Source organism: Fringilla coelebs, assembly GCF_963513975.1.
Source record: "Fringilla coelebs genome assembly, chromosome: 2".
In the NCBI taxonomy this organism is placed as follows: domain Eukaryota; kingdom Metazoa; phylum Chordata; class Aves; order Passeriformes; family Fringillidae; genus Fringilla; species Fringilla coelebs.
The window spans coordinates 57,602,916-57,747,094 of record NC_140029.1 but is presented as its reverse complement, the minus strand read 5'-3'; positions in this window follow the sequence as shown (position 1 = coordinate 57,747,094).

Genomic DNA, 144,179 nt, shown 5'->3' with positions numbered 1-144,179 from the left:
CCATCTCTTTTAAGGTCCTCTGTAGCTATCTTTTTAGCAATAGTTGGGGAAAATGCCAAGAACTCTTAACTACTGTGTTTGCTTGGAAATTGCTTTACTGGCACTTGTCTGGGAACACAGGAGAGGCATAACCTAATTGATCCATAAAGGTGAAAAGAAGAGCTGTGTAATGCAAAATATATTTTTATGGTAAAAGGAATTGGAAATGCAATACACATTAAAAGTAGGAGAAAGATGTTTTTGCAAAGCTAAGGCTTATATTTAAAGTCTAGAAAAGGAGAAAAAAACATCCAAATTGTAGGTGGCAGACACTTTCCTAATGTCATTGACTCATATAATAAGAGAATGATTTGGGTTGGAAGGGATCCTAAAAATCATTTAGTTCCAATACCCCTGCCATGGGCAATGTTCTGACCACTGGATCAGGCTGCTCAAAGGCCCATCCAGGCTGGCCTTCATAAGGCCTTTTCCCTTAGATAAAGTCTTCAACCTACCTCAGATGATTTGAAGAGTTATAATATCTGGAGTTTAGTAAGTGAAAAAGGTTAATTCTATTCGAGCGTAAATAATTAATATGCAGCTTCTCTTATAAGGTCCAGAGAAACTGTCCTAATCCTTATTCCTCTGGCCTTGTGATTGAATTAAAATAACAGTGCCTATTACAATCAGGAGACAGAATTTACTTGTAAAAGCCAAATTTTTTATTCTTGCTGATGGGTTGCTGATGACTCTTAGAGCACAGACCATGCAGTGGCTCTCTGGGACCCATACCCACCGGTTAACACAAGCCAGAATTACACAGGACAGGGAGCAGAATTCTGCCTAAAGCGCATTAAAGTTTGTAATAAGGGAAAGAATCCTTTCTTGGAAGAATCAATGGTGTATTAGCACTGCACTAGGGACCAAAGAAATGGCACTACTAACAAGATGGAGTGAAAAAATACGTGAAACAAATCCAAATCTCTGGACCTATCAAATCTTTATACTCAATTCACTATTTTAACTATTCTTGACAATATAGTGCTAAGCATCAATTTGCAACAACCAAGAAAATCCCTCCCAAACCAATTTTTCCGTATATTTGTCTTTTCTTTTATTCCTTTTTGGTTTTCTTTTTTTTTTTCTCCCACTAGCTTATGGGTAACTGTATTATCTGTTGGTGACAAAATTTTGGCAGCAAATGGACTGCAGGGGTGGCCTCTGTGAAAACAGGCCAGGGCTCTCTGGTGCCAGACATGGGCAAGTCCAGCCAAGACCAGCAGAGCTAGCACAGGGCATGGCTAAGGCCTTCAGCCAAGAAGGTGCCACTTTGGAGGAAGCACGTTGAAGAAAGGGCAGCCCATGTCAACTCACCACAACAGGACAAGGTACAACCTGCAATAATGTACTTTTTCTTTCTTTTTGCACTTTCAATGCTAAATATGTATCATCGGAAGATTTGAAGGGTTGAGGTGACAATGTCATCCTGGAATCTTCAGTGCTGCTGGAATATGAATGTACATCTTAGGATGTCACCAACTGTAATACTGATTCTGGAATTTGACTTAGTTAATGACATTTATGCCTGTTCCCAAGTGCTCGTTTTACATTTGTAAAATCTTTGAGGTTTTGTATGTTTGGTTGGTTTTGTTTTGTTTTTTTAACAATGGGTACTAAAATGGTTCCATAAAAAGTGGTACTGATATTACTGAAAGAATGGCAAATAGCAGTGAGAAAATAGGAACAAATTGCTGGAAGTGGGGAAATCTCAATTCTACCTTTATGACAACAGCAAATTAATGTGCAACAGGACAGAGATCTGTGTGGCAACCTCAAGCTCCCTCATCTAAATATTGCAGGTTGACTCTGTAACTGATTTCTGTATAGTTTAAGTTTAAAATGAACGTAAAATCTCTCCTCAGCCTGCCAACCTGGAAGTTAATTTTGTGCGTGAAATAGATGTATTCCTGCTTAAAAGCAATGGCATCCTTCTTTATAAATTGTTACACAAATAGACAACATGAAATGTCCAGGGGTTTTTTAGACTAGAAGAGAAATTCTTAACCAGATCCAAAGCCTGAAGGTAATGCTACACAAAATAATGGAAAAAAATTTAGAATCTAATCTTTTTGACAATTCCAACAGAGGTTTTTCAATTCTAAAATGCCTCTTTCGGGGAGTCTATAATAGAAAAACTTCAGTAATCAAAGTCTCTGCTCTCACCAGGAGAAGTACGAAGATAGAGTGTGTGGCTCTTTGTTTGGTTTGGTAGTTTGGTTTTTGGTTTTTTTTGGGGTTTTGGGGTTTTTTTTTTTGTTTTTGGTTTTTTTTTTAAGTTTGGTTGCGTTTTGGTTTTTGTTGTTGCTTTTTAAGAGTTTTTGGTTGGTTGGTTGTTTTTTGTATTGTTTTATTTTGTTTGTTTTTCCAAGAGGGAAAACATTTCTTTACCCATTCAAAAGACCCCAATCTTTTATCAGAAGAAAGGGTGATATAGTAAGGCAAAAGCAATTTTATAAAATATTGATTAAAATTAATAGTAGTAAAAGGTATCACCTGTAATCTATCTTGCCAATTTAATGGCAAGAAAAAGGAACTCCATTGCTGATCTTTCTTGCTGATGAGATATTTCTGTCTTGAGTATCCAGGTCATTAGGATATTGTTCAACTATTGTGTGTGCTCATCTGTTCTCTCTATGAGAGCACCATCCAGAGATTTGGCTCCCTCTCCTAGGAAAGGAAGTGTCTGTAGACTTATGAAGAGATCTGATGTGTTATGTAGATACTGCTGATGTAGGGCCTGGTCTAGGCTCCTGGCTTTTGTTGTTTTCTCTCAAGTATTCATTGTCATAACTGCCTTCATGCTGCATTCATTCTTGATCCGGTAACAAACTTCTATTTTTCAACACTATTTCTTGTCACTGCTGCACAACAAGGCGCAGTGCTTTCATTCCTGTGTTTATCTGAAAGAATTTTCCAAAGTACACCTGAGAGAGGAACCATATATATGGGGCCAGAACTGAGTCCACATCCCTAAAGCTTTCTGCCTTTATTCCTGTATGGAGATACATCTTATCTTTGCTTTTCTTCATCTATGGATGCTGCAATGACATGAGTTACCATATTCTGAGAAAGAACACCACTCCGATGTTTCAGGATGAATATTTTGACCAAAATGTCCCAAACTAGAGAGCATTGTACAGTGTTTAGGTAGATATGGCCTAGGTCAGGTTAGTTTCCCTCACTAGTCAAAGGATGCTAATAGACTTTCCTTAGGACCACCTCTGTCTTCCAGTAGCTCTCAGAGAGTTTTGTACTGTTCTTATCCCTGTAGAGAATTCTCCCAAGGCCTGTTAAGAGACTGCTTTTGAAGAGACTCACACAGAATAAATTCAAAGGGAGTTCTTCTACTCCTTTAGTTCTGAATCAAAAAACCCAATTCCTTTCTGAAAATGAGTAGACAAATGTAATTTTTGTTATGTGTATGATAATAAATATATTAAATTCTCTGTGTTGCATAAGGATGAGACGCTAAATATTCTGGACAAAATTCTCTTCATTTATAACAGTCTGTTAATTAATCTGAAGAAAAGGAAGCAGACAGGAGACCTTATCTCTCTCTACAACTACCTGAAAGGTTGAAGTAAGGTGAGAATCTCTGCGTCTCACAAGTAAGAAGTGATGGAATAAGAAAAAAGCATACTTAACTTGTGCCAGAAGTGTTTTAGAATCAATACTAGGAAAAATTTCTTCACTGAAAGGGTTGTCAAGCATCAGAACAGGCTTCCCAGGGAAGTGGTTGAATCACCAACCCTGCAAGTACTAAAAAGATGTGTAGACATGGTTCTTAGGGATTGAAAATGTTGTTAGTGGCTGGACTTGAAGACCGTAAGGGTATTTTTCAACCAAAATGTTTCTGTGAGTGCCTAGTTTTAAATCACCCTTTCTACACATTTTCTCCACTTTATATAGTAATTTTTTTTGTTGCCAGTATTATATAAAATATTGTTTCAGTGGGAAACTACAGATGTGAATTTTCTTGTCTTGCACACCTGTACACCAAGGGGTGCACCTATGATGGGTTTTTAATTAGCATCCCTTTCTAGATACCGCAGGCCATGCTCGATGGACAAGTCTGTGGAGTCACAGCTCTGTTGGATGCAATCACAATGCATATGGCAGATTTCAGACCCACCTCAGAGCCTTTGCTTCTGCACAAAGCAAAGACAGCAAGAAGTAGGTATACTTTGTGACCAGCAACCACCCAAATAACAAAAGGAAAAGGGAAAGGAAAGCCCTTTAGGTTAGAAGCCAAATGAAATATAATGCTCTAGATGTGATTAATAATGGCATGATCACAATGACAAATCCACCAGATGAAATTATTCTCTTATTTACCACTACTGAAGAGGTGAGGACAAAATTTTGTCCAATTCTTTTATTGAATGTGTTCTGCTATATCATGTTGTGTATAACTAATTCCCAGAACATGGTATCACACTGTCTTAAGAATGAGTGGGCAGGTTACAAATGAGTTGGCATGCAGTGGCTATGGAAAAGTACTTTTCTTTGAATTAAAATTGCCAACAATTTATTGTTCCTTGTCTACTCACATAAAATTAGATGAAAAAGCATGATTTTATATAAATATATAATAATTTAATAGAGGTTTTAATAGTCACAAATGCAGCCTAATTATTCAATAAAAAGATTCTGTAAATATCAATCTATACGTAGTAACTGGTTTGACATACTTTAATTTTTGATCTTTTATTGACCATGAGATATACTTGATACTTCCTTTACAATTTTTTTTAAGTCTTTTTGTTCACAGAACGGGTGCAGCTCAATGCTTGAGCTCACAGGGGCAGGCCCTGAGGCTAGAGTTTTCAGAGCCATTGTGAAGAGGGTGCAGTGATGAAAACACATCAGGCCCTCTCTACAGGTATCACACAGCTGGGTTGGGCATGCATCAAGAAATTCTGCATCATGAAATTCTGCATCATTGCCACTGCAATTGTTTCAGTAGAACAAAGCCTGTTGCTTTGTATTCCTCTGCCATGCATTTGCCAGATTCCCTTTCTGCTTGTTTTAGATCTTTTTTAGCCATGATCACCCTCTGACAAATCCATAGCAAAACCATTGGGGATTTCTTCTGAAGCAGAGCTCCGTACTGTGTTATGAAATCCTTTGTGCTCACCTCATTTTAATAGTCTGTGAGTCTATATGATAACCCTTTCCTTAGGACAGAAGAACTAACATGTGGTACGTCCTTCTTTCATACTTTTGCTTTCATACTGTGCACAACCTATCGCTCCAGGGCCTGACCCATGAGCTTGTTCATGCCTTGGGCAGAACCTGTTCTGTCAACCTGGTGACTAACTTGGAGAGCTACTCTGACGTGGCTCCCCAGAGAACCAGGGAGGAGAGATTGTTTCCTCCAAAGCAGCTGAGATAGACTCCTGCTCTGAGGTGAACTCAGGGAAATCTCATTTTAAACTCTGAGAGAATCATTACTTTATTTACCTTGAATTACTTAGTTATATACTTGGAGTTACCATGGTACTTACTATGGAGTTACCATAGTACTTACCTACAGTCTGAAGGCTCAGATAAAATCACTGAGAGTAATGAAAATGCATGTTTGATGGCTTTGTTTCCTTAATAACATAATAAATTAACATAATAAACACTCAGAGAAAAAAGCTTTCTAAAGCATATTTATCCAGAGAACTGCACAGCGAGAAGGCCTCCTTTAAGCCTTTTTTCCTCCATGTATTCAGGTACTTTATTTATCAGAAGCTCTGGCATAACACAGATGAAATAACAGAAGGGAGAAATAAAAGGTATTTTTATTCCATTTCTGCAACTGGAGAGAAAAAACCAAAAGGCACTAAGAATGAAAGGGAGACAGAGATTAGATGGTGCAGATTAAGGACATAGGGAGCAAGGAAAGAGGAGGAAGTAGAGCAGACAGGAGTGAGACATTAAATAATGGACAGAATCAGACAGTGTGGCCAACTGGTTCTATAAGGACAACACTTGTATACCTCAATTGCATATGAGCTTGGTTAACCTCTTTATCCCTGTAAAAAACGTGCTGTCCTAAGGCTGTAATTGATCGCAGAAAATCACTTTCTGAAAGTATGGTCCACATGTTGGAAGAAGTTGAAGACCCTTGCTGGTGACAAAATAATGCACTTGGAAACTACACTACAATGGCCAAAAAGGAAATACCTATAAATAAAAAGCACAGATGGCTGTGCTGAAGATGGGGATGCCCATAGATGAGTCTGTCACAAGGATGGGAAAGTTGCATTTTTCTCTATCACAGTTTTCTCAACACCTCCATCCTTTCCCAATCAATAGATCTACGGGTTTAGTTTATGTGTCAGAAGTCATAACCTTTTTGTACTTTGCTGGTTCATTGTGAATACCATATTTCAATGGCAAATAATTTGTTGCAGTTATACAGTTAGGATGTGATTTTGAGAGGACCTTTCCTTGGAGAGATAAGAAGGGAAGAATGTGTATATGCAAGATGTCCGCAAGGCTAATCTTCAGGCCAAATGCATTGACAAAAATATAAAAAAATTTCCAAAGTGTTTAAAAAGCAAATTAGATCGAAGAAAACAGTAGGGTTTACAATGATTAAATTCTTATTAGAAATGCAGATTCTCTGTAACCTGCAGCTCTTATTTGAAGGAAAAAAAAAATCAGAATCAGATGGGGGATAATTGGTGAGTCTCTGAGTAAGAGACTGCTTTGACATCAGAAGTAGGCTTCTGGTAGCTCTTTCTAATCCATAACATTGAGAAGGAGTTCACAGTGGGGCCATAGACTGCCAGGTCTACCATCAAAAACAAAGGTCAAACAACCCAACTGAATTTAACACCTCATTCCACATTATGATATTTTAGGGTTTTTATTTTATTTCTATGAAGACCTATTATTTTTATCTTTCTCAGAATCATCTATTCTTTATTTTCAAAATGATTACTAGTATGACTCGATGACTGATTTCCTTTTTTTTGATAGTCAAATTACCAGTATGTAAATGGTGCTGATGGGATGAAATCCTTCCCAGAAATTTTTAAATGTAGAATATAAACCAAACTCTAGGCAAAAGCAGCTTAAAAGGAGAAGAGAGGGTAAGGGTTAAGAAAAGCATTTTCAGTTCTGTATCTTTATAGTTTTTTGGGAAGTGCTCATGACAACTTGCCTATTGAAGGTATGTATATACAAGAAATTTCAAACAGATTACATTTTTTAACTTTTATATTGTGAATTCCCATTTGTAAAATAAGTATTTGCAAGTTCTAGCAGTGATCCTCTACCTAAGCCATTGTGACTGTGACTATAGTGTTGATATGATAGACTGTTTCTCAACCTACAAAAAGCTAAGATATTGAGAAAAAAAATTGCAGAAGATAGTGGTGATTATGACAATCTATAAAGATAACCATACTCCCAAATCCTCAAAGTTGATTTCTAGTTGTCTAAGAGTTGGTAACCAAGTAAGAGAAAACCCAGTCAGCAGGCATGAAGGGTTGGAGTTAGGAGTTTCGACAGAAACTTCTATTCTTGGTTTCCAATGTATTTAAGTTTAGGCCATCTGGTTGCAATGAGGCTGAAAAGAATAAAAACTAAGAAAAATAGTAGGAAACGAAGCTGGTTTTGTCCTTTTCAGTTTGCAGGGCACTGATGCGCAATATATGAAACAGAAAATTTGGGGTAATTTGAGGGGCAGAACTGAGAATAATAGCTTCAGACATTTCTAAAATCTAGAATGATTTGTTGTTGTGCAAATGCTTGAACATTTAACTCAAAAAATTTTTCAAGCCTCTCTGAACACAAAAAAGAATTGTCTCCTGCTCTGGTACATTTGACTCAACATGCATTCTCAATTTTGCTGCAGTTGTTATATAAACAGCTTCCATTTTGTTTTGATGTCTCTGTGGCTTTGCATAACACATTTATTCTAGCTTGGGTTTTTACGGCAAGCTATTAAAAAATAAACTAACATAAAAGCAGTACAATCAAATCTAAAGAAAAACTTTGTTTCTGTCAGGGTGTAGTATTCACTTTTCTGACAAGCTACCACCAGTTGAAATGCAGGGATCTCAACCCATCATTTGCTCCTATTTTTATTGCATCTTCACTTTAGCTTCATCTGGTCTCCAGCTTTTGCTACTGCATCTATGTGTGATAAAGTGGTGGATAGGACAGTATAGCCAAGACCAAATGGAATTACATCATTGGCTCAAAACTCTGGCTCAGTTTAAAACATCTTCGAATAAAGTACTTCAATCTGCCAAACACTTTATTTTCTTTTCAGATAAAATATTTGTCTTGTTTTATTATAAAAAGAAACGTTTTCAGCTCCATATTTAATCTAGCACATTTCTGGTGTTACATCTGAGTTATAAGAGGCCAAGCAGGTTACTGCAGATACAGCACTCTTCTGCTTTAGGGACCTGATTCGGCTTTACTGTCAGCTGCAACTCTGCGCTCTGTGGACTATGGGACACTGAAAGCTATTTAGGAATTATCTGCATCGCACTCAGTTGCATATGCCAGATATTGATACAAAAGTAGTACAGTGGCACAAGGTTTTCCCTCTAATGCAGATGTGTGAATCCTAAACAGAAATACACCATTTTCCCATTGCATTATTCCATCAACAGTTGGACAGTGTTGTCTGCTCAGCATCAGGGTAAAGTGTCTGTGAGATTTAGTCTTCCCTATGCCTTTGGGAGAGCCCTTTAGGGCTCTGCATGTGCATTATTTGTTTGGGTTTTTTTTCATTTCCTTTGTTCTTTGAGGTTTTCTGTGTCAAGGCACTAAAATATTATCCTTTCCTTATCCCTCTCAGTGCTCAGAAAACAGCACATCTCTCTGTAGGGCTCTCATATAAAGGTGTAAGAGCAGGAGGCAGAATCCCTGCTATCAGCCATTTATTTTTTGAAGTGGTAGTAGCAATGATCAGTTCAAGCAGTAAGTTTTGTCTTGTTATTTTTGCTCAGTTTCCATTTGGTTTTTCATTTTAACTCTGATTTATACATGTACTCATTGGAAAATCTATAGCTGTTGACAGCTGATTTCTAATATAGTTATCATCACAAAATTTGATGAATTGTACAGAAGAGTCGATCTCAGTATTATGGTCCAGTTTCAACTGCATATAGTCTGTACTTCTTCCTGTGCTATGATGATTTCTTTGTAGATTCATCTCTTAATGTGTATGATAGCTGATATACACTTAGACTTCTGCATTATATTCAGAAATAGAAAAGAAAAAACAGCAAAGTTTTATTTCTAAGACATATAAGTTGAAAAAATAGCTATACAAGAAATTAATCTATTTTCCAATAAAAAATTCCAAAAAACACTATAGCTGATTTTTCACTCTTTTAATATAAGAATAACTTAAATGAAACAGAAGAAACCTATTTTGAACAACAGTGTAAGAACAGAAATGATAACTTATGCTTCTGAATTCTGGTTCTTTTTTTACACCAGTTCAAATTCATTAATCCTGTACAATTATTCCTGGCTACTGAGCAGAAATTTAGAACTGTTATTTCATAACTATTTAAGTAAAAATACAGATGTACAATTTTGCCTAATTAAGAGTTGAACACAGTTTATATGCTTACAATGAAGGTGAATTATGAAATTGTTAGGTATCCAGTTAAAACTAGTCATCTATCTTCGCCACAGTTAATGGAAGAGAGAGATGCCTTTCTAATCTTAAATGCCTTTCATAAAAGGAATTGTTGTCTGCAAAAGCTGAGAGAAAACTGATTATGCATGCACAGCTGTATAAATGTATATATACAGGTATAAATACATGTATGTATTTAGAAAAAGAGACAGATCTTTATAGGTGTCCTGTCCACATGAATTCATGGTGTAGAGTATACAGTGACATATACATCCTAACATTTTTTCCAATCTGACAGTACCACCTTGAAAGCCAGGAATACTGGGTGACTTGCTGCAGTAGGGTATAAAAGGAAGTCTACTCTGATATTTCTCATTGGTGTGATGCCTAGAATTGTGTGGACCAGACTCTCCCTCTGGGTGTCCTAGTTCTACTGATTCTTTCCCCTCAACTGTCTTTCCTCCTTTTGTACATCTACCTGTCCCCCTTCTCCAGGTGCCTTTTTCTTTTATTTTGAACTTTATAAAGCACAAGAAGACAAATGCATTGCTACTCAGCGGGATACTTCTCACTATATCATGCACTCCCTTCTGCTTTTGAATCATATGCTGATTTTGGCTGAGATAATTTTCTTCGTAGTAGCCAGCATAGGACTATGTTTTGAATTTGTGCTGGAAACAGTGTTGATTACACAGGGATGATTTTGTTACTGCTGTGCTTACACAGAGTCAAGGTCTTTTCTGCATAGTACCCCACCCCACCAGTGAGTAGATTTGGGTGTGCAAGGAGTTGGAAGGGGGCTTAGTTGGGGCAGCTGACCACCACTGACCAAAGGGATGTATGTCCCAGGCCATATGGCACCATGCTCAGCATATAAAGCTGGAGGGAGAAGAAGAAGAAGAAGAAGAAAGAGATAGCCTTCCAAAGTGATGGCATTTATTTTTCCAAATCACCTTTACACATGATGAAGACCTGCTTTCCTGGGGATGGCTGAACACCTGCCTGCCCATGGGAAAACATCACGGTGAACATCCTTTTGCTTCCTTGCAAGAGTATGAGGATCAGAATTTTCTCTTCTGGTGGGCATTATATTCGTATGCTCTTATTAAGATTACATTCAATTTGGCACTAGAATTATATGATTGGATGTCCTCATTGCCCTCTGTTATTTGTCCGCTTAAATTCCTATTTTTGTCATCTTGTGATGTTTCATATGGTTAAATTTTTTTCTCACTGAGTACATAAACCCTTGAACATTTACCTTCTTATGCAGGTTCATGGACAAAGATTCCATCACTTTATGTAGGACTAAAATGTTTATGTTTTCAGTGTAAGAAAGGAAATATTTTACTATCTGTTGAAAGTGTTAGAACAGCTTTGCATGTATGCCTGCAAATATTTGTGTCTCTGACCAAAGCACTTGCTAGTATGTGAATAAAATTAGCTCAGTGATTTAGCAAAATAAGATATCAGGAATTTATACAGTTTCAGTAAAACCACAGGTATCCTTTTATCTTGTTAAAAATAAAAAGATGGCTTGCTCATATAGAACTCAAAGCAATGATGAAAATGCCCTTTGCATTTAGAATACAAACATTATCATTCAAAATATACTGAGACTAAAATTGTTAACCCCTGAGGGAAGTGGTTGAACGGATGAAGACTTGGCACAGCAATTGGATACATGAAGCATGAAAACATGACATGGTATTAATTAGAGGGACAACACCAACTAGTTCAAAGCAAAAATGGTGTTGAATTGCTGATTTGTTATCTTGTGTCTATTACTTTTAATTAGCATTTCATAATGTTCACAATTTTGTGTTGCTTTGTTTCTCATAATTATATAGAAATGGATGTGAGACATGCTTAAAAGCATTTGCTTTACAGAATAAAAGAACTGCCTATGCTCTAGCCCTGGCATTCATGCCCCAAGGAAGGCATTATTTGTTGACACGGGTTGTAAACTACTATATTTTTGTTTCAGACTATTTGATGTGCAATGTATTTTTTTGGAGGTGGTGAGCCAGATATCATGCAACATCCATATTTTCACATACAGGAAAACTGTGCAAACTGGTTGAGAAATACCAAGCACAGAGGTACATGAACTAGATTTTTTTTTTCACATATTTTATGTGTATATATATATATATATATATATAAAATCTTTCCATGTATGGCAGAAAGTATCAGTGGCTTTTAAACATCTGTAGCAAGTTATGTACATGATAGTGTGAATAACGTAAACAGTTATTGGCAGTACAAATAGTTTTCATAAAATGTGACCTTATCCCAGTACATCTGCTTAAAGGAACTACAAAAGAAACATTTGAAAAATTTAATGATAATGAAAAATTATTGTAATTAATTATTAAAAATAAAGACTAAAATAAATGTAATAAATTATAAAAAATTTCTAAAAAAACCCCTTATAAAGCACCATAAATGGATGGAGTAGGCACATTGATTAAAAAAATGGGGCAGAAAAAAAAGCAATAAGCATTTAGGTCAACAGTGACTGTTCTAAAATCATTTATTATGAAAAGAACAGAAAATATAGGGCAAATAAATCTATAGAATGTTTCAATCACAAAAAAGTATTGAATTGCCTTCTCAGCTGAAGTACACCAATGAAGTCATAAGAAACAATTAGTAGCTGCCCACAGATGCCCATCTAGGTAAGGATGAAAGCAAAGAACTCAGCAAGTATGAGTCAGTGAAAAAAATGCGTAAGATGCATCTTTGTTTCACAAAAGCAGACAAAATTCTGACTAATCGCAAGACAATAAAAAAATCACATTAACTTTGGTGTTGAAAGATTGAAATTTGCTTTCACATGAAAGCAGATAAACCCATCACATTCATCTGCAATTTGTGTGAAAGGTCATGCCAGAAATGGCCAATAACCTCACTAGGTTTGCATCAGGGAAAGAAAAAAGCCACAACATTATCTTCTTGTATTGTTAAAACTCTTGTTCACACACTTTATATGGCTTGTATTCTCTTAAATACATTAGATATTTAAATATTTATTTTATCAAGTGAAGAACACCCTCTTTGCTGTGTGCTGCTGCCTTCAGAGACAACAGAAGGCCCTCAAAAGAAAAAGTTGTACCTTTATTTGTCTTTCTAATACAACTCAACTTAGAACATATTTATTATATGTGATATCCATGTGATTCCATGTGAGGATTTGCTCAATGTCAGTACTAAGACTTTGATGGAACTTCTGGAGATGACCAGAAAGAAAGCAGATACAGAGTTAATACATTAAATATTGCTTTTTTTTTTGGAGCAACAGAGGATATCTAGCAATTTGCATTGATGAGAAGAGCTGAAATGCAAAATCTTACTGATCAGGAATAAATCACATGGATAAGCTTAGACTGGGAACTTGCACAGTGCTTGTTCACATTCTGTCTGTCTTTAGCTTCTGGTAGTCTTTCCACAGAAAGCAAGACTTTATCAAATATTTCATTGAAATGCCAATGCCTACTCTTGGAGGAGTGAGCTAAGGTGCTAGAAAGCATTGGTCTGCAAGGTTGCTGCAACTTCTGATTCACAGCTGTTGATTTATAGGATCAATTCCTAATTTTTCCCACTCACTGCAAAGAAAGTGCACAGAATATTGTGTAGCAGACCACTTTTTCTCTGAGCAGTTCTTCTGGCCACTAGCACGCTTCTCTTAAGGTGAGAAATCAATGATTACAAAAGTTTTACTTGTTTCACTTCTATCTTTTCCTCTCCTTGCTAAACTGCACTGACATGCAGGAATTAACTTAGCTTTCAACCATTTGCTGGATGACCTGCAAGAATACTTGGAAAAATGGAAATTAAATTATAAATTGGGGCTTTTATACCTGCATGTCATGCTCGTATTTTATTACAGGATGGAACAAGGAGTATGCTAGAATTTCCTGAAAGTTTGGAAATAGCTTCAGGGGTTTCCGTCATGTGGTTGAGACTTCAGTTTTATCATTGTTGATTCTCTGGAGAATTTTTTATTTATAATTGAGAAAACCTTACTTTTCCAGTAATAAACTTTACTTTCCTTCTAATAACAGAGACAACAACAAAAACAATAATAAAAGGTGTAATTTAATGTAACGAAGCATGTGATATTTATTTCTCAGAGTGTTTAAAAAGGATTCAAAATTATGAGCTTAAACTATCGCCTGTATTGATTTGCTGAAATAATTTATATGTGTCATTCAGAAAATTAATTGCTCTTTTTGGGCCTCAGTTTCTTCATTTATGAAGTAGAAATAACAAAACAACTTACTTCATAGAAACTTTATTTAAGGTTTAATGTAAATTTTGATAGCCCTTAGGTGCGTAGGATGGTAAATGCTATGTAATTCACAAAACATTGTTGTTCCCATTTGTCTTCTCTGTCATGGGAGTTCCTCTGCTTTCAAAATCTTACAAATATGAATTATCCTTAATCATAACCAGGCCCTTACGTTGAATGCAGTTTGAGGAAGTATAGTCCAACAGTTGTTTCCAAGTGGTATAATATATATTGTCACTGGATGGATTTGGATCTAGAAATCTGAACTAAACCAAACTGTTTTCCTTAGAATAAAAATAGTGAATAGTCTATTTTATTTTTGCCAGTGTGAGAAACTGGATGAAAAAATTTAGCATTCTGTGGCATACCCATAAACTCATAGAAATAGAAAATTTTATGGAATTCAGCTCGAGATAAAATATCATCTATATATGTCATTGAGGCAATTTTTACCAAATGGTTTAATGTTAAATATTCTGAAGGCCAAAGCCATAAAACCTGCAATCTTTATTATCTTGTCCAGCACTGCTGTAGATCTCTTCTAAAATCATTAACTATGTTTATAATGCATTACTGAACATTTTCCCTCTTTTTTCATGAATGAATCACCTTGCAAATTCTATGCATTTTTTCATTGAAAGACATTTTAAATGTGCATCTGGGTGCAGTCAATTGTCTCTGTAATATTAGAAAAATCTAGTAATCCCAACAAATCATTTTCATGTGTTGCAGGTGCTGCCTATTAGAAGAAAAGATGTGTTTTGAAGTTCCTTAATTAAAGATTAAATTTCTTTAGTTATTATTCTGAAAATAGCTGAATTATAAATTCAGCTATTGAGTGATACTGAGTGTTCTGTGAAGTCAGAATATATTGATGGCCACTAACTCAGCGGTACCAATATTTGTACATGTACATATGTGATACATGAGTACTGTGTGCTGAGTTGTAAGTCAAACCTCACAGTTTACAAGGCTCAAAGCTTCCTCCTCACCACAGAACATCTTCTTTAAGTAATCCTTCTTTTTCTTTTTAATCTTCTTTCTTTCCCTTGTTAAGTCTGTCTTGCTTTCTGCATTATGAGCTCTTCAATAGACTGAAATGACCTCAGTGAGAATAAGCTTAAATTGGATAAACACTTCCACAGACAGCAACACACTCAATTTTGTGTCCATCTTTTGAAGAATTAAATTGGTATTATTACATCACCTTGTTCATGGATAATACAGGGTCTTAAAATTTCAGTGCCAAATATAAGCAAGTGGAACACCTTCACAGTAAGTATGCAAATGTAGAAGTATTACAAAACAGTATTATATCATTAGAAATTGATATTGGCAAAAGAAAACTAGGAGTAAATGGCTTATAATAATTAATGGTTAGCATGAAATGCATTTTTACATTTCAGTCTACATAAAACCTAAGTCTTGGAACATCAGTGTAGTTTCCACATTGGTTTCTAAAGCATACACTCAGAATAACTCATACTGGAAGGGATCCATAAGGAGCAGTGATTTCAACTCCTTGTTCCTCACAGGACTAAAAATTAATCATATGGCTAAGAGAATCATCCAGGCACTCCATGAATTCTTCTAGGCTTGGGACCATGACCACTTCCCTGGGCACCCTGTTCCAGCGACTGACCACCCTCTCTGTGAAGAACTTTTTCCTAACGTCCAAGCTGAACTTCCACTGGCAAAGTTTCCTTCCATTCCCTCAAATCCCATTGCTAGTCACCAGAGAGAGGAGATCAGCAGCTCCCCTTCTACTGCCCACCTTGAAGATATTTTTGACTGTGATGAGGCCACCCCTTCTTTTCTTTAAGCTGAATAGATCCCTTGTCCAGAAAAATTCTACGAGACAGAATCAAAAGCTTTACTAAAATAAAACACTTCAACTGGCTTCCCTTTTTCAACTAGATGGGTCCACTTGTCACAAAATGAAATTACGTTTGTTGAGCAGTGCTTTCCCCTCATGAACCTTTCTATAACCAAAGATTGTCTTTCAAGTGTTTTTCAGTATATGTCAGTAACTGCATAATTTTACCACTGTGAGGTCTGTAATTATCAGGGTCTTCCTTCTTACCCTTCTTGAAGATTGTCACATTTGCCAATATGCATTCCAGGGGGAAATGCAGACTCTGAAGACCCCTGAGAAATAACAGAGGTCCTGCAGTAACATCACCAAGCTCTTTCAGTACCTTAGGATGACTCCCATGAGGCCCCATGTGCATCCAGGGGGAGCAGCAAGTCTCAAACAAGTTCAGATTCATCTGGGAGTTTATCATCCCCCTAGTCATAGTCTTCCAAAACAAGGTTCCAGGTGCTCCAGTGTCCATCATCAGTGTTAGAGACTTACTTGTGAGGCAACTGACCTCATCAACCAATAGATTTATTCTAAACTTCTTTGTGCTTTTAATATATTTTAAAATTCTTGAAAGAATTATTGAAAGAAAATAAGAAATAAGATTGCATTCTATTGTTGCTTCACCAAATAGTAGCTGCAACTATGTACATTAATTAGTCTGAATTCAATGGGATTTATTCTCATGAGATAATTTGGTGCAAAAAATGTCTTTTCAGGCTCTTGCTCAGCAGCAGTTCTAGCAGCAACTGTAAAAAGTTTCTGCCAGTTCAACTGGGGCTGAAACAGAAGTGGTCAGGGTAGGTGGAATCCCTAAGGGAGTCTGGGCAGGGAGAGCAAAATGTGCAAGTGACCCCAAGACCCTGGCGCTCTCTGTTACCAAATTGATGGAAACTCTCAGGAACAATTTTGGCCACTTAAAAGTATTCCCTTTTATTTCACCAGGCTGGGGAATTTGAGCCAGCAAGGATAGCAGCAAGTTTGCATGTTTAAAGCAACACTGTTGTTGTATGGACAATAGCACAAAAACTAGGGCTGTCCCACACCAGTCACATCAGTACTGGAAAACAGATGCAGAGACATTTAACTTATCCATATGGATAGAGCAGAGATGTGTTAGGACACATAAAATGGTGGTGGCTGCTCTCTGCACAGGCAATGGTGCTTGTTCAGGTGTTGAAAGCAGTTGAGTTGAAATATTGTGGAGCCAGCTAAAACTGAACATGGATTTATCAGACTAAGGGCCTTTATCTCTCCCCTTCCCTTCCCTCTAAAACCATCCACTGCAGAGTAAATACCTGTGATTTTGTGGGGCTTTAGCTGTTCCACAACAGTGCTCCTTTCTCCACAGCTGGACTGGATTGACCCTGCAGTCAAGCCTACCATTAAGAAAGTACTGCTATGTTGATAGTGTGGAGGAGATTCATCTTACAAGTATGTCTGGATCCAGAGCAGGCACCTTCAGCTCCACTTGTAGTTAGTAGAAGGAAATAGAAAGTCTTGGATGTAAATTCATCTTATAGCAAAGTAATTAGAAAAAAATAAGTCAGGAGCATAGTGCTCATTAAATTCTCTTTTTTTCCTCTTGATATATATAAAAGACCTAGATGTGACTAGTTCAGTAGATAAACAATGCATCTAAACATTGGTTAGAGGCTTTCAGAGCTTTTTTTTTTCTGGTAGCTAATTCTAAATCTTTATTTTAAAAAGTAATTCATATTACCTGATGAGTTCCAAATCAGCTCTGCAGGGCTGTAATAAATATAATTATTATGATAATTATTTGCAATCTCCACTAAAGTTAAAATGCTGTAAGATAATGCAGAGAGAGAGGAGGTCACCAGCTGTTTATACTTCTGAAAACAGGAAGAATTCACTCACTTCCATGCAAAAGAATCTTCCAAAGTGTTATGAAAATGGAGCTGAAATATATTCTGGTCTGTTTCTCTGCACCAGGAGACCATTATCATGATAATTTAACACCTGTATCACTGATTTTTGGTAGTGCAACCTGTAATCATAGTCTGAAGTGATCCCTGAAGCAGTTACAATTTAGATTACAGTTTAAAATAAAACACTGTTAGTTCTGAGCTGTTGGATCACCGAATGTGGAACACCTCACCAAGCGATGATTGCGATAAGCAGGATTTGCCACGAAGGAGGGCAATATCATAATTCCACATTCTTGAAATGTAGTCAGACTTGACAAAGCTTGTTTCCTGAGCAGGATGGCCCATTTTTGGCAGGGTGTTGCCACACAGAGAATGCTTTCATGAGGCATCTTTCTGGTAGTTTTGTTTAAAATAGGCCCAGTAGACACTGCTGATTTACCTCCGGGCTGTGATTTTGAAGGGCAGTCAGTATAACTCAGGAAATGGAGGAGTGCCGCGAAAAGAAAGTTATATCAATGCGACATCGCAGGTAGTACACGTGGGGAAAAATAACGCAGCCAAGCAGAGCTGTCAACACTCTTCTGTGTAGCTTCCACCTCTTCTGTCTCACCAGCACTGACAAAGTCTGGGGAACCGTAGGAACAGCTTAGAAACCCATGAAGCTTTCTGTCGCAAGAGATAAAAAGGAAGAAGGTACCTAAGATATTCTTATTCTTTTGGAGTTGTTTAGGGAAGGAAAATTAAATCACATCTCCCAAAATTATTATTTCTTTCTGTACTGGCAGTGTTTTCAGCAATGTAGGTTTTGGTGCTGCTAGAATGTGATCTGTGCTTCTATTTTAAACAAGATGCTGTTTGCTTCCTGGGTTTTCCTTTTTCCTTTCCTTCTTATTGAAATTGCCGCCTAAGCAAGTTTTGCAGATCTGTTAAGCCCTGGGACTGGCTTGAGGGGCTGGCAGCTGAACTGTGAGCAAGGCTTATGTAAAAAAAGTCTTGACCATTGTACTTATTCATTGTGACATGCTCCATCATGCAGCATCTCTACCTCAAGATGATACAAGGGGAAAAATAAACACTTTGTTTTTTTTTAGACAATAGGTGACAAGAAGTACACAAATTACTAATAGTGTGAACTAAATCCCTTGAAGTCCTACAGTTTGTGTATCTGGGAGTTTATGTGCCAAAATTCCCATAAGTTTTCTTGCTTAGCTGGTTTTGTGTGATTTCAAAGGAGAACAAAGAAAAGTCAAAAAGATTTCATAAAGATTTTGCTATTTGTATATGAGAAGATATTAGTGGCTTGCCCAATTAGGGAAAGCACTCATTTTGGAAATTCTACTAAAAAGAAGTCAAGCCCATTTCTTCTGAATTCAGGAAAGAGCTGTTTTGTGTATCATATTATCAGCAAAGTACTGGCAAGTAGCCCCATTTTATTTTATTTTTCAGACTTTTTTCATATCAATTCCAAAATAAATATTTTGAAGCTTGAAATTACTTCAGCAAAGCTTGACACAGCAATAATAGCTCACACTTGTGCTAGTTGTTCCCTAACCGGGCCCTAAGCCATATTATTTGCATTTTGTCTTTGCTCACAACTATCCTTCTCATGTTCTTGTCAAAGCTATTACACTTGCTGTTGCAAAGAAAGGAGGCTATCTGTATTCCCAACATTCTGGGACTGAACAAAGGAGCAAACATTTCTGCACAAAGCTTCTTTGAGTTATTCAATTTACTTTCTAACAAAAGGAAAGATGACATTGAGCACTCAACAAAGAGGAAAAATTATTTCTTAAAACTTGAAATACAAATGATAATTCAATCATTAGGAGAAATTTTAACACATTGAGAAAAATTACATTATGCTTTCTTCACCACAGATTGTGAACTAATGACTGAAGTAGTGGGGTACAAGTGTTACATTTGATTTTGGTGTTGGTTTTCATTTGCAGGCTGACAAAAAGTCTACTTTAAAATGTAGATGGTAACCTCTCTTATTCCTTCCATTTTATTAATAATAATTAGAGAAATCCCTTGTCTCAGGAACAAATGACAAGTTTTCAGTGGGAATAAAATAGAATAAAGCTGCTAGTCCTTCTCTACCAAACACTTGTATCCTCCCTTTTTTATATGCATATTTTGATAATCCATAACTTCCTTTTAATAAAGATGATATCATATTGAAGGAGAGCAAGTTAAAACCATGAGTGACATCTAACAAAAGCCATGAGGGTCTGGCTTCTGATATCCTTCAAATACAAACTTTTATAAGTGTATTCACACTTGGTGTCCTTTAATGCAGAAAATAATGTTGCTGCAGCTTTTAGTCAACTGGAAGTCTGAGGATGGGCAGTTTGTTTATACAAGAGAAATAAAGGGACCAAATATATCAAACAATGGCATATTCCAATAGATAAGCTTGGATGTGGCTTCCACTTCTGTAGTTATGTGCAAATGAATAATATGATCATAAGGTAAAATGCTGAAATATTCTACTAAAATTTTTGTGTTGATCACATAAAGGTTCAAAGCAATCTTTGGAGAGTCTCTCTTACCACATCACTTAACAGAATTAATAGGAAGCAATATCAATGTCTGCATTAAAAAAATTACCTCTCAACATAATTTCAACTTCAGTGGTCAGAAATTACACAGATTAAATTTCACACACAGACTGAATCATCTGAAAAAATTTGTCTCCTGACAGATACTACTACATGAAATAGGTGACTCATGACCTTCACTGGCGTTAATGTGAGTCTGTCCTTTCATAGAAACATGAGGGAAGAAAATCTGGACAGTGGAGAATTGTATTATGTTATATTTCAGCATCTACAATCTAATTTGAGACTCATGATATGGTTTCAAAACACTTATACACATAAATTCTTGTTTGGTCCAGAGAGTTTGTCAATAAAAAAAACAGGTCCCACCTGTTGCAGAATGAATTAACAGAGAATTGCCCTTGCTAGCATTTCTTTTTTATCAGGTAGAATTAGAGACAGACTTCTTGTAATAGACAATTGCCTGTAACATTTAGATGTACATTGTTGTGTCCTTATATTGAATTGCAAGACAGACAACAAGTAGAAGTGACCAATCCTCACTCATACAACAGGTGTGTCTTTCATGTACTTCTGGTTGTGGCACTAATGCACCACAGCACGCTTCTACTGTAAAAAAGAATGCTTCTGATCTTTCAGCCCAAAATTATTCTGTCTCACATTTTTTGAGGTGTGACTACTATAGACCAGCAAAACCATATTTCTGACAAGTGTCCCAAGCTTTGCAATAGTTGTGCAAACTGCTCACCTTCCTTAGAATTTATTTAATTAATGTATGCTGTGAGTCAACAGCAAACAGAGTTTATAGGTTTGCAGTGGGTGACCAGGCCATGAGAATTTCCTTTATCAGGAGGCTTTGGAGGTTGAGGTGCAGGTGAGGTGTAGCTGACTGCGTGGGTCTAAAGCAAGGGAAGGTATCAGTTTGTGAATGGGGCTGGAAAAAGGGATATCAAGGCAAATGAAATGCAGGAGGGGATGGCACTCGCTAGCTTCCTCATCCTCTGTGTTTCGGGATTTCAGAGCCTTTATATCTTGAGAAATATGGCCCTCTTTCTGCTCTTCCAGACAATCTGATAACCAGAGAGTTTTTTGAATCCTCCTTGTCCCACCTAGAATGAGTTATTGGCATTTCTGATGGTAATATGATTTTAATTTTTGCAGCTGTGAGTCCCACAGGTGAAGCACTTCATGACTTGAAATATATATATATAGTAATTTTAAACTACACTATTGTAAAATTATATGTAGAAATCTTATAAATATTTCACTTTTTTAAAATAAAAGGGCCAGAGCAGTGATATCAAATGTCAGTAGCATGTTACGGTAAACTCAGCAATTTCTCCAGTGACATAGTAAGTTACACATTTTAAGTAAGAGTGCTCTTCATGCTTATGGTTAGTATTAATCCAGAAAGCAGAGAATAAGTGTTTTAAATAATCTCCCTACTGAAAATCAATAATTTGTTCAGTTATTATGAACGCAGTATGTGACATAAAAATAGAATAACATTTGCATTAAATTTTCTACAAGGACTCTTTAGGGACTCACAAAAAGCACAGAAGTGTTTTCTCCCCTACATCTTTGGTGAGCAACATGAAATCTGTAAGTATTTCAAAACCAAGTCCATTTGCCAGTTGCATATATTTTATATTTATTTTTATTTTATGATGGTGTAGGAAACAGTGGTGTTCTAGGCAATAAGTGCAGGATATGGAAATAAGTAAGTAGAAGCTCTGTAACTGGGATGATTGAACGGTAATTGCTACTTTCTTTTTCAATTTTTAGGATAATATTTTGATCCTATTTTATGTCCTACAAAAGGTATTACATAGGATTATTGTCATTCTTTAAAAAGTCCATTTAGGGCCTATATTTAAGAATATTGAGGAGAGGCCATCCCTGAAAGAACAACTTTATTTTTGTTTTAGTTTTTGGATTTTACTTAACCCCTTCAAATGCTGGATGATATTTTGAATAAAATCATAAATTATATAGAGCTTGATTGCTTGATTTTTCTCAGAATGAACTAATTAAAAAGATTGGATTAGTTTTAGTTCAGATTTTTTTGTTATCAAAACAGATGTTAATAACAGAACAAATTATTTCCTTTATCAAATTACAGAGGTAGCTTCAATTATTTGTTGACAACTTCTGAAAGAGCGTGTGTTTTTAAAAGACCATATTACAAAAACGCTTCTGTTCCTTCACTGCATCCTTTCTACACTCCACTGTTAAAAAGAGGCTGAACTTCTACAAGCCTGGCTATAGGGAGCTCTCAACTTCTGACTGAAAAAACATATCACTGTGTTCCCAAGGCACTGTCTAGTAGTTAACAAACAGAGGCTTTCAGCAGTGGTTTCCATACAGAAACCTTTTGCTGTATCAAAAAAAAATTGTTTCAATTTGGGGAATAGATTTATTCCCAGATTAACTTGAGTAACATGAATGCAGAAGAGAATTTTGCAAAATATGTTGTACACACTTAGCTGCTTCATACCCTTTTTCCATTATCTAATGAATAATTAATTATTTTTAAAAGTTAGTGAATTGTTATTTTTTAAAATGTATTTTCACTCTGATTATCCACTGTCTCAGACTTTGGTTAGTCATGCACAGACTGCTCACAAATTTTAACCATCCAAGCGATGAAATTATTTTTCACCCACTTTGCAGATATGTAAATTAATTTAGAGCAGAAGTAAAGCTAGATCTCACTGTGAAATATCCTTTCCATTGAGAAGAAAAAAAAAACCACTCAAAAAAAGGGTAAGCTGTCTATGCAAAAAAAACCCTCCAAATAGTATCAACCTGCACAAAACAAAAAATATTTTGAATATTTTATAAAAACAAAAGCAAAGAAAGGGTGAAGAATAATTTTACCTCAGTATTTCACATAAAGGATTATATGAGTAGAATAAAAATATCAATTAGTGTTTATTGGTTGGGTATTTTTTCCATTCTCTGAAAGGAAATGTTCACTTTGAAAAAATCACAGGTGTTTCTTCCAATACAGCCAGAATTTTTTATGTGCTCTTTCTGTATACTTGAAGAGCTTCGTGAAACAGCGTGGCATTTTAATCTCACTGCAGAATTTGTCCTTTGCACCAGTCTTCCCTAAGAGTTGTTATAAAGAATAACATCTCTAATGGCTCTATCTCTGGCTATGAGGAAGAACCCTATAACCTTTGTTCACTTTTCCCTACAGCAGTACAGATGTCAGAAAGCTTCAGAAGTGACTAGTGATTTGGGAAACCTAATTTCTTTTTAGGAACTCCACATAAGGCATTTGTGGAGACAAAAAACACTGAGTCTTAGTTCTTGTGAAAACAGAAAGAGTTTGAAAGAGTTTTTATTGGAAAGTTATGCTAAGTTTGCACTTTGCTAGTTCATGAAAACTAGACAATCCTCCATCTTCTCATGAAGAGGGTTAAAAGGAGAGGATTAACAATGGCTCGTCCAGAGTCAGCTCTGTATTTTACCAGCCAGTCTGCCCAGAACCAAAGAAAATCAAATGCAACCCCCAGAAATGTAGGATGTACTATAGTAGGAGTAAGAAGCCTTAGTTCTGTAGTTCCTGGCTTTTGTTGGATTATTTTTACACAGCTTTTGTATTTAGGGAGGATTATGGCATACATGCTCAATAAGATCACACAGCCTTTTTAGACCCCTATAATAGTTCAAGGTGCAATGTAATTAGTTAAATATGGAGAAAATAAAAACAATCTGACTTATGGAGTTTTAAATAAAAACTTGCTGCACATTTAAATGTATTATTTTAGCATTTACTGAAAAACACTGTATAATGGAAAACCTCATACTCAAAGATCAGGTCTGCCACAGTAACAATTATTCTCAATTTCCCCCATGGTGATCACAGGAGACACTTTAGAGCTATTATGATTTTGGTTGAAGTGCATGGGACAGTGCTATTTAATTTCCATGAGATCTTAATATAACTGTTATGATTCCTCCATCAAATGCATTACCACACATTCTACGGTTGTCATGGTGTATTGCACCAATAAATACTACCAAGGAAGTTCTTCATGCACAGTTCATTGACATAATAGGCTATAATGGGTTTTTTTTAGTGCTGCTATGGTCTACTGTATCAATGCCTGCTGAGGGAGAGTTTAAAGCACTCATCCAAGCGCACAGGGTAACTGTACATAATAAAAATCTTTATGAAGTTTTTGGAAATAAGCAATTATTCTGCACTGCACTGTTCATTTTATTTATAAGTGTCAAAATCATTAGCATACACAAGGGACAGATGTGATATTCAAATTTTCCCTTAAAGATTGAATTAATTTGACTTTCACAGGCTCCAAGAACCTTCAAGAAAGTTGAAGGATTTTATGTTGTCTTTCATTTTTCCTAATGTCAAAGTGCAAAAACACAAAGGAAAAACTTTACTGTCACTCAATGATCTCATGTTTCTTTATCTTGATTTCGATATCTTCCCTATATTCTCTAAGAAAAGTTACCATTGCCTTATCTTCCTGTCTGAAAGCTATGCCTGTAATTTGAAACTCTCATCTAAATATTCTCTCTATGAAATGAATAGAGAGTAGTACCTCCAAAAAACAATCCAAAGGATCACCCATAAATTAGGGACATAAATGAGTGAGAGGAATGACTCACTGAAGAATTTAGCCTAGCTTCCTAGCAAATACCTGCCACAGGAAATATATTTCAGTCCTTATGGAGAAAATACAGACGCAGTATTTTCAGAGTTTCAGCTATCTAGATGAAAAGGGATTAGATTAGAAAACAGAAAGGACATTTCATACTAAATAGGATGTAGTACCGAATAACTACCACTTTCTTACATGAGTACCAAGATACTCAGCAGTCCAAGAAACCATGCAGCTATGATTAATATATTAACTTTTCTTGAGGTCTATGAGGAAAGTTTAACTCTAGAGATGTACTATAGTACATTCTAGATAATCAGAAAACTCTTTTTTTTCTTTTTTTTTTTTTTTATGTAGTGTTGTTTTGACCTTGGCTAGTATCCAGATGCCATCAAATCATTCTATCATTCCCCCTCCACATGACAGAAGAAGAAAATATGATGAAGAGCTCATGGGTTTAGATAAGAACATGAAGACCACTCAGTATTTACTGTCAAGGCAAAAACAGGAGCAGCTCGGGGAAATGAATTTATTTTGCTTCCAAATAATCAAAGGAGGATAATAAGAAACAATAATGAGTCTAAAAAACTTTTCCCCCATATCTCTCTTCTTTCCCAGGCTCGCAGTCATGACTCTTCTACCTTCTCACTCTGGACAATGCAGAATGAGGAATTGGTTTGGGGTCAGTCCGTGTCTTTGCTTCTGCTGCTCCTTCCTCCTCATGATCTTCCCCTGCTCCAGCTTGGGGTCTCTCCCACAGGACACATGAACTTCTTTTCCCTCTGTGTTAAGGTCCCCAGTCAAGTGGATGAAGGGAAGGCAGTGGATGTAATTTTACTGGATTTTAGTAAGGCTTTTAATACTTTCCCTCACAGCCTTCTTCCACATAAGTTGTCCAGCTGTGGAATGAGCAGGTTCATGATGTGCTGGGTGAAGAATGGCTGAAGGGCTCAGCTGAAAGGGTTGTAGAGACTGGGGCTCCAACTGTCTGGAGACTGATCATCAGTGGTGTTCCTCAGGGTTGAATTCTAGGTCCTGTCCCGTTCCATATATTTACCAATGGTCTGTATGCAGAAGTTGAGTGCATCACTGGCAGGTTTTGCTGATGGGAGCTGCTCCAAATGGGAGCTGCCCTTGATCCTCCCAGAGAGCAGCATCTTGCAGAGGGTTCTAGATAGATTGGAGCAGTGGCCTAAAAATAATGGGATTAGATCTAACAAGGTGAAGTGCCAGATTCTGCACCCAGGATGGAGTAATGCTAGGCACAAGTTCAAGGGAGAGGAGTGGCATGAAAGCAGCCTACAGAAAAGGGTCTGGAGGTGCTGGTCAACAGGACACTCAGTATGAGTCAGCTCTGTCTGCTAAGAGGGAAAACCAGACATAGCATCACCAGACTGTCCAAAGAGTTAATTTTCTTGCTGTGCTCAGCACTGGTGCAGCCTCAGCATAAATACTGTGTGGAACTCTAGGACACACAATTAAAAAAGGATGTGAAGGTCCCTGAATAAAACTTCAGTCTCTTAGAAGGTTCATCTTTCTACTATTCTTTAGGGAAACATGAATTTCCACTGTTTCAGTGTTCAGTCCAGTTAGAAAGCAAGTCAAAGCAGTATGGGTGTTCTAAAGCAAGTAAATATACCATATGTTGGTGCAACAATACCCATAGGAAAAAAAACCCATAACGTAGACAAGTCTTTTGACAATATTCTTTTCTTAAATGTTCGCCCATAATGACAGCATTCTAAACAAGACCTGTGCTCAATAACTAGACCAGCAGGGAGTAGTGGTAGCTGTGTACTTGAGTCAATATTCCAGCTTCTGTGCAAGATTATCTTCACACAAAATGACAATTATTTTTATTATCTTAGATCCAGCAGTCAGCATATAAATGCACAGCAGACCCAAACTAATTCAGAGTCTAGAATAAAGTTATAGAAAGCCAAACTAAATATTCTGTTTTTAATAGAAATACAGTTTGGGGGAAACCCTTTTGCTGTCAAATGAATATAAATGGAAGCAGCAATAATTTTTAAATACACATTATGAAATAAACAGGATAGTTATATGCAATAAATCATGAGTTATAATTACAGCTTATGCAGATTATATTGCTTGCAATAATGTGATTATAACATTTAATAACATATTTTACTATAGTAGATATCTAATTCTCTGTGTATATAAGATAAAATTTCATTGGGAATCTCAACTGATAGCATAAGAAGTATTTTTGATTAAGAGGTGTATAAAACATTGGTCACTGATGAAATTACCATTATGAACATCAACAATAACTACTAAATGAAACATTCCCTCTATTTGGCCATAGTAATCTTCCCCCATAAACAAAGAACTCTTCAGTAAATTAAACCAAAGAATCAAACAAAAAGACAGAGAAAAAGACTAACAACACAAATCCTGTATACAGCACACTGAGGTGAAACAGAGGTAGTTCAGAGGTTATCAGCCAAGCTCTGGAAAGTGAAATGCAAAGGCATCACTGGGAAACTCCTATAACTGAGAAGAATGATTCTTTTGCTGAGCCTGAGCTCTAGGCTGATGTGTTTATCTGCTACAGCTTCCAAATTAGTTAAAAGCTTTTTTGGATACGCTGACAGATTAGTGTACTAACAGTAACATTAAAGATCCAGAGAACTTCCTACTTTTCACCTTGTTCTGCCTGAAAATTAAGTCTTTTTAAAATCCTTTTGCATAGGTCTGTCCTGCTTCTAACTTGCCTGAGTCAGAAGTAAACTGATCTGCACCTGATAGTAGGCGATGTGGAGACAATGCAGAAGTTTACACATCACTATTTGCATGTGTTTATTCTTTGTGCTGAGGAAACAGGCAGCTAACTATTCCTGTTGAATTTTTCAGCCTCCTCACAGGCTGAGGAGGAGCAGCTGCTGCATCTCAGACTCTTAAAATGAGAACCATCATGAACCTTATCTCCCATCTGAAAATTCAAATCTGTCAGGAGCAGTAGTAAGACCTCTGTAGCAAATTGTCTGAAGCTGAACACGTACTACTACTCAATGATACATGTGTGCCAACACACCTTCAAACAAGAGATTTCTTACCTCAGCAAGTGTTTTGTCAGTAAATCACATTTAGTTTGCTTTCACTCAGATCATTCTCTGATTCCTATATCACAGATGCAAGAAGCTCTGGAATCTAACTTGAATGAAAACCTAAAACATAGACCCTGAAAAAGCTCAAGGCTGGTAACATATGTAATGCCCAATCTTCTCTAATTTGCCTCAAAGTTGCTCATTGGAAGAGACAGTTGTTATTTACTTGACAGCATTTTCTGTTCTTTTGCCCAGCAATATTCATTAGTCTAACTAAGATTTCATTAGGAGAGCTTTTCATGTGAAAAAAAAGATTAAACAGGAGAAGCTGAGCCATGAACAATCATTATTTTAAGCTGAAAATTATTTGAAGGGATACTTTCTGGTCTTTCTTTCAAAATCAAGTAAAAGACACTATTTTTATGAACCTGTTTTTAAGTTCTGAACTAGGGCAGCATGCCAGAAAGGATCTGGAAAAGATGAATTCTATAACCCTGATCTTTGACAGATTGAATGGGCTGTGAAAGGCACACAGAAGACACATATGCTTATCTGGTTTACCTTTGCTCCTCTGTTTCTCTCCCCAGCATCTAAACACAGAGCTGGTGGCAACTGTGTCTTGGGTATCTTAGGTGTCTACCTCAGAAATTAGGACCCTCTGGCAGACTGCTTAAAAGTCTTAATTTTGTTTCAGCATGGAATTAAACTTCTATTTGGAGACCTTAAACTTTAAAATAAAAAAATTACCATATCTGTTCATGTGAAAAATTAGATTGAAATGTCCTGCAACATATGTATAAGATGTTATTAGCAGAATCATTGCTTATGAAACAGAGTTCTCTGACATCCCTCCGGAGGTAAGTAACAGATATCTGGGAAACAACCACCTCGGATACTAGTTCCCATTTCTTTGTCAGGACTTATCACACAGGGAAATATGATATGAAAGAACAGAATCTCATCTGGTGTCAAGTTAGATATTTCTTTATGCTCAAAGTGGACTCTGAAACAATAACTGACAAAGTGAGAGATGAACCAGTTTGATCATCTCACCAAGCTCTAAGGAAGAAATCTGTCAATGGGCTGCAATATAGGACCTCAAGAAAAGTGCTCCTATTATTTACTTAGGAACCTAATTTTCATTCCTTTTCCTGCTTCCAGAGGAAGACAGATGACCAATATTCAGAGGAAGTTCTCATCACATCAGTGTCTTTTATTGTCTAAAAATCTCAGAATCTTAGCTTCTGAGAAAGAACTGCCTGATAGTCCTGTTTGTTTATATTTACATGAAATTACTCTCACACAAATCTAAATATCATTTTAGAGCAATGGACTCTAAAGAACTACCAACATGTTTCATTCAGTTACTTGCATGCTTGGGCATACATAAGTACCCTCATGTAGAAACACACTTTTTCTACTGCTTCCATAGTGATTTTTTTTTTTTTTTACTTGCTTAAAAATAAATTATGCAGTGATAGGGATATTATAATTCTAGAAAAATGCAGATGCCCCTTCCTTGTTTCCTTTCACTCGCACTTCGTTTTTTACATGACAACACAACTGAACTTATTGGCGTTGGGATTTTTAATAACTATCTCTAAAAGCAAAGATGGGATTAATCTAAGTGTGAATCTTTCAAATCCAAGTTCTTACAAAGAGGCCACCAATAGTTAATACTATTAGGTGCAGTCACACCAAACCCATGAAAGTTTATTTCTAGGAAATCATCAACAGACACCGTAAAGATAATATATTATCCATTTGTACTGTACAAACAGATTGATATAAGTGAAATCTATGACATTTACATGTAACTAAGTCTGACTAAATTTATAAGACTTAAGATGCTCAGCTGTGCTGGAAGCATTGATTGATAACATTACAATTGTCTGTGGCTTTTGGTTTTATCAAGGTAACAAGTTTTAAATATTATGACATAAAGATTTATATTGAGTTTTTTTTTATGTAGTAAGAGGGTCAGAACCACAGGAAACATGTTTATTTGTACTAAACACATAGCCCTTGATATTTCCTAAAAACCATACACACAATGCTTGATCCAATTCTAGCCCAAATGCCTCATTTAGCATCTGCATATAGCTCTCATTTTCACTAATTTAGCGCTTTGTTATAGTTATTAATTCTTAATTTTTAAAAAATTTTTATTGCCTCTGTAAATATTTAGTCAATCAAATAAATAACACAGAAAGTGGTACCTATTAGCAAAGAATGTCTTCATGACAATGAAAACATCACTGTTAAACCCATGGATAACTGAAAGTACAGTGGTACTTTCAACAAAAGGGTGGCTCAATTGTAAAACAATGTTTACTCAGTAGCTTGAGAATAGAAGTAGAAATATATGGATATTATAGATATTATTAAAACAAATAATCATTTAACTGCTGCAAAGCCTCTTGTAAGATGAAAAATGCTTGTAGGCCATATTTAGAGATGGGGAAAATGGTGCACCATAATTTTGCATCTCCATCTTCATGTACCAAAGCTGAAAAATTTGTGCTTTGATCTTAGAGTTGATGAGCTCCTACAGCTCCAATCATGAAACACAGAGTAGTATTTTTAAGTACTTAGAACACACTTTTTTCCCAGTCTGGATTGAAAGGGTGATTCTTCATCCCCTTTTTTCTGTTTTGAAGATTAAATCTTTGCTTTTGTAGTGAAAGATGCTTTTTTGTCATATTATGTTTGATATTTTATATTTTCCACTATACTGCATGGAAGGGATATTCAGCCTGAAATTCTTTATTTAGTCTTTTGGCAGTCTCTCAATAACAACCTGCATTTTATGTTTTCCTTTCCATTGTGATTAATAGTTTACATTTGTATTTAGAGTGCTTCAAGCTACAGTCGTTGTCATCACAATCCCTTTCAAAACTTCCTTCTATGTCTTCTGACATTAAACGAATATTTGTGTTTGATCATTATTTCTTATGGCTATGCAGTGAAGATGGGTGGGTAGGTGCAGTTTCTCAGTATATTTTAGAGTAAATATTATGCTTCCTTTAGTGCCATGGAAGCATAGTACACTGTGCTGTACACAATGATTGGAAATCACTCAAAAAAAAAAAAAAGGATTCACCTTTCCGCAGGTCTCTTTTAGTAATAAATCTATCACATAGGTATTTATAACTGACCTAATCTAATTGGAACACCAGTTGGACCAGTCCACCCTTTGACACCAAAAGCAAATAATTCTTTTAGCAGTAGTTTCTTCTTCAGAGCTAAGACTTCTTACTGTAAAATAAGAGTTCTGAGGAACTGGGGTACTGCATTGAAGATAAAATTGACCTCTGTAATCATATGTTACATGAGCACAACTCATACATGGCTCCTCTTTCACAGTTTTCTGGTGTAGCTTGCTGATGTTGACATGTTAATGGTTAGTACATATAATTTTTTCTTCTCTTAGTAACGAAATTTTAAAATATGAGCAAAACTTGAAAAAAAATTTGTAGAGCAAGTGTAACTTTAGAGACTATTAAAATTATAAACAGTAGCTTAGAGAAGTCAGTAACCGTACCAAATAACAAACAGAACAGTATCAGTGACTGTAGCTTTACAGTTCCTCTTAAAAGTAATGCATTCTGAGAACATCCTTAATGGAACTTGTGATTCCCCTCTGGACTTCCAAATACAAGTCTCAGTGTAGTACAAATTCCCTTTTATTCTGCGTGCTGATATCTCTATTTCTAAGAATACACCTGTGACCAAGGTTTTTTTTTAAAGCATTTAGAGACTTAAATACCTTAAATACCTTTTCCTAGTCAAAAGAGAGAGAAAAGTCCTTTGATGAGATTTCTGAAGAGCAATAGAGACAGCCTTAGAAAGAGGCTGACTGAGGATTTACTGAGAACCAGGAAATGGATTTGAGTTAGTACAATTCTAGGTGTTAGTTAAAGTGTCTAATATGGTCCTTTCCTAAAATTACTGTGGAACACATAGAGGATTCTTTCATATGAGATTTCAGAATTTCTATTAGAGAATGTGAAAAACAAATCTTGGTTCTCCTAGGATCAGGAACTATGGATGTTTATCAGTATAAATGAAAAAAGTAGTTGGATAAAGAAAGTAAATTCTATGCACAACTAAATTCTATGCAAAATATCCTCTGAGACTTCTAATGTATTTCACCTAACCAATTTGCACCAGCTCTGTTTGTTACAGACAAGCTAGTTATAGACAGATGAATAATTCATTCTGTTATAATGGCAATTTATAAATTTCCTGTACAGGAAATTTCAGGACAAGCTGTGTTCTAAACTCTCTTAGGGAGTCTTGTCTGTTGCTTGTCTGTAAGACTAGTAATATATGTCAGTATCTGGGAATTTGGGTGAAGCTTTTCAAATGTTGTCTTCATCTGCTGTAAGCTATTTTGGTGGGTTACCTTCAGCCAGAAACACCACCCATTCACTCACTTGCTCCCCTTCCTCACAGGACAGGGGGAGATAATAGGAATGGCAGAGGTTATGGGTCAAGACAGAAAAGGGAAATCATTCACCAATTACTGTTATGGGCAGAACAGACTCTGCTTGGGGAAAATTGATTTAATTCATTGCCAATTAAAAGTGGAGTTGTGTGATGAGAAAACAAATGCAAACATTTAAACAATGCTCCCTCCTCTCCCGTTTCACTCCTTCACTCCCAAGTTCTCTCTTCTCTAAGCCTCCTCCACCTGAAGCTCCATGAAGAACACAGTGGGAAGGGGAATGGCAGTTGGGGTCAGCCTATAAGAGTTCCTCTATGCTGCTCCTCCCTCCTCACACCTTTCCTCTGCTCCAGACTGGGCTCTCCATTTAGGTACTGTCCAGCTGCTCTGGCCTGGGGTCCATCATGGGCTCCAGCTCCATATCTACCCACCACAGTCCTCCATGATTCTCCATGGGGGAAAATGTCTGTTCCTGCACCTGAAGCACCTCCTCCCCCTCCTCCTTCTCTCACCTTACTGTCTGCAGGGCTGTATTCTCACACTTTCTTCTTTCCTTATCACATTTTTCCAGTAGTGCCACAATTTTGACAGAGGGGCTCAGTTTTGTACCGCAGTGGGTCTGCTGGAGCCAGCCCCTTCTCACAAAAACCACCTCTGCAGCCTCTCCCTGCCAAAGTGTTGTCATTTACTCCCAACAGTTATCTAGAGAAAATACTCAGATAGCTAGCTAACAGTAATAGATTGTATTGAAAGGTTTTTTAGGGGTTTTGTTGTTTTGGTTTGGTTTTGGCTTGGTTTTTTTTGGTTATTTTTTTGTTTATTTGTAGGATTTGGTATGGGGGGGATTATTTCTTTCATGAATTAGCAACAAATAATAGGATGAGGTTTTCACTCATCTGCGTTTTGTCAATGCCTGATGTATAGTTGGACACTAATGACACAACTTTCTTTCATTGAGCTAGGGCTGTGTTGGTATTTATAGAAGTTTTATGATTTTAAGTAATAAGATAGCATTTGTTGTGAGTAATGGGAAGACTTGAGTTTTGGCAATACTATTATTTTCTTCCTCTGAAGGTATGTTAGCAAAGCTAAGAATAATAGAACTATATTGCACATATATATATATATATATATAAAATATTATCTCCTTCTTATAAATACATCTGGTTTCTGGTTTTAGAACTGGATGATGGTGTACATGATATACTAATTCATTCTGCTTTATTACTCTGCTCTGTTTCTGGGTAGACATGTTTGATTGACCTTGGCTGGATGCCAGGTGCCCCCCAAGCTGCTCTATCCCTTGCCTCCTCAGCTGGACGAGGGAGAGAAAATGAGATGGAAAACAACACGTAGGTTGAGATAAGGCAGTTTGCTAAAGCAAAAGTGAAAGTTTGTGTGCACACAAGCATAGAGGAAAAAAAAAAAGAATTTTTTTCTCTGCTTTCCATCAGCAAGCAATGTCTGGCCACCTCCAGAGAAGCTGGGCTGCAGCACATGCAGTGGTTGCTCCAGAAGGCAAACACTGTAAATAAAGAATTCCACCCCCTCCTGTTAGATTTTATATCTGAGTAGACATCTTATGAGATGTCTATCTTATGAGATATCCCTTTGGTTAATATGGGTCAGCTGTTCTAGATGTGTCCTGTCCCAGGATCTTGCCCACCCCCAGCCTAATGCTGAGGGAATGTTGGTGAAACAGCACTGAGGCTGCACCAGCTCTGCTCAGCAGGACAGAAAATATTGGTGTGTTATCAACACCCTTCTTGCTCCCAGTGCAGAGCACAGCACTGTGAGGGCTGATGTGGGAAAATGAACTCATCTCAGCCACACCCAATACAACAGGATATATGTTACAAAAACCTCTTGCTGGACTCCCCTCTCAGCATGACCCTGAACTTGAGGATGGACTTACTGCAGCTACCCTGCGCTGCCCAATGGAAGCACAACTCACTGATGAGCATCCAGCTCTGGCCCAGATCTGCTGTCAGAGCTTGTTAAAGCATTCTCACAATCCACTATGTGGTAATTTTCACATAACAATAGAAAACAGATGTTTTAAATAGATAATGAAATTTCAATTCTGAAGTAAATAAGTGCAACATTTTCAACTTCATTTAAGTGAGATGCTGTGAATGCTTTCATCTCATCTAATATGTATATCTAAAAGTTAGAAAAAAATCCTTATTTGCTCACAATACCACCTGAAAGCATTCCTGTTCCCTGCAGAGCCATATTTTTTTCTTCTGCCGCAATTTCTACTTCACTCTTTAACCCTACGGTTTACAGACACATCAAAGCAGTTGTGTGGAAAAACTGTCTAACTCCACAAATTGCCAAGTACATACTTCAGAAATCACAGATTGTGTCATTTCAACTCATTGTTTTAGTTCCCACTTTACAGTCAAAAAGAAAGAAATAGGCATCCCTGTAAGGTGATTTATCTCATCCTGAGCTGTCTATTTTGCCTCATTGGTATAAAGGGATGCAGCTTTAACTAAGACAAGTAACTTTTAGACGAGTGAATCTGGATGTGATGAACTACATGATGGATGAATGTGGCTCTAAGAATTGAAAATTAATCTGAACTTTGCTATAGAATTGGTATACTGCTTACTCATCCTTAATTCATTCTGAAATTGACTTCTAAGATCTATTAAAAATCCTGCAATAATTGAAACATTTGGGTGTTGGAAAACCATATTTGCATGGGTCATAAATTACTGTAACTTCCTAAGACTTCTATGACTGTCAGTGTTCTTAGTTTCTTTTTGAATGTGGAAGGTTTTTTCTGCCATTATCTGACACAAGTATATGGGCTGTGCATGGATCAGAGGATACCTGCTCTCTAACTTTCTTTTGTTACTCTTTCCCTGAGTGCTGAACCTTCCAGTTCAGTTGTTTTTATGATGCTCTATTTCTTACAAGGCCAGCATCCTGTAAAGAAAGGAGGAGGTAGTTCTGTTCTCTTGGAAATTTGCATGTGAACACTAGCTACAAGACAAGTAAATGCACATTCACCATGAGCACAGTTCATGGAGTGATGAGGACACAGCCTCAGAGGGAATGATTGTTTCACAACAAGGAGCTCATGCATTTAAAATCGCTCAGCACCTGGGCTTGAAATGAGTCCATGCTCCTGTTGCTTAATGCTGTCGCACAGTAGTTTTGGCACCAAGACTGGCAGCTTGAAGGGTTATTCACAAAATCATATAGCATGCTAAATTCTGGTAATGCATTTTTTTCCCCTCCCTGGCAAGAAAAAAAATTGGCTGTATCTTTATAGATGTGCTCTGGCTAAAGGGCAAAGCCTGGCTACCAATTTTTTCACTATTAACCTATAGTTTTGGGATTTGCACTTTACTTAGTCAACGTTAAACTTTGAATCTCATTTTTTCCTTAAGAAATTTGGTTTTTCCCACCTAAGTGATGAGTGCTACTGCACATGATTTTCAGACATTGTCTTGATTAAGTTTTGACTGCCTTGGTGGTATTGGGAATCTAAAATTTTTACAAATATGAAAGCTGATAACTGCTTGCAAATACGGATGGTCTCTAATTAGTGAATGTAGAAGATCTGAGAGAGTGTCTCAGTACTGCTGAGATCTCTTTGCTGTAAATTATTTGTGGTGGATACATAGGCAAGGTATAATTAACTGGGCCCTTTTACACTGTTCTGCTGTTAACTTGAGGCCTTCATTGACCATTTGATACTGAAGAAGAACAGGGAAAAGTTTTAGGGCGGTATGGAGAATCCAATAGGTGGAGTGTTAACAAAAAGAGAATCCTGGCATAAAGTCTGATCATGAAGTCTTTCTTGGAGCTGCCCTACTACTATAATTGCCATGTTCTTCCACTTCTGTGCAGACAGCCACCATTGATTCCTGTCAGAAACATGATACTGGAAAAAGTAGACAATTAGTCTGAATAGTAAGGAACTTTTAAAAATATAGCAGCATCACAGAATCACAGAACACTGTGGGCTAGCTGGTACTTCAGGCAGTTTCTAGTTCAACATCAAACCTGCTTTAGCTATGAGGTCAGACCAGGTTATTAACCAGGTCTTTATCCAGCTGCATCTTTTAAATTCCAAGGCTGAAAGCTCCAGTCTCTTTGGGAAACTGTCCCATGCCTTTATTGTCTTCATAGTAAAAAGTTTTTTCCATAGAACAAGTTTTAACTTATACCTTCTACTCAATTTATGTCCATTGTCTTTTGTCCTCCCACACTGCACCCCCATGAAGAACCTGGCTCTACCTTTTTGCTGAAGAAGATGAACTCTTCCTTGTCCTTGGCAGGAGTAAGGGGAAATTGCAGCAAGTTGGCCTCAGTATCCTACAGATGGTCTAATGGGTAATACATAGAGGGCATCAACCCCTTATCTTGAACTACCGGCCATTTTCCAAGGAAAATTTTGGCCCACTCTGAGCCCATGGTTCACTGAGGTCTTCATGTCCTTTTCACAAGAGCTACTCCCCAGCTGGTCAGCCCCTGATGTGCTATCAGTTCTTCCTTTTAGGGACAGGAGTTTGCAATTGTCCTGGTTGATTTTCATAAGGTTGGTCCATTCCTGCAGCCTGTTCCTAGTGCCCCTCTACAGCAGCACTACCCCAAGCGTGGCACAATTTGATGACATCTGCAAACTCTGTGAGAACTCACTCCTTCATCTCTGCAAGCTAAGATAAAGATGTTGGCAGGACAGATTGAAGCATGACTCACACAGAACTCTTCTTGTTACCAGCCTTCTGGTAGAATAGAACAAACTCAGTGAAAAGAGACTGCACCGTAGACCAAAGATGCCAGTTCTACAGGTTTGACATGACTTGATGATCAAACATTTGAGAAACCTTCAAAGTGAAAATAGAGTGAGACTGGATATTTGTTTGCTGGCATCATACTGAAATGCATATAAAACACTTGCAGTTACTTTTGCTGCAAGTAAGAAACAAAGAGTCATTAAATTAGAGTGCCTTTCACAACTTCTGTAGTGCCTTCATTCTTTCCTGTCCATAAAAAAATGTGGGATATTTATTTCACTTAGAGGTATATATAGCATCTATACTTTTTCCTTTTTTGGGGGGGTTTGAAAACAATAGAAAACATAGAAAAAAGATTAACAAAATCAATATTTCTCTTTATTTAAAGGGCACTTTCCAAGCATCCAGAATGTCCAATGTACAAGAATCTGGATTTTATTTGGCTAAGCACAGAACTGTATGTAGCATTGTAGTGCTGGGTTTGAGTATATGTGGAGGTTTTTTTAAATCTGGATTGTTACATTAGTGAAGGAAATACTAAAAGTTATACATTCATTAAAGACAAAATATGTATGCTTAAAAATCACAAAAATAGAAGCTACTGTTGAACTATTTTATTATTTATCATTTATTTATTATAAATTCTTGCAGGACAGGAAAGTTTCTCAGCCTTTTTCAGTATTTTGCATTCAATTGCTAAATATTTTCATTCAAGAAACAACAGATTTAAAAAATACTGTACTTTGTGAAATTGCAGATTGTTTTAACAGACAGTAAACTGAACATATTCCAATACTCTTACCTCAAATTATGATTAGAAGGCAAGCAAAATAATGTTACTGTGGTATAAGTCCTTGATATATCACTTTGTTGTTAATTAGGAGGGGGGAGTCCTGGTTTTCAGAGGGTCTATACAGGATGAGCAGTGCCTCACCAGATTCTTGATAGTTATCTAGGCTTTGGTCTCTCAGTTTTGAGGTCAGAGCATTAACACATTTGCATTATAAAAAGAAAGAAAACTTGTTTGGAATCCCAATATATATTTCATCTGGTTTAAAGCCTTAATCCTGGATTCTGAGTGCTGTGTGGTTTTAAGAGTATTAGTACAGATTTGTACAAAATGGCTTGATACTGCATGTGTAAGCACTTTCTGCCAACAACAGAAAGTTAAATAAAAAAAGAAATAAACCTAGATCAGGGTTAACAGGGTCTAACAGCTGAAGTCCTGAGAAGACCAGATGGCTGTGTGAAATAACTATATTGCTTTCTTGCTATTGTTCTAGATACAGCTTTTCAATCAAAGATCTTTTATCTCTATTTTTAATAAAAGAATATATAAAGAATCCATGTCAGAGTCTAGTTTGAAAGCTTTTTAGAGTTTTTTGTGGGGTTTTTTTTGTTTTGTTTTGTTGTGTTTTGTTGCATTTTGTTGTGTTTTGTTTTCTTTGATTTGGTTTGGGCTTTTTATTGGGGGGGTGTGGGGAAGTGGGTTGGCTGGTTTGTTTGCTGTTTGTTTGCTTTGCTTTTTAACATTCTGTAATGGTTGATTCACCCTCAAGACCAGACAATCTTTTACTTTTGTCCTGAGAGCCTGCTTCTGTTACATGCTGGTCTCAGGGAAGATGGGAATGGTTGGAACAGCACCTGGCCAAAATTCAGATACTCTGTTTTGTGTAATAAAACCTACATAATGGTATTTCTGTATTTGGTTTTGAACCAAATCATGCAGAAACCAATTTTTTTTTTAAATTCTGCATGAACAAAAACGCTGAAGAAGAACAAAAGGCATTTTCCCCTTCTTCCTTCTGTCCTCATCAAGTAAAATAAATGAGCTTGGACCTGCACCTGCTAAGCAAATATTAAATTCTTGGGGGGATCAAAAGGCTGGGGAATGAGTTGGCTCAGGAACAGGGACATCTTAGAATCTTTGGCCAAAGCCAATCTGCCCAGTGGGGTTTCCTATGGTCACATGCCATTGATCTCCAGCAGCTGCTACACTGGAATTAACATTCTTGTCAGGTCCACCGATGCTGTTAGCCGTGTGAAATTGTCACAATCATCCAGTTCAACATCTCCATGCCAAAAACCTGGAAAGCCCAAGAGCCCAGGCTTGAGTATAAAACTCTTAACACTGCTAAACTCTGACTACAGGGCCAAATGATGACACCTTTTTAGAGGTGGAGCTCTGCAACTGGGATCAGAGTCTAAGAAGTTTCCCATAGCAAACTGTCCTGGCACCATGGATAATCAGAGTTCATAAGGGGGAAAACACATCATATCTAGAATACTATTTAGAGCCTTGAATTATCAGTCACTAACAGCAGATGAGAACTCTGTCAGATTTTGGTCAGAGTCCTGTATTTGATATCGCTAAAATTCCTTGATTTCAAGACCTTTAAAAAGAGAGGTTTCGAGACTGGAGAGCAGTGTGACTGTCAGGGTGCTGTAGCCATAGGGATTGAAACAGGATCCCACCATCCAGCCATGAGCAGGGCAGCTGGGGGCACTGGAGCAGCACCAGGTATCAGGCTCTGCCATGGGAACGGGCACAGGACAAGGCTGGGCCAGGACTAGGAGCCCACGAGCAGGCAGAGTAGGGATGTTGGGAGCCAGAGACAAGTCCTGTTGGGGCATTGCTGGAGCAGGGCAACTGGAAGATAGGAAATAAATGTTCTGGAAACATTTAAAGGTGTGGATCCCTGAGACACACACTCTAGATCTCCAATCTCAGAGGCACCCGTACCCAGTGCTCAACATCTGTTGCACACCCACTGTGCAGTCATTTGGCCTTTTTTGCTTAAGACAATGACAAATCTACAACTTGAGCTGGATCAGGTGAGACAATGCCCATGAGGATATACCAGTGTATTAAATATAGGTCTCTGCATGCCATAATTTCTGAACTGTAATCTAAAACTGATAAGAATCCACACTATTGTGTTTCTTGAACAAATGCTGACAAGGTCAAATCCCTCCTGAAAAGAGATTAAGAGTGAGATTTGGCATTATTTTTGCTACTATTTTTCATTTAAGAAGCACATTTGAAAAAGCAGATCTTTCTCTGTTCAGTCTGCTACCTCAGAGGAAAAAAATAATTGTACCCATTAAATTAATTTATTTTCATTGTGAAAAAGATAATGGTATCTTGAATAAAGTGAAGATTTAAAAATAAACCTCTTTATTTACTTTTAGGAACAGGCACCAAAATTTTACATGAACTACATAAACAGAGCTGTAGTGCCATGATAATCCAAGCACCATGAAATAAGATTTATCTTTGTGAAATCCTCTAGTACGCTGACCTAAACATTCATAATGCAAGAATAATTCTTTATTTTGGGTCTAGTCTCTATTTAGCTTAGGAGGCAAGGCAGAATTTAACAGACCTTTTATCACTCAGAAAGAGCACATGCAGGTTTCACAAGTTGTCCTTAGTACCAAGGGTTGCTATTGAAAAAAACAATGTAATTTTCAGACATAAAATCCGATAACATTAAAATTATTTCATATTTCCCTTAAGAACAAATTGTTAAAAGCACTATGTGTCTATATATGTTATAGTTTCTGACCTTTTATATTGTTTTTATCTGTGGACTGCATCATCTCTCCAGTCTTTATTACAGTCACCCATTTTTCCCACATCTTTAGTTTTTAAAAACACGTCTTTCATTAATACTTTCAATAAAAGCTCCCAGATAATCTGTCTCAGGAGTTAACTTTTATTTTATGAATGGTGAGCAAGATCAACATATAGGTCATAAACAATGGTGTTTTTCCTTTTGAAGAAATATGGGATTTTAATTACATTGTAAAAAGGAACTTTATATTTCCTGTCATCTGCTCCAGACATTTAATTCTATTGTTCTTCTGAAAGATCCCATCCAGAATGTCACATCTGCAAGGACACCCGTGACCCCTAGTGACATACAAGTTTCTGCAAGATGGAAGCAGGAAGACTGAGAAATGCTTCCCTGAGTATCAAAAATAGATTACTAAAACTTATTCCAACAGCTGAGTTCCCCAAGGCATCAGTGTTATGTATACATATGCACAAAAGATTTAGCATTTAAAAATATCAGGAAGCATTTCCAAATCAGTCCCAAATGACTCTTACGAACTTCTTTCCTTTGTTCATGGCTGGTTTGTTGGATTTTATGGTTTGGAGTGGGGAGGGTTGCCTTTAATTATTAATATTTTTACTGTTTATAATTCATCAGAAGGAAAAGAAAGATTAGTTCTCGGAATGCCAGTAGCCCTGGGAACTTTCTTGGACGAAAGGAACTATTTTATGCATATCTCATCTTTACATCCCCCTTGTTTGTGAATACTAATACTAATGGCATTCCTTAACTCGGGAGTTTATTGAGGAAAAAAAAAATCCAGCAGGGGGATATCTTTAGGGAATACTAATATTTAACTGCTTCCTTTTTCTTAAATAAGTTTCAAAACAAATACCGCATGAAATAAGGAAACTTTTCACCAAAAAAAAAAAAAAAAAAAAGGGAGCCTGGAAGCAACATTGCCTTTTCTTTTATGTTCACTAGTCTTTGAAAGATGTACTTTAAATTCCTCAACCCAATCTTTTCTCTATGAGTCTTGCTGCTGGTCAGACTGTATCTTTTCTCATGTATCATAACCATTCAATTCCCTGCAATGCAATTAAAACCCCATCTTTCTTCAAACTGATTAAATCTTGCAACATCTGTGAAGGAAGAAAAGAAGGTATAAACATTCTCTTTTTCTTTACACAGATGGGAGGCACAGACCAACAGAATGCAAAATACTCAAGTGGATGCTAAACATTAAGTCCTATTCAAATAAAAAAAACGTGGGTTTGTGTTTTGCTGCTCTAAGGGATTAGATTAAGATCACTGATCAAGTCACGGTTAAAAGACAGAAAAAAAAACCAAAACAGTTTTTGGACTTCTAAGACCAAAGTGGAACATTCTAAATGCATTTAAAAAGATACAAGATGAGAGAGACGAGCTGCAATGAAGGTGGCCAGATATTTTCTGGGCAAGAGAAAGGAGTTTCTCATCACTTATGAAAAAGATTTTCATAATCATCTAAGCTGCAAATTAAGAATGCCAGATTTACGTTTCAAGCAAAATTAAAGATCAGTTATGAAAGAAGATATGGAAATGTATTTAAAACATTTTTCCCCTTTGTGCTAGTATGAATCATAGACCTAAAACTGTTTTAATTTCAGCAGTCACAACAAGATACTCAGATGCTTTTTCATAAAGGTTTTATATCAAATAGAAAAAATATATACTTTTGTGGGTGTGCCTTCCTATAAAATGATGGAAATATCAGTTAAAAATCACTTATGTTTTGCCACAAAGCCATGAAAATTTTACATTGTGCTTTCCAAGTTCCACACAGAATCTTTCTAGGTGAAACATTCTGTCTAAGAGAATTTTGTTACATACTGTTTATACTCCAAACTTTCCTGGGAAAACAGAGTTTTACAGATCTTCATGGTTCTTTTGTTAATTTCTAAAATAATTATGTATGTTTTTTGCTTTTTTTATCCATGCCAAGAAACTAGTACCTGAAGATGAAAACGAACTTCATTATCTCTTGTAGATTGAAATGTATCTTGAACTTAATAAGTAATTACTGGACATTATATTTTTCAGTCTGTGAGATTCTATAAGCCTTTTTTGCTGAGAAAAAAACCCAACTTGTCTCCATGGACCTTACAGAAATAATGTGTTATAAAATTTTATTTTTTTTCTTATCCTTAATTGCTAGTGTTTGTTCATTGATGCACATTTCATATTATTCATTGGATCAAGAAAATTTATTGTGTTCTTGAAATGCCTATAGACATTGGTAATTCAATCCTTGTTGCTTTTTTGAAATCCATGCTCCTGATGTCATTGAAATGTGTAGGAGACAATCGCTGCTGTCTACAAAAGCTGTAAGTGCATACATTCTAGTAACATTCTTTCTTGTTAAAGAAGAGAGAATTGCTGTGGTGACACACCTCCATGTCTGCAGAATAGCTAAAATTATATGACTTTATATAAGGCTTTGTGAATAATCTTTATATCAGGTAGAAGCAGCTGGAGAAATTACTTCATCACATTAGATCCTTACAGGAGCAAAGTTTCCTTTCATCCAGCTGTCTTAATTTCAGGGTACAAATAAAAGTTTCCCACTAAACTACATTTTTTTTCCTGTCAGTGTGGTCTTGATGCAAACTATGTGTCAGACTTTTCTTGGAGATTACCAACTTTTAGATTTTCTTCACATATTTCTGTGTCCAGAGGCTAAAAATCTGCTTTTTCGTGCATATGGTTGTTCATTGTGACAACAAAATGAAACACATAGAGCTGATTTAAACAACAATATTGTTATTTAAATTTAACTCTAGATAAAACAGAAGAGATTCACTATCTGTATCTCTGTCACAGAAAAACTGTCTTCTGCAGAGTGCATGTGTCCACTTGAGAATTTGCTAGGATTCTGTTGCAAGATATTTTTCTCATTTGTCAGAGAGATGTAGAGCAAAAGAGTAGTTGGTATGTGTGTAAATGAAATTTGCTTACACTCGTAGAAAAACAACATATTCCTCTAAAGCACTAAGGATAAATTTTTTTTTAGAACTGTCAATATTAAAGGGAGAAACTGCTACATGGATAGGGATAGTTCCTTTCCGTTCAGGATTACAAGATCCACTTTTCTTCCTATTTAGTTTGATAAAACAGGCTACTGATCAATGTTTCAATGCTAAATAAATTTTGCATGAGACATTATTCTACTTTTAATATCTTTTGCTTATATAAAAAGATTGAGATCAGACTCAATAGTCAGAATTATGTGCTAGCCATATCTGGTGTCTTGATTTTCCTGCAGAGATGTCATTTAAACTTCCTTTTGTAGAGGAAAAAAAAAAAAAAGCTCTTTCTAAAATAAAACCTGGAAGTGGTTCTGGGAATAGCTTTTTTGACTGATAGCTTCCAAAAGGCTGAAGGGTTAAAGCATAGGCTTGTTGCCATGTGTTCTACCTAACACTTTGTCCATGTGCGCTTGATCCACAAATCCTTGAATGCACCATGCTGCAGGGACATGAAACACACTTTGGGCTAAAGGAATCCAGCTCTGACAGGCTGCAACCAAGCCTTCACACCACCAGTTATGTTTTTAACAGGAAAAAACCTTAAGCCCAACAAAACAGGAAATATGTTTTTTGTTGAAAGGATTACCATGTAGGAATGAAAGGCAAGTCTGTGTCAAATTCTTCTTGTTGTGGATGCAGCTGGTTTGCTCTAGACCAGCCTTGAAGAACATGGGTGTGAATTACCCTCTAAAAGTGATCTGGAGAGAAAAGGTGGCATGACATAAATAGGTTAACCAGCCAAAGTATGCAGCCAGAGCCACAGGTATCAGTACAGTAGCAGGGAAGTCCCCTGGGGGGCAAATCTCAATCCATTCCTGTGCCTATGGTAATGATGTGAAAATGCTTACTGGCAAGTTTTTGCAGATGATAGTCTTTGGTGGGATTATAAATGATAAAAAGGAGAGGGTGACGTCTGTGCATTTGACATAACCTAGGTACATGACCAGAGTGGGGATCATTCATCAAGCCTGCCTATAGTCTAGGGTGGTTAATTTCTATTGTGCCTTAACCCCAGCTGGGAGCTAAACATAACTTGTTTGCTCACCCCTGGCAGGACGTGGGAGAGAACTGGAAGGGCAAAAGTGAGAAAGTTCATGTGCACCCAGCCTTGCTGGAGGGATGGGGTGAGAGGCAGAGAAGGCCTTGTCACTGTGAAAGCACTGTTCCACAACAAAGAAAACATTTCTGCATTATAAATACTGTTTCCAGCACAAATACAATCCAGCTCCATTCTAGCTACTGTTGGAAAATTAACTCTGTCCCAGCCAACACCAGCACAACCTCCCCCCCTGAGATTAATTAGCCTCCTGCTCTGAACTGTTCTCTGGAGGGTACTATCATACTTGCTTCCTTTACTGACTCTAAGGGACTCTAGGGAAATTAGCCTTTATAGACAAAAATTAGCCCTTGGAAATACATTCCCCTTCCCTGGTCTGGCAGATATCTACATATCTAGTATGTGAATTATGCATATGCTTCTAGAGTGTCTTGCAAAATACCACTTGGGAAAAAGAAAAGGACTCTGATGACTGCCATTGCACACAAAATATGCCTGTTTTGGATTAAGTGAGAAGTACAGGTACTCTTCAGTCTAAGGCATAACTATGAAACCTGTAAAACAGGAAATCAGCAGGGTGAATTAGAGGCAAGGAAAAATGCATCCTCCCCCCAAAGGGAAAAAAAAAGACAAAAAAAGCGCAAAAAAATAATCAGTTTTTCAGTTTGTGAGGTCCTAAATTTGAAGATGAAATTAATGCTGCTTTAGTTTTTCTTGCCTGCCAAATAAGCAAAGTATGTAATTTAATATCATGTATTCACAACCAGTGTGAAAGTGTGAAAGTTTTCACTATAAAACCTCTTTTTTAGAGACCCTGTCTCTTTCACAGAATGAACAAGCATTGCTTTTCCAGAAAAAGTAAGAGACATCATATTTTGGGTCTGTGGCTAGTAGATGCAGCATTTCAAGGTTATTACACAGAGCAAACAAGAGAGTTTTCTTTCTTTTAGGTGGGGCATCCCAAAACCATTACAGAATTTACATTTTACCTAACAGATCTAAGATAATTAAACTGTAAATGTTTTTGAAACAAGCCAATGCAGATTCTGAGATACTTTCCTACCAAAGATTGATTCTTTGTGTTTGGAGTGTGAAGGATGTTGTATCATAAATTTTAAAATCTTTGACAATAAGAAATTAATGAGCAAAAATTACTAAACACTACATATACTGACATCAATGTCAAAATACGAGGAAGTGAAGTCCTTTATACTCACTGATATATTAGTATAAATTGTAGCTTTCCTAAACTGAACAGGTAGGCCCTGAACAAAAAAAAAAAAAAGAAAAAAAAATGTAATCCTCTAGTGCACAGACTAACCAAACATGCCACTTGCAAATAAAGTCTTTTTTTAAGCTCATTTCTCCAAGGTATCTCTCTTGAAATCAGATCTGTCTGGAGCTTTTCAAATATGGACACCACTAATTTATCTGCTTCACATCTGCAGAGATTTCCCAAGGTAAATAATAAAAGGACAACATCCAGACAAACACAAACAAATTCTTTATTTATTATTTTATTTTTTATAAAAAATTATGTAAATATCCTAGTTTTATTTCAAGATACAATTTAAAAGTTTACTTGAAATATTTAGTAAAAATGGGACATACTTTGTCCTTTCCTAATAGAAATGACACATATGAAATTATTTAGAAGGAGGACTACATTTGGGCTCTACATCATAATACAATCCAGACATATGGATTGTGCCTTTGTGATCTCCAAGCGTCTGTTTCTTCACAAACTGTCCTCTCCAAATTACACAGGCATTTTTGAAAAGTTTAAAAAAGAACAGATTCCATCTACTTATCATTCTGAACATAAGTAATAATGTAGTTTTATATTATTTAACCATAATACCCAGACTAGAAGAGCATGTCTGCAGATGGATAACAATAATTATAAAAGCAGAGAAAGACTGTTAGAGTAATAAGTATGTTTTCGTTTTATGATCATCTTGTCTAGATTCTAAATTACCTGAATAGGAGTTCTTTGATGCACAGTAAGCTCCTAAAAGCTAAATCTGAATTTAAATACCTAAGCTTGGGGTTTTTACTTCTGAAATGTTGATCCTAGATGCCTGAAGAAAACTTTCTGATATGATGTAATAAGGTATTGACTAAAAGTTTCAAATATTATTGTCTATTATTTTTCAAACATGTTAATAATTGTATTTTCTTCCTATAGATTTTCTCCCATTGAATCAGGGTACATAATTTAGACAGTCAATATTACTGATTTGATACCTGTGCTAAATTGGCCTAATCATGCAGCCCTTGATTCCACCAGGATACAAAAATACAGAGCAAGCAGAGTCAGTTTCTCTCCTCTAATCTTCATCCTACAGCTGGAGGTTTCACATGGTTCTAAACAGTGTAGTCAGAAGAGCTGACAGATAGTCTTACATGGAAGCCTCATGGCTTTCTCCTATTTTCCCTTTACAATCCTAACAGAGGAAAGCTCTTGTTTTTCTTGAAAATCAGGTATCTTTACAGACATCTAAGTTAAAACCTCACTTTTTACAGGTCAAATTATAACATTTTAGTAGCCTATATTGCAGGTGAACTTAATTAGAACAAGAGAAGTGCAGCCTGTGTAATGATGCTTTTTTAGTGTTAGGGGAGACATCAGGAGCTGGGCACTTACTTTGTAATATGAAAAGACAAATAAATTCAAATTTGATTCACTTTTCTGGCAGTTGTGTGTTTTGTATGGCTATGGAGATTCATTCCTGTCCATCTAAATATCCAGTTCTGTACAAAGTTATTCTCTTTAAATCATAGAATCATCAGAATATGCTGAGTTGGAAGATCACAGAGTCCAAATCCTGGAACCTGCACAGAACACCCCAAGAATCATTGTCCAAACTCTTGAACTCTCTCAGGCTGGTGCTGTGACCACTTCCCTGGGGAGCCTGTTCCAATGTTCATCTGCCTTCAGGATGAAGAACCTTTTCCTGATATCCAACCTAAACCTCTCCTGACTCGGCTTCAGGCCATTTAGTAAGGATCAGGGACATTCCTCAGCTCACCTGTTCCTCTAAACCCATGTCTGTTCTTTTTTCTGTTGTTCCTTTGCTACCTTCTGTGTCAGTCAAACAAAGGAAACTTTAATTCTGAAGAGGAAAACCAAAATCTGTGAATCAGAAAACAAAATGCTACTGACCATAATTTTCAGTATGCAAAACAGATTCATGTAACTTGCAATCAATGTAGAGCCAGGGCTTAATGTACCATTAAAAAAATAATTCGCATCCAACAAAAATCACCTCTGTACAACTGTGCCTTTGATTTTATAAAACAAGCCAGAGACGCAGCATGAGGTTAAACATATCTAAATATCAGTAAATTACACACATAATTAAACACAGATTTGACTTCAATTACTCCTATTTTTTAAGATGAACAATACTCAAGAGAAAGTAATATTCATAAATAGGAAAACAGGAAAAAATAAGCCCTACAATAAAAAGAGCAGGTTTTCTATTTTCAAGACCTTCCCCTTCAGGTGCAGGAAATTTTGAGTTGGGCTGTATAATTCAGTCTTTGTGTGGCATTGTCCATTTAAAGAGCCTCATGCTCATAACACAAACTAAGTGAACCATATAAGGAACAGTCTTCAACATACAGCTGTGCTTGCTTTCTATAACCATCCTATACTTCAAATGGTTACAGTATTATCTTGATTTACTAAAAGATATTAGGATTGCTATGAAAAGCTGAGGAAAAAGGAATATATCAGTCTTTAGAAGCTGATTGAGTAGCCTTAAGGTTAGGTTTTAGTCTGTGTAAAAGTTGAAAATGACTGAATTGAGGATGCAAATAAATTTTGGAGAATATTTAGCCACTATTAGCCAAACTTCCCCTTACTCTCTATGCACACAGTCATGGTGCATTTCTACTTACAATGTGCTTTACTGTCAGTGTTTTTATGCTGAGATACACAGCTGCTTTAAAATAGAAGCTCCTATATTGTTCTTTGCATAGATGAAGAGATTAACTTCTTTCAGGTCTGAGATTTCAAGACTTTTGCTACTCAGATCTGTACACTGATGTAATCTGAATTTTCTTCCCTTTCTACTTTTCTGTATACATTTTCTGTATATAGCCATCTGTTTTGGCTGTCTTTTCAAGATTATGAAGCTATATTATCCCCTTAAGAAGCCTGGTTATGACAGCTTAATTAAAACTAAAGATTTCATTGCAAATGCAATGAGTTTGATTTTAATTTGGACTACTTACAGAGTAGCACCATTTTCTAAGTTGTGTGGTCTGCTACACCATACATTGTTGGACTGAAGTTGATGAAGTTATACAGGAAATAATGGGCAACTTTTGAATCAAGGTAATCAAATTTTTGATTGTCATTAAGGAAACCTGGCGCCTGACAAATATTCTTACTCAGTCGAAGTACTGGCAAAGGGAGGCTCAAAAAAGGCTCAAAGGAAGGCTTTGAAGTGCAGTATTATTCTCTCCACATGTCCTAACTTATATTTGAAATCCCTGATTTGTTTTTTATGCTGAAGTAAGAATTATCTGCACCATCTGGCAGGACAATGATGCTTGGACTGTAACTCCCAGAATTTGTCATTGCAGCAAACAATTTAAGAAAATGTGTAAGAAGTACACACAGAACAGTGGTGGCAGCTTTCCACTCTGTAATTACTTCATACTTTCTGCAAAAAGTCTTAACCTTCCAGAGGATGTTTCCTCTTCCATAAATATTGCTGGCACAGCAGAAAACAGTTGGGATTTTCTGTAAATATAAAACTCAGACAATTAACTCATGTACAACACACACGTCATCATATTCATTTGCCATTTTCATGGTGGCTTGTCCTTTCTACATTTTATTATTCATTTATGATAGCTATTATATGCCTTTCAGAGTCTATCTGGCTCTCCTGAGGAATATTTATGACTATTATAGGGCTCTTATGAGAAGACCCAAAGACAGTTATTGCAGAAACTCTGTGAAATGCTACATTAGTGCAGAGATATGCTGGTAGTAAAATACCTGAACTTGTTTCAAAGTATCCCTTGATGGAAATTAGAAGACGGGCCTCTACTGGTGAGGATTTTTATCTCCTCTAACCCCATCACCTCAGACAATTGAGTAGTTCTGATTTGAAGTTTAGTATTCATTGATTGCATCTGGTGCCTGAAACAAGAGGCTCTTGGAAAAGTTTTCAGCGGCAAGAAACAAGAAAACACCCTGTATTTATAGGTATTGGCTGCAGCTATAATACAGAAAAAGAAAAATGGGAAGAATTTAGTTGAAAATAGACGGTCTCTAAAGGTGCCTCTTCTAACATTCAGGGAGATTTCTGTTTACCCTTTATCCCTCTACTTCCTTATACACCCACATCAGGAAGGGTGGTGTCCTGAAGTGAATCTGATTATTGCAGTTCTGCATCACCTTCTGGAAGGGAAAGAATCTGGAAGGAAGAGTAACAAATTGGGGAGAAGGAAGAAGGGCATAGCTTTCACTAGGTTTTTTTTTTCTTTTTTTAATTAGTGTCTAATTTCATTCCTGTACCAATAAATGACTTTGAAGAAAACTTCTGAATCATGTTTGTTCTACCATGTCCATTAAAAAATTTTACTATTTTTCTAACTTTTCCCCCTCTGTATAACAAAAAGGCAGTCATTTTAGTTTAGAGCTAGGAGATTTTCTGACATGTTACTGGTTGTTGTAGGGGCAATTATCCTATACTGCCAGGGAAAAAAAAATTGAAAAATGTCTTGCCCGTAAAATGAAAAAAGGTAATTTACTAGGATGAAAAAATTAAAGAAAGAAAAAGCGAAGATCAAAAATTTGAGAAAAGCAAAAGAAATGTAAAAGCAAAGGCTTGATAGCACATGGATACAATAAAAATATAAAGAATTTCAGTTTGGGTGTAAATAGTAACTTCATCTTACATAGAACATAAATTCCTGTGATGAGTTCATGTCCTGTGAATGCAAGAAATAGGTTCTATTATGCGAGCTCATTATTACAGCTTTTAGCAGACATACCACTTTGTGTATGTCTGCTAAAAGTTACACAACCTTTTCAGAACTAAGTTTTTGCGCAGTGTTTGAAAACTGATATTTATTTATGTTGGGTGGGTTTTGAGGAGTTTATGGAAGAAAGCTGTGCATTGTCTTGGAATGTAGTTTAATTCCATTTTGGACCTCTCCAGCATTTATCTTTGCAAATAGCTTCCTTTAGCTTCCCTCAAATAGCCAAAGACAAATCTTATGCCAGGAAAATGAGTCTCCACAAGTATCTTCTTTAATTAAAAGTAGGTTCCACAAAGGAAATGTTTCATAAGAAGTTCTGAACCATCACTGAAGGTATCTTCCTGCACTGAGGATATGCAAGAAAATGACCCTTCGTGGGTATGTCTGTCTTTCTGACTAACCCTTCAAAGCTTTTCTTGTTAGTGCCATATTTTCTTCTGCCCAGTTTCCTCTACTCCCAGTTACAGGTCATTGATTTTGTTCAAATTGTTCGTAAAAGTTCTATTTATACTGGGATGGACATCCCACCACAGGACCAGAATATTTTATCCCCCCTTCTTGTACTCCTGACCATAAGATTCCTGGAACAGAAATTAATTTTTGCTTTGGACTCTTAGGCAAAACACATAGATTGCCTATATTTAAACAAAATCAAAGAAAAAACCCAAATGAAACAAAAAACACCCCAAAATACAAGCCAGATAGTGTAATATCTTAGTAAGTAACTTAATTGAAGTCAATATTATCGGTTTCCTCTAGCTGAGGATCTGACCCTGAGCATTGGTTAAGTGTGAGATTAAGTGTAAATAAATCATATTGCAGTACTGGAGTGTATGGTAATTGGGTTATTTTGTTTTCTGAGTTCCCCATCTTTTGCTCTTCTGGTTTACTTAAATTAACAAACAGCATGAGGCTTTTTAAACCTGTCCTTGATGTTCATGGAGGAAGAGCAAATGCCAAACTTTAACTACAATTAATTACAAATAGTGAGATACCTTATAGGAGGTAGCAGAAAATATAATCATTCACATTTAAATTAAGTGTTTCAAATAATGATTTAATTGAGAATTAATAAGCCAGTTATTGCAGGTTAATTAAATGCCACTTGATGATTAAAAACATATTATTTATTCAGATTAACAACTACTAGACAGTAGTGTAGCCCCACACCCTGCTGTGTACTTATTATTTTAAAATCTCTGCCAATGTATTTCTCATTTTCAGGCTTGTTTTGGTTTTTTACTTTGTTGCTGTTTATAACACTTTGAAAACAAGAGAATATACCCCAAAATTTTACCACAAGATTGTTTTTTGCAACACTGAGTATTTCCTGGGGGTTTTGATATGAATGTTTTTGAAAGTTCATCTATAGTAACTTTAAGGAAAAAAACACTGAAGTGTGACAAATGTTACGTATATACAAATCTTTATAAAACAAGGAGGAAGTTTGAAATGAGTGTACACAACACTCAGAAATTAAGGAAGTCAATTACCTAATCTGTAAACTTCCAGGTAAATCCTGTGCTTTAACTCATGGACCATACCCAGTTAATTTTCCATAGAGCTGTACAGCTATATATGCTATCCACATTTGGATGCAGTGTGTGACTATTGTCTTTTGATGGTCAGGAGTGGGTGCTGGAAAAATCCACGTATTCTTTTATAAAATATTTTTAACCATGCATTGATGCTTTTGTTGTGTTTATGCTGATAGGTTATTTAGAATTCCATGTAGATGAAAGATTGCCACAATAGAGCAAACTTTTTATCCATATAAATGCACAGTACAAACGCCATCTTTTCTGATCATAAATCCAAAGCAACTTTAAATCAAAGCAACAGTGCAATACACACAGCAGGACATCAGTGCTCTCCCACCTTAGTTTGGAAAAGAAACTGCAGACTGGCAGGTAGCCTGTTACAATCATTTCCCTTTGGAAATATTGCACAACTACCATGAGATGATGGAAATCGCGGTGCCATGTATCTGTAGATGTTGATTCTTTGCCACTTTTGCTGATTCTCATCCTCCTCAATGAACTTCAGCGGCACTAAAAGACTTATACTACAGAACACAGATTTGGAATTTTCTACTGCCTGTTCACAACCTCTTAGTGTTGTTGCAACAACAGTTTTTGGTTGCTTCTGTTTGTCTGTTTGAACAATGCTCTCAAACACATTGAATTGAACTGTGCAGGTCTGAGAGCTGGAATTGATGATCCTTGTGGTCCCTTTCAACTCAGGATATTCTATGATTCTACAATAAGTGACCCAGAGAAATACCAGGAAGCCTCTCTATTGTAGTCAGGTATTCCAACAGACAATTTGTTATAGCCTTTTCTGACATAGACCATGGTTGATTAGCCCAGCCTAAGTGAAAAAAGATAACGAAGACAGGAAGGAATCAAAAGATTCATTTACTCTGGTTCTTCATACAAACTGAGGCAGAAAAAAAAATTCTATGCACTGGTTTACAACTATTGCCTAAAGTCCCATGTCAAAACCATAAAACGGTTTCTTTTCACTGCTATGAACTGCATTTCCTTTTCACATGATCAGAGATGATAGAATTGGTGTCACGTTGACTGGAGAACATTTTACACCAGCATGCACAACCATTATGACTTCTAGGAGGCCAAAATCCACTTCCAGTCGTCCTCTCTAAATTCATGGATGGACAAGCATCTTCCTGGCACCAGTAGGTTTATAAAATTATTTTACAGAAGAAAAATCTTCTTAAGCTACCTTAGGCGTTAAGGGAAAGACAAACTTACAAAGGAAAGGGTCTTGAGAAAAGAATAAATTACTCTAGCTTCTGCTCCCTCAAACTCACTGACTTTTAAGCTGGAAGAGAAGACAGTTAAAAGGTTTGTTTTCTCTTCAGTTGGGTGTGTAAGTGTTTTCTCCAGAGTTCAGGAAGGCCAGTCTTTCCTAGGCATAATAGGCAATGGAGAAAACTGTAAGCTACCATGCTGAACAAGACAGATAATATTTTCTTGATGAAAAAGTCAGCAAGAATAGAGAATGTAGTGTCACTTATTTTGCATTTCCTTCAGACTGCTCTATCAGACAGTTTCAGCAACTTCTCACTTCTCTGGAGTATTCATGAAAGTGATGTATGACTGTGAGACGATGCAAATGCTGTGTCAATAGGTGTCAGGATCTTCATATTCTTTGAGTTAAACAGCTCAAGATATTTTAATATGAGGCTATTTAAGCATTTAAGCTATGTCCATTTTGAGATATTAATTACTTGATACTCTTATAGTGTCATATGGTGTAGCTGTATGGGCCATATGGCTGTTTTAGATGCGATTCCCATGTTCTCCTTCAAGTTTCCAAGACTGACTGTAATTTATAAATTGCAATGAGTTTTCAGCAGCTTGGTGTACCTCAGTCAACCTCTGCAAACGTCAGCTTATCCTTAAACTAGCACAACAGACATTAAAATGAGGGAGCAATTGTCACACAGATCAATTGTAAAATGCATTGCCTCAGCTTTATTAAAATGTCAGTGGATAAGAATGAGAATGGTGGTATAAAAGGACTGAAGTATTCCAATAATTCAAAATGCATTATCATAAACTTTTATCTGTGCCTTATTGGATGCATACAATTAATGATTGAAATCAATTCTATTTGAAAGTGTTGATGTGGTATAAAGACAAAAATAGCTTTCAACTTAAAGAAGAACATTTTAAAATACACTAATGCAGCCATACCTTTTGTTACTATTTAATCAAATTAATTTTGCACATATTATTCACTTTATTGAGGTTGCCTCACCATTTAAAATGTTGTTTAGTACCAAAGATAATTACCAATGAGTCACTTAGACTATAATAATTAATGTTTTCTTGCTTCCAATTTTTCAGACTTTTGTAATTTCAAAAGTGCTCCATGAAAATTTATTTACAGGGTCTTTTGCCTTCCTGAGAAGTACTCAGATGGAAAGAAGAAGGGTTAAAATAAGAGAGAACTCCATGTGATATAAAACTGGATAATTCTGATCTCTGATGAGGTGCTTGGCCACTTTTCTTCTTTAATGATCTCAAGGTGTTTTGTGACTGGATGCCATAGGTAATGGGACATCAGGTCTTGCATCATATCAGCCAGTTTGCTCCTGTACCATTTCTTGCCTTGGTATTTCAGGTCATATTGAAAAGGAAGACTTTCATCATACCTCATACTAGGAACATTAGCACATTTACCTATGGAGAAGGTAATTCTGACAATATGAAAGAAAAAAAAGCCATGATAAAGTGTTGCAATTTTTTTTGCTTTATTTGGTGTCTTATTAATAAAAAGGCCTTTAAAATGCCCTCTTTCTTCAGATATCCCATCCTCTCCAGTGAGAGGCATATCACAGGTGACCAACTCACATGTCCTAGCAGGATTGTGAATGAGTCAGGAAATTGAATCAGCACTGCAGGGTGTGTGAAATACCCTCCTTCTGCACACTGCTTAGTGGGCTTGGAGGCTTCACTGTGCTCTGGGTACACCCCAAATTCTCCAACCAGAGAACTGCAGAGATAGAGGCAAATGGTCAGGAGATGAGTATCTTGTCTCATCATAGGAACAATGGCAGGAACAAAACATCCAGAAACACAGGGAGGTTAACATAGAGGAATTAAATGGGCTTTAGAATATGCAGAAGAAATGAATGACAGGAAATCTCTAACCACAGTGCACGGAGGGAATCAGGAACCTCTAAACAGATCTGCTTTGCTTCCTTCAAAGACGAACAAAGTAGCAGGGTGTGGAAATGTAGGTGAGATATGAGAAGCATTTTACTTCAAGGTGGGGAAGATGCAGAGGAAAGATAATGGCTTTAGAGCTCATGGAAATGCTGTATGTGGGGAGGAAAGGACTTCTCAGAGCATGTACAGTTTCCTTTTTCTTTCACTGTAGCCATCATCCTACAATGATTTTGGCAGAGGTTGCAGAAATTGCATGAGAAACTAAGAAAATCTTGAGAGGCAAAGTTGTGAATGTTTTCATCATAGTCTTTGCACCCTATTTTTGTACAACTTTAGGGCCATTCAAGATGTATGTGAAACACAGTTGAAACTCACAGGCTGCTGTGCTGTTGTGACTGCACTTGCAAAAGAGACACAACCACGCTCTGTGATCACACATGCCTTGTGGATCAAGAAACCAAGACAGAGAAGAAAAGATAAACTTCTTGCCCATTATTATTATTATTACTATTTTTTTTTTAATTTTTATTTTTATTACTACTACCACCACTACTACAGTTTTTGTTATTGTTGCAAATGTTATTATGCTTATCAATAAGAAATGTTATGAGAATTACATGAAAGATATTAATTGGGAAAAAAATATTTCTATTTTCAACCAAAATGAATTTTCTTTTTCAAATTATTTCATCAAAATGTGTTACATATTCCAATATTTTATACAAGGAAATATTTATTTGAGGACACTCTCTTCATGGAGAATTACACCATTCAAGAAATTTCTATAATTTCTAGCAGAAATATTTCTGTTAATATTTTGCTTGACATTTTTTAAAATCAATTTTCATGTAGAAAATACTTAAGTTTGAACTATTTTAGTATTGTTTTTTAGAACTTATTTTTTAGAGAGGCTTGGATTCTTCACTAAGAGCTCTATAACTGCCTATTAGAATTAAATCCCTAGTTCAAAGTTTTTCAAACTAAGGATTTTAAAATATTCCTGTCTTCCCATAACCATTAGGATAGATTGATAAAGTGTCCAATGGACCTATCTATTTGCAGAACAGCTTACAGGGAGGCTTCATAGCCAAATAAAAATGTCCCAAGGAGGTGGCAATTCAAAAACTGATGTTCAAAATGTTACTGTATTCCTATAAAATAATCTGCTACCAGCAAAATACTTTGACCCAGAGCAACAGACATTTTGCGTATGTAAGCAAGAATACATTTTTGTGTGAAGCAAATCCTGTGACCTGACTGACATCTTCCAGTGTAAATCTGTCTTCTCATTTTCCTACTGACACAGTTTTGTTCTCAAACTAAATTGAATCTCACATCTGCAGCCTTGGCGGATCTTCTGCTCCTTCAGACCTTTTTCTCCTGTCTCTAATTTTCTGTCCGCATACATTTTCTCTCAATTCTCTGCACTTTCATTTTCCCTGTGACTAACCCTTTTTTCTCTGTAATTCTGCTTCCTCTCCACCAGAAAAGTTCCTTAGCTGCTGTTCTGGAGTGCAGAAGAACATGCTGGTGACCCCCTCTCATTCTAGCAACACTTGACCATACTCATCTTTCTGGCAGTAATGTTTTCATTCACAGAAGAACAGTGACAAAATCACTAACTTATTATAGTATACTTCAATGAACTTTCACAAAGAAAAAAAAAACAAAACAGCTGTACAATAAATCTTATGCTTCAGTGCTTTTGAGTTGAAACATTTTCATCTTTAAAAGCCTTCTTCTTCAAAGGTTCCCTTTGAGTTCTTTTCCAACTTGCAAAATCAAAAAATATTAGGATTCTAAATTTTAATTCCTTTGTTTTAAGCTAATAATAAGACTCAACTTATTACTTTTTACTGCACTTTGAAATAGTCATAGCTAATAGCTGTGGTTTATAAACAAAAGTTGAGTTCTCATTTCCTTTGTCACAAACATAGAAACATGAACACTCCTATGATGTATTTATGAGGGAAAGAAGGGAGGACATTTAGAGCAGTCTGTTTGCCAGTCCTTTTCTGTAGCTGAGAAATGAATCGGTTCAGTTTTGGCTAAAGTCTCACTAATCCCAGCTTCCAGACTGAAACTGACCAAAAGGTTCTGTGGTGCTGTGCTGTGAATTTCATTAGCTCTAGTGCTATGTCAGGGTCTGAGAAATTAATTAAAAAAATAATTCTTCCAGCTGTAAGGTTATAGGAGGAGAGTCCTAATTTATATGGGCAAAGAGATAAGGGAGATAGAATAGAAAAGGATGTGTTGCAAAAGCTACATTTTAGGGATCCTTTTGATTTAAGGTCTTATTTACAACTTTTTACATACATCTTCATGGCCAAGTTTGGTTTTTTAGAGTCACAATAGCTGTTTGTCATGACAGAATCCTTTCCTTTAACCTCAACAGCTGCAATCTTTCCCTGCTTTATATCCAGAACATTTTCACGTATTTTTGTGTCTTGGTCTTCTGTACGTGAAACTAAGACCTCTCATGTTCTTCCCCTTTTCTGTCACATTTTATATATTTTTCTTTATAACCTAGACTTTTTTTACAATGATTTTTACATGGTCTTTTCAGTCTGGCTTTCAAATGAGTACCTTGAGATTTCTTTCCCATAATTGCATATTTTCTCTTCTTAATATCTACAAAACTTAACCTTTATTCCTGCAGTTCTCCTTTCTCTTCTTCATTATACTGTTGACAAACTTGGCACTGATCAAACAGCTCTGAATAGTGCTCCAGCCCGATGATTGTCATGGTTTTCCTGTATTTCCTTTAAAATCATTACATTTTAGTCTTACCATTGGGTTTCAAGCTTTCAGGGATACCATGCCTCTATTCTAACTAAACATTACCCAGAAGCAAAACACTCCTCACAAAGGCTCCCAGTTTCTTAACTAAGAATGCTAACACAACAAGAGCTTCAAGTTGGAATGAATAAATCTAGCAAGAGAAAGATTCTCCAGTATCCAATATTGCTATTGCTTTTAACTAGTATTTCATAAAGCATACAACTTACATTGCATTGGGCTAAAGACATCTGTATATCTTTGGACAAAAGTGTCATCAACTTCTTATTTAAGTTCCTTTCTAAGCAAGAATGAAGTTTTCCTCATATCCAACATTTTTAACAATATAGCTCAAATAATTGACCATTTGTCCTGTCCCAAACTTCCTTGATGTATGTATCTCACTTCTATTTGGATCTCAAAAGCTTTTATTCAAATTCAACTTGGAGGAATAGGGTGCAAAATTTTGCAATTCCACCACATTAATACATAATTGCTGGCACATCATAACACTAATAAATGCTCTGTGTGTTTATAGCTCCTATCAGTGGTAGAGTCAGGCAATAACCCTGAGCAGTATAAATATTCAATTAGAGACTGCCTTTACTTACACAGGCCTGCTAAATATTGTTAAGGAGTGGTAGATTGCAAAAATGCCTTGTTACGACACATCCGTATTATCCTGCATCAACTGGAAGACACCATCCTGTTTATCAGATGCTCATCTATATTTTTTTCCTCTCCATTTTAGTGTTTTTAGCATTTTATATAAGTTTTCTGATGTCACAAGAACTTTTAGACCATCTTCTAACTAAATATACTACCAAGGACTTGTTTCTTTTTTTTTTTTTTATGTAGGTATACCTCACACAAGTCTGACCTATTTTGCCTTGCTATGGTGATGGAGAGTTACCACATGGCTAAAATTTAGCTTCCAAGAGTTCTGTATTAGAAACAACTAGGAAGTTTCAGCTTCATATTCCCTGTACATAACAGCGTAGTTCAAAATGCTAGCTTTTAATTCAACATTTAAAAGGCATTCAAAAATTTTTATCAGTTTCCTTTCTATTTAGTGTTTATTTAAAATTAAGACTATATATTCTATATCTATATGATGAAAAATATCTCTTGGCAAAATAGATACCAACAAACTTATAGATTGATGAGACCTTAGTTTGCATCTTCCATTTCACCATTGGATAAATATTCCTTACCTAAGGAGGCCATGTTCACTGTGTGATGTTTTTTTACTTTTTTTTTTAAGGACTTATAATTACTGAATGTTGGCCAATATACCCACTTAATCTTTTCAATGTGTTAACTGTTGCTTTATCTATCCTAACAGATGGAAGCTGATTTTGCACTACTTGAATTTTTCAAATTGATGCTGCCAGGATCTGCTTTGCAAGTGCTATTGAACTTTCACTGGATAAGATAACTTAGGTTTTTGTTAATTTCATAGAATAATTAAGATCCCCTGTAAGTGGAAACTTGGACAGGTGTATGATGCTTAGAGGTAAAAAAGCTGTTGAGGATCATTTTATCAATGTAGTACATTGATACAATTATAAAATAGAAATATGCCAGGTACAAAAGCAGCTATAAAACACTCTGAACAGCTTCAGCAAGATGCCCCGCTGACCTCAGACTACAGCAAATAATCTGCCGTTACTTACATGACATTTTCTTTCAGTGCAAATGTTCCACTCTGTGACCCACTTTTCTGACTTCATTAATTCAAAAAGTACAATATAGCATGTGGAAAAGAACAGGTGTGATCAATGTCACAGGTCCATTGCTTAGGTTGCCAGGGAAATTTTCCCTTTGGTGAGCACATGTTCTGAAAACATTTTATGTTTCCACTCAATGTTTGCAGTCATTTGCTTTGTTTCTAAGTGCTAGATGAAATCCACCTAAACCTAGGCTTAATTAAGCTACCCATTCCTGACCTTTAATATCCTGAAACTCCTCTGTCCCACACATGCATACAACCAATCAAATTACTTTGACATGGTTGTGCATGGATTTATTTGGTGTCTCATTCTTCTCCAGAGAGCTACTTGAGCAATGCCCATATATGTCGCAAGTGGGAAAGTGAACCTGTCTCCTGTCTCCCAATCAACTAAGAATCAAGATGCTAACTAATTCCTCAGTCTCTAGAGCTGTTTCAGTTTTGTGGGTCATGACATATGTTCATGTCCAATACTAGATTTCTTTGACTTGGTAGACAGTTGTCGATGATGTTTTCTATTTCTATAATGCCCCAGTTTATGGAAGGCAAGACAGAACTGGAGTTCTTGCACACTTTCTGAGGGATCTGGATGATCAATTTATAATTAAGCTTATAAATCAGAGTAGATTAAAGTAGAATTTCAGTAGATACTGAAATTTTTCCCCCTTTACTTTTTCTGTCTATTCAATTTCTACCAATTAAAAAGGGTTATTATTATTTTGTTTTCTGGGGAACCTGCTTGAGCAGGGGTGTTGGACTAGGTGACCTCCAGTGGTCTGTTCCAACCTTACCCATTCTGTAATTCTGTGATTCATAATTCATACATGTAGTTGCATTTTTTGTAACATGCAGTTACATTTTTTTTAATCACAGGACATAAAATTTCTGTAGACTAGAAATTTTTAAGCATCTAAGCAAATATTAAATTATGACAGTGGTATATTACTATTCATTTTTTGGTTTCAAATTCAAAGGAAACTCCTGGAAGCACAATGTTACTTATGGAACTTAAATGAGAGAAAAAGGGAGATTACTGTGAAAATACAGATCTTCTTCCTGTAAGTAGGCCATGTAGCAGCAACTTGATATTTACAGTGTGCTTAGCTGCCATGGGCTGTCTTGAAACCAGGTTAGAGACACTATGTAAGAGACACATAGGCTCATGCTTCAGCCTCTGTAATCTTAGCACATGCTAAATCATTGGATTTGGCAGTTCATGCAGTACATGCTAAATGAGTGGAAAATGCTGTGGAGTGGCTTAGTATCTTTCTTTCTAAGAGTTCTTACAGTATTCATATGATTTCTAAATAAATATTTAAAAGGAATTATATTCTCATAAAAATGGGAAAAAAAAGTCTGATATTAATCAGACAATAAAGTTGTGTGTATTTAAATGTGTTTATATGGAAGACTAAGAAAAATAGGTGGATCTTATTCACAGTATTTAAAATTGCACATATGTAAATACCTAGAATTCTGTCCTGAAATTTTGTTTCAATTAAATAAAAATCTCACAGAAGTTCAGTAGTCTTAACTTATGAACTTTTAACTTTTTAGTAGTCAGATAATTGGCTGACAACTAGTTTAGTTCTTTAGTCAGTAGGGAATTAAATCTCAAAACACAACCACACAACATATTGGATGCATAATTTCAAGCACGAGAAATGGAATAAAGCCATAGGAATTTCAAATAAAAAAAGTAAAATTAATTTCCAATATTCCATAGTGGGGAGTCTTATTTACTGAAGTATACTGAAAAGGAGCTTCCTAAAGCAAGCACTATGAAAACTTTCTAGCTGATGATATAAGCTACAATTCTGGAATGCAAAGAGTCAAAAAATCCAAGAGATTTTGTTATTTATCATACATCAGTGACAAAACCCTAGGGCTGATGCAAACTGATGAACCAAGATTTAATGTAATATGGTCAATTCATTTTGTACTGATTACAGTTCAAGCAGCTGCATCCTGCCCTATCAGTGATACTTCTCAGAAGGCTGCATTATTTTGAGTGAAAAGAGACATGCCATCAAATGGTTTAAAATATATGCATTAGGACAGGGAGAAGTAAGTACAGACTGGAAATGTTAAAAAGTAGTAAAATGAAGAAAACCTTTTCTCCAGCTGATTACATATACTAAGAAATTTTTTCAAAGGGATGAAAACCACATCATGCTATAATGAGTTTTTTTCTAAATTTACTATGCTTTTAGATTTTATATAGAGGCCCTATAATATCAATAATGAATAATAAAGCATACTTTTAGAAATATATAGATGTAGTCTAACTCTTCTCCCAGTAGTTCAATATTGAATGGCATTTTTTAGAAAACTTCTATTCAGTGTACATTTATCAGAATTCTGCTGTCCTTTTCAGAGGAGGTTATTTTACTCCTTTAGGGATGTGTCTTGTAAAAGCTAGCCATTTTGTAATATTTTATCAATGCATTCATTATCTATTTAAAGGAATAGAAAAGCAAAACAGGGATTAATTCTCAGCAATGAAAATGTAAAGCAGGGGAGTGGAGCCCTGAGGAGCAGATCAGCTAGAATGCTTTTAAATGGTTTAAGCTGGGTCTTATGACTGCCTCCATACAAATATCTCCAGGAGGTATTTCTTTGACTTAGACCGATAACAACACCCATCACCATTCAGTTATGGGTTCCCTTCAGTACAGATACAGTGGTACCTTCTATCAAAATAAAAAGTAAATGCTGGTCAAACAGTAAATAGCATTGAAGCTTTTGACTCTAGCTTGATTTTCTATTATGGAAGTGCACCTGCAATAATAAAAGAAGGACTGATTTTATATTCCTGATTTTATATTCCTGATTAAAAAACAAATCTCTTGTGTTCACTGAGATTATTTGTTCAAACACAGTTCAAGATCGGGATATTTTCTAGTCTGTTCTTACTTTTCACAGGATTATAATGGTGCTGAATAAGGGCAATCATTTAAGGAAACAATCAGCAAAGTTGGGGCTTTGAGAATGCTCTGGAAAGGTCATCTCAGATAAATGTCAGCTAACTTTTAAATCTGTGGTCGTTCTGAAAACACACATTGAAAACTGTCAAGTGCATGATTTTCAAATTAAACTGAGAAAACGAATTTTCTCTATCAGCTGACTGGGCTCTTGGTGTTCTCTCCTTGCAGAAGTTGCCAATAAAGAAGATATTTTATGCGATACCCTGTGTTATGTTGTGGTTGAGTCCAGCCTATAGTCAGAAGGGATGACTGTCACTTTTAAAGGCATAGATTACATTGAAAACTTATTTTATATTGATATATGTCAAATGTTCACTGGTTAAGTCAGCTTGTTTCCACATGAGACCATCTTCAGTGGGTTTAAGATTTTTTTAAGAAAATACTTTTCCTCCAATATGAATCACAAAGTTTATCTAATTTATATTGAAGAGCGAAGATCAAGTCAGCTATTTTATTGTATGCCAGCTGGACTGCATAAGGTTCACTTCCTTTTCCAATTGTGTCAATCTAATATGGTTGTCAGTCTAAACAGATGGAGTATTATGACAGCATTAAGCTCATTGAGTAGAGGATCATGCAGAGGACGTACATCCTTTGTTCTACTTGTCCACTTGGTGCTTTAATGGTTTTGGTTTGCTCAGTTTATCATTTTTGCATAGATAGTTTTCAGTTAAGAGTCATGAAACAATTATTATAAAATTCCGTCTTCTGAACATGAGACACTTTTGTGTTATTGCCTGTATGTGAGTAAAGACACGTTTGTATGTCAGGTTGTGCCATAACAGCACTTTGTACATATGTTATTTAAAATAGTATAGCTTAAAGAAAAATCATTTTCAGTTCTAAAGAAATCTATTTTTTTTTTCCATTCTTTCCTACAGCCGCTGTCAATGTTCTTGTGCAAGCTAACATCTGGGCACAGTCTTTCTTTCAGTTGCTAATTACTACCCCATAAAATTATTTGTTTACATTTCAGTATAGATTACCACACAGAAGAAGACTGAAGATGATTGAAAATGAGAATAATAAAGTTTTTTATTTGGCATATATTTTGAAGCAGTTAGACAATTACAAATAATAACTTTTACTAATATATCTTTAAAAATGTTCTACTGGAAGACAGCTATTGTTTTGCCTTGTCAAAAAGGCAAAGACTTAAAAATATGCTTAAATGTTATCATATTGTGACTGGGGCAAACCATCCCATGGTATCTATCCACTGATAACATCAGGATGGATCCAGCATCAATATGGTCAGCACAACTGTTCAGCTGTGAGGTTACTGCCATGTCACATCTCAGCACGCTGCCCAAGGACACGTTGATAGGTTGGCTACATCCCCACAACCTTACCTTCACCTCAGCAAATCTGCCATGAAGTGTCACTGAGAGTTGTACATCAATATGTCCTGCTCTCCCTAATGACTGGTCCTCTGGCCAGATCTTTACAGTGATTTTATTAAGAAATCATTGTGTTTTGTGTCAAGTATTGAATTTTATGTAGCCGAAATTGCTTGTGGTTCTGTTGGTTTTTTTGCCTTTGTTGATTCCATAGAAATTATTTATATTTTTGCAATCCTTGAGCAGGTGTTTTAGATGAAGTTAGCAAATAAAGTTCTTGAGCCATTAGTCAGCTAAATGCAGCATAGCAATATAAGTAAATGTAGAAATATACTGTGTACCTAACCATGCATAAAATAATTTGGTTTGCATCTAGGAAGCCATCCACCTGACAAAGTATTTTGGCTCTACCTGCAGTGGACTGTTGATGACTTATTTATATTGTGAGCAGGCTTTCCTGAGCCTACTAGGAGAATCTGTGGTGCTCGTTGCTACTCCATCCCAGATGAGATAATGGCTGAAAAACAGTCAATAATTATTAGTCATGCACCTCAGGGTACCACAGTGAAAACTGTCTGAAAGAACCCAAATGTGGATCTATGCATTCAAAAGCTTAAGCAAATTAGTTGGACACTCCTATATTCTTCTGTGTAATTCTGCTCTTTCCTTGACTCTAATGTGTTGGAGAAATAAACACTACAAAAGAGGAGTGGATAAAGAAAAGCTGGATGAGATACAAAAATATCCAGAGAGATTTCACAGGATAAAGAAAAACTTAAAAGTGAGATGACAGAATGAGTATTCTAAATCACAAATTGAGACAATGTTTTTCTGCCAAGAAAAATGGGTTTGAAACTAGGAGCCCAATCAAGGTTTTGAAAGCTATTTCAGAAATTAAAATCCACCAAATGGCTATGCCTGTACCAAAAACTCTAATTGGTCATTAATATAGCCATACTGAATAATGTCAAATTTAGAACAAGAAGCAGAAATCCATATTTTGTACAAACATAAGATGCATATCTGACCCCTCTGATACCACATCCTCAACTCAGAAGCTGATATTCATTCAGTTCTATTTGTTCTCATCTAGGACATTCTGGTTAACAAGGGATTTCAAACTGCAAATTGTGGAAATGATTTTACATTGCTGGCATCAAAAACATTCAACCAACCCACAAACTATTGTAGAAAAAACTTGAAAAGAAAATTAACCTAGGCTTGATTTTGCTTCACTGGATACTGTATGCATATGACTATCAAAATATTACTCTTTCCATCACTAAAAAGGGTAAAAACTAGCTTCAGCAAGTAGGGTCAATGAAGTTGTAGACAGGACATGACATAACATGACATGTCCTAAAATAAAATTAACCAAACATCTTTTTAGAGCAAAAAAAAATCCTTAGCAGAAAATGTTGATTCATCAAAAGTAAAATGCTAAGCAACTGAGTTATATTCAGTAGTAATGTCTCTAGTTTCCTCACAGATATTATTCTCAGCTTTCAGGTGAAAATGATTCTCTATAGCTGTAAGGCAATTTCACAATGTGGACTTTAGACAGATGCTTAAATCTTTAGCTATTCTGAAAAACACAGAGTGAGTCATTTCCATGTAGCAGAGGGGAAAAAAATCTTTATAAAATTGCACTGCAATATAGCCTGGGATAAAAATAGTAAAAGAGAAAAAAATCACAGATTTAATTTTGACATTTCTAAAATGCAGCATTTCAAATCAATAGTGATAAAAATCTCAACAATTTCAAGTTTTAAATCTCATATTTTTAGCTTTATTTTTATTTCTAAATATCATTACATTGGTTTCAAATTGCACCAGATAAAGAGAATAAAAAAAAAAACAAAAACCAAAACCCAACAAATCCTGTATGTCTCAGTATGTTACCTACACACGGTAGGATTTGTCGGGAGTGGGAGTGGCTCTCGGAGGAGAGGCCAGGGTCACCCCATGCCAGACACAGCCGCTTCCAAATGTTCTGCTGAGGACAGGAATAAATGAGCAACTCTCTGAACATTTAGCTGGTACCCAAGGGTATCTCATCACACTGAGGTCTATTTCAAGGAAGAAAAAGAGACAAACCCCATGAAATATTGCTCAGAAAGAGGAAAATATACCACAATTTCACTACATGTTGATATAGTGATTTCAGAGAAAGAAGTTCAGATACTATACTCAATGCATTCTCTTCATGGGAAGCAAAGTAAAGCTACTTTGAACACAAAGGAGCCTCTTTTTTTGTCACTTTTCTGAATCTGTCTACTAAACTATGTCTTCAGAAAATATACCTGCTCTCAGGACCAGGCTGTGTACCATGCTGTGCTTATAGTCAATGCAATTAGCAAAAAGAAATAGTTTTACTTTTGTTTTCTTTCAGTACATGAATCTGGTGGGTTCTTGACAGTGTTTTCTCCCCTCCTCATTTTTACTTTATAAAGAAAGTCTTAAACTCATGGGAAAATAATGATATTGAAGAGGACTCAATGTTGAACCAGTATACTATCAACTGATAGTTGATCTCTGCCTCTGAGCAAGAGAAGTGAAAAGGCAATAATGAACTGCATATTTTCTATATTTCTTGCACACTCTCTTGATTAGAAAATATGGGGAAAAAAATTAAATAAATAGCTTACGACCTCTACTGTGAAAATAGAAGGTTTTGAACCACCTCGCATCTCTTCTTTGTGGGCCAGGTTCAGTGTTTGCACATGGTAACATAGTATAAATTATGCAGGGATAATGATTCAAGAATTCAGGAAGGACTTTAAAAAACTTACTGTCTGCAAGGCACACCTGTGCTTCTTTATTTATTAATATGTGTTTCTTTGTTTCTACATTTATATTTAGAACACTGGAAAGGGCAGGTTAGGAGAGCATAGTTTTTGAAGATGACACCAAAAAAAGGTACAAAAATAAGGGGGAAAGGTTTTAAAGTAAGTACAAAACAAAATCCTCAAACAAAGCAATGTAAACCCAGAGTAGAAAGCGGAAGTCTCTACAGTTATAAAGATTGTGGATCTACCTTCAAGGGGAAAGCCTTTATGCAAAAGGGAATTATGAGATTTTTGCATCCAAAATACTTTAAGTTTGACATGCATTTTTATGCATGCAACAGAGGTCTAGTGATGGCTTAATCTGTAAGGAGTAAATCCTTCTCCTTTACTTGACTGGCTAGTAAGAACATGGCAAATAGTTTATAGATGTCACTGATATGGGAGGCTAAAGTTGTCTCATATTAGAGATAAGGAGCTTTTGTTAGTTTTTTATAAGAATTAAGTCTGTTCACAGGGAGAAATTATGGAAATTGTGTTTTTTTAAAAGGCAACATATTTCCTTTGTACATCTAAGCATTCATCCTGCCTGGAGAACTGCAGAGTGTTGCAAGTGCAAGGTAAAATGTGTTGAAAACAGGAACCTGACTCTGCAGTACTGAAACTGCTGGGCTGCTGAATTACTCCTTGCCTAGGAATACTCTTTCGGGCGCTGTAAAAATTATAAATTATGACCACAGCAGAAGCTATACATACAAGGTGAACTTTGAGCTATGTACCACATTTGACATGCAGAGGATGGCACATTATCATGCCTTGCTGAATGCTCTCAGAGTCTGTTCGCAGCTCTGCTTTGCTACTGGCCACATGAAGAAGTAAGCAAGCAGTAACCTAGGGAATGTGGGGCTGTGCACAGGCTGCACAGAATAATACCCAGGTCTTCACCTTGTCAATGCACATCACACTGAAGAGGCAAAGACCAACACATGCCTCCTTCTGCAACTAAATTAATTGCAGGAAAGGGTAAAGAATATTACAGATTTGGACCTCCTTTGTTCAAATACAGGTCAATATCAGAGAGGCAAGTATATTTTCCTCTGGTAAAAACCCTCAAATTGTGTTTGATAGAATAATAATATTCCCAAATATTGTTCACCTTATTTAATTTTAAAGTTGTCATTGATATATATATATATATATATATATATATATATAATATAAAATAAAAATATGTATAGGCAGAAAAGCTGTAACTCATTTTCATATCAGAAATGGGAAGATATATGCTAAACCTTAAATGCCAGTTGAAGAACTACAGCCTACACATTGGAAACCTGTTGCCTAACACTGGAAGTCCCTACATTTATGTTTTAAAGTAGTTTAAGAACCTTAAATGTCTACTCAAAACTGCCTAGATCTAGGGAGCACTAAACAGATAAGTCTCTGGTTTATATCTCAGCACTGTCAGAAAGTAAAAATGTCATGGTTTAGGAATGGTATACTCCCATTTAGTACTTCCACTAAAACTATGCATGACTTGTTCCCCCCTCCTCTCTTCCCTGCAGTGAACTAGAGGTACAAAAGGCGAAGAGCATGGGTTGAGATAAGAACAATTGACAGGAAACATCAATTGCATAAGAAAAAGAATGGTAACAGCAGCACTACTAATGACAGAAGATATAAGGGAGAGGAGAAAAATTCACACAGAAAAGCCCTGGACAACAACAGATACTGAACAGCTCTGCTTGCCCTCCTTACTCAAGAGGAACGGAACCTCTCTTCCCTGGAACAGATTCCCCTCTCCCTGCTCTCAGCAATGACATGAGGTGTTATAGAATAGCCTCTGGGTTCTGACTGTGCCCCTTCCTGGCAGGAACTTGGACAGAAGCCAAGATCTCTTCCTCTCTGAATTGCCCATTTGAGACTGATTCATTTCATCTCACTTCTCAGATTATGTCTGTCCAGTTAGACCTCCTGAAAACTGTTGGTGGAAGATGTCATCTCCAGTTTTTGCATAGCAATGTGTTGGTGAGAGCATACACCTATGCCCCTAGAAGACTCTGTCTGAGTTTGCAGGCTGCTGTAGGGAGCTGAACCCATATCACCAGAGCCATCTGTCAACCAATACTCTGGTATTCAAACCAGGTCTTCTTAAGTTCATCTGTTTAAAAAAAGTTCTGCTTATATAAAATTTTTGCAATATTTATGGAGCATGGGTTGGAATTTCATTCTCTCTCACTCTAGATTACTAATTATCACCAGTCTATGACTCAGTTCAGCATTTCATGCTAAAGAGATGGTTCTGCTTGCTCAGCATGTGTATGATGTATGATGTATGGTGCTCATACATCGAGCTTCCTTCTAACTTTTGGTCTTTATTAAATATCTCAATATCAAGAAATCTGAACATAGAATACTTGAGGTGGAATTTATGTGACAAAAGATAGGCAGCTAAAGTACCTTTGTCAGAGATAAACAAACACTTTTTGTGGAAGATGCCTTCCTACATTTAGGTGGCCATCTGTATTTGGTCAGAATTTCACTCAAAAAGAGTGAAGACTCTCTTCCTTCTTGAATTGTCAGGAGTGTTTGTAAGGCTCAATGTGGCTGTAGGTCACCAGTTCGCAGATGTCTAAAATTTGATGAGGGAATTTCAGTCACTTTCAGTATCAATTTGGGGTTTTTTTTGGAACAAATCTTAACACCAGTATGGAAAGTATTTTGTTGAATAATTTGAGCAGCTATAAACAGTGGTCAAAAAATTGCGTTTGGAAGCAGATTTTCCATCATCAATGGATACAGTTTCTTCATAAATTTTGTCTTACAAAAGAAAGGGCAGCTGTTGCTCCTTTCCTTATCAAGCTTAATGTTTTAATGCCTGAAATACAAATTTGCTTTTTCAGTTAGGTTTATGTGCCTTGCTTTTAGCACTGCAGGTGTGGTGGTGGCAAGGTTGGTCTATGTGAATAGAGGCCCTGTGTCAGATAACAACTAGTTTCAGATAGCTCAGGTAAACCAACTGGGGGGCACCACTGGTCCCCTCAACCAAGATGGTGACACCTCAGAGAAAATGTACTAAGAAAGACCAAAATGCTGCACAACAGTGTGAAGAATGAGGAAAAACGCATGAGTAGCACATTTGTAGGCACCAAGGTTAAACAAGAAGGAAAAGGTGCTCCAGGCACCAGAGCAGAAATTCCTCTGTAATCATGGTGGATCAGGTTGTCCCCCTGGAGCCCATGGAGGACTGCAGGGGAATATCCACACTGCTGCCTATGAAGAGCCCTGTGCTGGAACATGTGGACATCCTGTGGGGAAGACCCCCACTGGAGCAGATTTTCTGGTAGGAAGTGCAGCCCTAGGGTGGCCCACACTGGATCAGTCTGTTCCTGGTGGACCATACCCCATGGCAGAGCGCTCATACTAGAGCAGTTCTTGAAGAGATGCAGTCTGTGGGAAGGACTCCTGTTGGAGAAATTCTTGAAGGACCCCCCAGGCTGGAGCAGAGGAAGAATGTGAGGAGGAAAGAGAGGCAGAAACAAAGCATAGTGAACGACCACTGCTCCTCATTCTCCTGCACTGCTCAGATTAGTGAGAAAAGGATAGAGCTGAGGATAAAACAGTGATGTTGAACATGGGAAGAAGTGAGTAGGGAGGAAGTGGTTTTAGTTTTTGTATTAACTTCTCACTCAAGTTTTAACTGGCAATAAGTTTTATTCTTCACATTTTATCTGTTTTGCCTGTGGTAGTAGTTGGTGGGTGATCTTCCTATCTCAACCCGCAAACATTGTCATCTTATTTTGTCCCCATCCTGTTGAAGGGGTAAACTTATCATAACATCAAAAATGCCAGGAGTGGTGGTATCTTTCTTTATTCTCCCCACTAGAGTAATGAAATGCTTTTGTTTCAAAGACGAAGTTCAGAGAGATACATGGATTTTATCTGTTGAGTACTACTTGAAATATCTTTGCTTTTGGGACAGAGTTGTCTTTGCTGTTGTAAAATTCCAGCTGCTAAGAGGGAGGCAGGCCACATTCCACTGTTTAAGAGCAAGTTAGAAAGGCATAGACCCAAATCATCACAATATTTAGGGTGGAGATGCGCCTATTTTTTTTTTTAGAAGAACATTAATTCCATTAACTGCAATACCATGACGATACCTTACAGGCATGATTGGATTCTGTGGTTGTAAGCAATCCTCTAAATGTGCATTGACAGCATTGATGAATATTTATAAGGGAGAATAGATAAAATAATAGTAAGATAGGCTCTAGAAAATGATATTATGCTTTTTCTCTGAATGTGTGTTCAGTGCTGTTTTCCCCCCTACATTTCGATTTCCAAACAATAAAAAAAAATAAAAGGTAAAAAAGAAATTGTAAATGAATGTTGTTTCCTTTTCTTACTTTTCTTCTGTGCTGAGATGAAAGCTGAGATAAGAGGAAAATCCTACCTAAAAATGTTTGCCTCTTCACAGAGCTGAACTTCTAAGTAATTGATAAATTAGCTATGTAAATACAATTGATAAGGTCACACACTTAAGTATAAAGCTTAATGACTTAAGACAATTGCGAAAGAGGCCTGGCTCAGTGTCAAAACTTACAAACAGATCCTCAGCTGGTGGAAATCAACAGAGTTGTGTTGGGTGCAGTGAAGCAACACCAACATTCTCCAGCTGAAGCTCGAGTTCCTTATATTTACCTAAAGATTTACTTTAATATGGTTCCTTTGTCATGCTCGCTGGCATGCCTACTCATGCCTAATGTGGGCACCGCTGCGTAAAGGATGTGCTGTGCCATTCAATGAAATGTTTAAATGAACCACCTGCAGCCCACTGCTAGTTAGCAAGGTAGGTGGAAGTGCAGAATCCCACAAGGAAGGCTGCCCAGCTTTTCCATCACCCAGCAAAACAGGTTCTACTGTGTAGGTTTCTGTGGTACTGTTGCTGAGCTATGGCTTACAGACTTACTGTGTAATCACTGACTTCTTCTAATACTTCAAAATTTCAAACTGCTTTGAGGGTACTTGGAGCTGATGAGGAGTGAAATATAAAACCGAATTCTATTCAGTTTGTGAAACTATGAGCTATACTTGGCAGTGTGGAACAAAATATTTTCCTGTATCTTTGGACTAACTCATATGAGTAGTTTTTGTTCTGTGTCAAAGTAATTTAGCTCTGGGGAAAGAACAGAAGCAATGATCATCTGTCCAGGATAAGAATTAATAGGACCAGTATTGATTAGCCACAGTTCTTTACATAGAGCTCTGGTCAGAGTTAAAGGCAACATTTCTTAACATCTGCCTTTGATTTTTCTCTAGAGGATTTCATCTTAAGTTGTGTCAGTTGCAGGATTCTAGTTATCTAATTCTATCCATCACAAACAGGAAAAGAAACTATGAGAAAAAAAAAAAAAAAGGAGGACCCAAAATCAGGTAAATAAATAAAACTATTGGGGATGAAAGGAAAACATCTATTCACATGCAAAGCCAAAAGTGGAATGTCTGATACTCTCCATTCATAAAGACTTATAAATATTCCATGTATGTGTGAACCCTATCTAAGAATAAAATTATTAAGGTACAAATTCCAAATGCATCCATGTGTCATTATTGTCACAGGAAATGTTTCATAATCAAATCAGTCTTACTGAGCAAGGATTTTTTTCTCTTACTTTATTTTATTTTATGAATAAGAGGAAGTAGTTTTTACAAGGTGGTCCTGTTGTCCTGGAAATTATACTGCATGTGCAGCATTGGAATTAATAGCCACTTAAACAGGTATTCCCATTTCCCAGAAGTCAAATTGAGTTTTGATGATGTTTCACTGGAGGCAGAACCAGCTCCTGAATAAACCATGAGGGAAAAGAATAAAATAAGTGGGATGCAGAGGGTTACACTGTCACTCTGACTAGCCAAATATTTTGTTTTAAATGAAGGGAAATAAAAAGGTCTCATGGAAGGCAAAAACCCCAGGGTCTTTCACAGTGAAATTATTAAAAAATCTTCTCTCCATATCAAGCAACTAGGAGAGCAGAAAATTCTGATTTGAGCCAGAATTACATTCATAGTCATATTTAAAAGTGCAAGCAAAGACAGACTAGACTACATTGTTTTTCACCTTTAATTTCAATTTAAGGCTCAAACAACTGAAAAAAATGGCCTAATCTCAAATCCTCTTGAAGTTTTCTAGAAGAAGCACTGCTTTTTAGAACAGTTTCAAGACAGGGATAGAAAGCCTGTTGTTTTGCTGCAAAAGATGCCACTGGTAAAATTTGTTTAGAGGAAAACTCCACAGGAGATTTATTGTTTTGTAAGCACCATATTCAATTTTACGGGAAGATAAGGGAAAACAGGCCGAACTCATCTCAAGCTGAAGAATTTAGATAAAAAATATAGATGTAAAGAATAAAAAATATGTTGTTCACACTTTTACTTTGCTCGGAATCAAGACTGGTTCTTGAGACTGGTTCTCATGAAAAAATTTAAGAGGTTGTCACTCCAGTTTAAAGGGACTAGCACAACAGCTGTGGCTCAGCACTGTATGTTGTGCAGAGAAATGGGCCAACTGCATCTCACCCCAAGTCTAGACATACACTGCCAATGAAAATCCTGCCTGCTGCAGAGCTCAGGGAATCATGCTGCTGCTAGAGATTTAAGTTTTTAGCCAGAAATCACTAGCAGTTGAACAAAACCCCATGTGTGTTCTTGAGAATCTCACTTTGGACATTCAAAGGGATCAATGCTGTCAGACAGCTGAGATTTATCAATAAATATAAGTTTGTGAACAACCTCACACGTGTAACTGGCTATGGCAAGTCAGCAGCACCATAAAGATAAATCAAAAATACACTAATTATTACCCCAAGTTCAGTTAACAGGAGATTTCAAAGTAACTAACAGAATACAAAACCTCTGGTTCATTATTGTTGAAAAAAAAATAAGGGTGCTATTGGCATAATCAGAAGTAAGAGTTCTGGTACAGAAAAGTACCATTTTATCTGAAATGCTGGCAAACTTATGGTAATATGTCTTGAAAAAAAAAATCAAGTATATTCTATTTAACTTCTTTTATCCAGGGTTGTAGTACTTAAAAGAGATTGATAAATTTGAGTTAGGAATTAAGGCACAGAGATCCAGAGCACCAAGGCATGTTAAAATCAATTGATTCCTTTCCATTTCAGATATTCAGCTGAGACCAGAATTCAGTGTCTGAAATTCCTCTAAAACAATGGGTGTCAGGAATCATATATTTCTTCATGGGAATAGAAATAATATTAATTTCAATATATTAATATTAATATCATTATATTGGAGGCTTCCTATAGATAATTGTGTTGATCAGATTGGTAAGAACTGAATGTTGGCCTAAAGGTCTAAGCAGTTTCTTCATGTTAGACTTAAGGTGCTGGAAGATGGATGCTCTAAAGGGTCTGAGTACTGGATATTATTTAAAACTCTATGTGAAATGCAATTCCCATGCCCAAACATGTAAGAAACCTGCACACTGCTGGTAAGGTGAAGGGAGAAGATGCTGGTATGGGAATTGCACTGTTAAAAATTTTGTGTTATCAAAATCAAACAATTCTAGGCAGAAAGAATTGTTTTCTTCTCCTATTCCCCTTCTTCTGAGAAAGAGAGTGATTGTAATATCTTTAGCTCTATTATAGCTTGTTTTTGATTGAAAATTTTCTTAGCTGAATTCCAAATGTCTTGTGAAATGCACCCAGGACTACTAATAACAGTCACCAAGGATACACAGAGATTTAAAGCAGTGTTTGCAGAGCTGGGAGTAATGGCTGTCAGGCTGAGCTAGTGGAGTTACAGTACTTCATTAGCTCCTTTGGAACAGCAGCAATTTTAGAGCAGAAGGTATCTACACTGTGAATACATCCCAAATCATTCTACCCCACCACCTTTTTAAATTTATGTGAGTGAGAATTCTTAAGGAGACAGAGTTGAAATAGAGGATATTTACAATTAAATGTATATTTATAATCTGTAAAAAGAAGACATGCATGTAAAAACAGGATCATAAAGATTGGACAAGACCCTTCAGGTCATTGAGTCCACCAACTAGCACTGCCAAGTTCTCTGCTAGAACATGTCCCTAAAACACAACATCTGCATGTTTTTTTATCTGCAAATCCCTTTGAAAGATTGTATCTGTATGTATCTGTATATACGGAATGATGTGATTGTTTCTATATTTTATCGGTGCTTCCTTATGGCACTATTTTATCAGTGCTTCTTTATAGCACTAGGGAAGATCAGTTGAAATCTTTGCATGGCAGTAACAGGGAAAAGGGATAAATGGAAAGGACTGCAATTTTGTAGTACTGTGGCTTGCTTTCACACGCTTATTTTGCCTTGCTTGCAAAATCAGTTTTTGAGACATTTGTCAGTTTGTGTTGTATAATTCATTTGGTGAACCCCGTGTAGGGTAATTTTTTGGGATGCAGTAGTGGAACACAGTGTTACTCAGATGTTCTTTATAACAGAACAGTTATTGACCACCTGGACCTTTACAGGTAGTAAGTAGAAAAACATATAACATAGTTATATGTTATATATATAACATATAACATTGTTTTACATAGTTTTTGATTTTTATTTGTAGTAAATTGCTTTCCAAAGAAGACAGAAAAGTACAGACGCAAAGTAAAGATACCAACCAGTCCTGATAACCACAAGGATGGGACTTTCTCTTTTTACCTCTCATGCTAACAGCACAAGAGTGTGTTTGGTTTATTGTGTCTGGTGCAGCGAAGGATCAGGACAAGACACTCATGACAAGTGTGACTTAAACTGCCCTTGCTTTTCTGTGAGCCATCATTCTGGGTACAGACAGAAGAGATCTTAACACAGAATCATAGAATGATAGATGGTTTGGCTTGGAAGGTACCTAATTGATCATTTAGTTCCAGATCCTGCAGGGACATCTTCCCCTAGACCAGGCTGCTCAGAGGTACATCCAGCCAGACTTTGCACACTTACGGGGATAAGGGACTCACAGTTTCTCTGTGCAACCTGTTCTGGTGCCTCACCAACCTCACAGCAATGAACTTTCTCCTAATATCTACCCTAAATTGACACTCTTTCAGTTTGACTCCATTCCCCCTTGTCCTTTCATAACCTGCACTTACAAGAAGTCTCTCTTTATCACTCTTGTAGTCTCCCTTCAGGTACTGGAAGGCTGCAATTAGGTCACACAGAAGCCTTCTCTTCTACAAGCTGAATAATCCCAATTCTCTGAGCCTTTCCTCATAGGAGAGGTGCTCCATCCCTCTAATCATTTTGGTGGCCCTCCTCTAGACTCTAATAGGTTTTTTTTGTGCTAAGGGCCCCCAGAGCTGGATGCAGCACTGCAGGTGGGGTCTCACCAGAGCAGAGCAGAATCCCCTCCCTGGCCCTGCTGCCCACGCTGCTTTGGACGCAGCCCAGCACACGTTTGCCTTTCTGTTTTGGGCTGTGAGTGCCCATGGCTGGGTCATGTCCAGCCTCTCATCCAGCAGCACCCCCAAGTCCTTCTCAGCAGGGCTGCTCTCCATCTGTTCATCCCCAGCCTGTGTTGATATTGATGCTTTCCCAACCCAGGTGCAGCACCTTACACTTGGCCTTACTGAATCTCATGACATTCCCATGGGACCACTCCCAAGTTTGTCCAGGTGCCTCTGGATGGCATCCCCACCCTTCAGGCGTCAACAGCACCACAGTGGTTGGTATCATCTAAATTTGCTAAGGGTGCACATCAGATGTGGCTGGGGAATGAGAGTTTGCTAGGATCAACCTGGAGAATGAGATGCAGAAAGAAAACTAGAGTGGAATTTGAGAATTTCAATACAGGGTTTCCTGAATAAGAAAGATTTAAGGGTTACAGCTTGCCTGCCTTCCTCACTGAACCCAATCTAAGTAACCCTAGCCGCATAACAGGGTACAGCAATGGATGGTATATTTTTTTCTGTAGGTGAAAGCAGAAGACAAGAATAATGAATTTTTTAGGCATATAAAGCTTTCGTTATATAATTTCACTTACTTCCACTGATTAGTGTTGGGTAAAACTCAAAAGGTTAAGTGCTTGCATTGTCATTCGCCCTTTCTCTAAACCCTGACTAACTTCTTATCAGTCCCTCACCTATTCTTAAGTTATTTTCTGCTTTTCAGTTCTTGATCTCTCCACAAGACACTAAAACCATGTAGCATATCACTTCTGCATTTACTTTCACAGCGATGCAGAACAGAGTGTGTGGGACTGAGCTCAAAGAAAGGATTTTCATTTATGTGATTTCAAGATAACAAATCTTGGGCTTATGCACAAATAATTTCAGACCCCTGTTCATCCTATCACTGTCTGCCAGCATCACTGTAATTTATTCACTGTAGGGTAAAACTGGGAATCACAGAGATTAAAAACTATTGCTTTCAAGTCTTGATATCCCACTCATTTCCTGTCAGCCTGCTGATATAACTGATCCAGAAGGTGCTTTTCATTAAGAACTACAGTAAGAAAATCTCTTAACACTGGATTTGAATTTTCATGGTAAACATTGGATTGGGTAACCTCCATTACATGCCACCCATCAAGGAAAGCACACTGTGGTTGTTTCTTAGCAGATGTCTAGTGACAAACATCACTCATTTCTGTGGCAATCTTCTTGTGTTAGCCTTCTTGAGACCACAGAAGAGATTAGGATTTAGAACAAAACACTTTTTCAATCTACTTTGTAGACAGACTTCCACAAAGGTCCTTACAGACGTTCTTTTATTCAGCCGTCAGTTGTTTTTAAGTAATTTTTAAAAGTAATGATGAGGATTTGTCTCTCCCCTCCTCTTCTTACAGTGACTTTAAGAAAAGCTCAAAAAGCCTTGATTTGAAAAAACAGATATAGTTTTAAAAGCACAGCAAGAACAGACATTTTAATTGTGATCTTGAAGAAGTTATTTGTACAAAGATTATAAAGATTGTTAAAGAAACCTCTACCAATGGTTTCTAGATTTCAATCTGGGTCCCCATTTCTGTTGAAGTTAATTGAAAAGGGATTTTAGGACTTTACTTCTATCTTTTCATTAGGCGATACTAAATTTGGCATTCCTAGCTTGAGGGCCTTTCTCCATTATTTATAGATCTGGTAGTCTTGCAGAGACTGGATGGATGGACTTCCATAAGCATAACTCTTTCCTTCCCAGAATTAGAAAGCCTAAATGGTCATGTTTTACAATTGATATATAAAGCCAATCTGGTTTATTGTGACTGGCAAAAAGCATTTTTTAGTAGGAAGTTGAAGAAAATTGGATTTCCATTTTCAAACATTTTTTGCTGCTTTCTTAACCAGTGAAAATTGACATGCTTCTTTAATTTTAGTACATTTTCTTCTTATCTTTTGACTTTATCACTTACTATTTCTGAAGTATTGATATGACAAAAAGAAATTTCTTGATTAAAAATTTCTTATAGCATAGGACACCCCTGATCATGCACCATCTCTCTCATTTAACAAAGTAAAGCTTACTAATCTTTACAATGCATTATAAGTAATTAAAATTTTACTAGTGGCTTTTTTTTTATGGAAGAAAAACCTAAATACTGATGGCATTCATATAACATCACAAAATTTCTTTATTTTCCCTGCCTTTTTTTTTCTTTTTTTTCTTCCTAGTAATCCTCTTTAAGGGCTTGAAGAAAAAAGATAATATCAAGGTCTTTGGTGGCTCTAGGACATTGATTGCCAAACCAAACCATTCTTCCAAATATCAGTAAACTAGGAGCAGCAGACTGCTGTGAGCTATTTTTTAGCCAAAAGGATTAGATTTGTCTCTTAGATGGGTCTGACATCTAATATAGATTTCCAATGGGTTGAGTTTCGCCAGTCATAGTTGTGACTTTGTGAGAAGACTTGCAGCTTTCTGAGGGTGGAGTATGTCCCCTGCTGGGAATTTGAAGCATGCACCTCAAGATCTGGCACGGCAAATATTCCCTGTTACTTGTGTTTATGAAACCTTGAGCTGAGCTGTGGGCACGTATCCCTGTGGTCAAATCTTCATGGACGGTGTCTGTTCCTGCTACATAGCACAGTGATTTTTGGAGTCAAGTTATGAGTCAGCTATTACTATTAACTATTTAGGGCTTTTAAAGAAGTAGGGGGAAAAAAAGCAAAAGAAAATAAAGCATTACATCCTAGGTAGTTATGTGATTTTAGCCTGTGCTCTGGGGACATACTAAGAAGAGGGACTGTCTCAGGCATCTGCACCATGGTTTGTATGGAGAAACACAGAAGAAGGACTCTAAAATAATTAAGTGAAAGTAGCAAACTGTACTTGCTAATGAAATTAAGCATTTTATTTATTTTCATAAAAGTACCAACATTACTTATGTAAACAATACAAACTGCATCTGTTAGTCAGCTTTGTGTGAGATTTTCCATATCACTGAGGTTCAGGGAATATTACTTAGGGAGAATAGCAATTTTAAGGTTATCATGTGAGTGACAAAGACATTAATCTGACAAGATATGCTCAAGAGACCCACGATGCAATTGTAGAATTTTTTTTGGCTCTCTCACCCATAATTTCATGGAGCTCAGTGTAATTAACACACTTCATGGGATTTAAGTAACATTTGTTTCTTCTTCATCAGAATGCAAATTTGAGAATGATATGGATCTGTAAAGGAGACAGAAACAACTGTTCCCTAGGTAATAACTTGTGCACTGTTTCCAACTGAAAAAAAAAAAGAAAAAAGAAAAAACAGCAGGAAAAAAGAAAAAAGGTGAAAGATGAGTATTACTCAGGATTTATTAGGAAGTTAAGATGTTTTATAGATGTTACAAATGCAGAAACCACATATGTCATAAAATTAATGCAAATTAAATGATTTACTGTCAGCTTGCAAATTTTAAGCCTCGTTTTCTTAAAAGATATATGAAATAATGAAACCTGCAGAATGTGTGTCTCTGTGTGTGTCAAAATGGGTGTGCAGTCAGCTAAAAAAATATCACTAGTCAGAAGCCTTTATTAATTCTTAACCAGGAGGAAAGCATCATAACAAAAGAAAGGGAGTAATTATAGGTGTGCATGTGTGTGCATATGTTCAGAGTACAGAAATACATCTAAGCATTCAAATCAATAATCTTTTTTCTTCAGTAATAATTCAGTATACAATCATAGAACAGATTAGAGGACTGGTTACTTCCCTGTCCTACATTCTGCCTCAGCAGACAAAAGAATAACCTAAGTCTGTAACATGTAAAGGCAGATTGGGTGGTCTTGATTACACATGTTTTTGATCAGAAAATTGAAATTTAAAAAAATCATAGTACATGCAGGTTATTTTAAGTAAAGGAAGTGCAAATTATGCAAATAGTTAATTAGCCACTGCTGCATTTCTCTAGAAATAAATATCTGAGACAAGAAAGAATATCTAGATTTTAGATTTATTTACTTAAGCATATTTGAATAGAAATTGAATAAATGCACAAATGCTTAATGCTTGAAGAATGTATAAGTTGAATAAATTAAGTAGGGCATACAGTACACATTAGTTTATTAATGCTTCAAGTTTTCCTTGATGTCCTTCAGGCACATTATCAGCTGACTTAAGGATGATCAGATTTATCCTCATCTGCTCTTATTTTTTCTCTTACAGATGAAATAATAAATAAATAAACAAAAGCCTGTACAGTGATGTTTTTCTTAATTCATTTGGCATTGGCAGGACACTAATCTCAGAAAACTCTTAAGCACTCTGTCGACATCACAGAATGGGAGATACAACTAATTTATCCCATATGTCTCTTATTTTTATCCAGCAAGACCTGAAGGGTTTCTGGTTTTTAGGATGAATTTAAGGTCTTACTACTCCTTTCTGTTTGTAGTTCAAAACAAATTAGAGAAAAACTGAATTACTAAGCTGGTTAAAACTGCATGTGAAATCAAATCACTCCTGTTACAAGTTTAAAAAATAATAAAACAAAAAGAAAATGTTGCAGATCTCAGATTGCCATTGGTGCTTCTGATTTTTAAGCTTTACCAAATATATATGCCTACATAAAACTTGATATTTATCCTAGAAAGAATAAGAAATGTACTTTAAATGTTTTAAGAAAGATTTCTTGTTCATAGGCAGATGGAGGCACTCAGATGAGCAGTGAAGCGTCACCACTGACGTGAGCACAGAAATAAACAGGAAAGACAGACTAAAAGAGGCTGAAGATATGGGTATATCCCAGTGGGAGAGATATGACACATGCACTGTAAACAAAAAAATTCTGATCTTGGTCCAGCCTGATTTTCATACAATCAGCTTAAAGGGAACACTTTCTATTGCCTCTTTACTGATGCTCTATTTATGACTGGGAAGGGGTTTTTTTTCCTCAGAACCTTTTCATGAGCCCTATGATTGTCTGTCTATAATCTTCTCCCTGCTCGGCCCTGAATCCTATCTACAAGTGAAATTATAGTAATTAATTCATCACACATGCAGTTCAGCTTGTTGGCTACAGCTAGATTCATGCAGCATGTTCCTAGGGCAATTCTAAATGCCTCATCTCGGAAGATTTTCAAGCCAAATGTTCTTTTGTGCATCTATTTTGTGTATTAGTGGTCTGTTATACTGTGTGAAATCACCTATTGCTAGGCATTCAGCGAAGGTAATTCTGAAAAAGGTAATTTAATTGAGACACTTAAAAGATGATATCTAGGATTTAAAACCTAGTCCTATCTTTATAACCTTCTGAAACCTACTCCTGAAGCTCTGAGTGGCTCAATTTGCAAATTTATATGGCTTTCTGAAAACCTGCTGCTCATTCTTAATTTAGGTAACTAAACTGGTGATTTCTAGATCCTTAGTTTAATGTTCTGTTTTGTCAAAACAACGCTGTGCTCTTTTTTCGAAGAGCCTGAGAAATAGCAATAATGTTAACATTAAATGAACTGCTGTGTACCTCTTCTAGTTAAAGAAGTAAAATCTTAATGAAGTTATATAATGAAGTTAATAATTTGATGAAATTACGCAATTATAAAACACTTAATGAAATTATGCAGTTCAAGTGTCTTTAAATTTATTATGTGGTCTAAAATAGATTATGCCTTAAATTATTTTCTTTATAAATACCTGTTCTTAAAAGTCCAGTTTGTCACTTCTTCTCTAAAATAGAATATATGTTTTTCTGAAGTTCTTATTCTGCAGCAAATGTATTTCTTTGGTAGACAACAAATTTTATTCTTTGTAAAACACATATCCTTTAAATTTCTGTGTCTGCCTGCCTTCAGATGACAATTACTAATTTTAAAAGTTACAAATGAGAAGTTTTATCAAATTAAAACTCAGATCCCCTAGAAGTATAAACACATGGGATTTTGCTTATCTACACTAGAAAAAGTTAAGGCAAGGTACATAGCCTTACTCTATCCTTCAAGTTAATATCAGTGTTTTTTCTAGAAATGGAGAATAAAATTCCAGTACAAGTGGCCCTTAGTCCTGGGTAAATACCTGTTCTGTAAGCTCTAACAAAATTTCTTAGATGCATAAATAAGATGCCAGGCATGAACTTGCTGACTTCAACTCCTTTGTTTGGGTTCGTGATCAGAAGTGATGTCTAAGCTATCAAGGACTTGAATTACACAGAATTCCAAGATCAATATTCACACCTCCAACTGTGGCCAGAAATTAATAGGAAATTCATGGTACCAAAACTGGATTTTTTTTTAACTTGCTTTACAATTGTAAAATTTGCAAAAAAAGTTTTACAAACTTTTTTTGTTTACTTGTCCTCACAAGACAGAGTGGTGTTAAATCATGTATCTGCTGGACCCCTCTGAGGTCTGTCTTCATGCCAGTCTTAACAATTCACTAGTGGGAATACTGCATGCTGAGCACTCTGCACAGTAGTTTTTAAGGTGTATTCTGGCCTCCTACAACAGTGTTACAGCAACTGGTAATTTAGGTAAGAGCTTATTTAAATGTCATCTTATTTGACTGTCACCTTGAGTGTCATCTAGCAGGGCTTGTGCAAAGTATTTGACAGCATCCTGCACAACATCCTTGTCTCTTTGGAGAGATGTGGATTTGATGGATGAGCCATTCAGTGGGTAAGGAATTGGCTGGATAACTGCATTCAGTTGCAGTCAATGGCTCCAGGTACGAGTGGACAGCAGCAACATGTAGCATTCAGCAGGGATCAGTACCAGGACTGGAGTTGTTTAACAACTTTGTCAGTGACACAGGCAGTGGGATGGAGGGAACCCTTAACAAGTTTGCTGTGACATTAAAGACTGTGGTGCAGTTGACACCCTGGAGACAAGGAATGGTACCCAGGCAACCTTGACAAGCTTGACAGGGGGGCTTGTGTGCAGCTTATGAAGTGTAACAAGGCCATGTGTAAGGTCCTGAACCCTGGTAGGGGCAATCCTAACCAGAATTAGGGGCTGGGCAGAGAATGGGTTAAGAGAGATGCCTTGAAAAGAACTTGGGAATGCTGGATGAGAGGGAATGAGCCAGGAATGTGCGCTTGTAGGCCAGGAAGGCAATTGTGTCCTGGGTGCCATGAAAAGCAGCATGACCAGGAGGTCAAGGGAGGTCATTCTTATTCTACCCTTTTTTCTGTGAGACCCACATGTGGGGTACTGCACCCAGCTCTGGGGCCTCCAACATAAGAAGGACATGGATCTGCTGGAGCAAGTTGAGAGGAGGATATAAAAATGATAACAGGGTTGGACCACCACTCCTCTGAAGACAGGCTGAAAGAATTAAAATTGTTCAACCTGGAGATGAGAAGACACCTGGGACACCTTATAACCACTTCCACTACCTAAAAGGCCCAAAAAGAGACCTGGAGAGGGACTTTTCTGTAGGATTTATAGTAATTGGATGAAGGCAAATGGATTTAAATGGAAAGATGGTAGATTTAAAAACTCTGTACTGTGTGGGTGGTGAAATAGTGACACAAGCTCTCCAGAGAAATGGTAGATGCCCCATCCCTGAAATGTTTAAGGATAGGTTGGATATTCAAGAGTTTTTTAACCTGATAGACACTTTAATATGCTTTGAGGTGTTTTGGAAGATTCTTTCTGGTATTTTCTGAGCTTGGTCTTTTAAATTTCATGCAAAATCATCAGTTTAACTGATTTAAATGCAAATGTGATACTCAAATAAGTGTAAATAAATTGGAGATGACTGATGACAAATGGCATAGAGTAAGAAAGGCAAATCAATTTTATGAAGAAACAAGGATTTTCACATTCAGGAAAAGCTAAAATTCCATTAACAGAAGTTGCAGGTATTTCAGCAATAAAATATGAGTAACTCAGAAATTATTCACCATTTTAATGTGTCAAAGAATTCAAGTCTTTCAATAGTCATGAAATTCTCTCAGAAGAAAATCACACCCTTCTAAAAACAAATATTAGCATTCTATCATCAACTGATATCCCATAACCCACCTTTGTACCTTGTTTTTGGAGACATTTTTCTCTAGTAACCTGAGAAATTTTTTTTTGTTTATATAAGATTATCTTGGATATTATCTGGATCACAAAGATCCAGATAACTCAATACACTTGTCTCCATAATGGAAACAAAACAAAACAAGTATTCTTCATCTTATTCAAAACCATGATAAATTTCATCCAATTGGACATACTTATTTCTACCTATTTGACATTTTTTGTTATGTTAAGTTTGCATTTACCTTCTAATTCTGCTTATGTTGCCTAGAGCAGCTAAAGCTTTAAAACATGTTTCATCAGGCAAGAAAATGAAAGCTAGTAATTGTTTCTAAAATATTTTCTCTTTAATTCTAGTTAAAACCTTTTTTTTTTCCCTAGATCACTGGCCTAAGAAGTAGCAGTAATTGGGTTATTGCTAAGTAGTATTTGTAGGCATCAAAAATAAGCTGTCTAATCCACAGTTATTCTGTACCTCCAGGGTAGAAGAATGGTTTATCTGAGTTGTGTGTGGTTTCATAATGACTATTGAAAAATTTCTTAGGTTCTTCATATGTGTTCAAATTATGCTATGAAACACACAAGGAGTATTTATATATATATATATGTTTGTTTTTACACTTATGCTTGTATTTGTGTTTATAAATATATTATTTGCCTTTACATTAATATTAAAATTCACATTCATTTCTAGATCTGTATTTTTATACATTTGCATATGGTCTGGAGTAAAAATCAAAAGCCTTGCTGTAGAAAAATTTATGCCTCAAGTAAGAAACTTTGGTCAGGTCTGTACACAGTTTAAACCAAGATAACCTACCAAAGAATGATACTTCAGTATGATGCTGATTGACACTGCCTGAGCAGCTAGTTCTCAGGCAGTATTGAAAGAATGTATGCATTGAAAGGATGACTTTTTTTTAGCATTCTGGTGTCACAAGAATAGCAGACTGAAGACAATTCTGATCAGAGATCCAAACCCGTTCCTATCTCCCTTTCTGTAAAACAGACAGTAGTGCTGTCTACTTAAGGTAATAATAAAATGCTTAAAATGTTTTATAAAAATGTTTCAAGAAAAAAGAGCAATCACAGAATAATGATTGCTAATCATTATTCTAATCTAATCTAATTCTAATCTAAAGCTTGTATCTCATCAGTGTTTAGCAGCCCTTGATAGGTTTCCACTTATTTTTCTAACTTATTTTTGAACTCAACTTTTGGTTCCCCATCTATCCTGTAACAGCAAGTTGCAAAATTTAGTCATATGTTAAATGAAAAAATTATATTTCTTTTCTAGTTTAAGTCTATTAGCTTACAGTTTCACCTAATGGTTCTCATAATTATTTTATGCCAGGTAAAAGAGTGCCTTGTTCTCTTTTTCTTCTCAAATAACTCTTAGGGGTATGTATTTGGTTGTTTTTGCATGATTTGTCAGTGAGCAGTGAACTGACATTTTCGTGTATCTGGAGTAGTTGCAAATATATTTTCTGGATTAACAATGCCTAGTTTAGAAGCTTTCAGTTTGTAGACAGTGAGAATTTTTGTTTGTCTTTTTCCTGCGTGCGCAGCTTTTCATGTACTGCCACTTTCTTTTAATCACCCAGTCACTTGTGCAAGTAACTTTTCCAGCCTTTCACAAATAGTGGGACTTTCATTGTTAGAACCAATCATTTTTCACCTGTCCCTTTCCTGTCATTTATATATTTATTAATACCCTGTTCTTTCAGGTACTTAGAAATCCACAGATGGAGGTTCTTTTTTTTATAATCCACATTTTTTTAAGTATCTTTTACAGAGAACCTTGTCAAAAGTTTTTGAAATTCCTGGCACAGTGTGTCAACCAAATAAAGATCACCCTCACCTGTATATTTATCTATTGTAAAACCTTTAAAGTGCCAGAATCTACAAAATTTATTTTCATTCCCACCCCCATTTTATTGTATTTATCTATATGTCTATGAATCCTATTCTACCAATCCACTTGCAAAGAATCAGGTGCACAATTTCTTAATTTCCTGAATCTGTCCAGTGTCTTCCCTGCCAAGTTCCTGTAAGAATCTTTTAAAAAAAGACATAAAATTTCCTAACCTCTATTCTTCTCATACAGAAGCTGACTTAAGCAATTGTGTAAGATCTATGATCAAATTACAAGGTCATATTTGAGTTATTTAGAAACCCTTTAGTGTATACTATCTTGTCTTGGCAATTTGTTACTATTCATTTATCTATTTGGTCTAAAATCACTTCTATTGACACTTTAATTTAAGATAGCTCCTCCGGTACATTTTTACAGAGAAAAAAGACACTTTGGGAACCTTTCTAAACTCCTCAGAAGTGAGTATCAATGTCAAGAACACATTTAATTTTTCTAACATGGCCTTATCTTCATTGTGTTCTCCTATTACACCTCCATCACCTATCAGCTCTGTGGGCTTTCTGGCAGACATTCTGCTTCTGATGGGCTGGAAAAAAAGGCTTATTATTAGTTTTCATGCCCTTCACAAGCTTGTTCTCTAAATCTTTTTTTTGGTCTTAGCTTGATTCTACATTAAGGTTTTCAGAGCTCATGATATTCAGATGTTCCTTACCTGGCAATAAATTCTACTTTATTAAGAATAACTTAATTTAAAGAGTTTCTTTATTTTGCCACTTACCAATATCATAAGTATGTTTATCACTTTGGACTTTAAAAAATTTTCATAACATATTTAATACTTTTTATTCTTTTAGCTCCTTCTTTTAAGTTCTTGGGTTTTTTTTCTAGTATCACTACTTTTTATAGACGTCCCCTTGTTTATACATTTGGATCTGTAAATTTTTAATTTATTTTTTAATTCCTGTAAGGAGAAGAATTGAATGCACTTTAGTAAGCATGGCCATTAAGTAATAAAAATGTCAGTGAGTTCTTATGCTCTGTTTAGAATTACCTAAAAAAATAACCACTCCAAGAGGCAATCATTGTAGTATCTAAAATTAGTTTTTAGAACATGTCCCAGAATTGTTTTTTACCACTATTCATCGTAAAAACTGAATTCACTATTTCTAGCATCTCTGCCATTGTAATGTCTCTCATCTCCCTTGGTGTGTCCCAGTTAACACACTTATGTTATTCAGGTGATTAATAACACAAGCTTCCTACTACATTCTTTCTATTTATGCATGAAGTATTCAAATCAGAGGGTATGTTTCTTGTTGCTACAGGTAATTTATTCATCTTGTGTGACTTTATCTACACCTTTATCACTGAACAACCTTGGGCCTCAAGTCAGGACATGCAGAGAAGGCTGTGATCACACTGCTTGAATTTAGTCCTCTTCACAGAAAAATGAGTATGTTTACAACTTGATCAAGGTCTCCTCTCAACCCTGTGTTCTAGTCTTAAAATATAATTTCTGATCTTCTGCATAATTTTTCAGCTCAAAGTACCTGAGAGGGAGTGTGATGGCTCTGCTGCAATACATCAGAATGGGTTCTGGAAGAGAACACAGTGTGGGTAGACTTTTCACTTGAACACAAAAGACAGCTGGTAATTGGCACTGTACATGAAGAGCATAAAAACTCTTCCTTGAAGTAGGGAGCAAGGAGGTTCTCCAGGGTAAATATACCTCTGTGTCTCTATAACTTCAGGTGCAGTGACACTCACCTGCCAGGATATAATTTGTTACCTGATACTGCATTATCTCACATAGTATTTTTGTGTCCATCATGGGGGTTTCTCACCTCTCAACTCTAAACTAGATGGAAAAAATACATTTAAGATACCTGGAGGTAGCCTATTCAGGAGGACCTGACTCCTTATTTTTAAGTTGTTCTGACTAAATATGATATAATTTAATGGAGACTCTTCACAAATTCCTACCTCTGTCTTCTCTATATATAGGTGCCCCAAAAATCACACCTCCTGCAAGATAGATGTATTGTACTGTAAAAACTTAAGGGAATTTAAGTAAGTAATTTCAAACTTCTCAACTCTTTCCACATAGTTCTATTAGACACCATACAATTTGTCTCAAATGACCACAACCTGAACCAGTGTTTTAAGATGTTCCTGCCACAGGATGAAATGTGCTCTTTGCAATGGGAAAAATGGCAGTCTTTTCTTTCCAATGTAGTTTTCCACATTAGCACTAGAATATGTTTTCAATATAAAGGTGAGATTTGCTATGACTAAGAATGGGATTGTTTCAAAGGGAAACTTCAGCTGCTCATTAACAATTGGAGTTTCTTCCAGAAACATGAATATCTACTTTGCTGACGTGCAAATGCAGCTAAAAAAATGCTCATTTGACAAGTAAAGGATGATTGTGACCTAGAAGTGCTTAAATGGTTTTATGCCTTGTTACCTGAGAGATCATCTTTCTCCCACTTCTTTTTTTCACCATTAGAAACATCTTGTTATTTGGAGGAAGAGACCAGTACCCATCCTGCTACAGCTTCCTTCCAGGGAGTTGTGCAGAGTGATAAACTCTGAGCCTGAGCCTCCTCTTCTCCAAGCTAAAAAAACCCCAGCTCCTCAGCTGCTCCTCAAAAAACTTGCCCAGGTAGTCAAATAGAAAATCATGATCCCCTTTTGTGTAACAATGTTCTGTCCTTATTTTTTTTTTCTTCTGGTAGGTGTCATTGGATTAAGTTAGGGTAGCATAGAAGGAAGGTATATAAACTGGTAGTTTATTTAAGTTTAGAAAAATAATTACTATATTTGGAGGCAGACTCCTCAAAGCAATCATTTGGGAAAAATGCTTTTGCTGTACAGCATCCAGTGAGAGCAGCAAAGATCCGGCAGCTGTGCACAAATACTTACATGCGTTTCCTTTGGCTCTAGGAATTTTAGAGCATTTAGGCAATCAGCATGTGTGCCCCTATGCTTTCCTTTAGTGGAAATTTCTCTTTTTTTTTTTTGCTTTTCAGATCTTTGTTCTATACCTGCAACCAATAGTGGGTATTATAATGGTATAATTATTAAAAAAAAAAAAACAAAAAACAGAAGGCATACATGAGAGATGAGTTTTTCATGAAATAAAAAGACATACACACAGAAAAAACATCCATTCTTCTATTAGTTACACTGAGAAAAGGAAAAATACTTTTGCTTTACATTAATACAACTAATTCTGCATTGATGTACACTAGAGACAATATTGGAACCCATAGAAAAACTGGCAGAAAAGCCCTGAACTGCTTCACTCACATCTTCTGCACATCTCCTCATTTACTGACTGTGCAACAAAGACATTTCACTCCTAAGATTGTGAAAGTGTTTCTACATGACTTATCATTAGAAGATTATACTGTCATCTTCCTCTTACTAAAACTGTATGATTGAGAACAGAGAGGAATCTTTCTGTACTCTTTTATATAGCTGGTAAAAGATTGCACTGAAAACCTATTGCTGTAGACCTAAATAGCTCAAAATAAAATTAATGACTAAAGGAAATAAAACTGGGGGAGTAAACTGAAAATGTAGACTTACTGAATTTCACACACTAAATAGTAAAACAAAATGTCATGCAAAATTATATTAGGAGGTGCCAGCTAATAACTTTATAGCTGAAGTATACTGTAAGACACTATTAAACCAGAGACATACAGTTTTTCTCCAAAAGTATCCTTTTTTTTTCTTTATTTCTTTTATGAACTTTCTCAGGACCAATTCTTGATTATTGTCAGTTCTGGATAACACATGTTTAGAATTTTAGTATTTGTGTCTGACAGATTTTTCTTGTTTATCCATCTGCTTTTTTTCTGTACCACATCTCCTCAAATGGCCAGTACTTCAGTAAAATTTGATGGAGAGAAAGAAGCACCAGAAGGAATATAGTGCACCTTATAGGTTTCTTTCAAAAATAGAGTTTGGAATATGTTGGTGTGAATATTTATCATCTGTGAGCCCCCAGGACAGGCTACATAAATATAAAGTCTTTTTCTCATTCACCTGACGGAAGAACCCTGTGGTTCACATAAAGATTATCCCAGCCATGCCAGACAACAACAGTGAAAAGGAACTAGTAGAGACAGCTGACATTAAGCACCCATTGCTAATTTAACTGCATTTATCCTTAATTAACCAGAAATTTAAGTACATATGTAGTTATTTTCTATCTATTTGTACTTCTGTGAATTTCAATTTTTGGTTTTTCACTCTTTCCAGTACCTTTTTCCTTATTTCTAACATACAATTCCTTTATCCCATTACTCTACCCTTACTGCTTTCTACTCCTTTTTTTCCTACTTTTTGTTTATTTTTTAATTATAAGGCCTTCTTCTCTGTCATTAACAGAGCATTTTGTCTTTCTCCTATACCTTTTTTCTGTCTTAGAATAGCATTGTCACTTAATCACCCTTACCCAAATACATATTCTCACATTCTCTCTCTTTCCTCCTCATCCATCAACACAAGCTTATTATTTTTTATTTTTTCTTTATCAATCAGTAAGAATAATATTCCCCACCATCCTAATATCTCTTCATATATTTATAGAGTATCTTTGGATTCCCCTTCAACCTTTTCCATTTCCTCATTCTGTTTTATTTTTTTTATCAGGAACCAAAAACTGCATGCAGTACTCTGTCTAAAACTTGATCAGCATCAAACAGGTAATTATCAAATCTCTTTCTTCTTGTATGTACTTTGTTCTACTTTGCAATGTTCATGAATTTGTAATATTATCAGACAGTTCATTCACATTTAGTTAATCATGGGCCTGGCCTTGTTTCATACTGGTAATGTTGGTCAAATACAATTTTTTTTTCTCAGATTTTTTTTTAATTATGTAAAACTAGTTAAAATTTACTAACTAGTGCTTAAAATTGACCATCCCATTTCTAGCAACATCTTTCATATACTACAAACTCAGCAGATCAGAAAAACAAGGGTATTCTGCACTAGAAGAGTCTCAGAAAGATGGGAATGATTGTGAAACAAAGTTCACCCCAATCTGGCTGCATTCCAGGATATACTTCTTTGTGAAGTGCATTGTTTCCCAAAAAAATTTTAAAAAGCCCTGTCAGTTTGGATTCAACCCAAACTTTGAATGGAAGATTCTTGTGTGGGGAAATGAAACATTCTGACTGAACCAGCCCAGGCAAAATTATCATTCCTTCTTATGACATTGCTGACAATTCAAAGAGTAGGCAAAGCTTTTTCAGGGATTTGTCCTGTCTGTTTTCTGTTTGGGTTTTTTTTTTGGTTTTTTGGGATTTTTTTTGAAGATTTGTGACAGTATTTATAGATATTAAAGGAAATATAACTTGCTTTTATTTTTTAATTTTCTGGGTTTGGCAGTTTTTTTGTGGTTTTGTGTTATTGTATTATTATTACTATTATTTTTATTACCATGTTTTCTATTTTTTTTCCAAGTACACAGTGAAAATATTAATAGAATTAGACTCATGACCCAAAGTGGACCTCTGTTGGTGACCCTTGATACTTCTCCCTAACTGAACCACCTAATAATTGCTCTGTGGGCTGCTTTTCTTCCCTCTTTTTCCTTTCTTTTTTAAATTTTTTTTTCTGCTCTTCAGCATTTTTCTTATTTAGCAGTGATTGCATTTAATCAACATTTCTCTAGTTTCCTTGTGAGAATGTCATGTGGAACTGTATCAAATTCTTTATTAAAATCAAGACGTATGTCCACAGCATTTTCTTTATCCACTAAGCTTGTTATCCTATCAGGGGAAGAAATGAGGTTAGTTCAGCATGATTTGTTTTTGATTAGTCCGTGTTGCCTAATAGTTACAAGTTATTTTCCTCCAGGTGCTTACAAATTATCTACTTTATTAATTGTTCTAGCAGTTTATCAGGTATTGAGAATTTGCTTATCAGCTGGTAAAGTTTTACCAAATAGCATGAAGATAATTGCCTGTCTTGAACATATTGTAAATAGGGATTTATAGAAATGCTTTGTTGCCTAATTCTGTATCTAGATGAAGAGGGTGTTCTTTATTTTCAAAGTTAGAGATGATTTTAGAATAAAAGGATGTTTTTTACCGATATGTTGTAACGCAATAACATCTGTCACAGAAAAGAACACTAAGCTAAATCTTACTGTAATACCTTGACTGTATCCCACACCATCTGTATGAGACCTGTCTGGATGTCAGCTACTATGTCATTGTCCCATCCTTTGGCTCAAGTTTTCTGTGACAACCGAGTTATGACCCACAGAAATTGCTATCAGACATGAGAGTATCCATCAGGGAAATCACTGATGTTTAAGGCCAATTGTAGATAACAGCTTCAGACTGAGATGAATTGTGCCCCACAATGCTCTACATGGCTCACTATGGGACCCAGCCTCACCTAGTCAGATGTGAACATTTACTTCTCTTCTCCTTCTGAATTTGTAGTCCTTCCACTCAAAAATTGAATGAACTTTCACATAGGGAGATTTCTTCTGAGCAACTCAGGCATCAGACAGAGTTAGCATTGAATCTGTGCTTTTCTCCTTCACTAATTCCAGAATATTGGGAACCCAGGTGTGTAATGCATGCATCCCTTTTTGGCAGTCAGATGGAATGTTGTGGTTTCTATCAGTAATCAAAAATTCATTATTTAAGGGAATTGGGATTATTTCTTTAATTCCACTGTTATCAACTGCTTGATGAGATCTCTGGGTCCTGATTTAAGTAACATTTAATTAGCACAGTTGCAGAGAGGTAAAACATTTCTGAATGAAAATAAATTATATTGCATCTGTTCAAGGTACCAGTGATTTTGTCTTTGTCTAGATTTTCCTAGTATAATTAGTCAAAGATGGTTTTAACCATAAGAATAACAAGGAGTGCTATTAGTAAAATAGAGTGAGCGATGTTTTCACTCCTCCAGATATTTAACAAGATTTGACAAACAAAATCTTACTCTATCTTTATGGAAATACTCTGATGTGAAAACTACTGAAAAGCAGGTAAGTGTTAAATAGAGAGATATTCAATCTGTTGGCCTAAAAATGCATTGGGAACAAGTAGAAAAGAAAAGTATGGCACTGTGCCCATTAGAAAACCAAAGCATTGATTTTGTGTAGCAAGAAGAGCTGCAACATTTAGGAATCAAGGCCTGACAAGGTGAAGAAAAATCTAGGGTTTAAGGATGAAATATTCTCAGAAAAGCATATTTGTTTCCCTTTATCAGGCAAAGCCAAGACACACTTTTATTTTCACTTTTCCTTTTTTTTCCTTCTGCCCTAAAACAACCTGAGAAGAACAATAGAAAGAAACACCTCTGTTAGACTTTAAGGCAAAGCTCAGCTAACATGACCAGGCTTTCTTATTTCTAATATGATTAGAGAAATGTTCTTCACGTGGTGATGCCCTTACTAAGGAATTTTACTTATTGAGGGCATGCTCTAGTGCATGTACAGTGCACAGTAATATTTGAAAACGTGTGTATAATACTTTATTGAGCAAGTGAAGATGCATACTTTACAAAAATGCAAACACTTCCTAGGAAACATGGAAGACCACACTAATCTCCAACTTTCAAGCAATAAATTTTCTGATGCAATGACCTTCTCATCGGTCTGATCACAAAGTCAAGCTGACAGAATCACAAAATAGGCTGTGAAGGAAGTGACCCACAAGGATTATTGAGTCCAGCTCCTGGCCCTGCACGGCACCATCCCTGAATCACACCATGTGCCTGAGAGCATTGTCCAAATGTTATTTAAACTCTTTCAGGCTGGTGCTGTTACCATTTCCCTGGGGAGCCTGTTCCAGTGCCCAAGCATCCTCTGGGTGAAGAACCTTTTTCTAATATACAACCTAAATGTTCCCTGACTCAGCTTCAGGCTATTCCCTGAGGTCTGGTCACTGTCACCACAGAAAGAGATCAGTGCCAGCCCCTCCCTTTCCCCTTATAAGAAAGTTGTGGACTCCAGTGAGGTCTCCCCTCAGTCTCCTCTTCTCCAGGCTGAACAAACCAATTGATCTCAGCCTTTCCTCATACAGCTTTCCCTCAAAAGCCCTTCACCATCCTCATTGGATCCTCTCTAATAGCTTAATATCTTTTCTTACATTGTGGCACCCAAAACTGCACACAGCCCTTGAGGTGAGGCCACCCCAGCTCAGAGCAGAGCAGGACAATCCCCTCCTTTGCCCGCTGGTGATGCTGTGCCTGATGCTCCCCATGACAGGGCTGGCCCCCCTGGCTGCCAGGGCACTGCTGGCTCCTGTCCAGCTTGCCATGGACCAGGACCTCCAAGTCTCTTCCTGCAGCACTGTTCCACATTCCCCAGTCTGTCCATCAATCCAGGATTGCCCCATCAATAAGTCCCCAAGCGCAGGATCTGACACTTTCCCTTGTTGAGCTTCATATGGTTGGTGATTCCCCAGCCCTCTGATTCCTGGAAATCTCTCTGCAGGGCCTCCCTCTCTTCAAAGGACTCAGAACTCTCCCAGTTTTGTATCATCTGTGAACTTGCTTAGTATTCCTTCCAGTCCCGAGTCTAGGTAATTTATGAAGGTGTTGAAGAGCACAGGCCTAAAATGGGGCCCTGCAAAACCCCACTTAGCCCGGAGGATTGAACAGCCAGTGAAAAACAAAGGGGAAAAAAAAAAAGACAAAAGATTTCTTTGCTTTTTCAGGCATATTAAAAAGCATGATATCCTTTTTTTTTTCAAGTAACACCTTCCTGTGGCAAACTCTGGCCTATGCAGTTCTATTCAGTCCTGTGCTATAATTTTAATTTTTTATTGCTGTAACAATTTTGGGATCTTTGGATCTATTCTGTATGTATACATACATACACAGATATAATACACTCATAGATATAGATATATGTACTTATATATGTCCCCATGGACACACATGAAAAATGTATGTCCACTACTTATCTAGATTTATAGAAAAAAAGATTCCTGCAAATTGTCTTTTTGCAATTGTTATGAAAGAGGTTTAGGAAGGAGACCTATGCTCTTGTGTTAGCAGCCAGTTTCAGCCCGCTCTAAATTTACAGTTTACCTAGGATATGTTCCATGAACTCCTCATGTAACTCTGCAGCAACTATGCTTTTGTTGAGAAATGTTGTCCCTGGTTTTTTGAGAAATTATTTGTGGATTTCCTTTGTAATTTTTAGTACTTAAGGACCATTCAGGACTGTTAGATCTACCAGTGTGAAAAGACAGAAAAATACAAACGGTAAATTTGAATGCCAACCTAGCACGAAAATTTTACCTCAATAATTTTCATGCTAAGAGGTGAAAGTAAGCTCTTCCCAGCCTTTTCTTCCACCTTGTTTTACCTTCTCCCTTTTGATTTGCTCCTGAGGGTAAAAGAGAGGGAGGAAAAGGTCATGCCAGCTCTGTGTATATTCCAAACCTATCTGCTTTTGACATGCATCAAAGACCAGAGAAGGATCCAGACACAAAGGCATCATAAAATTACCTTCACTTTACATCAGTTCCTTTACCAAAGCAAGCTCCATACAAGAGATGAGTTTGGCTTGGGATACAGATTTTTCTCTTATTTTTTAGCCTAGTATCCAGCTTCTATTTGTTAGATTTTCTCTCTTTCCACTGATAAGCATCAGTACTGTCATTTACTATCAAGACAAGAGGACTTGAAATCTGCTCTTTAAGAGACCTGAATCTTCTCTCTGATACAACACAGCTGGTAGTTTCCATTGCTACAGAGTATGAAATGCTACCAAGTGAAAATTAAGGTACTGGCACAGAAAGTCTGTGACAATTAACATTGCAGTTCTCCAAGGATGGAATGACTGAAAGTTTGGCAAGACTGCTCCCTCAAAAATAAAAAAAAAAAAAAAGAGAAATTTTTATGGCAAGAAACATACAAAGGAAGAAAAAATAAACATGAAAAATTGAAAAAGAATAATAATCTAATATACAGGAACTAAGAATTATTTAAATTTTTTCTAAACTAAGCAACCTTTCACTCCTCATTAGCTGCTTGGGATCTACCACAAGACTTGTGATCTTTTTTTCAGTCTGATGAGTAGTCTCATATCCTCAGCCAATTTACAACTTCTTCTCATGTTGATAGATATCTAGATACTTAAAGTCAGCAACGCATAAAATTTGCCTATAGATGTCAATGCATCATAAATCCTTTAATGCGTACATTTCTCTGTAACCATTTTGAGGCTATAAAAAAGAAGATATATTAGCATATCTCTATGCAGAGAAAAAAAATTGCTGGGATGAAGAGTTGTTTGCTGCTGGATACAAAAGAGACAAAACAGCCTTTTTTCTGTTCTGGAAACATTGCAATGTTCTGGAATGGAGAGAAGAGTGTACACATTTTATTCAGACAGAAATTTCATTTGCTTCCATGTGTTTTAATGATTACACAGTAAAACGTATAAACTTAAATTACTGTTATGTCAGTCTCTAGAATGGGAAGTTTAATCTGACAAAATACAGATGCATACAGTGGGATCACCTCCTGAAGCCTTTTCAATCAATGCATGGAACTGGAATGTTTTCATCAACTAACAGAATCATAAAGCAGCCCAAGTTGGAAAGGATGCTGCAAGGTCAACTGGTCCAACGTGTGAGATGTAACTTCTTTCATCTTTAAACCAGATGACTAAAGTCAGATGAATTACATCTTAAAAAGGCCTGTTGTTCTGCACAGCAGTACTGGATGCCAGCATAACTGGTATCTACACCCTCTAAGACCATAATAGCTTTAAAAATGCCAAAAGAAGATTATAACTGCAGACATTCATATCCTGTTACCATAAATGTCTGTAATTAATGCCTCTTCCAACTTAACTGAAAGTTCAATTTGTTATTTTTCAAGTTTTTTAATGTTTATTAAAAAACCTTTTTTAAGGCAACAGTGGGTATCTGTGCTAGAAGTTCTCAAAACAGGAAGTCCCCATGGAAATTTTTTAAGCATTAAAAGTTCATTTCCCCTGTGAAAAGCCTATTTGAGTATTTTTAATGCTATAATCAGTTTTCCCAACAGAAAATGAAGCTTTTAAGCCTTGCTAAAACATTAATTGGGGCTTTCTACTCTGTGAAGTCCAAAATTTAGATGAAGAGTTTGATTCTCCATGGCCTCATATGTTAAACCTTACAGTTCCAGTGGAGTACCTTTATATATTTCAGGTATCACAGTTATGTTCCATGTATTCTTTAGAGCCACTCTTCACTGCCAAAAAGAAAAAAAAAAGGGGGGTGTTTACATCTCTCAGACTCAAGATATTTGCTTACTTTTTTTAGGTCAGTATAAAGTATTGCAGAAGACAAATGTACAATTTCATGTGATCTTTGAATTTTGTTAAAAAACTGCAAAAGATACAGAGTGGAAAACAATGAGGTCCTAAGACAATAAATTTGAATCTGGCTTCACTTATATCTTTGATCTCGGCAGAAATATTCTTTCTCCGCACAAGTGCTACTGAGAGGAAATTCACATATTTTAATACCAACTTGGAAAGCAGCAAATCTGTGAAGGTGTTGACTACTGCAGATGCACAGAAAGCCTTCTAATTATGCCAGATTAGCTAAAGAATTGTGCTAGGAAGATGAAAAAGACCATTTCATTAGTCATCCCATTCTCACTGCTGCTCTACACTAGAATCTGGCAGAATTGTAGGAGGAAGTGTGAGCGAGTCAGTTTTCTACCTGTGGTTCATTATCTATGGCACTCCTAGATGAGCTTCTAGGAAAAATAAGACAAATGGCTGGGAAGACCAGTTTTGCATATTCCCTCCAGGGCTAAAATATACCTCTGAAGTAATTATGTCACCCAGAAAACCCTGAAGTTTTTAAATTCCTGACATATAATGATGTTCAGCAGGGCCATGTTCAACAAGGAAGACGTAGTGCTGTGTGCATATTTACACTTTGTGTGCTCTCCCCTAAATCCAAATCTCATCAGCCACAATGCCTGATATTGGTGTATCCTCAGTCTCTATTTTGACTCTTTCCCACTGTGCCTGTTACTAAAGCAAAATCACGTAGAGAAGGAATGCTATGTAGCACTCACTGCATCCCTAGAAGATGTGCCTTCAGCTGCAGGGCCCCAAAGGGTCGCCACACTGCCATACTGAGACTAGCAGGGATGTGAAGCACTTGGCTGAGGAGCTCAAGTGTTCACAGCGCTGCTGTACACCACCAGTAACAAGTGTGATTCAATGCACTGTCCTTACATGATGTTGGAAAAAAGTTGTCCTTGTTGGATGTGGATTCCCTATTCATTCTGAATTATTTATGCACCTAGGACTACTATGTCTAGTTAGGGTTTTTAAGTAAAAGTAAGAAAAGTTAAGCTTAGCATCTAGTTAAATCATTACTTGTCTGCTGCACCATCTAGGTTTTGAAGCACTGAGTAAAAGAGCAATATTACCTTCAAAATTATTTTTTTTATACTACCCATCCAGCTAGCATCATGAAAGGGGAGAAGATTTTGTTTGCCACTTGGGCTGGTGGCACTATTTTTTTAAACACTTCACGTTTAAGTAATTCATCTTTCTGACCCTTAAATGTGAAGTTCCTCATGAAGACTGAGAAAAACCAGAGGGGGAGTAAACAACTGATTGGTAAAATGAGATGAATCCCTTTATAAGAAAACCTTTGCATTGCTTTTCATATTAGAAAGCCTTGCAATATACTTAGATCCCATTTTGGTCATTGTGATAAACGGGAGAATTCATTGATTTTGGAAAGCATAACTTTATCTCAGCTCTCTTTGTAAGAATAGAGGATTTTTTTTCCATGTCTGTTGTTTCCCAGGGGGAAAAGAATTTATTATGGAAAGTTTTGAAATTGACTTATTTCCATAAGACATGTCTATATGCCTAATGGCTAACTGTGCAAATATTCATTTGATTCTTCACTCCTTTGCATCAAATTTTATGAATAAGATTTTTTTAAATAAAGAGCATTGTGACAATATAAAATTGATAGGGCAGAGAATCATTATTTTGCACACTCTACTAAAGAACTGTAATATGTTTCAAGTATGATTTATGATCTTTTTCTACCTACTTTTGTACTGGTTCAAGTGGCAAAAGAGATTGAAGGGGGCAAAGCAGAACCAGGACGTGGTCTAGTAAGCAGCTGTCTTGTGTTCATCTATTACTTGCTGACCTGAAACAGGAAAAAAAATTTAGGTTGTTTCAGGGATCTTTCTTGTTTGGAATAATGCCATGAAGGAACATCTAAATCCTCTCCTATTTGTAAGCTGAGTCATTTAAAATATCAGTGCACTGAATTAATCTTTCTAATCCAGACCACTAAGTCTTTCCTTTAACCAGCCTTTTTTTTGTTGGACTTTATCTCAGTTTCTCTCTCACACCTGCTGCCAGATCAATCTCAAATCACAAACACTTCAGCAGAATGCCAATAGACTTCTTTTAGTGGAATTAAAGAGTTAAATATTCTTTTCAAGACATGTAAACATTTTTTTTTCTGCAGCACTGTAAAGTATTAACTAAGACTGCAAATGTTATGGCTCTATTTTTAAAGATTTTTTTTATGATGTTGCATCAGAGTTCTAGCTCTAGATGAGTAACCAAATTACCTCACTGTGATGACCCATTCATTCTGCCACAGCCTTTGCCACTTGCCATGGCTATTACTCAAGAAGTCACATTTCAAATGTCTGTTCAAACTCCTCAGTTCAGGCATCTCTTCTGTTAATTCATTATGGTGCTTTCCAGAGAAAAAGGCAGCAAATATTCCGAACAAAGCTGTGGCAGCACAAGTATATTGTTAAATAATCTGTTGATAGAATTGCCATGAGATCTCAAATTCCTTTATGGGATAGATGCATGAATATTCATTAAGGGTGATTTTCTCACACTTCACTTTGACATTTTCTTGCCTAAAAAATAGTCATCTCACCCAAGTGGGATGACTCAGTGTGTAATGGATTTAGAGACAATCTGTCTTTTCATATAAACACTCAAAGGAATAAAAATGGACTAGCTGGATAAATTGTTTGGACTTGAGGGAGAAATTTTTGCCACACCCACCAGTTTCTAGGACAGAGGCAGAAATTATGATATTACTTTGAAAAATCTTACCCTTTATAGCTAACTTTTTTTCAGTTTTAAAATACCTATTGTTTAAAAGAGATACTAAAGTAAGGGACCAGCATAAAAACTATTATGATGTATCCCACAGAGAGATGACAAGAAATGAAAGGTAAGAACACTTTATCAGTAGTCTGGATCAGCTAGGTGCAGCCGATGTACTGGCATGTATTACTAAAAGGTAGTGGTAGCATTGTCATCATGGTCCTTACTATGGCCTTAGATATGTAACCCCTTGTAAAAAACCTAGAATATATTTATAAATATATTTTTTAATGTTTCCTTGTGTATAAGTAAATTATGATATAAATATATTTGTTCAGGAAATATAAAAAGTAATGTGTTTGGATACTGAGATCCAGCTCTCAAACAGCATTATTGAGACAGCTGATTATATTTGATGTAGCATAACCAAAAAACCCACACAAAGAATCCCTTTTCCCAAGTAAGACAGGAATTTTAACAGAAGGAGTACAATGTGTAGGGACTTCTACACAACCTCTTAGATATGGTACCAAAACAGGAAGACTTCAAAATGGGCTACAGAAGAAGCTCCAATACAGTTTGTGATGGCTTAGGTTGTGTTCCAGGCTCTTTCAACACTCAATGCAGAAAGAGAGGAATAAGGGTACCTCTTCCCTGTAGCTAACAGTTTTAAAAATGTATTGCAGGAAGAGGGAATGCCAGAGTTGAGCAGCCACGAATTGCTGAGAATAACAATAGAATCAATGAAGGCGGACAGAAATTAGGAACATCGTAATAGTGACTTCTTCATTAGAAAACCTTGACAGAGGTACTAAGATTTAAAGAGCATTTCTGTATTGTACACTGCTCAGTGCACTAAAAAGCCACTGTGTAGCAGTAAATCTATGTGACAGATTTTGCAACATTATAAAAACCTGGTGGAAGCAGTCCTAAGGGCAAAGAACCCACACCTGAGGTTGACAAGCACCCCAAGTTGGGCAGGAGTGTTGATCTGCTGGAGGGTGGGAAGACTCCCCGAAGGGATCTGGACAGGCTGGGTTAATAGACTGAGGCCAATTCTAAGAGGTAAAACAAGCGCTGGGTCCTTTACCTGGGTCACAACAACGCCTTTCAGTGCTATAGGCTGGGAAAGATTTCTGACTGCAGTGGTAATATCTAGAAAGAGTTTCAGTGAAAAAGAACCTGAGGGTGTTGGTCAAAAGCAGCTGAATATGATCCAGTGTGTGCCCAGGTGGCCAAAAAGGCCAATGACATCCTGTTATTTCTGTATCAGAAACAGCATGGCTGGCAGGATCAGAGCAGTGATTGTCCCCCTGTTCTCAGCACTGGTGAGGTCACCCTTGGAGTCCTGTGTTGTTTTGAGCCCCTCAATTCAAAAAAAGACACTGAGAAATGAGTCCAGAAAGGACAAGACAGCTGGTGAAGGGTCTGGAGCACAAATCTGATGAGGACATACTGAGCGAGCTGGGGCTGTTTATTCTGGAGAAGAGGAGGCTCAGGCTCAGAGCTTATTGCTCTCTACAAATACCTGACAGGATGCTGTTGTGGGATGGGTATTGGTCTGTTCTCCCAAATAACAAGGGCTAGAATAAGAGGATATGGCCTCAAGTTGTACCAAGGGAGATTGAGATTGGATATTAGGAAAAATTTCTTCGTGGGAAGGGTTGTTAAGTATTGAAATAAGCTGCTCTGGGAAATAGCTGAACCACCATCCCTGGAGGTATTTAAAGGATGTGTAGATGTAGCACTTAGAGAAATGTTTTAGTGGTTGACCTGGCAGTGTTAGAATTATGGTTGGATTCGATGGTCTTAAAGGTCCTTTCTAATATAAATGATCCTACATTTCTATGACTTACTTTTGAAACAAGAAATACATTGGCATCATATTTTAGGAAAATTTAGGTGATAGCACAGGACAACCTATCTCTATTCCAGTGGTTTCTAAGACATAATAACTTATGATAATTTAGTTTAGTTGTCAACCTATGAATAGATTTTTTTTTTCATAAAACAATAGAGGACCTGAAGTGCATGAAGAAAAAGTCCCTTTAAAAATCACAGCTACATTTAAAGTAGGGCAGCAATTCTATAGCATAATAGAGCACTTGTATAGTGTACTTTGTCTGCAAGATCAATTCCTTCAAGAACCTGTAGCCATAGCAGCCAAAGTTTGTTTCCAGATATCCACCTGCTCTTCCACCTGCTCTTCTCACTGAATTAGGTGTGAAAAATAATGGGCATTTTTGAAGGCTGTCATGGCCCAAATAAATCAATCTTTACAATTTCTTTTTTTGTGATGAGTCAATATGGACTGAAAATTTTCAGTGTATGAATAAACAGTACTGAAGTCTTTCAGATTACCTAGTGTTAGTTTTAAAAATCTTTAAACCCATTCCTAAATCTGCTAATTGAAAACAGAAATAATGATGGCCAGCAAAAGATCAGGGAAAAGACCTTAGGAATAAACTATCTCTAATTACTGATTTTTGTAATTACTGATTTTATTATAAAAACCAAAATCCTATGTATTTGTGTAGTCATGTCACTTATTTTCCCTTTATTTTTCCTTTTGTCCACTTTACTAAAATACTCCAAGAGGAATTATCAGGAGAAGAATCTTCGACTCCAATGTTCTCTTGTTTAAATAAGTATTAGAAACTACAGAATCAATTTTTTCCCCCAATTTTTTTAAAGGAAACATTTTATCATACCCATACAAGTAAAGTAGTTATTTAGATCCAAAGACATTTAACAAAATAAAGATAATGATATGATTTCATTTGATCCAATTAAAATAAAATTTTAAAATTTATATATATGCACTTTCTGCTGTGACATTGTATGATTAGCTGATGGTTTGTTCTCCTGATGCTTTAATTTTTTTTTATGACCTGTATATGTGCCTTTACAATATCTCAGTTAGATGTCTTCTGCTCATCATTCCTTTTTTTTTCTGTTAAGTATTGCATAGTATGTTGTATATTGACTGCTATAGATTTGATCCAATAATATTTCTTCTTTCTTACCTGTTGCCTACATTTCCTTATATTGCCCTCTGCATGGTTTTACCCTACATCACTAATACTTTGCAATCTAATAATGTTGCTCAGCACTGAGGCTGGGCTTATACTGAAATTGAATTCCAAATATAGTTACAATCAAACTGACTACTTCCCTGAAAGCATAGTTGCAAGTAAGGGTGCTGGAAGTGTTCTGTAGTTAAGCGGTTTTGGATCTACAGAAGTCATGCTGCACCTGCCCTCTTCACTGGGAGTTTCTCAGTCCTGAAATATCTTTTCAGATTAGTTTATTCAAAGGTTTATGAGGAAATATTGTTTTGGTGTTTTTCCCCAACTACTTGCATACTCTTAATAAACTGAAAAAAATCTAGCAGAGGACAACATATTCTGAAAAGTAATATTTTCCCCATAAATACCTTAAAAGATGCACTTCCAGAACAGAGTAGAGCTATCCACTGAGGGACAGGGTAATTTTATGACAAACGTCTTTGAACTATCCAATTCACACATTTGCATCAGCATAGAAGGAAGCTAGGAAAACTACTTTAGATGCTGCTCCCGGAACATTTTGATAAAACATAGACTGAGGAAAGAAGTGCACCCTGAAACATGGGGAATATAAGACATTATTGTAGTATTGACTACAGGCTTACAGAGTAGGAAAGGAGAACCAAAACAAATTGTGACGAATAAGTAGAAATGTGTGGGATTTGGTCCATTACACAGAGAATATTGTGGGGAAAAATAGGATTGAAAAATAGATTCAGTCAATTCAGTGTCTTGTTAAATTAATATCACTGGTCCCTGTGTTGGCCTTGGGTACTTCTAGTATTTGAATACAGAGTAGCATTATTATTCACTGTTCAAAAGGAAACAATGTGTTTTCTACCTTTCTGGTCCTGAATTTCACGTAGTGTTCTTTAGTAGTCTTGTGTTGTTCTTTTAGCTACCTGTATACTTTATTCAATATTAGATTGTTCTGAGAAACAGATGCCTCCTGTTATAGTGGCACCAGATGCCCACTTCAGAGTACAGCTAAGTTCTAGAATTCTTAATCAAAAATTTGAGTATCAAATTCTGGTTTATATCTTCATTTGAGTTGAAAAACAAAAAAGAAAAAAAAAAGGCAAAAAAAAATTACTGCATTGAACAAACCCCCACAATTAACAATAGCAACAAAAAATCTTTCCATTTCTTTATCATCTGTTTGAATGTTCCAGAGTTTTAGTATCAGTCACTTCTTCTTTTCCATATCTACTCTTCCCATTGACAGTCCTCTGAAGAGATTGAATTCTTACATTTACTGCTTCCAGGCATGGACATGGTTTGTTGCCTGAAAAGTAAACAATTTTATTGGTACGGGTCCCTTTGTCCGGTTTTGGTTTTTACATATTCTGGGTCAGGGAGGACCTCACCAGTCTAACTACTTGTCACCAGGATTCATCTACCAACAGCTGTTCAATGAAATTAAAAGCATCCATGCTTATAAAATAAATAAATGTCACCTTTTTAAGACACATTGTGTACTGCATTCATCTACGACAGTCTAGCCAATTCCATGAGCCATTTTAGAGTTCCCATGAGCTGGAGACTAAGATATTTAAGTGTCAATGTACAAACAGTTCAATCCAACAGCCTTTATGAAACATAATTGCCCTAATAAATTGATACAGACATTTTTCTATGATCAAATTCTGATTCTTGCGGCCATTTTCCAAAATTAGCCTCTGTGCTTGCTGGGAAATGAGTTTATAAATGCTTCTAGAGACAAGCAATCTCTTACCACTTTTTTTAAAAAACATTTTTGACCATCTGTTTGGCTGGGGTGGGGGGATGGGGTGGGTTTTTTTGGTCTTTTGTTTCTCTTATAATTGAAGATTTTTTTTTTCTTTTCTTTTACCTTTTTCATTTTCTTCCCAGACCCTAAGCTTGAGATCAGAAATTTTTAAGTTAATCAGACTGGAACATATACATCTACTGTGGATGACCTTACGACAGAATGTGTTCCAGTTCTTCTATGCTGAAGTATAAACAGAAAAAAATCCCACATCAGCAGAAATGGGGAAGCTTAAAAAACATGAATTCAGGAAAATGGTTGTGTGCTCTTGAACTGAAAAAAATAATGTAAGTCTTTAGTTCAACAACTGCTGTATGCATTTTATGGATGAATTTGAATTCTCATTGCTCGACTCTGCTTTGTAGTTCAGAAACATCTTTGAAAAAAAAATCAAAAGCAAAAGTAAGAAAACCAACTTAAAACATAAAACTGAAAAAAAGTATCTTCTTTTTCTTTTTGAACAAGTCAAGGTTATAAGAGTTGTGTTTGTGAAGACAAACAGCATAATTTCCTTTCAGTAAAGAATGTTAAGGGATTTGAGCAAAAAAGAAGAAAAAAATTATAATAAAATAGAAAATCACAAACTTTCATTTCCAAGAGATCTTTTTTACTTTATGCAGTAAACATGGAACATTTTCCAAAATTGTGGGTTTTAAAATCTACATTTTTCTGCTTTAAACTGATGTAAGGAATTTAAAAAGTAGGATGTCATTCAAGTTTCACCTGCAGTGTGAGCAGTTTCATCTTTTCTATTCTGCAGTAAGAAAACAGGATAATTACCTTTCTTTACCTTGTAATTCTTTGACACAATTAAGAACCATTCTATTAACCCACTTTTGGAGAGGTCAGCTGTTCCTCAAAATGAAAAGTAAGAAAAATGAAATTAACATATGAGTAATAGGTATACAATGAGTAATACATACTTTTGTGTCTTCCCTTGAAGCATTGTGGTAAAAGGTTTCTAAGGATTAGTGCTAGATTAACCATGCTGAAAGTCAGAACATTTTTCAGTTGGAAAATCCAAATAACCATACAAAGAATGGATTATATCCCCCTCCCAGTCTAGACAGGGAAATCTGGTTGATTAGGCATTCCTTCAAGGTCTAAGGATGTTCCATGAAGAAGATAGTCACTGTGATGCAATATATTTGAAAAAAACAAATTAAAAAAAAAAAAAAGGAAAAAAATTAAAAGAAGCATTTAAACATAAAGAGGTTTCTACATTTTATCCCAAAAATACTGATGAAAATATCATTAATTCAGTGTCAGGGAACTCAATAGAAAAAAAAAAAGAAAAAAGGAACTGAAACACTGAGCAATTGTAAGTAATCAAATAGAAGTGCTCATCCCCTCTTCTTTCAAACTAAATCACAATGTCCCTGAAATTACAAAGCTTGCCATTGACTTCATGAGGATAGCACAAGGTCCTTCCTTTCTCAGTTCACATATATGCTCCCAAAAGATGACAAGTTCTATAGGACCAACAACTAGAAGCTCACTGTCACACTCCTGTACCAAGTTCAACTGTAGAGCTAGACAAAAAATTTCTTGTCTCATCACAAATTGCCACATTACTATCACCAGTGAGCATGAGTGCTCTACAGTGACTACTTTCCTGACTCTTCTCTATGGAAGGGAAATGTTCTTTTGCATTTTCAATCTCTTTCATATGTGTAAGGTTTAAGCCTTACACATATGAAAGAGATTGCCCTGTAACAGCACAAAAAGCAGTCCTTTGCATCCTAGCTATAGGCCAGTGTTTTAATAGTCCTTCATTCCCCTGTATGTGACAGGCCAGGACGAGAGCTCTGGTAGCCAGAGAGGCAATTAACAAATTGGTCAAGGAGCTCATCACTGCTGTAAAAATAAAAAGTATTTAATTTGTGTATTACTTTTATTCATAATGTAAGCCTTGCCATTCAAATGGGATTAAAAGCTATGGAGGACTTTAGTAACTGTGTCATAGTTTGTATAGGACTCAACACTGATAACAATCAAAATCCTGTGAAAAACTAGCTCTCATCATCATAATGATCTTTGAACAACAGTTTATGCAAGCAACAGTTTCCAAAACATCTGAAAATCTGCATTATTACTACTCTTCCAGTAATGCCCTGGAGGACTAAAAAGAACTACATTTTATCTGGTGTTTTGCTATAAACCTGTCTGATTTATGTAGGAATTAGAGAAAACATCTCAAGTAGGTCTGCATAGTAAAAATCACTTTTCCCTCAACATTTAAAATCCTTTTTGTGACAACAGTCTTTATGGCTTTGAAAAGAGACTAGTGTACAGAAAAAAATAAACTAAAATAACACTAATTGTATTTAAGAAATAAAGTATCCCTTTTTTTCCTTTGAGTAATGAAATTCAGTGAGACGCCCAATTAAAAAAAAGCAATCAGGATTGAGGACTGATTTGAGTTATCTCTATTTTAGGAACTCAGTCCAGAGGCTATAACTGTTCTTCAAAATACATCATTAGGTATCTAGTTTGGGTATTTGGCCGGGTCTTTGACATGATTTTAGGATTCAGCCAGATCACATTCTGTGCTTCTGTTTCCAGGAAAAGGAAACCTGTGGACTGAAAGAGAAAAGAGAGCTGCACAATTCTCTGAACTGTTACTGCAGGATACACAGTGCAGTACCTCTATAATGTAGTCAGGAGTTAACTCCTCTGGTGCAATGGGAAAATTAAGTCATCTTTAAGACATAAAGATTTTTACTGCATCTGATTCATAATTTTTATTTATGACATGCCAAAAAATGGTCAAAAGCCAACATCTTTCTTTTTTTCAGTGAGAGAACATAACCCAAACTGCCAGTTAGTCCCAGGGAGATTTGAAAAATAGGCTGCTAGATGAAGAAGGAAAATTGAGATAATTCTGTTTAGGTATCTCACATAATAGAAAAATTAATATTTATAGTGAACTGAGGAAGTCTAATTTCAGTTATAGTTTAAACAAGAAAAATCTTCCCTGCAAAATTCATCCCAACTTAAAAAAAAATCCTTGAGCAAAAAATATTTTCTCTTTTAAAAACCCAAATTCAACAGTACATTTTCTTTAGAATGAAAACATTTTATTTACAATGTTTATTACTTACTGCATATATAAGCAGCTTTCTTTCTGTAGTTTTCTACTGTATAAGTTCCCTTAACTTTTGTACATGTTCTCTAGACTTTGTTAATTTTTCCACCCAGATATTGGTACTGCCTCAGAATCAGGGAAAAAAAGCAAAACAAAATTTAAAAAAAAAAAGCAAAATAAAAATAGACATACAAAGATGCAAGGCCAGCAAACACAAAAGCATAGTTTTCTAACTTTCTGACTTTAAAGATGTGAAAAAGAAATGGCTGAAAGAATTATAATAAGGCTGAAAATTAAAAAGAGAAAAGATGTGGCAGCGGAATCTTGAAATGAGACAAAGGAAAGAAAAAGAAAGGCCAAACAACAAAAGTAAATTATCATAATGAAAACTAAAAGCCTTCCTTCATCTGTCTTAAAAATAGATGCCAATGTTTTGCAGATTAACTTTGGGTTTGTAATTATGGACTTGTGGAGTAATGAATGTTGGTGAACTAAACTGCTCACTTAGGGAGTGTAGCTAAATCCATGCAATAGCAGAAACAGCTGTTGCCCATTATGCTTTGATTTTTGATGATAAGTGGTAAGAAAGGTTGGGAAAAGGTGACCATTCAGCACTTGTTATTATGAGGTAATGGCTCCAATGATGTTAGCAAAATAATTAAAACTACCATCAGTCCTATTCTCTGTGATGACACTTAATGGTGTTTCCATCTCTCCCTGCTCTCCTAAAATATATTCACATATGGAGTAATACTGGAACAAATCACAATTAAAGAAGATTTTGTACATTACATATGCAGCCCTAATCTAAACTGGGTAATTCAGTGTTCCTACAATATATATTTAAATCAAAACTCTTACTCTTGTTCTCATATCAGGAAAAGCAAACCTTGTTCTCTGTTATATCTTTGACTGATATTTGACTGACAGTCCTTTTCTGTATGTTATTCACAAAAGACACATAAACTTTCACGTGAATGTCTCCAGCTTTCTTTGTCTTCTTAGTCATCCCATATGCAAGGAGAGCCAAGTACATTATTGTAATAACAAATATCCCAATATTATTATGCAGGGTTACCCTTGGGCGCTCAAACTCCTCCCAGTCACTCTCTTGTCTTCTCACCCTACCAGCAGGACAAAGCAAAAATATATGAACAGTAATGAGAACACTTGTGGGTTAAGATTAGAGAAGGGAGATTGTTTACCAATTACTGTCTTGGGAAATAAAACCCCTTGCCTTAGAAAAAGTTCATTTAATTTACTACAAAGCACAATACATACTTGGAGGTATAGGGAAACAATAAGGCAAATGCCAAAGTATCACTATTCTTTCCATTTTCCCAGGTTCCTTATTCCTTCACCTCTGACTCTCCTTTCTCGTCCTCCCTGAGCAATGCAGGGGGATGGGGAATGGGATGTACAGCCTGTCCATAGCAGTTCGTGTCTGCCACTTTTTTCTCCATGTTTTTTTTTTCTTTTTTCCAGCATGGGTCCATGAGGAAAAGCTGCTACACTGTGCTTCTCCATGGGCTTCAGGGATTATCTTTTCTCTGTGGAGTACCTCCACATGCTCTTCCTTCTCTAATACTGTTGTTCCTTCCACTGCTTCTTGCTCTTTCCCCTCACTCAGCACCACACCACCCCTGCCTCATGCCCAGAGCATTTTTTGCCTTTTCTTAAATACATCATCACCTTAGATGTCGGTTTCAAGGTTTGGCTGTGTCCTCTGCTTGGCCCTTTGGAGGCAGATGGAAACATCCATGTCCATCACAACCTCTCCGCACAGACACCATCCTGTCACCGACATGTTTTATGAAAAATCCTTTCCTTAGGATTTTTCCTCCTGAGAAGCTGAGAGGCCTCAGGGGAACAAAATATAAACTGTTCTTATCTGCTGCTGTGGAATGCAACAAGGGGATCTGTGATTGGTCTCATCTGATTATTTCTAATTAATGGCCAATCACAGTCCACCTGTCTCGGACTGTTTCGGTCAGTCTGAACCTTTGTTATTGACTCCTTTGCTATTCTTAGCTGAGCCTTCTGATTAAATCCTTCTTCTATTCTTTTACTATAGTTTTTAATATAATATATATCATAAAATAATAAACCAAGCCTTCTGAACATGGAGTCAACTTTCTCATCTCTTCCCTCATCCTAAGACCCCTGTGAACACGGTCACACCATCCCTGCACCCCCAAACAGCTGATGTTGGCACCAGCACCCAGTGCAACCTTGCACTAGGCCCCATCAGATATTTGCAACAGAGGAAGCCTTAAACGGGAAAACCTTCATGTAAGGAGTTATTACTTAAGGTTTTTAGTACCACAGATATTGATAAACTGACCTGAAGAATGGCCAAGCTCTATCCAGAATCAGCAGTTAGCCTTGGTTCAACAAAGAGCCAGTTATTTGTGTTAAATTAACAGTATTAAATAAGTTCAGATTTTTTTTTTCACACAGCCAAATGAGAGGCCTTATTCAATTTCATAAGCTTTAATAACCTGTAAAAAGATATCCTTAGAAATCCCAGGCAAATGACTCAGGACCCAAGACATCCCATCAGCTGTATCAATGCTTAAACCAGGATGGGTGATCTTCATTCCTTACTTTCTTTCTTACTTTCTTCCTCTCTCTCCCTCTCTCCTTTCCCTCTCCTTTCACCCTGCCCCTTTAAAGCCCATTATACTAGAATATAAGGTACCAACATATCAATTTCCATGTGAAATGGAAAACTGAAAGTTTTTGCACACTCTTTGACTTTTTAAATTTCTTGTTGACCCTGGGAATCTTCATATCTTCCTGTCCATTTCAGAGTGGGAAGCTATTATTTTATTCACGGTTTTGGAGTGGTAATTGAATTTATAGATTTTAATGAATAGTAAAAGTGTTGCTGCTTACTTGGGAAGATGGAAGAGAAAAGAACAAAGCATATGCTCATTCAGTCATCAATTCTTAAAAATCCTTTAATACTGAAATTGTGGCTTGTTTTATCTCCTTTCTCTGACAGGTAGTTAACATAAATGGCCCTTCTCTGTAATGAATGAAGCCTAACTCTAGGACAAAGGAAAAAAACAAATACAAAAAATCCAACCACAATAAACAGCGCTCACTAAATAAACAAATCAACAAACATACAATAAGGAATAAGAAAATGACTTAAACTTGTGTACATATTACATATGCACACAATGCATAAATATTGTCAAAATTGTTGGGTAGAAATACAGCTGCAATGAAGATTTTTAACCTACTGAGTACCTAGTGTCCTGGCTCCCTAATCTGCAATGTAGATGACCCCAAAGATATCAGTAGGAGAGAAATGGAATATGTATCTCTCTGAAGTGATCAACTTTTTATCACTAGCATATGTTTACTAGTTTACCCATTAGAAGCAAAGAAGATCTTTAGGTGATCAAGCTGAAGAGAGAGGCAAATAATTGAGGTATCCTGGATGTCCCTCTTCATGTCCTAAAAGGCTTTAACGACAGTTGAGCCTACAGGGAATACAAACAGTCCTTTTAGACCTGCTGGATTGTATTCTTTCCTTCTGATAATGCTGATGTTGTGAGCCTCAGGTGTAAGTGAAGTGATTCTGGAAATCAATAGCTTTTATTCCAGCCAGCACTGCAATGCAAACAGACAAATCTTAACTCACTTGTCGCATTAAAATATGTGCATGACAAATCAATAAATATTTATGTGTTTAGTGAGAAATAGTTGTTCTAAACTAATTTTACAACTTATAACAGTATTAGATTCTTTATTACTCATAGGGAGGGAATTCTATTATCTTGCTGTACCCTGAAGAAGATAGGTAGAGTTTTCAAGTAAACAATTTAGATGGGAAATAGCTATTTTTCATATATTTAATATATAGCTTAAAAATGTTTGTAGCAGTGAAGATACTAGTCTTCCTTAAATAAAAAAATGTAATAATGAAAAACTAGGCTATGAGAGTGTAGCTAGACTAAAATGCTTTATACTTGAAAATAAGTAACTACGGTTTGAAAGGTCACTAGGAAAGCATTACCATTCAATCAGAAATGAGAACATAGATTTATTTTTAATCAAATTAAAATTAAATAGATAAATCAGATATGCTACCCTAAATTCTTGTTATGGGTAAAAGGCAAACCACCATGTATGGTGTACTCAGGTATTTACTGTTAGTATAAATGATGTATTAACCTTGCACCCAAAGTACAAACGGTAATTATTACTACAATTGCAATGGATGCCACTAATTCTAGAGCAAATTATCTAGTCACTTCATCAAAAATATTCCCATTAAAGTGCTATACATGAAATTCCTGCTACCTTCCTGCCTTCTCTGGATCCCTTCCCAGTATTTCTCCAGGTCAGCAGTGTTAGGTTTTGCCAATAAAATGTAAAGGAGCCTTATGAGAAGCCACCATCACAGTGCCCAGGATGCATTAACACTTACAGCTTGGAAACTTTTGTCTCAGTCTTGGGGTCAGCTTAGGGCCATTTTTACGTGTTTTCTTATTGCTGGTATCTTTTTCATTGCCTCAAAGATGGACTTTGAAAATTTCATAAAAAGTTACTAAGATAGATACTGGTGCTGTACTCAAAAAGAATATGTGTACTTTCACATGTAATAAAATAGGATTATGAAAAAGCCACATAGAATTTGAAATCTATGTATGTATGCATATATATATTTATATATAAACCTAATTGTTTTTTCACCTCTTTGTCAATTGATGGCCTCAGTTAATGATAAGGGACTAAAATAAAGCGCCATTGCTTGTTGTAAAATGACTGACTGGGTTTGTTAGAGCTCTATGATGTGTAAGCACTTACAGAGTTAAGCTAAAAAGTGTTACCCTGTAGTCAACATGTCACTTGACCATTAGACAATTGTTTTAGCAGCTAAAACCAGCATAGGGCAAGACAAGTCCAGATAACTGCTGAGACCCTGCAGTGTCAGGTCAATACAACCCCTGTGGCCTTTTACTAGTAATTGCACCAGTCATATTTGTTGGGCTACAGGTATATCCACAAAAAGAACAAAGACTGCTATGCTTTTTCTTGAAATAATTCTTAAGCAGCCAAGAAAATTTATTTACTCATGAAAGTTCCTGTATTTTTATATCCATATGTAAATCTTTTATCTCACCACCTGTTCATAAAAATCAAAGATTCAGCTGCCTCCATAATTCATGCAGTACTGGATAGGGCTCCATCTCATTCCAAGCCATGGAGTGTCTACTCCTCCATTCCCACTGTTAAGTTCAGCAGTACAAGAAGCAAAGAAAGCTTTCAATGTTGAGTGAAAATATGCAAGGAAATAAAAACCCGACAAATACGAATATTTTACAATATGATATCCATAAATTCATGGCAGATGTAGATAGAAATAAAAATTTAGTTGAACCCCATATATTGCAGTTGCTTAGCTAGCAAAACTCAAAATATTACTCAATTTAAAGTCAGCAACATAAAACTATTTTTTTGGGCAGTGTCTGTATTCCTGGATGACAACTAAGAAAAAAGCTCAGAACTGACAAAATTTTATTAAAATTATAGGGAATATAGAGGTCAGAGAATCACAGAATGGTCCCAATATTGATTTCTAGGGTACATTGCTAATTACTGGTCTCCAGCTAAGATTTAGGCTGCTGATCACCACAGTCTGGGCCCAGCCATTTAGCCATATTTATGCTATTCATATGTCTGCTCACCCAGTCTACACATTAGGAGCATCTCTATGAGAATCTCAGGGAAGACACTGTCAAAGGCCTTCCTAAAGTCCAGGTAGGCACTGGTGTCCACTGGTGTTTTCTTGTCTACCAGGACAGTCCTGTCATCATACAAATTAATCAGGTCGGTCAACCATGCCTTTCCCTTGGTGAAGCCATGCTGATTAATACTGATTATTTTCTTTTAGTACCTGAGCCTGGAAATGGATTCCAGGATTAGCTATTCCATCACTTTATCAGGGATCAAGGTGACTAGCCTTAATTTCCTTAGGTCATTTCCTTGCTGCCCTTCATGAAGATATGAGTAGTGTTTGTTTTCCTCCAGTGACTGGGAACTTTTCCCAGTTGAGATGATCCACCAAAGATCATCAGAAGTGGCATCACAATGACACCTGCCAGTTCCCTCAAGGCTTGTGGGTTTACCCTACCAGAGTCCATGGATTTACAGATTTTTAGTTGGATTATATATTCTCTGATCTGGACATGATTGTCTTCTAAAAAGGGTTCATCTTCCTGATTCCAACCTTTCCCACAGTCTCTTGGAACTGGACATTCCTGAAAGCCAATCTGGGTAGTGAAGGTGGGGCAAAGGAAGCCTTTAGTACCTCGGCCTTTGTCATGTGTAACGAGGTCCCACATCCCATGGAATAATGGGCCCACATTTTCCTTAGCCTATCTGTTGTCACTGTTCTGGTTCCTGCCCAGATCAGAGGGAGGTGGTGTGGCCAGTAGATTTGTTATTTGATGCCATCTGACACTGCTGCCAAAGATGGAGAAAAGAAACTCTGGCTTCCCAGAAGAGAGGATGTTCCTTTCTGGTTAGGGAAGGACCTGGTGGGGTGGTGGATCTATCCATGATTGCTTTTCATTGTCCTGGGCTTAGCATGCATTTTGCATGTGAATCACCTTCTCTTTGTACACTTTTGTTATTCATATTGTTTCTGTTTCTGTTCCTTTTCTTATCTCATTGATGTTTCTAGTAAATTATTCTCATCTCAATGTGTAATCTTTGCTTTTGTGCTTCCAGCTGGAGGGGGAAGAGAAGAGGATGCCAGCATGCCTTAGGTGCAAATTGAAGAATACCATTCCTAAACCACGGGAGCCTTAATTGGCTCACAATGCTGGGCAAGAAGGGCTGAGATAACAACAGATCTGCCCAGATTGAGTTGGAAATAAATTTGATCTAAGCATTTGCTCTAAGCATTTGCTATGTTTGTTATGGAACCACTGGTTACAATGTGGCTTGTTCAGTCCATGTGGGTGTGGTGCCTAATCTTGTATATATATATTCTTCATGGGTTTGTCGCAGGGATCATTTTCAGAGCAGGGAGAGGTAACAGGATTACTTTGTTGCTGTACTGCGTGGTATCAGTTTACGGCACGGCAACATCAAGGACAAATGAGGGTCATTTTGGAGTGGATTCAGCTCTGCTCTCCTACCCTTAACTCGCGTTCTACCTTTAGGAATTGTACCCAGTCTATGGGGGGAACAGGGAAGGATGACTTCCCCCAATCTTTCACCCCCTATTCCTCCTTCAGGCCTGTTACAACAGCTTTTGAGAATTTTTAATTCCCTTTGGATGTTAAGGAAAGCACAGTTTTGTTGCTATGTTTGCCAAGTCTCCTCAATGTAGCCCACAAAATGTTTAGGGTCAAGAAAGAGTTTTTGAGAAAGGTCATTCTGAAATCTGCCCTGATAGTAGATAGTCAAGAGAGTGGGAGAATGTGGAAGAAGATGACCCAGTTCTAGAGGATATTCTCTGCTCCAGTGGTTTAGAAGTTCATCCTGAGGAGTGCAGACTGCAGTCTTACTTGGGAGCAGTGCTTCTCAGGCGACGTATCCCACTGCATATTGATCTGGAAACTATGCAAGAAGATATCTATAAACCACCATTTTAAAAACAAATCTGCTACTACCTCAATTTCTTCTGAAGTAAAGACATGAAATACTTTTAATGCTTAGATGAAGCTTGTAAGTTCAGACAGTCTCATTTCCATAGCAGCCAAATTTTATGAAGCCCTAAGCCAATTATTTAATTAGCTAATTTGCTCAGTCACAAATAATTTGCACATAGCTCTAAATGTCAGATTTGAAAACGCTGGGGACACTTAGTCCTAGTGGAAAGCATATTACTGAGACTAGAATTCCCTTACAAGATTTTTTCTGGAAGTCTCAACAGGTTTGAGGGATGATCAGTTTGTATTGGTGATTGTGTTGAGGAGTGGGAAGGAAAGAGTAGAAAACAGTAGTATGAATCTTGATAAGTGCATATCCTAATATCTCATTTTAATTTGAATAATTTCTGGGTGTATGTATGTTCATAAGACTTGTCCATCTTCCAAACCAGTATTACCAAGAGAAATTTTATCCCTTTGGAAGAAAAAAAAATGGGCTAAAGGAAAATATGAACATTCTTTCTACCGGTTTATTCAGTTGCAGTCTCCAGATGTATTCTGTCTTCCAAAATTCCCATCCTTTCTGCTCATTAAACATTTCCATCTGCATGATACCATTTTTAATATTTGTGACTCCCTCTGCTTTTGTCTCTGTGCTTTCTATGATTCTTCCTAATTTTTAGGACCAAAAGAAAACAATTAAAATAATTTTATAACTATTTCCCTGTCCTTTTCCCCCTTACCAGTGTACTGTAACAATAAGAAAACTAGCAAATTAATCTGCTAGGTTTTTCAGCAGTACTTTTTCTTACCTGTGGAGTGAGAACAGTCATTCCCAAAAATTGTTCTTCTAAGACTTTCCTCATCCCTACAATAAAGCAGTCTGCAAAAGTGTTTTAAATTTCCTGAGCATTGACAACATTGACATTAAAGGAAAGTGTGCATACTGAAAGCTGTGAGAAAAATCCAAAGGATAAGAATTATGCTTTTGTCCCCATTAATTGTCATTTCCAAAAAAAATTTCCAGAATATCTTTGCAGCAGTTCTTGTCTCCCACTTAGCAATTTTTTTTCTTTCCATGTGTCTAGTTAGTTTCCTATTACATTTGTCAAGTTAGTTTCCTATTACATTTTTTCCCCCCTTAGCAGCTGTGATGCTCCTCTCTCCAAAGCTACTTTGGTTTCCTCTATCAAGATCATAGTTGCTGAGTTTTCAGGAGAAAAATAAATCCTACTCAAAAGTAAGAAGAAAAACGTAGATCAAAGCTGTCAGCATCCAGCATTTCTTATGCATCAGATTTTTAAGTCACTAACACAGGGTTTTTTGAATGGTTTGAAGCCCCTATTTCTGAATACAGAGGGATCTCACAGAGATAACTAAAGGGTTTTGTTCCCCACGTTTTTAGGTTTCCTTAATGTTCTTCTCTGTGTGATCTATGAGCTTTACACGTACAGTAAACAAAGGATGATCTGAAGCCTTCAGCCGCAAATTATTTCATTTAACAGGAAATGTTGTCTTAAAAGTTACATTCAAGCAAGCTGTGTTGACCTCAATTTTGCATTAGAAAATGTTTCTAGAGAAACAGCTCTGTGGAGAAAGCAAGAAAGACTTTTCTGTTGCTATTGCTATTTTTTGTGTGTTCTAAACAATGACAATAACCCAGCTACATGGATAAGTACACATAAACCAGACTACCTCAGACAGCATGTGTCATGCAATGATTTATCTTGTAATTTCCTCTCTCACACACAAGCACACACTGTCACACATGCACACACATAAATATTATTCTTCCTCCCTTATCTCAGAAATGTTTGGATACTACATCACAAGTACTGAAAACAGGCTGCAAAGCTACAGTTATGAGCTCTGTTCTCTGTCTTACTGCATTTATTTTCTTCTAGAGATAAAAGGAGAATTAAAACTCCACTTTCATATTGTTGAAAAGCTAATTTAAGTTAAAAATAATATTTTAAAAAATAGTTTAATGCAAAAACCAAAACACTCAAGGCCAAACAAACAGATGCTCAGAAATCACTAATCTCTCTCTAGTTTTACACATAATTCAACCCTTATATAAATGCTAAAGGTAATATTGGCTCTGAGAACATAGATGTTTATCCTCAGGCCATCAGCAATAAAGCTAGCTTCATGTAGCATGATAAGTAAATGCAGATACATATTAAAGGTATTATTGGTTTACTACCTTATTTCCTTCACGTTGTAGGCAAAGCTTCCATCTGTTGTTGTACAATATTAAGCTCCCCAGTTTAATCTACTTATTGTTTAATTTTCTCTCTTTTCTTTTTGTTTTTCAAAGACAAGTTTTCATTTTTTTTTTAATCATTTACTGCAACACTATTTTTTTCAATGCTGTCTACATTGTTTTCTTGCAGTAACTTCATTTACCTATGTCTGAACCTAGCCAAAATATGGCAGGAAAAGAATGAGTCATAAATAAAACAAACCACAATATTTTCTTTGAATACTGGATAGATGTTCTGTAATTGAAGGAGGGCAAAAGTCTGGTCCCAGGGAGACATCGAGAATCCATATACCAATATTTCATAAAAATAAAGACTTAACCTGATAAATCTTTATTTTTACACCATGCAGAGAGCCTATATTTTAATTTGCCAGTTGAAAATTAAAATTTACAATATTCTTTTTATCTAAGGGTTTGAAAAATAGAATATTTAAATTAATTTAGCTACTGCTTTATGGGATAGATCCAACCAATTTATAGTCTTAGGTTTTGTTTTGTTTTGTTTTGTTTTGTTTTGTTTTGTTTTGTTTTGTTTTGTTTTGCTTTGATTTGTTTTGTTTTGATTTGTTTTGTTTTACATTGGGTTTTTTTGGTTTTAATCCTGGGTGATCATTAAAAAAAAAAGTCATTTAACTTCTTGCTATAGGAAAGGGACCAACATCTGTGCACATTTTGTAAAAATGTTCTTTTTATTAATTTATCTCCTTGATTGAAAGAATGACAAAACCACGACTGTCAGCTGCATCTCAAGGTTAAAAATTTTGATTTAAAATGACAGGTAGATTTGAATGATCTTCCAATCCAGATTTGATTAAGAAGACCATAATGACATGAGTCTCATAAGAAGTTATGGGACACAATAAAACTGTCCTTCTTCCTGGTCTGACAGAGTAACTTAAATTCTTTTCTCATAATGGTTCCAGAAGGTGGCAGAATAATAATTATGACACTGAAAAGAATAAAACCTGTGTTTTTTTAAAAACTGGCATTTTTTCTTATAGCTGTGATATAACTGTATTCATAGCTCTAATTAGTGCTGATGGAAACTTGCATTTTGATATTTTCAAGTTTCTCTATTTCACTTTTGCAGGAATTATGATACTTTGTTTCTACTTTCCTTGATTTAACTTCCAGCTTAATTTTAGCAAAAAAAGTATAACATTATTTAAGGAGAATCAAAAACTAGGTGGGCTAGTACATAAACCCAATATTGCATTCATTGAGGAGATTAATAAAATTAGGAGAGAAATAAATAGTCAGACGCTCCTTTCCATTGTTTGCCAGGGTAAAACCCGAGCCTTTCCACTAAGATGAGACAATTACTCTGAATTGTTTATAGCTGACCAAGATTTGGTGTAAAAATCATGGCATTTGTCATACTTATGTCTAAGCTGCAATAAGAGGAAAGCAAATCTGGTTGAAAAAAAATAGAAATTCTCCTCATAAACTTTTTTTTTTTAAACATATTCTCATTTAAGATGAAATATGCTGTCAATAAAAGCATAATTAGTCCTAGATCCCTTCAAAGATTCTTTATGAACTTAGATTGCAAAGGTGTTTGTTTAAGGAGGTAGACCATCGTATTTCATTGTCATAAACAGAACTGCATATTAGAACTCAAAAATCTCAAGCAGGATTTCAGAGGAATGTTGTTATTTTAGTGTATATGATATATCCAAGTAAATGTTTCTAAAAGAGTACAAGGGGATAAGTTTTTTTATGTTCCTCACCAGAACATATATTGCTAAATTTTGAATTTTCCTAAATATGCATGTTAGAATTTCATTATTTCTTGCTGTATTGTGAAATCACAAAAAAACCCAATCTCTAGTACTGTGAAGTCAAATGATTTTTGTGAAGGAAAATGGGAGAGGGCTGCCCACATGCAGTCACTGAGCTTCAGTTTGGATTCTCATCCTCTATTATGCAGTCACATTAGAGCATCTAATTGTAAACTCAGGCAACAGAATCTAAATTTGTAAAGCCACATCACTAAACCAAGCTAGCTGGACTGGCAGAGCAGTACTGCATCAACGTGGGTGCAGTGAGGTGAACTGAAGGACCAAGGACAGAGGCTGAGACTGACCCACGATTAACACACCAGTGCAAGAGCTCTCTGTACTCCCATGCACCAATCACTCCAAGCAAAGGCATTCTCCTGAAATCTGGTAAATATTCACAGGAGGGATATAGGTGAATTGCCTAGGAAATCTGTTTGAATCCCATATTCATACAGACTTTTTGAAAGGTATAATCAAAAGGAAATTGTCCTACTGCAGGGGGTAGTGAATATCAAAATGAAAGGGGTAATAATACAGAGGAAGCATAAAGAAGCTGTCAGCCCTCTTATGCAGAAAGGATGGGAAATTTAGAAATGTGTAAACACATTAAGGTCAACCTTTTACTCTCCCTGAAAGTGATTTGGACAAGTTTACTTCAGAGTAAAAGTTAAATGCCTTGTGTTAAGGCATTCAAGGTATCCTCATATTACTCATGCCAGTTTCCCTGAGGTGTTAATAAACACAACTTCTTGTTTGCTTGCTTGTCTTCTTGTGAGTGAAGACAAACCCTTAAAAGACAAAATGATGAGGAAATGTATATGAAAACAATAATTTGACAGCCTCATATTTTGTAAGGTGTTTTAATTAACTTCACAGAATGAGATTAATCTCTCATATCTTCAGACAGCTAAAGAGTAATTATCTATGTTGATGCCAGTCATCTTTTCTCCGTTTTTCAGAAGAGAAATAGGTGTCAACATTCTTTCCTAATGTGAGTACCTAAAACCCCTTTTAGAGATGCCACTATTCCTCTACTGGCTATATATAAGGGCCCTCTGACTACCAGTTTAGATTGATATGACTTAATGATGCCTAAAATGATGAAAATAAATGGCTTCCATTATTTCTTGTTTATTTTCCACAAAACCATGGCACACTGAAATATCAGTAACATTGTACTGGACTCATGTTTTTCCTCTATTAAATAGCAGTATTTTGCATTTATACATGCTGTAGAATAAGGATCAGTACTGGGCCCTTAAACATCTTTATAAGGGATCTGGATGGTGGGATTGAGAGCACCCTCACCAAGTTTGCTGATGACACCAAACTGTGTGGTGAGACAAACACCTCCGAAAGGACAGATGTCTTACAGGAAGAGCTGCACAGGTGGGAATAATGGCCTAGGAAAAACAGTATGAAATTGAACAAAGATGAGGGAAAAGTCCTGCCCCTGGGACAGAATAACCGAAGAGCCAGTATGGGCTTGCATCTGTGTGGCTGAGGAGAAGTCACTCTGAAAGGAACCCAAGGGCCCTGGTGGAAAACAAGCTGAACACAAGTCAGTGCACTGCTGCAGCAACAAAGGCAAATCAGATCCTGGAGAGCAAGGACAGGGGCATTATTAGCAGAGACACAGACACAGTCATTTCACTCCTCTCGGCTTATGGGAGGCCCCACCTGGAGTATTGTGTCTCGTTCAGTTCTAGAGAGATGTGGGGACTAGAAAGGATCCAAAGGATAGCACAAAAATTAGCAAAGGGCTGCAACACTGATCCTGTGAGGAAAGACAGAAGGAACTAGGTCTTTTCTCCCTGGAGAAAAGAAGGATTGAGAGGGAAATTATCACACTATTCCAGTACAATATTCCAGAAAGAGTGGAGCAGAGTGGAGGTAGAATGGAGGTTTTTTAAGGTGCAATTGAAGAGGGTGCTGGGTAACATCATCCAGACTCTTTCCCCATAAAAGATTAGATAAGATGGTCTCTTGAGGCCCTTTATAACCTGTGCTGTTCCATGATTCTGTTCTACAATTCTATATTTTCCATTCCGGATATTGTATCAGCTCGTTTCAGCCTATAATGTGGGTAAAGGTCAATCTGATATCAGAAAATTAGTATTTTCATTGTTCTTTGCACAAGCTTCCATAAGCCTTTGCAACAGAGAACAGTGCCTATGGGCTACTGAGGATCTGCTTTCTGCCAGGTCTCATTGACACACTGCATTTGCTTTTTCATTAACATTTTTAACATTTGCATTTTTAATTTGAGCTAGTCTTAGTTGCTGATGTCATCAAAGTACAAAACCCTGTAGAACTCTACCCCTACTTAGGGCAGAAATCTGTACTCACCATGATAGCTGTATCCAAAGTACCTATTTCTATCCTACTATGTTTAAAACTTTCCTAGGTTTAAAATGGAACTAAATATTTGTAGATGTAGGTTGACCCTGATATGGAGCTCAGCCCCACACAGGTTCCACACTACCCCCACAATGGGATGAGGAGGGAATCAAAAGGGCAGGAGCAGAGAAAATCTGTGAATTCAGATAAAGTAATAGGTAAAGTCATGCATGCAAGCAAAGCAAAACAAGGAATTCATTCACTGCTTTCCTTTGTCAGGCAGATGTTTATCCATTTCCAGGGAAGGAGGGTTCCAGGATGCAAAATTCTTACCTGGAAAGACCAATGTCATAACATCAAACAGAGTGAGGAACAAAAAGTGGCAGTGTCCAAGCACTGCTCAGCAGTATCCAAAACATCAGTGAGTTATCAACACCATTTTCATCAGAAATTGAAAACATAGCACCATACAAGCTACCATGAAGAAAATTAGCTGTATCCCAGATGAAACCACTACAGCAGTGAACAGCAGTAAAACTTGTGAAGTGAAAAGCCATGAGTTCCTAATCCAAACTAAATTCTGCTTGGTAAAAGTAAAACAGTACAGTGTTAAAGCTGGTTTAATTTACAAACCAGACACAGTCAAGTAAGAGCATAGAATTAATTGTTTATTCTACTGAGCAGGTCCTAAATAAACACTAGTTCCACTGAACAGAAATACCTGGAGGGCTGTGCTTTTTTCCCACAAAACAGGTTTCCCCCATCAAATTGTACAAGCCTTAATTAGTAAGTAAATTTGTAATGTGCGACATGTAAATAAATCCTACATTGAAACTTGGGAAAATAAACAGGATTCAGGAAGACAAGAAATTTGTTGCCTTTTTTTCTTGGTTGAAAACCACATCCAGAGTCACCTGCCTGGCTGCAAGATAAATCTCATTTGATTTGTTTGGACTTGCATGACAAAGCTTGTCTGGGTGGTTGTAGAATATCTGTGTATAGGTATATTATTCTCTAATATTTGATTTATTACCCTTTCAAGTGTATTTGACTTTGAAGATGCTATCATGGAAAGAATAAAGTGCATGTTATTCAGTAATAGAAAAATTGTACAGCATTCATGTTTTCACCAAGGTTAAAGAGCTAAAAACTGCTAAAAAGGTAAGTAACTGCATCCATACCTGGTGTGATTTCCTTGCTTCTTTTCTTTCACTGGCTTTGTACATTGGACAGTTTTGCACTAAGAGTTTCAGATAGATTTTAAAACTATAATTTTTTTGAAAACACTTCAAATTTTAGAAAGTTGCTGGCACTTCAGCAGCAGACTTGGCAAAGAAAAATGAATGTGAAAGATCAGACCTCCACTCTCAATTCAAAAAGTAGCCACCTGGGGTCAAGACTGTGGAACACTGGCAAGAAGTCTGCAGATACACTTCTTGTTCTGTGCCTTTTATGCAGATAAAAAGGACTACTCTTTCCAGAATTGTCACAGGTAGATTGCATAACCAACAAATTGATATTTTCCTGTAAGCTTCAAATTTTCATATTTAGGAAATACAGCTTAGGATGTTGTCATAAAAATATTTTATCAGCATGCCATATTATTATCTGATAGTGAAGCCATAAAAGAATTACAGTCCACTGGATAATCTTTGCTAACATAACCATACACACATCGTCCTCTTCACGTGCCCACTGAAAACCATTGTGGAAAAGATCTTAGGGAATTCGGGGTATTTGCTGTTAGTATTCGTTACTTACCTCTGTAAAACTCTACATTAATTTAACTCAAGACAAGTATATGAGATTTAAGTATAGGAGGTTTTAAATATTACATAATTTTTTAAAGTTTTTTTTCAGGGGGGTAATTTCTAAACTATTGGCAGAAGCAAACCCCACTGAATCCTACCAGAAAAGTAGGAATGCCAATATCCCAGTGGCATTAAGTCTTAAAGAAAAATGCAGAACCTTATTTTTGTCTTTTCCAGTATAGTTTGAAATTATATTGAGTCAGTAAGATGTATTCTACTTTTTAAAAAATGAACACAGTGTTTTGGGGAGACTGTTTAAAATTCCATATATAATGTCATCTTCTTGAAACTATTGAAACTTGAGAGTATCATAGATAACCCCACAGAATACAGTATAGAAAACAGCAGGAAAAAACATTGCTCAGTGTTCACCTAAAATGGTGGGAGCACTCATCTGGGATTAAGAGCTGCATGGCTCAGCTGTAGTGCGTTCCTATGATACCTTGGTACGGTCTACATGTATGGATACCATGGAGAGAGAGAGAGAGGGCCCAGCTCTAGCGCTTAAGAGTTGAGGGCCCCTTTGAGAGACAGAAGAAGGAAGCACAGGCCTTGAGCAAAGTGTCAACAGGCACTAATTTACCTTTGAAAGCAATTTCTGTAGCATTCATTGGAATTACTGCTGTGGAATTTCAGGTCAACATACTGTTGCAAGACACTGTAGCAGGAAAAATCTGTTCAGCACAAGTCTATCTGCCACCTTCCTGCTCGTTTGCTGCTGCAGAGTGACTAATGTAAAGCAAAGACAAAAAAAAAAAAAAAAAAGAATGGAGACAAAATGAAAACAAATCTTTTGTTAACATTCAAGAATGAACAATTGTGTATTGGACATAAAATACTATCTACACTCACACTTTCCATAAAGTTTGACTTTCAGGCTACAGCACAATTAATTTGGAGCTTACATTAACAATTATTGTCATTTGTAATGTTACCATACCTAAGAGAATCCTGTTTGTCATTCTCCATGCCCTTGGCAAACATTTAACCAAACACGTAAATTCATTTTCATGACAGTTGCAGCAAAGCTAAAAAGAAAATCACTATTTCTCTTGCTAACCCCTCCAAAACCTAACCAAATAAACAACTTGTATTTTAGATGTTTAAGGTTTTGGGGTTCAATTTCTCACATCCTTAAATTGAATTAAATGTTGCCACTGTTGTTCATCATTATATGACGTATGCCTGACTCCACATACATTATGAGGCATAACACAAATTTCTAACCTTTTCAGGTGAGCAAAGGTTCATTGTCCTGAAAATGTTTATACAAATGTATGCGATGATGATGAGGAGGACCATGACAGTGATAAAGATGTGATAATAGAAGTACTTCCCATTTTTTATGGTGAAGATCATAAAAGGTCATTGCATTGAAACCATCAGGTTGCACCTGCAGTTTTCCTGAGTGCACCTATAACGGGATTGTTATGGAAACATGTGGGGTTTGAGGGATTTCTTTTTCTCTTTTTTCAAGACTACCAGATGTGCAAGCATTTCATTGTAGTGAATGAGTTAAAGAAGGGTTGTTTCTTTAGAAACACTATAGTATTACCCAAATTAAAATTACAGACAAAATAGCATGCTTACAACTATACTGATATGAGCAAAAATAGACAAACCTATTTTATAACTGTGTTGTGAAGATTTCACAGTACCAAAAAAAAAAAATCATTTTAGAATCCAGACCAGTACAGAAAAATATCTGGAACATTTGCACAGTAATAAATATCTAACTATAAATAAGACACTGTTAATATTTGATGACACTAGTTATAACAGTAATGTTGTCCTTTTGACTTGTACAGCACTGTGACATCACCATTATGATGACAAATGGAAAACATGAAAGAAAACAAAACAGAGTTCATATCTGGTTCACTAAGAGATGCCACATCCTTCTGAAGATATGGGGCTGAAATCAACAGCCTCTTGGGAATTCCAGATACTTTGACTTGATATGAAAATTTCAGACTGCTTTAGTATTTTACACATTAATGAGCGGCCCTTATCCATGCTAGTCAGTAAGCTTGTAATGAGATTGCTAAAATATTATATCTGAATTTCATCTCACATAAGTAGATTGCAAATGTTCTTTTTTAAAATTCTTTTCCGTAATTTCCCAGAGATGTGGGCAAGGCTGGGTTTGTTTGTGTATTTTCTTTTGATATACAAGGCAGTGTGGAACAACTGTAAAATTTGTCCTCTGGGATTTAAACAACTAGAGTGAAAATATGACATGTCTGTTCATATATTAGGAAACTGTTATATTCAATTTCATACATAGCTGTCAGCATTATCATGGTCAAAGAATTAGAAAAAATTGCAATGAAATGTAAAGAGGAATAGATCTCAGTAGAAAACATACCAAAATTTTGCAAAGATAAACTTTTGAAATTTTAAGTCTATTTGTATTTGCCTTGCCTGTAAAGTGAAGCCTGCCAATCATATACCTACCCTTTTCAATTAATCTTCTTTTTATTGGTAATCTTTGAGCCTAGTAAATTCACTATGCCTTTCAAACTCTTCTTTGATAAGCATTCACAATTGACTAGATTTGCCTTATAATCTGTTTCAGATTTCATCAAAGTCTAAGTAGTTCTGCCTTTTTTTGCTCATGTTATATAAAGATGAAGCAGCAAATAAAAGACTGTGTGATGACAAATTTTTTTTTAAATTTTGTGCATGAGTCACTTTATTGGTACAGATGACAAATGGCATCTTTAAATTGACTTGCATGTCCTTTAAACACTAGTTAAAGCAACACATTAAGGGTAGCATGAAGTCTTCTAAATGTTCCAAACGAAACCATTCCCTTTATTTAAGCTAAAATGATGTCAAATCTTGCCAAATAGACAAAAAAACTGAGCTGCTTTATTTTACTACCTATTCTTATATATATGTGTGTGTGTGTGCATTTTATTTATATATTATATAAAACAGAATTATCTCCTACTTCAGGCAAATTAAAATAAAATCAATTATCCTTCTTTACATAATCATAATGCAACAAGAGAAAGAATCCTACAGCCTTCAAGAAGAAACGTATTTCATTTTGATGAATTCTTCTCTCATCACTCCTTTCCCCTCTCTACCACCATGAGAGTTAAAATTACTATAACTGAATATTTGTTTGTTGCACAAGCAGTATGTTTTTCACTTCCTTTTTTAGTTAATTTATATTTCCTGGATATATACATAGAATTTAGGGGGAAAGGATTTACCATAATTTCTGTTTAACATGCTGTATATCACAAATTGACAATTTTACAAACATGTATGTCCCCATAATTTTTTTCTGGAAAAAACCTAGGTTTCAAATGGTTGTGTATCTTCAGTATGATGACACAGCAAAGATATTTGTTCATTCTTTTGATAACATAGTACAATGTTTTTGCTAATATAAAACAATATAAACACTGTAAACAAACCATTTTCAATTTGATAAACTACCCAGGATAAGCTGCTTTCAAAGTGATTTTTTGCTGTTGTTCTTCAGGAACTATTTTTACAGCCTTTTAAGTCTTTGAATTTTTTTTCAAGGACCTCAGCAAAACTTTACTTGTTATCTTTAATATCCCATATGCCAAACAACTCCAAAGGAGACACATTGTTGTCTTATTCCTGCTCAGAGAAGTAGTAATTCTGCAATCTGTGAACCCAAAGAACATATTGGTCTTTCTGCCTTTGAGATGTCATCTGAGTTTCCTCTGCATTAAATACCTTAGTCACTTTCAAAGCAACAACTTTTCCTGTTTAGTGGGAATGCGTTCCTGCTCCCTAGATAAACACATTTACCTTGTTGAGATAGTTAGTGAAAATGAGTAGCTCCTAGGCATATATGCACATTTACTGAGACCAGCTTAACAAATTCTTGCCATAAATCTCTGTAGCTGCCTTATGCTCAACATGATTTACCACTTCCCCTATTAGTGTAATTTGCACAATTTAATTATTATATATTTAACTAATTATATATTTATTTCAAATTAAAAGAGAAAAAAAATCCCCAAACAAAACAGGAATTTCAAAGCCTTCTGAGTGCTACTTACAGCATTCCCCTTTAATGATGATTTTTCACTGAAAATCAATTTTGGCTTAGTTATTATTCTGTTGAATTTCAGATTTGCAGAGTGCCTGGTGTCTTCTTCTGGCTCTATAATCTGTGGCTCTCTGAAAGCTGTAGTTGACTTCTTTTTATTAAGGGCTTTGGAAGCAAAAATCACTCTGTTCAACACGTCCCTACTACTTATCATTTTGAATAAAGAAAAATTGTAGTCAAATTAGACACCCCACTACCTTCAACCAGACATGTGCTGTGGTCTGTTAGGACACTTTATTCCCCTGCACAAAAGTGGTCTGATCTGCTCCTGGAGCGTTTCACTTTCTCCCACACTTATCGAAAATGCAGGCCTATACCAATTGTTCTGGTATGCTGACAAAGAAGCCTGATCCTAACCAAGGTCATTGAGTTATATTAAAGAGTACTGGAACAGATATAAGACCCTGGGGGGAGGATGAATTAAATGATCAGATCATCCTTACTGACCTCAAACTCTAGGACATTTTTCATGCACCTGGTTTTGACTAGCATGTGGGGGAAAGAGAAGGCAATACATCTCTCTGGCTAAAAAAGTAAGGATGACAATGCCTCTGTTTTTTATTTGTAGTCATCTAAATTTTCAATTTGTTTCCTCATCTTAGTGTATGCTCCTGTCTGCACTCTTCCTGTTTGTGTTTTGGCAGCCAATTTGGGGCTGCATTTCTTAAGAGTATATAAAACTAACATTGTTGTGTGGCTGTTTTGACAGGCAAAGCACTCATGCAAAGCAAGATGAATGGGATGTCAGTTTTCCCTATCATGGGATCTCCATTTACTGACCCAGATGAGAACTGTGAGAACCTGTCACAGAGGCGAGACACACCAGATATGGCTTCAAATGGGGCTCTAAATCTCACGTAGTCTTGAAGCTACTCCTAGAGTGCTGAATTTGTCATAAAAGACTTGTCAGTTCAGAGTTCATTAAGGTAAAAGATGAGAGTGTTTTATCTGGACAGTCTTGAGCCCTAGTATGGTAGGAGAAGGGGCTAGTTACAGCCCTTGAAAGTAAAAAATGTGCTTTTGCAGTGTTTTCTTCCAGCTTTCCTTTGGATTGAATCTCTGTGGAATAGCTGCTCCTGGCATGTAAGTATTTCTTTTCCTTGTTTGTCTTTTTAGGCTTCTTTGTTAAACTTGGAGGTGTGTTTGTGATGTCAATTCAAAGTCCCTCGAGATTTGGCTGGGACTTGAGGTGAGGTGTTAAACTTCACAGGACTGAATTGGAACACTTAAGGTGAGAGACAGGGTTTTAATCACTTGCACTGTGGCTGCCACACTAGAAACTTTGTGACCTCAGCTGAGTTTTCTTTTACTCAAAGTCCAAAATCAATAGAAGTATTCAAGTCTGGAGAAATGACTTGTGCTTAACTTTGCCCCCAAAGTTGGAAAGCATCAAAAAGTGTATTTCTCAGATGTGCAGTTTGAAAACTGTGACTCTGAGAAGCTGAATTTCAGTATTTTGAATTCCATGTTTTGTAAATAATTCAGAACTGCAGCACCATCCTTGACAGAACACTTAATCCTTCTGATACTCAGTCATATCCTCCTCACATCAAAAAGGTTTGCTCTTGTATTAAGGTTCATCTGTACTGATGCACCTTGATATGTTTGGCTGATATTAAATAAGAATAATAACAAAAACTCTAATAATATTTAGATGGATCACAAATAGCCTTCAAAAGATTTTATTTTAGCACATTTACTGTAAGGCTAAAAACAGTTATATAAATTGATATATAAAAATAAATAGAAAATACATAAAATATGAAATTGTATACATGTTGGAAAACAAAGTAGTTCAAATTTGTTAGGCAAATTCTGGAGGTTTTATATGGTGTCCTAGTTAGCACTGTCTTCACAGCGTCTTATAAAACTCATATTGATAACAGTGATGCTGAGAACTATCTGCCTGTATTAAAACATTGATTAATCATGCATACAATCTAATATTTTTTTTCTTTATGATACATATGTTTTTGGTGCAGCCTAGTAAATTATTCAGTATGGTGTACAAATAAACCCCCTTGAACTGTGCTGCACACAGTTCTGCTGCAGTGACCCCAGGTGCACACGACAGTGACACTTGTAGCCTTTCACTCAGCATCTGTGTACATGAGTAAAAACAGTTTTGAGGCAGAAGGAAATAACTAATGCAAAAAATAACACCACCTTCCTCCGACAAGTCCTGACAAGGATCCTAGTCTAGCAATTGTATCTCATCTTATGATTTAAAAGAGGTTACAAACAGTAGTATGATTGTCAGATCCTTCAGGTCTGTTTTGTCTTTCTCTTAACCAGCAAAGTGTGTTGAAAATAGGTAAAGAAAAAAAAAAAGAAAAACGCCTTCTTTGGCATTTCTTTGGCCTAATAATGTGAATTGAAAAGATATGCATCATATAGCAAATCTATGGAAGTCACTGCTTAAGAATCTATAGTCTGTGGAAGAAAAGGAATAAGGAGGTACAGACACAATATTGCATAGATCAGCTGTTAGAAAATAATTGCCCACAGAAAATTAATTTATGTCCAGCAATACTTCAAGTAGCTGTCACCAAGGAACACTGAATACAACAGCTGATGATTAGAATTTGATCCAGTAAAACAAGATTAAAGGGCAAGTGAAAAGTACTCCAGCTATGTATGAACCATCAGCTGCACAAATATAAGATGGGAAACAACTGGCCAAATGGGGATGATCTGGGAATTATAGCAGATTGCTCTTTGAGCATGAGTCAACTGTGTCATGTTGTTACAAAGAGAGCAAATATCAAACTGCTGTGTACAAGCAGAGCCTCCTCTGCAGAACACAGCCAGTAATCCTTGTGCTTATTCACCACTGCTCGAGCCTGAGCTGACATGCAGTGGCCAGCAACGTGCCCAGCAAGCTGGAGGCAGCACAGCTGGAGAGGCCAGTGTAGTACCTGGGCTGTAGTTCAGATGTATAGAAAACAACGTGCAACAGTAAGAACTGGGAAACTTCAGGATAGATTTCATAAAGATCTTGTTAACACTCTGTCTTTGAAAGCATTTAAGACCAGACTGAGGAGGTATCAATCAGGAATGATGTACTGGTAGCTAATCTTGCTTTGGACTAAGGGGCATGTTGGGTGATCTCTCAGAGCTTTTTTTATCAAGTTTTATCACTGCCTTGATGTCACCTTTCCTATATAGGTAAAGCAAATGGGTATGTAATATCTCATTAGATTTTTGTAGCTAGACAAAAAATTTTTTTCTTTCTTGACAAGAGATTTAGCAAGACTCTTGAATGTAAAAGCTTTCATTTCATCCCAAATAAAAACTTTGTTCTTCCTTTCATCTAAGAAAAAAATGTATGCCTTCCAAAATAAGGTCCATCATGAGGCAATATTGCTTTTTCTCAAGTTGATTAAGTTAATTTTAATTTTTGTTTGTATATTTGTTTTTGTTTATTGTAAATTATTTTATCTCTGAAGAACAGAAATCTACTCCTAAGTCTCTGCTATGCCTCTTAGTGAACACCAAAAAAAAGTTCACTTTCACAAAATTTTCAGATATTTCCTTTGATTAGTCACAAAAGAAACCTGTGTAAGTACAATCTTATAAGAAGGATTAGCAGAACTGATGGAAGTGTTTATCTACTTCATGCAATTTAGCAATCAAAGGAAGAAGGACAAAGATGAAGGTGGGCTTTCTGACCAACACTCACTTATAATTTGTAAGGCAGGCTTTGTGTCTGTAGCTGCTCTAACTAAAGTAACAGCTTTTAGGTTGGTTTTTTTGTTTCTTTGTTTTCAAATATTATACTATATCTCTTCTATTCTATTCTATTCTATTCTATTCTATTCTATTCTATTCTATTCTATTCTAATGTTTTGTGTAGATACCATCACTCATTCTTTAACATTTTTTGCTAATCTGAAGTACCTACAAGAGATTTTTTTTTCTTTTTTGAATGCATTAAAAATACTGTGAAAGTCAATATTAAATGAACAATTCTAACATGAAGCTCAAGGAGAGGGAACCTCAAGATCCCATTTACTTATAGCCTGTTTCAAAGCCTGCTGCATGTGTTAGAATGGTGCAAACATTAATCACAGAGAATCAAGACTTTAAATCAAAACTGGGTGTCTTTCTAAAAGATCTATTGTGCCTCAAGCAGAAGATATGAACTTGATGCTTGAAGTATAGGTTCAGATTTTAGGGGCTGCTACACAGGTGTTTGAAATAGATAATCATAATGGTTCTTTCCATCCATATACTGTATGAATCTGAATTCACTTTAAGCATATCGAGAAGGCAAAGAATAACTCAAGGAAAACAAATAATCTAAAAAGCAGTAACTATTACAATGAAAATGACCCCATAAAAACAATACCAAGAAATGCTTCTTATCTTTTACTTTCTTTAAGGATGTAAAAAATAAAAGGCGTCACTTTCCAGTTTCCCTATTTTCAATTTAACCCATAATCAAACACAACCATAAAATATATCATTAAAGATCTATGACTTTTAAAGGTGACATCCTCTTTTATAGTCCATATGTTATTATTGGCATGTTGGCTGACTCTGAAGGATTTCTGAGATAAAAAAATGCAAGATGGAAATTAGAAATTATGCTTTCTGAATAAAGGATATGGACTCAATAATAAAAGAACAAGAAGCAAATTTGCTGGTGTTACATTGATGGAGAAATAATTTAGCAGTTTTTTCATGCTGCATTTGTTCTACTGTGCTAATGGTCATGGTAAAAATTTGCTGTAGTTATTAAAGTAGTAGATATAAGTACAGACCACACAGGGAGCAGAAACACAGAGTAAGAAGTGGCCATTAAAGTCACAATGAGAAATATGACCTTATCTTTTAACAACAGAGGTGTTAACACAGCAGACTGCCTTCTCACCACATTGCTGTTTAAAAACCTCATTTAAAATACTCCTTGGTTGGCATGCTAAAGCACGCCGTCCTTTAGCAACATGAGAGTGTAGCATATAGAACTAGAAAAGCATTTAATGGCTACCTCTGTATTACTGGATTTGAGAGTGCTTTTAAGTTAATGGTTGCAGTTTTTAGCTCCTTCTCTCTCTATCAGAAATTCCCCTTCTGTCCTGTCTTTCACATAAAGAAAATTTGCAAGCCAAACAAGTTTGGCTTGCTATAAAAAACCTCAGGTACTTATTGAAGCACCACCAGTAGCTCATGGAATATTTTGTTTTAATCCCTGCAATTGTAAGCAAACATATCATACGATTTCGTCCCAAATTTAGGAAACTACAACTTAAAATACATATTTTCTCAGCTCTCTTCTTATGACTCACACTTGAAACAGGGAAACATTCAGATATTAAGAACCTGCTTGTAATTTATGGACAGAAGTTATTAATTGGCAATATATATTCTATTATACTGTTAAATTTATTCTTTAGCTAAAATAAGTCTACTTTGATTTTATTTGGCTGAAACATTTTCCAACAGAAAAGGCTGGAAAGTTTCCAAAACCTTTCTCATATTAGTAATCAGTCTGAACTAATATTTTCTGCACTTCACCAGAATTGTGTATACTCCTCCAGACAAATGCAACTAGTGCCTTATGCTTGCAAGGATTGCACTTACTATGAAGGGAGGTATTTCAAGTTATTTTTTTCCATTTTCATTTTCCACCTGCTCAAATGCCCTCGACACCTATTACACATTTTTATGAGGATCAGTACACGACCGACTAGTTTTAGCAATTAATAGGAAAAAAAATTAAAAGGAAAATAAAGAGATCAAGTTGATTAAAAAATTCCATCATAATAAAAAAGTGTGACACAAATATTTCTATTTCTTTGACATATAAGATTGAAAGTAAAAAAAGATATTCAGTTTCAGTTTTTGTACTTCAGTCTAACTAGATATTCGTTAGACTTAAAATTTTAAAGCATATTTCTTTGGTCTAATGTTTTGAAGGGTTACATCAGTGTTTCCAAAACAAATCATTTGAGCCCTTTGAATCCATAAAATGCCTTGAAAAATTGGCTTCTATTCTCTTAGGGAATTACAATTATTCAAAATGTAGGAATTTCTCAATAGACAGCATTTTCTGTTTTCTTGCCAACTCTACTAATACCTAAGTAATGATCTTTTTACTTGACAAGGATGGAAAGGATCCCATGTGACAGCAGAGTGCAGTGGTGGCGGCCGAAATGCTCTCACAGCCCTGCAAGCCAACCTGTAGTGGTGCTAAATGGAAAGCAGCCATATGATTATCACTTGGTGTCTGTGTCACACAGAATTTCTGAACCGAGCAGAGGATTCAGTCTTCATGTATTCCCATGTATTGTTACAGTGCTTGGGTTTTAAGCAGGGCAAAAGACTTCAGTCCCAAGAGCTTTGAAAGTTACACCTTGACATGTCTGATTCAAGAAGGCCATCACATCTCAAATTCACCTACAGCTGGGATATGTATTCAAGGGAGTGAGGAATGGAAAGACAAAGGAAGATGACTCAATGGTCATGGTCTCAGAGGTCTGTTCCAACCTAAATGATACTGTGATTCCATGATTCATGGTAAGGCTGTTTTTTCACAAAACCTCCCTCCAAAGATAAAAGACAATGTATTTTCTGTTATTTTTACTAATGTTCAGAATGGATGACAAATAAATCAAAATCCTACAGAGAAAACTTCATAATGCTGTTTCTGTGTTCTTTGTGTTTTTCTCAAAGCCATATCCATCACATATGACATTTTGTGTCATTGCATGGTTGCATAAAGGCAAGCTAAATCCAGACTAGAAGCTTCATGAAGCAATGATCAATCACCCAAGATGTTTGGGTTTAGTATTCAGATAAATGTGGACACACAGGATGGCTAAAGTAGCATAAGAAATTATTTTCTTGCATTATTTCTGCGCTCTGTGCTTTTCATGCATGATAAAATTTGGATTTTTTCCAAACCATTTACCCAGCCCTACTTTCTAACTGTGTACTTGTAATACCCCTAAAATGAGTTTTTCTCATCTTCTCAGGGAAAAACTTGAAACTGCAGTGGAAAAGTGGACAACACTGTCAACAGACAATTCAGTAATTGCAGATGGAAAACATCACTGTGTAAAACTCCCACGATTAAGCCATTGTTTACAAATAATTTGTACTCTCAAAGTAAGTTTACATTAGTGTTATATAGGAACAGCTAGCAGAAACGTTCCTAGAACAATTAACTTCACACCTTTTTGACTGACAAAACTGTGTGTTTCTACTGCTCCATGTTTTCAACAGTAGAATTTCTTTTCTGCTCTTTTGCTTTTTAGACCTTTATCTTTTTTCTTCCCAATGCCAAACTGAAACATTTCTCTTAATGCTAATATAATAATTTTTCAACTTTGAGCTAATTGAACTCTGACTGGGTAAAGTCTTTAGTAAAACTCAGGAAAAAGCTCGATCTATTGGACAGCAAATGAGGTATTGTACACTACTATTTCTTTACTATTGCTTTTGAGAAATTTCCTTTTCCTTTGATTTGAGGATTGCTGTGGATTGCCCCCACAGCCATCTCTTCTCCAGACTGCGTCAGCCCCTGTTCCTTGCCTTCTCCTGGCAGAACAAGTGCTCCATCCTGTCCCATTATTGTAACCCTCCACTGAATTAGCTACAGCTTATCAACATCTTTCTCTTCATACATGCAGGGGAAAAAAAATCATCTGCATAAATCACATTGCCACATATCAGATATTTCATTTGTGTGTAACAGTTCCTTTCTGTAAGGCTAGTTTAGTTTATGAAAAATTGCTAGCTCATCTGGACAGATAAATTTTTCAAAAAACAATAGCTTATGGAAGAGACAGACATTCCCAGCAGGTTTAATAAAACCTCCAGAAAAGCGCCTCAGTCCACTCCAGGAAATCAGTTGTCTTGACCCTGCAATTGCTCTCCTGGGACATCGGTCAAGGAAATGTAGATTCAACAGATCCCTGTCCTCTCTTCCTCATAAAGCAGAGGTAGTCCAACTAAAAATTGATGTCAAAATAATTTGACCTATTAACCTCCTTAATTTTCCAGGAAAAACATGAGCTCATTTTCTACAATCCTGTGCAATTCTGTTTTCATTGGAATTAAAGGATGTTCATAGGCAAGGCATAATGAATAAGAATCTGATTTTCAATACAAGGATTTTAATATAAAGGCACTAAATTAAGACAAGGTAATTTCAGTTAATAATGCAGTGAATTGATTGGGACACAGTCATACTGGTGGTAAATTATTATATTCCTGAAAAAAACTCCAAAACCTTCTTTCCTTTCCTTTCCAGCAATCTGTTTCATTAGCTCTTCAAAACAGATGTTCTTTGTATTGAAATTCTTCTTAAATCTGGAATCTGAATAGGAAGGGAGAAGAACAATCCCAGAAGTCTTCTACTGAAAAATAGTTTTACAAAAAAATCTCTATAGAAAACCTGGCCTAAATAGTAGTTTTAAATATATGAAATATTAAAAATATGAGTTAAAATTTTGACTGATTTAACATTCAGAGTTCTATATAATCAGTACAATTAATAATTGTGATGAAAAATATGGTTATGTATTTTAGTTTTTATTGAAATAAATTTTAGTCCCAAAGTTAATGCTTAATGAATAATTAATTTAAGAAGAAAATGCACAAAACAAACAAATAAAAAAACACAGTAAAATATCATTTTTAAAAGAGAATTCAGGAATAGAGAACTACCAATGAATTTGGAATGAACTTGTCTCAAAAGAAAAGAATATTAGGGTAAAATAAAATGCATTTCAAGCACTGATGGATTAAAGCCTATTTTTTATCTGAGATGTTGGGATTGATTTTAGGTGCTGTAACGCCTTTATTCTTCAACAACATGGACTTAGGCACACAGCCTCTTTACTTGCTCTTTGCATCATCTTTCAATTTCTTTTCCTTGGGCTTTTTATAGTCAAACTCTTCAGGCCCATCTTGGGAGAAAAAAATTCAAATAGCCCCAGCAGTTATAGATTTTGTGAGTTTGCTTTCTTCTCCACCTTACAAGTCTATAATTGTTATGTTCCAGTACACTTCATTCTTGTCCATCATAATGAAAGATGAGCTGCCATCAAGTACTGCCACCTAGTTAATAAAGAGGACCAAAGTATCTGGCCTTGTACAAACACCAGGGCAGTCATTTTCAGGAGAAATTCGGAGTTTGCTAATGAATATGACATTTTGAAGAGACAACTATATATTGAGGATCATGAATAACTAATCCATTGAGAAAGCAGGCAGAATCTGTGGTCAGGTGATCCGGAAGTGCTGTGCATGAGGGCAAAAGAAATAAAAAGCATTTATTTCTACTGTGTAGTTACTTAGGTACTTAACATCCATGTTGAGGAGCATAGCAATTTTACCAGTCAAATGGATTTTTAAATGAGAAGAAGACACATCACAACAGAAAAGATGAATCAGGTACAGAATCTGAACTACTGTGTTGAGCAAGATGTGGATGCCATCAGTTGCACCCTGGCGGCAACCCTCTGTGCTGATTATACACAGAACCTAGACAATTAGCTTAGGTACACTCCTAACCTAAAATGAGTAATGCTGTTGAGATTATTCCCTTACGGTTAACTTCATTAAAACATTTGTCAATAAGAATGTCACACTGACCAGACCAAATTCTAAGTAATGGGCAGGTGTTGTGAAACTGAAAGTCAGCTTCACCCTGTACAAACTGATAGAGCACAAATATTTCTCTTAAGACTATTACTTTAACTTCTCTGTGTTCTGTCTCTTAATTGCTCTTAAGCCAAGTTTTGATTTCAGAAGAGTACTGAGATTTTTGAGAAACACTAGGGTTTAGGTTTTGTGCAATGCTGGTACTTCAGCGCTTGTAAGTCATTACCTCTCTCAACAGCTTTACAGGGTAGTTGAACAGAGATAGAGCTTTAGGGCATAGTAAAGTTTTGGACTCAGAGATGAAAAGAATAGCAGCCTAGATCACTCCTTAAAGTCTCAATTTGGTAACAGAAGAAATAAAAGAAGGTAATTTCACCCATACCTTATGAGTGTTATCTTTGTAGAAAGCATGACCCAGAGACTGCCTCAGATTTTGAGTGCCAGTTGATAACTCCCAATTTATTTGTAATGATGTCTTGTCAGTATGTAAAGAAAGTTGAGTTGAAAAGCAGTCACTAAATCTCCAGTAAAATATTTTCCTGTATTTAAAGTGAATGGTTTATAAACATTTAGGTTAAGTTTAATAAATATATTAGGAAATAATGAGAGGGGGCTGATTAGGACTTTTTCTTCAATATAGGAAGTGAAAAAACTAAAATTCTTTAAAATATAAATGAAGGAAAAAAGATGCAGTAGTTGGTTGGTATCAATAAGGAGGTAGTCTGTCTTGTTTTGGGCAAAAGTTCTAGGAGTCAGCTAAAAGGTTTTATTGAAAGACACTGAGATACCAAGCATGTAAAGATGAATGCCAATGTATTTTCTGGCATTTGAATACTAGGTGATCTGGATTCTGTATTTATTTTTTCAGGCAGAGGAGAAAGTCTGACAAATGCACTTAACCACTTGTCAGTGATGAGGATATTCTTGGGACACATTGGGACTTAAACATCATTTGATGCAGATTATAATAGTTTTATTTATATTGAACAGACAACACACATATACGAGTATGAGGTACTGGGAGAAAACTACTTTTCTATTTCTGAAGAAGATCTACATGTTTTCAGTGTTTCCTAATGGTTCTAGGTAGTATCAGAAAAATATAACACAATATTTTTTATTCATATTTTCTTGATGCATACAGAAGATGTTACGTTCATTGTAAAGGCATTGATGGGGACTCCATTCAACTGAATAAGCCTGCCATGCTGTGCAGATTTGATTTGGGATATCTTGATTTCACATGTCTTACTGTCCCTGTATTACAACTGCCCCACCCCTTAGAAATGTCCCTGCCTGTCTGCACTGCAATCCACCCTGAACTGTAGATATGCTCTCTAGTGGCTTTCTCTTTCATATTCTCCCAGGACTAAAAGCCATTGTCTTTCCCAGCATGTACAGATGGTGTGAGACTTTGTGAACCAAATAGAAAAAGGATACAAGTAGAGATAAATACAATTAAGACACAACAGATATCTTCTACTTTTTAGGAGTAGTGATAAAGGGGATAATCACAGTGGCCAAGAAAAGCTGCAAAACAGAATTACAACCCACATATATAACAGCAGCAAATTGCAATACTTCCTCCTACGTGCTGTCTAGCAGCAAGATGAGTTTTTATGAATGAAAACAAAATTAAGTAATATTTCAGGTACCTCTGTAGACTCCAGCTACATCAGACATAAGAAGTCCTCTAATTTCTTGGGTCATTGGTATAGTCCCAGTCCAGCTACATCTTAGTTTTATATTGAAGATTTATGAATCAGGCTTTCCACACTTAACATCATCCACTTATTTCTGTAAAATAAAAATCTGGGCAAGTGGGTTGGTTGTGAGTCATTAAACACTTTCAAAGATCTCTGGGATGTCCAGTAAGTAAACCCACAGGCCTGTCTAGAAGGTTGAGCTTCTAGAAAAGAAGCAACTCCATATGGTGTTGGACTAATTAGAACTGTCTTGACTCCCTACTCTTTCCACCATCTGTCTCCTGAATGCTTGATTATGCCTTAAGGAAACATTACCCTCTGGATCACTTGTTACTCTTAAGCATAACAGATTCCTTATATCTTTCTCTTGGCCATCTGGCACTCACTCTTCCCCATTCTCTTTGCAGGGCCTAAGACAAATTTATCAATCCTTACCTTTTTCTGCCCAAGTACCCCGCCCCAGTATGAGTAGGTTCACATGGAAATTGCATTTCTGCAGTTCTGAAATAGGACACTCTAGAGGCCGGTTCAGAGAAAGTATTTCCCAGTAATACCTGGAAATTACGGAGAACACAGACCCAATACCTAGCAATCTCTCAGAAATATAGCTTCCAGTCACGCAACTTTACTACTTTACCCAAAATGCTGAGCCCAAACACTTTCAGGGAGGTGGCAGTCATACTGGTCCACATGAAATACAATTGAACTGGAACAATTTGTTCTTATGCAGTGGAAGTAGATACAAGGAAGTATGTGGCATTTTGCTACATCATTGTCTTGTTTTCATATAGAAATGAAATAAGGAAAATGGAGTGGGTAGACAATGTTTGGATTCCAGAAATCCACCAAAGGCTCTCACTCCACCCCTGGAGAGAGGAGAGAAAATATAATGAAGGGTTCATAAGCTGAGAGAAGGACTGGGAGAGATCACTCACAGGAAAAACAAGCCAGAATTAGAATTAGAATAAATTGAATTTATCACTTACAAAGTCAGAGCAGGATAATGAGAAGTAAAGTAAAACTTTCAAAACACCTTCCTCCTACCCCCCTCTCCTTCTCAGCTCTACATCCTACCCCAGAGGTGCAGGGAGGCACAGAATAGGGCTATGGTCAGTTTATCACCTGTTTCTCCTGTTGTTCAGGGAGAGGAGGCATTCCCCTCTTGCACTCCTCCCACAGGAGACAGTTCTCCATGAATTTCTCCATGTGAGTCCATTCCATAGGCAACAGTCTTCCCCAGACTGCTGCGGCATGGATGACTCCTACAAGGTGCAGTCCTTCAAGGACAGGCTGCTCCAGTGTGGGCTTCTCCCTCCTCAGGTCCCCCATGAGGTCACAGCCTGCTCCTGGGCATCCGCCTGCTGTGGCGTGGGTCTCTTCCATGGGCTGCAGGTGGATCTCTGCATCCCCATGGATCTCCATGGGCTGCAGGGGCACGGCTGCCTCACCAGGGTCTGCACCACAGGCTGCAGAGGAATCTCAGATGCAGCACTTGGATCACCTCTTGCCTCTCCTTCTCCTCTGACCTGGATGTCCAAGAGTTGTTCCCCTCGCGTGTTCTCACTCTGCTCTTCTCTGAACACAATCACAACTCTGCAACAACAGAGTTGTTGCTGTTGCTGCTTTGGTCTTTTCCTCCTTCTTAAATCTGTTATCACAGAGGCATCATCACCATTTCTAAGAGGCCAGACTTGGCTAGTGGCACACCCATCTTGGGAGATGCCAGGGATTGGATCTGCTGGATGAGGAACCACCCCTGGTAGCTGCCCACTACCAAATCTTGGCCATGCAAATCCAAAACAGAAACCAAAAAAAAAAAAACCTTAGGGAAATCAGAAAGATGGAGTGTGGGGGAATGTGGACTGAGGACTGGAAGATAAATATTCCAAAAAGCAAAAAGAATATTGAAATTATAAAATGGCAAAAAACTACTTTGTTTTGGTCCTGCAGTTATGAAGAAATTTTTCCTAAAAAAATGTTTTCCCAGAAGAGTAGAATCTTCTTAAACACTTAAATTTTATGAAAAAAAAGTTCTCCCCAAAAAACTTATGGCAGAGTTCTTTCAGCCAGTTCTTACATTTCTTTAGAAAATTTGGAAGTAAAAAATGGTGATTTACAACTAGAAATCTCCAATATGCCATAATCAGACAAGGCAAACATCTAACCCCTTTATTAAGGAATGACTTCCAGTAATTTAGTTCTGGGATGAATGAAATAGGTCAATTTTCAATTAATTGTCTACAAGCAATATGGACAAGCCAACAACAGCAAAATATTTCCCATTCTATTTAGGACAACTTCTGAGATATCTCAGTACAAAAGTTTTATTAAATTATACAATTGTATGGCAAACAGAAGTAGACATTGAATGAATACATTGGTTTCAGAATGAATATAGTACATGAAAAATTTAAATGAGAAATGGAAATAAAACATGGAAGAAAATGAAGATAACTGTTTCATAAGACCAGAAGAATTGGAAAGAACAAGTAACTTTAGCAGTGCAGTTCCAGAAATAAAAAACTATCTATAATTTCTTACACATTAAGTCTACTGAACAGAAAATCCTTAAAATCTGAGATGAACTGAAGAACTACTGGTAATAACCAGAGGACTTGAACAGTAACAAATTCAGCCCAAAGAAATAGACTATTACTTGAGTGATTTACAAGTGTGCTCTGAATGAAAAGTATATAAAAGAAAAAGATTGAAGAAAAGAAATTCTGCTATTGCTATGGAGAGGGACTGCCTTGCAGTATAGACACCCAGCATTTGAGAAAAACAATGGCTTATGTGGGAAAAGCATAGCACTTTTATGAAGTGACAGACACAGTCATTATTATCAAATACTTTAAGCCACAGGACTATTTTAATGAATAAAAATTGTAGAACTCTCAAAGCTCAGAAGTAAAAAATGTATATGCAATGCAAGAGTAAGCTAGTGAACAAGGCAGCAGAAATAAAACAATTTTTTCTACTTCTTTCAAATGGGTAACTTTTCTTCCTTCCTCCCCTCCCCCCCCTTTTCTTTTTCTTTTTTTTTTTTTTGAGTTAGCACATTATAAGATAAATCACATAAACAGATAAATAGACTCATGAGCACCAGTAGCTGTAAAAGCAAAGAGAATCCCACACTATAGCATACAATATCAGATTTTATCCTTGTGGAGTAAAAAGTTCAATAGATGAGAAATGCTTATCTGTGACTTCAAGGAAAGATAAAAACACACAAGCAACTGAAAACCCCCATAAATATCAACAAATACACCTCCCCCCCAAACAACTACTCACAACAGTTGTTGAAGTGTTGGAATGTTGATTCAGGAAAATAATTGTCCTTTCCAAGGAGATGTTGAGCAAAAAGACAGTACTGCACACAGATAAAACAGCATATTGCAAAAACATAGGATACTGCATCTTGGTGTATCACAGACAGAAAAAGAGCTATTACAACACAGGCAGGGAAAAAAAGGCAAAACAAGACACTATCAAAGAGGAAGCAGTGGGATATGCCTGTAGTACTGACTAGTAGTGGCAAGTACACTTACAGGCATTGATACCATACAGAGAGACTGATGCATAAACCCCATCTATATTGTCTTCCATGTATTTTAAATAAAAGCAACTTTTATTTTTATAAATATTTTCTTAAAATTTTTTGAAATTTTCAGGATCCAAATTTATAGAAGCAATAGGTGAGATTTTTAGAAGATAATAATTTGAGGGGTAGTTTTTGCACAGGGTTTTTACTTTTAAGTCATATTCTGCTTTACTAATGCTTGTGTCAAAGTAATTCCATAAAAATGTTTTAGCTTATGAGTATTCATCATACCTAAGCATCTAGAAATTTTATTTGCTACCTAAAATAACTGGCCCTTGAACCCGTATTTTCCTAATCCTGGGCTAAGAAAGCTCCTTCAGTTTAAGGTGAACAGAAACTGACCTCTGACATACAGCTGTTTTTAAACATGAGAAATTTGGGTGCTGTATTTATTAAGCTTTATTGTTAGCAAAAGGAATCTCTGAGAGAATTGACTGAAAGAGGCAGCATTTCGGTAGAATAAAGTATATGAGACAGCATTTCAGAATTTTAGCTGAATGAGTCTACAAATATGTCCTCCCTCATTTTCACTCAGCAGGATAAACAAAAACTGTAGATCACTACCAGCTGCACATTCAGTCAAGCTAGTAACAACTTTAAAAGCACAGAAAGCACAAATGTATTCCATATGCAGGTCAGAAATTTCCTAAGGTAGAGCTGTAAAAAGTCTAGCAGCTTTAATTTGGAGACATATACATTTTCAAATGTATTTCTGAAGGGCTCATCTTTTAGTATGTTTTTTTTCAGAAGCCAAAGTTTTGACTTTATTTGAAATCTGAAGATAAAACAGC